The sequence below is a fragment of the Oreochromis niloticus genome, linkage group LG22, assembly GCF_001858045.2.
Source record: "Oreochromis niloticus isolate F11D_XX linkage group LG22, O_niloticus_UMD_NMBU, whole genome shotgun sequence".
Classification (NCBI taxonomy): domain Eukaryota; kingdom Metazoa; phylum Chordata; class Actinopteri; order Cichliformes; family Cichlidae; genus Oreochromis; species Oreochromis niloticus.
This window is the reverse complement of record NC_031985.2, coordinates 20,839,975-20,960,364: the sequence shown is the minus strand read 5'-3', so window position 1 is coordinate 20,960,364 and position 120,390 is coordinate 20,839,975. Positions and strand designations below refer to the sequence as shown.

Below are 120,390 nucleotides of genomic sequence, written 5' to 3'. Positions count from 1 at the left end.
ATGAGCTCGATTTGCTCCTGTTCAGATGGTGGGTTCCTCAGTCTTCTAAATTCACTGAGCATATGGGCAACAAACGTTGGCAGAGGCTCCTCGGGGTGCTGGAAACGGTCCAGGATGCCTCTCAAAATCTGCTCCTGGTTGTCGGCAGGCAAGAAGACAGTTCTGAAAAGTTCACAAAACTTAGCCCATGTAGATACATGAGGAATGAGCACACTAAACCACTTTCTTGGTTCCTTAGCTAGGAAGTGTGGTAGCTCTCTGAGGATTTGGGCGTCTGTTAAGTCCAAGGAGGTTTTATAAGCATTAACAGACTGTAGCCATTCTTCTGGGTGACGACTGCCATCATTAGCGAACACAGTGGGCTCTAATTTAGCTTGGTGCAATGCTGCAGCAAGGACTCTGGTTGTGTTAATTAGCTCCAGTGAATCTGACTGGGATTGGGACAGGACCCTGGCGGGCTGTGTGGGGCCAGGTGCTGAGAAAGATTGCTCCGTTTCCCTGGTTGGCAGGCCTGGCACATATGGAGTAGAGGAGGCCTGAGGAAAAGGGTGAGTAATCTGGGCAGCTGGCACTTTTGGGACTGGCCTCTTTTGTTGAGCCCACTGCTCCAAAATATTCCTCTGGAGGTCCAAAGAGTCATGAAGGCACTGCTGAAGCATATCAACCTCTGCTTGTAGACTTTGCACTTTATGCCCAAGGTCAGCAGTACTATGTCTGGCAGTAAGTCGGTCAGGGTGTAACATAAAGTCTATATCATCACACATGTCAGTTAAGTCAGGATGAGTAGCCATAATACACACTTATCAAAAACCAAAATCTATATAAGGCAGCAGAAAGTAACTTCAGTTCTTATCTCACAAAAATATCCAAGACATTTGAATTCTTAATTTTAGCAGCAAATGTTTTCTCTGACCTTGAAACGTGGAGACAAAAGAAGTAAACACCCCAAATCAAAAGCGTTTAGCTGCAAAACAGATCCAAACTCATGAGTAACTGTGTAAGAGTAACACCACTCCACTTAAAACAGCATCTCAATAAGAACAGTTAAGCCAGTGAGAATCAATAGCAAATCAGTTTGAAATATAGTCAGCGTTGTTTTGTTTTGTTTTTTCTGTTTTTTTTTTCAAATATATACACTCACAACATCAGTCCGGTGATTTTCCGTCGACTCCAAACTTGTCCAGTCCCGACAGGGCATAGAGGTTTGTCCCGTGGAAAAGTTCCCACTTGCAGAGACCGTACGGATGAAGCAAAGTCTGCAGCGTGAGCTCGGCTGGTGAAGGACAGAGAAAAGAAAATCCGGTGCGCTTCACCCGGCATACATGCCCTTCAGAAACTAAGAAGAAGCGGCATCCGTCTTGTGTCCAGGTAGCGTGAATCCACGTTAATCCAAAAAACGTTGCGGTAAAGTCGTTCAGCAGATATTACATCCAGAAAACAGCGCTGCGGCGGCTTCACCCGTTGCCGTGGAAACACACCTCCGTGATCCGGTGAATCGGCGATCTTCCCAACGTCCGCGTCGAGGCCAGCCTGGTCTGCTTCCGCGAAGTATGGCCGACTACTACTAGATCCACTTTGCCGCGATGTACCTTTTAATGTATCAATCATCAGCTGCTTGAAGATACTGCATGCTGAGGTCCAAGGAAAGATGTTCGGGCGCCATTTTGTAACGTTGGGTTGTGTTGCGGTTGAAAGGAGGCGGCAAAACACCTAGCAGGCTAGTCAGAAGAACACACACCCACGCTGGTATCGGTAATCCACGGTGGTTCTTTAATACGCCATCTTCAACAACCATATAAAAGCCCGGCTGAACGGCTGTGGCTCAACAACATAACGCCCAGTGTTCATACAACCCAAGCGTTGCAAACAAAAAGAAAAACAAAAGAAAGGTCTCTCCCCATGCACTAGCGTGCAAGCACATGTCCATAGAATCACAGAGAGAGGGCAGTGGCCCATACTGATGACAACAATAACCCTCGACTTGAGTGTCTTAAAGAGACACCACACCATAGTGGCTGTTACAAGTAGCAACAGGAGAGGGAGGGGAGAAAATGAGAGAAGAAGAGGCAGCTGTGCAGTAACGACAGACTAACTTTGTGTCTTTTTTCATTCTAGCTGAAGTACGAGACAAACTGCGTCCCCTCTCAGCTCAACACGAAACGCGTAATAATTTCTCTGAATGCGGGACGATTCCGTTTTTTAGGGGACGGTTGGCAACTCTACTAACTAAGCTTATGAATAAAATAAAGTTCACTATCAGTAACATCATAGCACCCGCCCAGCTGTATAGAAACTGTCATGCTAGCTAGTGTGCAGTACTAGTTATTGTAACTGTCTGTAAAAAGTCAGTACAACGAAAATAAACTCCACCTAAACTTGGTTTATATCTGACCCAGACAGACTGCAGGTCATAACTTCTTACCTGAAGTTCAGTTCACCTGACACTCGGACCGGCAGCCGCCTCGGTTCTCTCCTCTTGCCTCCCCTTTCCCTCATCCACCTGCTGGCCTCCACCACTTGCTAATGTTACTGAATCTGTGGAAGCTCCGCGATGCCACCACCAAACAACTGAGTTATTTTTACACACCGGTCAGCATCTGGCCAATCCACCACCTTTCATTGTTTACACCATTAAAAAAAAATAAATAAATCATCGGGCCACCGGTATGCCCGATGGCCAGTCAGTTAACCCTTAGAACATGCTGTAGGTATTACAGGTACTGCATTGCAGTGGTTTGTATCATATCTATCTAATAGACTCCAATTTGTACATGTAAATGGAGAGTCCTCTTCACACACTAACGTCAGTTATGGTGTTCCACAGGGTTCAGTGCTAGGACCAATTCTGTTTACATTATACATGCTTCCCCTAGGCAGCATCATTAGAAGACATAGCATACATTTTCACTGCTATGCAGATAACACGCAGCTCTATCTATCCATGAAGCCAGGTAACACACACCAAGGAATGTCTTACAGACATAAAGACCTGGATGGCCGCTAACTTTCTGCTTCTTAATTCAGATAAAACTGAGGTTATTGTACTCGGCCCTGAAAATCTTAGAAATATGGTATCTAACCAGATTCTTACTCTGGATGGCATTACCTTGGCCTCCAGTAATGCTGTGAGGAACCTTGGAGTCATTTTGGACCAGGACATGTCCTTCAACGCACATATTAAACAAATATGTAAGACTTCTTTCTTCCATTTGCACAACATCTCTAAAGTTAGAAATATCCTGTCTCTTAGTGACGCTGGAAAACTAGTTCATGCATTTATTACTTCCAGGCTGGACTACTGTAATTCATTATTATCAGGATGTCCTAAAAACTCCCTGAAAAGCCTTCAGTTAAGTAAATGCTGCAGCAAGAGTACTGACAGAGACTAGAAAGAGAGAGCATATTTCCCCTGTTTTGGCTTCCCTTCATTGGCTTCCTGTTAAATCCAGAATTGAATTCAAAATCCTGCTCCTCACATACAAGGTCTTAAATAATCAGGCCCCATCTTATCTTAATGACCTTGTAGTACCATATCACCTTATTAGAGCACTTCGCTCTCGCACTGCAGGCCTACTTGTTGTTCCTAGAGTATTTAAAAGTAGAATGGGAGGCAGAGCCTTCAGTTTTCAGGCCCCTCTTCTGTGGAACCAGCTTCCAGTTTGGATTCGGGAGACAGACACTATCTCTACTTTCAAGATTAGGCTTAAAACTTTCCTTTTTGCTAAAGCATATAGTTAGGGCTGGACCAGGTGACCCTGAATCCTCCCTTAGTTAAGCTGCAATAGATGTAGGCTGCCGGGGATTCCCATGATGCATTGAGTTTTTCCATTCCAGTAACCTTTCTCACTCAGTATGTGTTAATAGACCTCTCTGCATCGAATCATATCTGTTATTAATCTCTGTCTCTCTTCCACAGCATGTCTTTATCCTGTTTTCCTTCTCTCACCCCAACCGGTCGCAGCAGATGGCCGCCCCTCCCTGAGCCTGGTTCTGCTGGAGGTTTCTTCCTGTTAAAAGGGAGTTTATCCTTCCCACTGTCGCCAAACTGCTTGCTCATAGGGGGTCATATGATTGTTGGGTTTTTCTCTGTATCTATTATTGTACGATCTGCTGTGCAATATAAAGCACCTTGAGGCGACTTCTGTTGTGATTTGGCGCTATATAAATAAAATTGAATTGAATTGAATTGAATTGAATTGAATCAGGCATCGACAGTTTCTCCACTACACCACAGATCAGCTCGACAGAGTCTCGAGTTTACCTGCATACATCCTGTTCACTCAATCAGCTGATTGAGGAAACACGCCCATCTGACTAAACAGCACACTGGCCGACGCAGATGACCATTCAGTGAAAATGACAATCTGCGGATGCAACATCTGGAACACTCAGAGTGGATTTCAACAAATATAACCAGTTAACCTGAAAAAAAGTGACTGTCTGCATTTAAACTGCTGTAAATGACTTGTTAGCTTGTGTGAATTACATGTCAAATGTATCCCTCGTGAATGATATCAGGTCATCTTGAGCCACAAACAACATTAATAAGTGGACAAAAAGCGCTGTATTGGTAATAACGCATGTACAATAACGAGGTCATAGATTCTTCCATAGCATGTATTTTTTTATTTTATAAATGACCCCTTTGTAAATCCTGCTCACGAAAGCATATTTACTGATGTAAGTAAAGACATACATAATAAACACAAAATCACTTTTTACCATGTACCCTGCCTCTTGCCCTCTTACAGCTGGGATAGGCTCCAGCTCCTGAATTGGATAAACAGAAGAGAGTGGATGGATGCTACTGCATGTAGCTGTTAAAACAGTGGATCAACAATTTCAGGCATACGTGTGCAGTTGTTAAAAGTTGGACTCACCATTAAGACTTCCCATAACACTTCTTTCAGTCCTGTAAGTCAGTGTTTAAACAGTTGCTATTCACCTGTGTACTGCTCTCTAGTGGCCTGATGCTTGTATTACATACAGAGTAACATCCCAGTGGGGTTTCTCATGCTGTGTGTGGTGTTCCATGATCTTCCATCCACTGAGGAAGATCATGTAACAAGGTTAAAAGCTGAGGAGCTGTCAGACTTCTGTTAATGGACTTTTCATCCATCAGTGTTCCAGTTCATATCAAAACAAAGACGTAATTTATTCGTACTTTTCATATTTTAATTTGTCATTTTAACCACATAAAACACTTAAGCAGACACACATTAGAGGATAAAACTGATCAAATTAAGGTGAGGAACATCTTCCTGCATAGTGTTACAGTGATTTAAAGAGCGGCTGATCTAAAATAAAATGATTAACTGTCATGTTTCTGGTTGTTTTGTGTAGTTCTATTCAGCTGAGAAGGTGCAGTAGATTCCCCAGTGATCACTAGTGTAGCGGCCACAGTCCAGCTTCTCCAGCCCCACCAAGGCCATGTGATCAGGGGCCAGATGAGGGACTCCACGTCTGATGGCCGGGCGGAGGTAGATTCTGTCAAAGCGGCAGCGAGCGACAAAGGGAAAAGTTTGTTGTTGTTGGCAGTGGTGTCCCACGTGTAGCGGCAGTGCTCCTGCTTGCCCAGTCGCTCCCACACATCACAGACAGTTGCAGGCAGGCCCACCTTGGTCACCTAAGACGGGTCCAGAGAAAAGAGTTACTGTGATTACTTGTTACAAGTTTACTGGCTGTATGTGAGTGGAAGGAGCAGTGTCTGACCTCCGCATCTCTCAGGTTTGTGTCTCCCCCAAACACAACGGTGACATCATCAGGTGCACATTTAAACCTCCGCTTCACCACATGCAGCTGATTCAGACGCTCTGCAGTATTTTCCTTACAGCTCTCAAAGTGGGATGTCATCAGGCACAGCTTCTGACCGTTGACGATCACCTGATTTTTGGAAGCGAAAATGTTCTCGGGCATCACTTATGAACATGAAAAAAATATCAGAGATGATTTTGCACACACCTGAGTGACCAGAAGGTTCCTCATCATCTTAGTGGTGGGATAAGCTACTATCTCGCTCTCCACAAGTTTGACTCGTGACTTTTTCAGCAACATTCCTGTGAAGCAACCTTTCCGACCACCTGATCAACACAAAAGGAAGAGGAAGATGGAGACCTTTAAGCTTTGGTTCCCCTTCAAATCACATCTTTAGTCAATGATTTATTTATTCTTTGAGTATTAGTTCCTAGCTATTCTGAGTTTTGTTATCCATGTTTCTAGTTCTGTTCCCTGATTGATCTTAGTTCCCTTGGTGATCCCCGTTTTCCCTCTTGTGTCTCTGTGTCTGCATATGTTCCCTGTCTTGTCTAGTTAATACGTCTGTAGTCCTGTTCGCATGTTTTTCTCTCTGTGTTTTGTCCTTTTGCCTCTCCAGTCTGTTGTGTGTTTCCATGTCTTTTTATTCCCAGTCTCAGTTTTCATTGTGTCCTATCTCCTTGATTACCTCATGTGTACTTAAGCCCTTAGAGTTTGTTCAAGTTTTACTCTGCCTTATCTTTTGTTAAGTTTGCCTTTTGCCAGCTAATAAAGCTGTGTTTTGAGTTCAGTTTGTACGGCTAAGTCCTTAATTTGGGTCCACGAACCATTTGCCACACAGCTGTCCCACAACAGTAATAAGCATGTAGTCTCAGTACAACAGTCAGGTTTTATAAAAACAGTGAAGGAAGAACACAGATGTTACTAATATTGACTAAAGTCCTTAACAGCTCTCTTCATGTGTTACATGAAGTCAAAGCAAAGCAGCTCAGCTGCATTCAGCCATTAATCACCATTTGATCATTCATACCTGTGTCTTTCCTACCTGTATCAATCTGACATACTGTACCTTCAATCATCAGGTAGTTGACGAGCTGTTCCTTCAAAAACTGGACATAAGGGGGAACAAGCTCCTGCAGGAACACCACATCAGGGTTGTACCTGCATTTATAAAAATCTACTTAAATAATATTAACTGTCACATATGTGCAGCCTTTAGCAAAATGTTGCATCTCCAACAACATTTCCTCCAAATGATGCATAAAAGTGTGAAAAGTGTAACAGGTACTTACAAGTTTAAATATTTAACCAGGCCTATGGAACGCTCTGGACGTTTTTCCAAATCAAACCCATCCACATTCCAGGTGATCAGGGACAGTTTAAAATCCTCTTTTTCTGAGGGTTTTTGTGCGACAGCGGGACTGGCAGCGGGACTGTCTACAGCCAAATCCATCCTGGAAGTTTTTCACACAGTCAGTCAATGAAAACACAAAAAGTCACAGGTAAACTTAACCATACATAGAAGAGGTGACAGCAGACTTACCAGTCATCTGGAGTAGTATCTCCACCACTGTGTGTTTCAGAGTCGCTCTCCATGTCTACTTAAGCAAATTAGTTCTCTCTCTGAAATAAAGGTCACAGGAAGATTATGCACTGTTTAAGTCATAAAACACACACACACACACACACACACACACACACACAATTAAAAAGGGCTTTGTTGCCAATGTACCCAGGCAGCTTCCCAGTGTGTGTATATGACTTTTTTCGTGTCCTTGGTTTCAACCCAAATATGGTTGAAAGTATGTTTACATGTTCTAGCTCCACCCATTCTATCAAGGTTTAATATTTTTATACCAACCTTAAATAAACATACATACAGAGAAAGGCCAATGAACAGACAAAGCAAAGAAAGCAACAACAGAGGTTTAGAAAGTATCACAATATGTAAATGTAAGCAAGTCATGAGAGCTTACTTTTCCAAAAGGATTTGGCTTTGAAATAACTACATTTATGAATTAAAAACTTTATCAGAAAAATTAAAAATATTAATCAAAGAGGGGAAGAAAACCTTTCTGTCCTTAATAAAAATTGTCCAACATTATTTCCATTAATGTCAGTAAAAGCATTCAAAAAAGTTGATTCTGTTCATCTGGACGTAACATTTTCAGTGGGAGAAATGTTTCGTCACTCATCCAAGTGACTCCTTCAGTCTCAGCTGACTGCAGGTTTCCCCCAACCTTATAAACAGTACATTTGTATAATGACTGAAACCAGCCCACTGAAGGAACAATGGGCTGTGAGGTCTGCAGTCACAGCATTAATTGCACGTGAATGATGTACCCTTAGGCCCCCTCCTTGATTCAGAGAGGATCTTTCCCTTTTCACGTAAATGGCCTCCTTGACTCCGGCTCAAACCAGCGTTCCTCCCTGTCCAGGATGTGTAAATCCTCACCATTGAAAGAGTGTCCACTGGCCTGTAGGTGTAAATAGACTGCAGAGTCCTGGTCTGACGAGGCAGCTCTTCTGTGTTGTGCCATCCGCTTCGCCACAGGTTGTTTTGTTTCCCCGATGTATAAATCCTGGCAATCCTCCTGCACTTAACAGCGTACACTATGTTACTCTGTTTGTGTCGGGGGACCCAATCCTTGTGGACCAATTTTTTCACATTGTGTTTTGGGGTTTAAAAGCCACAGAAATGCGGTGTTTAGAAAAAATGCATCACAACTGTTCCGATACTCCTGACACATACAGGATCACTACAGGTTTTCACTTAGGCAGCAGTTGTCCTTCTCTCCTGGATCGGCTGGAGCTTTCTTTACGTGCTTTCCCAGCTTTGACAAAAGTCCAGCTGGGATAACCACATGTACTCAGGGCCTTCTTGATGTGATGTTCTTCTGCTTCCCTGGCCGTTGTGTCAGTGGGGATGGTTTTCGCTCTGTGTTGTAGCGTCCTGATGACATCCAGTTTATGCTCCAGTGGATGATGAGAGTCAAACCTTAGATACTGATCCGTATGCGTAGGTTTACGGTACACGTCAGCTTTTAGATGTCCCCCATTACTGATGGAAATCTCACAGTCTAAGAAGGCTAAACTGCCACTTTTCATATCCTCCCTGGTGAATTTGATGTGTCGGTCCACCGAGTTAAGGTGATCAGTGAATTGTGGCACGTCCTGAGATTTGATTTTCACCAAGGTGTCATCCACATTCCTGAACCAATGACTTAGTGGTGTTCTAGGGTAGGATAGCAAAGCCCTCTTTTTCACTTCTACCATGTAGAAATTGGCCACAATGGGTGAAACTGGGGAACCTATGGCACACCCATGTTTCTGCCTGTAATACTGCAATTTTATGTGAAATAGGTGGAATTAAGACACAGTTCCAAAAGCAAACACACTTGGTCGATGCAGAGAGTGCTCCTGTTGTTGAGGTTGGAATCATCCTGTAATCTCTTACGAACTACCTCCAACACTTCCATGACTGGGACACAAGCGAAGAGAGCTATAACGTCGTACGAGATCATTGATTCATCTGCCTCAATAATGACATCTCTCACCTTCTCAACAAAATCCAAGGTGTTCTGGATGTGGTGTTCAGAGCTGCCTACCAACGGGTTGAGGATTGAAGCCAGAAACTTTGAGATGTTATAGGTGACCGAGTTGGTCATACAGACAGCTGGTCTTGGTAGAGGGGTCCAGGAGGGGAATGATTGAATCACAAGTCCAAAAGGCATTTTGAAAAGTGAAGCACATTTATATTTTCACCAGACCAGAAGACAAACACTTCTGGCCATCACCCTCCACAGACAGATTCCAACACAACTCAGCCCCAACAACACTAGCACCACACTAAGACCACATGTGCTTTAATACTATTGCAATACGCCATAAGACGTTTCAAAGGTTGTTCTATCTCCATTCATATTTACAAACCCCCTAATGCCCAAGCCCTATTCTGTACGTGTGGCTATTAATTCCAGGTAGACATTAATATTACATTTGAATCACGTTGTTGCATTAATTCTTTGGTTGCTCTCAGGCCATTAAATACCCTCCGAACTACAGCTGAAAGAATAAAAACTAAAACTGTTATGCAAATTTAAACATGAATAGGCTGCTTGATTATAACTCTTTAGATTCTCTGTGCCTGAATGTCAGAGTTATGTTTATAAGTTTCTTAACTGAAACAACTGGCAAGTTTTCCGACTTCTCTTCCTGGCATTAATAGGCGGAACTTTTTTTTTTTTTAAAGTAGCTTTTTTCCAGTCTTATCGACCAAAGTAACTTTCAGTCTGCAATATGTGCGTAACCTCTTCATATTTTAAATAATTTAGTTCATATATATATTTAAACTCTTCTACCTGATATCGTACCTCTGTATTTCTGTAAAATAAAGCACCAGTCGACAGTTTCTCCACTACACCACAGATCAACTCAACAGATTCCCAAATTTACCTTCACACAGCCTGTTCACCCGTCAGCTGATTAACAACTACTGCTGATTTAGGAAACACGCCCACTTAAACTCGTGATAATCACATTAAGGTCGAAGTTCTGGCTCCACCCATTCTATAAAGTCAAGGCAAGGTAAGGCAAGTATATTTATATAGCACAATTCAACAGCAAGGTGATTCAAAGGGCTTTTCAGAGACATTAAAAAACAAAAACAAATAAAAGCATGATTTCAAATGAAGAAAAAAGAAAGGTAGATAAAATCAGTAGTTAAAATGTAAGTTTTGAAATTTAAGCTTAAAAGTAAAACAGTGCGGATTTGGTGCTTTATTCAAATGCAGCTGAGAACAGGTGAGTCTTCAACCTGGATTTAAATAAACTGAGTGTTTCAGCTGATCTGAGGCTTTCAGGGAGTTTGTTCCAGATATATGGAGCATAAAAGCTGAATGCAGCTTCTCCATGTCTGGTTCTGACTCTGGGAACTGATAAAAAACCGGATCCAGATGACCTGAGGGATCTGGAAGGTCACTGATGTATTTTGGTCCTAAACCATTCAGAGCTTTATAGACCAGCATCAGAACTTTAAAGTCTATCCTCTGACGGACAGGCAGCCAGTGTAAAGACCTCAGAGCTGGACTGATGTGGTCCACCTTTTTGGTCTTAGTGAGGACTCGAGCAGCAGAGTTCTGAATAAGCTGTAGCTGTCTGACTGATTTTTTAGGTAGACCTGTAAAGATGCTGTTACACTAATCAAGCCTACTAAAGATGAATGCATTGACTAGTTTTTCCAGGTCCTGTTGAGACATCAGATCTTTTATCCTTGAAATATTCTCGAGGTGATAGTAAGATGGAACCTTAAGGAAAGGTAGTATAACTTTTTTACCCAAACTTTAATCAATATACATACAGATAAAGACCAATGAACAGAGAAAAGCAAACAAAGCTGACTTTTTCCAAACAGATTTGAGCTTGAAATAACTACATTTATTAATTACAAACTTTATTACAACAAATAGAAATATTAACCAGGGGTGGGGGCTTTCCATCCTTAATTAAACATGCCAAATTTTATTTCCTTTAATGTCACACAAAACACAAACACATGTGGCAAAATCACTTTTTACCACGTCTAAGGTGTACCCTGCCTCTTGCCCTATAATAGCTGGGATAGGCTCCAGCTCTTGAATTGGATAAACAGAAGAGAGTGGATGGATGGTACTGCATGTAGCTGTTAAAACAGTGGATCAACAACTTCAGGCTACGTGTGTAGCTGTTAAAAGTTGGACTCACCATTACGACTTCCCATAACACTACTTTCAGTCCTGTAAGTCACTGTTTAAACAGTTGCTATTCACCTGTGTACTGCTCTCTAGTGGCCTGATGCTTGTATTACATACAGAGTAACATCCCAGTGGGGTTTCTCATGCTGTGTGTGGTGTTTTTCAGTCCCAACTCCATCCACTGAGGAAGATCATGTAACAAGGTTAAAAGCTGAGGAGCTGTCAGACTTCTGCTAATGGACTTTTCATCCATCAATGTAAGGGCATATCAATATAATTTATTGGTGCTTTTCATATTTTAATTTGTCATTTCAACCACATAAAACACTTAAGCAGACACACATTAGAGGATAAAACTGATTAAATTAAGGTGAGGAACATCTTCCTGCATAGCGTTACTGTGATTTAAAGAGCGGCTGATCTAAAATAAAATGCTTAACTGTCATGTTTCTGGTTGTTTTGTGTAGTTCTATTCAGCTGAGAAGGTGCAGTAGATTCCCCAGTGATCACTAGTGTAGCGGCCACAGTCCAGCTTCTCCAGCCCCACCAAGGCCATGTGATCAGGGGCCAGACGAGGGACTCCACGTTTGATGGCTGGGCGGAGGTAGATTCTGTCAAAGCGGAAGCGAACAGGAAAGGAAGCTTTCTTGTTGGTGTTAATAGTGGTGTCCCACGTGTAGCGGCAGTGCTCCTGCTTGCCCAGTTGCTCCCACACATCACAGACAGTTGCAGGCAGGCCCACCTTGGGTACCTAAGATGGCGCCAGAGAAAAGAGTTACTGTGATTACTTGTTACAAGATTACTGGCTGTATGTGAGTGGAAGGAGCTGTGTCTGACCTCCGCATCCCTCAGGTTTGTGTCTCCCCCAAACACGACGGTGACGTCATCAGGTGCACGTTTAAACCTCCACTTCACCACATGCAGCTGATTCATACGCTCTTTTGAATTTGCCTTACCGCTCTCAAGGTGGGATGTCATCAGGCACAGCTTCTGGCCGTCAACGATCACCTGATTTTTGAAAAAGAAAATGTTCCTGAGCGTCATGTTCAGCAGAGCTTATGCACACAAAGAAAATATCAGAGATGATTTTGCACACACCTGAGCGACAAGCAGGTTCCTCATCATCTTAGTGGTGCGATAGGGTACTATCTCACTCTCCACCAATGTGACTCGTGACTTTTTCAGCAACATCCCTGTGAAGTAACCTTCCTCAGCACCTGGTCAACACAAAAGGAAGAGGACAAAAAACAAAAGCTATTTTAAGTCCACTGACAGGTAGGTTCTCATTTATACCAGTGATCATGGGCTGGGGATTTGAAAAGGAAACTGCACATTTACATGAGTTAGAGCCATTTCTAAAAAAACTCATCCGTTCAAGTTATTCAAATGTGTCACCATTTTGGATCTTCTTCCAGACCTTGGAAAAATTGTCACAATCTGAGGAAAGGATATTAGTTATTAAATTAAATTAGTGAACCCGATTGAGAGTGTGCTGACCAAGAAAGAAGCCCCTGCTCCAAAATCCACACTCTTAAACCTTAAATTTGAGGCTGCCCACATGGGCAAGTCAAATTGTTTCTGGTCAAATGTTTTATGGTCAGGTGAGAGAAAAGGTTGAGCAATTACAGGAGGTATGTGTGAAGGAGTAAAGATGAGACTTTCAAACCTAGAAACACCGTATCAGCTGTCAAGCATGGTGGTATCATCTTGCTCTGGGGCTGTTTTGCTGCCAGTAGCATTGGTACATTGTATAAAGTAATGGAATACTGAAGGAGGAAGACTACAAAATTCTTCCAAAAATTCCCTAAATTCTTCAAAGGATCTGCAATAGTGGAATTCACACCTGATGGTGTGAAAGGAGGAAACACTTACAGAGCACAACACAGAGCAGACAGGCTGCTTGTTCTTGGGTGTATGATAACAGGGTGCTGTAGTCAACAAGAAAGAAAAACTGACTTCATTGTGTCAGTTAAAGCTGACATCAGCAAGAAAATAAAACGTCCCTGGTAACAACTGTAAGGTAGGGAGGGGTTTCCTCACACAGGAGAAGATCCCTGACTGAAAGAGTAACTGAAAAATAAGACAAAGCTGAAGAAGAACTGCCCACTGAACCGCTGATCATGTACGCATTATAACCATGATGTGCTACAGGATGTGGGAGACGCAGGCAGCGGCCGTGAGAAGGAGGAAGAAGATAACAAGGAGAGAGAAGAGAACATAGAGGAACAATGAAGGCTGTTTTTAGTGTGGGCACACATGAAAAGGTTAAGGTTAAGAAAGGGTCCTGAGCATCACAACATCCCAGCAGCAAAAGTATTAACCCGCTTACTAACACAAAAACACACACACACACACACGCGCATGCGTGTAATGAAGACCAGCCTACACTCATAAACATGCCATATCTGTCATTACTGTTAAAATTGGAAAACTTAACAGACACTTACTACCAAATGACACTTAGTGCTGACCGAGACCTTGCAGGACAACAGGTTGATTTTTTAATAGACCAGTGCCTCCAATTAGTGATCAGTCAACAAATTTAGTGGTAATATGTTAGAATTATAAGACGCTTTCTAATGATTAAACAACACGTGAGATTAATTATATAAAGGAAATGATCTTTTATAATAATCTTTAAAACGTGCATTTCTATTGTTAACATGCTGTCCTGTCAACTTGGTGGGTTAAGGTTTGACATGTAAACTAGATGACTGCCATTATTTCAGGGAAAGGTGATTTATTTCCATCTTGCAGATGATTAAATGAGTGCAATGACTCCAACAGACTGTTGATTTTCCTGTTTCTGACAAACATGTGAAATTTGTACCATGACACACACACACACACATCTGATTACATGGAAACAAACGCGCTGCATGTAACAGCACATGGGTCAGAGGGAACTGATGAGCAGTTTGAGAAAAAATGGTACAGAGGTACAAGAAACTGAGAGGATATGAATAAACAGTGTGTATTTAACAAAAGATGAGTAATGCTCACTGACAAAACTGTTTTTATAGAATCCATGACAGCATTCCACATGCTTCTCTTTCTTTAATAAAAAAAAAAAAGTTTATTTATAAGATTTTAAGGGCCAAGGGTTCCTTCCACTGCTTTGCATTTATCACGCAATGAGGAAATAGATGGACAAATACTGCCTAGCTTTGTTTTAGAGAAATGCAAATGATGAAGGACTTTGAACTGTATAAATTGTAATCTGGCATTAACAGAGCAGTCTTTAATCCTCTTCAACCCATTGGCCCATAAAGCGTCTGATATCTCTACTTCCATGTCCTTAACCCAAGCATCCCTGATGTGGTATGTAGGTGCTGTAAGGGTAAAAAGTGAAGTAAACTGGCTGATTAGGTGTTTGGAAACAGGATTTTTCAATCAAATTATCACAGAACTCACTATGAGCAGGGGGCTGGTCCAGATGGGAGAAAGAGTGTTTAACAAAATACCTGATTTGTAAGTATCAAAATAAATGAGCAGAGGGAAGCATACATTTTGATTGCAGCTGAGCAAATGAAGCAAAACAATTGTCGATGTAGAGTCCTTAATAGTGTGACAAACTCATTCTGACCAATGCTTATAAACAGGGTCCATCATCCAAGGTAAAAAAGAAAGTCTTTGAGTTATGGGGGCAAAAATGGATAGGTCTGGAAGGAACAAAGCACCTAACTTGCTTTATGATCCTAAGCTAATGACCTAGGACAAAATTTCCTAAGAAGTTTGGAAGGTATGTTTGGCTTAGAATAGCATCAAGCGATGTACCAAAGCTGGATTTAGCGCTGTGCGCCTCTATAAAAGGCCAGGCTGGACCGCATCCCATCTGAACAGCAGGAACAGCTAAAACATTATTCCAGAGGTGGGTTTCTGCAAGTGTGCCTTCACAATTCTATGGGATCTATTTGCTCAGAAGAAAGACATAATGATCGAGTCGACAGTTTTAAAAAACGGTGATGTGAGAAAGACGGGTATGTTTTGGAAGAGATGAATAAATTTAGGAAGTACAACTATTTTAATTATATTGAGACATCTAATTAAAGAAAGTGGGAGAAATGTCCATTTATCTATCTTAGCTTTAATACTATCAATGAGGTCCTTAAAGTTCAATTTAAATAGTAGCCAGAAAGTCACTGGATATGCCTACAATGTCAGAGCTGTTCCTAACTGCAATGGCCAGAGGCTCCATAGCTTAAAGCAAAGAGCAGGGGGGACAAACAGCAACCCTGCCTAGTCCCTCAGTGAAGTACAGACAGATGTGACTTCATTCTGAAGGTCTTTGTGGATGATTCGCCGTCACACAACCCAGACACCAGTGAAAATAAAGCAGGATGTGCAGTGTTCACAGAACATCTTAGCATTAGGCTCATTATCATATCACTATTCAGCTCATATTGTTGAGCTTGTACCATTAAAACAAGCAAGTGAAATCACTTAAGATCAGTCACCATTTACAGTAATTCTGGATAAACACATGGGGTGATACTTGATTTTGGTATATCATGGAAACAATAGTTTTTAACTGATTCAGGGAAATCCATTGCACATGACAAACTTGTGGCCGTAGTGCTGGATGCCTGATTACTCCAATAAACTAGAGCTGTTTGTAAATGTGAAGTTCATAGTAACTCAAAGACTCTGTTTTTCTAGGCAGTTCTAGAGCAGATGCAGTGGCAAAGCCAGGAGTTAAACAGATTATGGAACTAGACCATAACATGAAAACACACTAACTTCATCTCCTAAAATTGAAGCAAAGCTACTCCAGAGGACAAGCCCTGATATTGCCCAAGAAGCAATGTAACTAAGATTTTTCTTTTTCTCATTCTGCTAATGATGCTAAATTGGCACATGGGAAGGACCATGTGTCAAAAGGAGGGACGGTACAACAAATACAACTTACACAAGAAAAGGGATTCCAGATTTACTTAGCAGCAGCAATTTAAATTTTTTTAAATTGTTCAATTACTTGTGTATCTAACAATCAATGTACAGGTATTAAAACTCGACAGGTACAATATCTATGCCAGATAAGCCTTTTGATAATCTATAAGTAAAGGTCACTGAACTCAGGTTAAAAACTGAAAGTAAAAATATCGCTTGGTGTTTGTTGATATGCTCTCAAAATGGTTGGAAATTTTCCTTTCCAGTAAAAGAGATACAGGTGCAGTAGCCAAAGCCTTACTGCAAGAAATCATCCCAAGGTGAGGAATTCCAGACTGGGTGCTGATCAGAGATCTTTAGTACCACAGTAATAACGCAAAGGGTTGAAGGATTTCCATGTTGACGCTGAGGAAGACAACAAGGGTTTACGACGTGCTCTGCCCTTTCAACCTTCAGCTGCGTTGGAACAAGAGTGAGGGGTGAAAGAGCGCCCTCCTCCAACGTGAGTGTGCCAAGCTTCAACTCACTGACGTGCAGAGTGAGACTCTGAGTCACCCAGGAGTGATCAGCAATGAAACGTAGATAACACCCGATTAAACAGTCAGGCTGGTTTTGCCTGAAAGGTTCAGTAAGTTTTTCAGTTGTGGTGGTTATTGATGTGACTTTTCTAATAATTTTACTGATGATATACATCTACATGACTCTCCAAACGTCACAAACACAGAAAAGCTGTATATGAATTGCTGAGTTTCAAACTCTTTTCTTGTCCTGATGTTATTAAAAGTAAATACAGTAATTAAAGTATGCAAATTTCACAGATACTTGACTAACAAATTACTCGTACTCATTCTGTATGGCAGCTAGACTGCTTCCTGACACATAAGAAAGCTGTGCATTAGATCCTCATTACCCTAGTAAATATAACAACAGCTGTACATTCCTTTGTCATATCTACTGAATTCTGACACGTCACCTGAAACCCTAAAAATAGACTTTTGTGGTCATTCCACTTCATTAAGGGATTTCACTGGGCCTCAAACATGCTTCGAGCACCCAAAGGATGAACTACTTCTTTCAGAGCTAAATGTGACTGACTGTTTTGTTTTCCCCTGTGACACCAGCGATGTAGGCACAGTAACTGCATAGATAGAAAAATGCTGATCTGTCACTGCTGCAAAATCCAGATCAAAAGTATTTGATGTACGGCGGCTGTGTGGAAACACATGGCAGCTCCTGGTTTTACCTCAGACTTTGAGAGGCATTGGTATCAAAGTTAGATCATGGTTTGTTGTATTCATTTATCCACCGGTTCAGTCACAGGCACTATCCCCTCACAGTAGAGTTCCAAGGACATCTTTGAAGCTGACTCTAAAGTGTTTGCGTGCCACGTCGTAGGTGGCCCTGGACAGGTCACTGATAAGTACAAAGCACACAAGCAAATTTACACCATGGCAACCTTTCTTAGAACATTTGTTAGACACCAACGATGAAGACAGATGGATATGAAAACAAATGGATGTAAGAAGTCTCATGACATGGAAAAATAGAACGTCATGAAAGGAGGGCGTGTCTGATGTTTGGTGATGTATGTTGTACCTTCATCCCTAACAATATTGCTGCTAATGGTTGTTGTACAGAAACGGTCTGTAAATTAGAAACACTGGCTGATGGATTTAATGATATAGTTTGATAAACATGTCTCACACCAAATGGTTTCCTTAACTCGACAACAGTCTCTCATAAATGAATAAATTAATTTAACTTTAAAGCTGTCTTTCTGCAGTTGAACAACTAATGCTGTTTCATATTTCCATGTGTAATCTGATAGTTTTTCCTTTGTATTATTACTGCTATGTTTGCATACAAATTTTACACTCCAAGAGCAACTGAAAATAAACAGAAGGGTGGAGACTCAGATGAAGAAGAGCAGGTAGGTGGTGAAAATCCAGAGAAAGGTATGCTTAAACAGCACTTTTAAGAGAGAAAGGTATCACACCTGGCTGGGAATCCTGGAAGAATGAGTCAAAGGATCTGCATTAATGGGACTCACACCTGTCGGTGTGACAGGAGGGATTTGTTAGAAATTCGTTTTTTGATAAAGCTTCTGTTTAACATTAATTGTAATGTATGACAATAATAGAGTTGATACACTCCTTGTTAAAAGGATACAAGCATTAACCCCACGGTGTGAAGGGTGAAGTAAGAGGGATAGACAGAGTTGAGTGTAGAGGTAGGAACGGGTTTTCTCCCACAGGATAGGATCCCTGACTGGAGGTTAATGACCGTGCCATGGGGAAGGACACAGCGGACAACAAATCAGGGGGCGCTAAGTCTAAACCACGGCATCTCCCCATTAATAGACAATTGAAAACAATTCCTGTTTTCATGTGTCTAATATATACTTTGAATTATGAATTGTACTTCGCTTCTCTGTGTGCAGACTGTGCTGGATGTGAGAGAAAACCAGGAAAACCAAAACAGGCCCAAACTACTGAGCTTCTCTAAAGTTTATTCCATAGCCTGTGTAATAAGCTGGTAGTTTTGGTTAAACAGTCAGGTTTTGTAAAAACAGTTAACAAAGAACACAGATGTTATTGATATTGAGTCCCTAACAGCTCTCTTCATGTGTGACACTACGTGAAACCAAAGCAGATCAACTGCATTCAGCCAGTAATCACTATTTGATCACTCATACCTGTACTTTTCCTACCCGTACCTTCAATCATCAGGTAGCTGACAAGCCGCTTCTTCAAGAAATGGACATAAGGGTCAATGAGCTCCTGCAGGAACACCACATCAGGCTTGTACCTGCATTTATAAAAACCTACTTTAATCATATTAACCGTCACATATATGCAGCCTTCAGCAAAATGTTGCATCTCCAGCAACATTTTCCTCCAAACGATGCCTAAAAGTGTGAAAAAAGTAACACATGCTTACAAGTTTAAATATTTAACCAGGCCTATGGAACGCTCTGGAAGGTTTTCGAAATCAAGCCCATCCACATTCCAGGTGATCAGGGACAGTTTAAAATCCTCTTTTTCTGAGGGTTTTTGTGTGGCATCAGTACTGACAGCAGGACTGGCATCTGGACTGTTGGCTGGACTGGCAGCAGGACTGGCAGCAGGACTTGCAGCAGGACTGTCATCAGCCAATTCCATCCTGCAAATTTTTCACACAGTCAGTCAATGAAAACACAAAGAGTCATAGGTAACCTTCACCACACGTAGGAGAACAGACAGCAGACTTACCAGTCATCTGGAGTAGTATCTTCACCACTGTGTGTTTCAGAGTCACTCTCCATGTCGGCTTCAACAAATTAGTTCAAGGCTCTCTGAAAGAAAAGTGACAGGAAGGTTATGCTTTCTATTCATTTACTATAACGTTCAAAATGGCTTGGCTGCAAATACACGCAGGTAGTCTCTCAGTATGTTTATTTGTGTCTTTGTGTCCTTGGTTGCAAACAAATATGGTTCAAAGTATGCTTTGAACCATAAAGAAACAAAACTCTTCCGCCTGGTATCGTACCTCTGTGTTTCTGTGAAGTGAATCAGTCATCGACAGTCTCTCCACTACACCACAGATCAGCTCGACAGAGTCTCGAGTTTACCTGCATACATCCTGTTCACTCGGTCAGCTGATTGAGGAAACACGCCCATGTAAATTAGTGATACAGTTTAGTTAGGAGCAAACCGCCTGACTAAACAGCACACTGGCCGACAGAGACGACCATTCAGTGAAAATGACGATCTGCGGATGCAACATCTGGAACACTCAGAGTGGATTTCAACAAATATAACCAGTTAACCTGAAAAAAGTGACTGTCTGCATTTAAACTGCTGTAAATGACTTGTTAGCTTGTGTGAATTACATGTCAAATGTATCCCTCGTGAATGATATCAGGTCATCTTGAGCCACAAACAACATTAATAAGTGGACAAAAAGCGCTGTATTGGTAATAACGCAGGTACAATAACGAGGTCATAGATTCTTCCATAGCATGTATTTTTTTATTTTATAAATGACCCCTTTGTAAATCCTGCTCACGAAAGCATATTTACTGATGTAAGTAAAGACATTACACATAATAAACAAAATCACTTTTTACCATGTACCCTGCGTCTTGCCCTCTTACAGCTGGGATAGGCTCCAGCCCCTGAATTGGATAAACAGAAGAGAGTGGATGGATGGTACTGCATGTAGCTGTTAAAACAGTGGATCAACAATTTCAGGCATACGTGTGCAGCTGTTAAAAGTTGGACTCACCATTACGACTTCCCATAACACTTCTTTCAGTCCTGTAAGTCAGTGTTTGAACAGTTGCTATTCAACTGTGTACTGCTCTCTAGTGGCCTGATGCTTGTATTACATACAGAGTGACATCCCAGTGGGGTTTCTCATGCTGTGTGTGGTGTTTTTCAGTCCCATCTCCATCCACTGAGGAAGATCATGTAACAAGGTTAAAAGCTGAGGAGCTGTCAGACTTCTGTTAATGGACTTTTCATCCATCAATGTTCCAGTTCATATCAAAACAAAGACATTGTAATTTAGTGGTGCTTTTCATATTTTAATTTGTCATTTTAACCACATGAAACACTTAAGCAGACACACATTAGAGGATAAAACTGATTAAATTAAGGTGAGGAACATCTTCCTGCATAGTGTTACAGTGATTTAAAGAGCAGCTGATCTAAAGTAAAATGCTTAACTGTCATGTTTCTGGTTGTTTTGTGTAGTTCTATTCAGCTGAGAAGGTGCAGTAGATTCCCCAGTGATCACTAGTGTAGCGACCACAGTCCAGCCTCTCCAGCCCCACCAAGGCCATGTGATCAGGGGCCAGACGAGGGACTCCACGTCTGATGGCCGGGCGGAGGTAGATTCTGTCAAAGCGGCAGCGAGCGACAAAGGGAAAAGTTTTGTTGTTGTTGGCAGTGGTGTCCCACGTGTAGCGGCAGTGCTCCTGCTTGCCCAGTCGCTCCCACACATCACAGACAGTTGCAGGCAGGCCCACCTTGGTCACCTAAGATGGCGCCAGAGAAAAGACTTACTGTGATTACTTGTTAACAAGTTTACTGGCTGTATGTGAGTGGAAGGAGCAGTGTCTGACCTCCGCATCTCTCAGGTTTGTGTCTCCCCCAAACACAACGGTGACATCATCAGGTGCACATTTAAACCTCCGCTTCACCACATGCAGCTGATTCAGACGCTCTGCAGTATTTTCCTTACAGCTCTCAAAGTGGGATGTCATCAGGCACAGCTTCTGACCATTGACGATCACCTGATATTTGGAAGCGAAAATGTTCCTGAGCGTCACTTATGAACATGAAAAAAATATCAGAGATGATTTTGCACACACCTGAGTGACCAGAAGGTTCCTCATCATCTTAGTGGTGGGGTAAGCTACTATCTCACTCTCCACAAGTTTGACTTGTGACTTTTTCAGCAACATCCCTGTGAAGTAACCTTTCCGACCACCTGATCAACACAAAAGGAAGAGGAAGATGGAGACCTTTAAGCTTTGGTTCCCCTTCAAATCACATCTTTAGTCAATGATTTATTTATTCTTTGAGTATTAGTTCCTAGCTATTCTGAGTTTTGTTATCCATGTTTCTAGTTCTGTTCCCTGATTGATCTTAGTTCCCTTGGTGATCCCCGTTTTCCCTCTTGTGTCTCTGTGTCTGCATATGTTCCCTGTCTTGTCTAGTTAATACGTCTGTAGTCCTGTTCGCATGTTTTTCTCTCTGTGTTTTGTCCTTTTGCCTCTCCAGTCTGTTGTGTGTTTCCATGTCTTTTTATTCCCAGTCTCAGTTTTCATTGTGTCCTATCTCCTTGATTACCTCATGTGTACTTAAGACCTTAAAGTTTGTTCAAGTTTTACTCTGCCTTATCTTTTGTTAAGTTTGCCTTTTGCCAGCTAATAAAGCTGTGTTTTGAGTTCAGTTTGTACGGCAAGTCCTTAATTTGGGTCCACGAACCATTTGCCACACAGCTGTCCCACAACAGTAATAAGCATGTAGTCTCAGTACAACAGTCAGGTTTTATAAAAACAGTGAAGGAAGAACACAGATGTTACTAATATTGACTAAAGTCCTTAACAGCTCTCTTCATGTGTTACATGAAGTCAAAGCAAAGCAGCTCAGCTGCATTCAGCCATTAATCACCATTTGATCATTCATACCTGTGTCTTTCCTACCTGTATCAATCTGACATACTGTACCTTCAATCATCAGGTAGTTGACGAGCTGTTCCTTCAAAAACTGGACATAAGGGGGAACGAGCTCCTGCAGGAACACCACATCAGGGTTGTACCTGCATTTATAAAAATCTACTTAAATAATATTAACTGTCACATATGTGCAGCCTTCAGCAAAATGTTGCATCTCCAGCAACATTTTCCTCCAAACGATGCCTAAAAGTGTGAAAAAAAGTAACACATGCTTACAAGTTTAAATATTTAACCAGGCCTATGGAACGCTCTGGATGTTTTTCCAAATCAAGCCCATCCACATTCCAGGTGATCAGGGACAGTTTAAAATCCTCTTTTTCTGAGGGTTTCTGTGTAGCAGCGGGACTGTGAGCAGGACTGGCATCTGGACTGTTGGCTGGACTGGCATCTGGACTGTTGGCTGGACTGACAGCAGGACTGGCAGCAGGACTGTCATCAGCCAAATCCATCCTGGAAGTTTTTCACACAGTCAGTCAGCTAAAATACAAAAAGTCACAGGTAAACTTAACCATACATAGAAGAGGTGACAGCAGACTTACCAGTCATCTGGAGTAGTATCTCCACCACTGTGTGTTTCAGAGTCGCTCTCCATGTCTACTTAAGCAAATTAGTTCTCTCTCTGAAATAAAGGTCACAGGAAGATTATGCACTGTTTAAGTCATAAAACACACACACACACACACACACACACACACACACACACACACACACACACACACACACAATTAAAAAGGGTTGAAATATGGTTGAAAGTATGTTTACATGTTCTAGCTCCACCCATTCTATCAAGGTTTAATATTTTTATACCAACCTTAAATAAACATACATACAGAGAAAGGCCAATGAACAGACAAAGCAAAGAAAGCAACAACAGAGGTTCAGAAAGTATCACAATATGTAAATGTAAGCAAGTCATGAGAGCTTACTTTTCCAAAAGGATTTGGCTTTGAAATAACTACATTTATGAATTAAAAACTTTATCAGAAAAATTAAAAATATTAATGAAAGAGGGGAAGAAAACGTTTCTGTCCTTAAAGAATTGTCCAACATTATTTCCATTAATGTCAGTAAAAGCATTCAAAAAAGTTGATTCTGTTCATCTGGACGTAACGTTTTCAGTGGGAGAAATGTTTCGTCACTCATCCAAGTGACTCCTTCAGTCTCAGCTGACTGCAGGTTTCCCCCAACCTTATAAACAGTACATTTGTATAATGACTGAAACCAGCCCACTGAAGGAACAATGGGCTGTGAGGTCTGCAGTCACAGCATTAATTGCACGTGAATGATGTACCCTTAGGCCCCCTCCTTGATTCAGAGAGGATCTTTCCCTTTTCACGTAAATGGCCTCCTTGACTCCGGCTCAAACCAGCATTCCTCCCTGTCCAGGATGTGTAAATCCTCATCATTGAAAGAGTGTCCACTGGCCTGTAGGTGTAAATAGACTGCAGAGTCCTGGTCTGACGAGGCAGCTCTTCTGTGTTGTGCCATCCGCTTCGCCAGAGGCTGTTTGGTTTCCCCGATGTATAAATCCTGGCAATCCTCCTGCACTTAACAGCGTACACTATGTTACTCTGTTTGTGTCGGGGGACCCGATCCTTGTGGACCAATTTTTTCACATTGTGTTTTGGGGTTTAAAAGCCACAGAGATGCGGTGTTTAGAAAAAATGCATCACAACTGTTCCGATACTCCTGACACATACAGGATCACTACAGGTTTTCACTTAGGCAGCAGTTGTCCTTCTCTCCTGCATCGGCTGGAGCTTTCTTTACGTGCTTTCCCAGCTTTGACAAAAGTCCAGCTGGGATAAACACATGTACTCAGGGCCTTCTTGATGTGATGTTCTTCTGCTTCCCTGGCCGTTGTGTCTGTGGGGATGGTTTTCGCTCTGTGTTGTAGCATCCTGATGACATCCAGTTTGTGCTCCAGTGGATGATGAGAGTCAAACCTTAGATACTGATCCGTATGCGTAGGTTTACGGTACACGTCAGCTTTTAGATGTCCCCCATTACTGATGGAAATCTCACAGTCTAAGAAGGCTAACCTGCCACTTTTCATATTCTCCCTGGTGAATTTGATGTGTCAGTCCACCGAGTTAATGTGATCCGTGAAATGTGGTACATCCTGAGATTTGATTTTCACCAAGGTGTCATCCACATACCTGAACCAATGACTTAGTGGTGTTCTAGGGTAGGATAGCAAAGCCCTCTTTTTCACTTCTACCATGTAGAAATTGGCCACAATGGGTGAAACTGGGGAACCTATGGCACACCCATGTTTCTGCCTGTAATACTGCAATTTTATGTGAAATAGGTGGAATTAAGACACAGTTCCAAAAGCAAACACACTTGGTCGATGCAGAGAGTGCTCCTGTTGTTGAGGTTGGAATCATCCTGTAATCTCTTACGAACTACCTCCAACACTTCCATGACTGGGACACAAGTGAAGAGAGATATAACATCATACAAGACCATTGTTTCATCTGCCTCAATAATGACATCTCTCACCTTCTCAACAAAATCCAAGGTGTTCTGGATGTGGTGTTCAGAGCTGCCTACCAACGGGTTGAGGATTGAAGCCAGAAACTTTTAGATGTTATAGGTGACCGCAGTGGCGGTCCTAGCCTGTTTGGCGCCCTGGGCGAACACTCCCTCTGGCACCCCCCCCCACCCCACACACACACACACAAAACATGTATGCATAGTATGCAAACGGCTACCAAACAACCATCATAATTCGTCATACAATGAGAACAGGACAAATCAACAATTGACAATGACTAATTAATATTAAAATCTGTAACATAATGTATTGTTTGGAGTTTAGTCTGTTACTGTTACTATTTTTACCATTTCTTCTTGGGGCAACTGTAACCCACATTATTTCCTTAGGGATTAATAAAGTATTCTGATTCTGATTGTTTCAGGATGACCTGCCATTATCCAATGACACATCTGTTTACCTGTATCATTTGTTCGTTTCTTCTCCTCTTCTTTTCTCTTTTTTCTAAACTGAGGACCTGATGGCTTTGAACTTTTCTTGTCCATCTTCCATTGGTTTTAATTTTGCACTCCAGTATGAACACCCATCCCTCAACCAGAGGATCACCACAACATAACCTAATAGACCTACACCTTAGTTCACAGATTAACTTTGTCTAGGGTGTATTTCTGGGATTTCACACAACCCAGGATTCAAATCATGAATACATAATGGGCTTGGATTTACAACATTATGAATGAAATGTGCTCTATTTGGAAGCAGCAGGTCTCCCTCCCCTTTCGACGGGTTATGTGTGAGACTTTAAATCATCAAACTGTAAATTATAAATTTTAAATTGTTATTGATCCCTAAAGTGTATATGTAACTGGAGCCTCGTCGTCTCGTCTCTCTATATACTGGACTGTATGTAGCGGAGATGACAATAAAGTTTACTTTGACTTCAGCAGCGCACAGGCGCACCGAGGGCTCTCGCGCTCAGTTTTCGTGTATAGAATTTCGAAAAAACATCGGTGCAAATTATAAGTCTGTATCATAATGTCCGGTGTTTTCGTGTTTGTTGTTTTGTTTTTATTTTGTTTTATTTTGCGAGTTGGTTATTAGATGCTGCTCCAGCCAGCCAGAGAATCCCCCGCCGCCCCGCCCTCTCTCCTCCCTGTGCCGCAAGCAGCAGGCGCACCTCGCAAACGGAGGGCGCCCTTACTCCCAGCAAATGGGCGATAGAAAACCGATCGGTGCCTATGACATTCCCAATATGCGCTGGCTGCCGTCGGGGCAGCATGAGTACGAGCATTTTTTTTTTTTTTTTTTTTGCCGATGCCCGTGATGCCGCCCCCCATCACGATGCCGCCCCGGGCAACCGCCCGTGTCGCCCGTATCTAAAACCGCTACTGGGTGACCGAGTTGGTCATACAGACAGCTGGTCTTGGTAGAGGGGTCCAGGAGGGGAATGATTGAATCACAAGTCCAAAAGGCATTTTGAAAAGTGAAGCCCATTTATTTTTTCACCAGACCAGAAGACAAACACTTCTGGCCATCACCCTCCACAGACAGATTCCAACACAACTTAGCCCCAACACAACACTAAGACCACATGTGCTTAAATACTATTGGAATACACCATAAGAAATTTCAAAGGTTGTTCTATCTCCATTCATATTTACAAACCCCCTAATGCCCAAGCCCCATTCTGTACGTGTGGATATTAATTCCAGGTAGACATTAATATTACATTTGAATCACGTTGTTGCATTAATTCTTTGGTTGCTCTCAGGCCATTAAATACCCTCTGAACTACAGCTGAAAGAGTAAAAACTAAAACTGTGTTATGCAAATTTAAACCTGAATAGGCTGCTTGATTATAACTCTTTAGATTCTCTGTGCCTGAATGTCAGAGTTATGTTTATAAGTTTGTTAACTTAAACAACTGGCAAGTTTTCCGACTTCTCTTCCCGGCATTAATAGGCGGAACTTCTTTTTTTTTTTTTAATTGTAGCTCTTTTCCAGTCTTATTGACCAAAATAACTTTCAGTCTGCAATATGTGCGTAACCTCTTCATATTTTAAATCATTTAATTCATATATATATTTAAACTCTTCTACCTGGTATCATACCTCTGTATTTCTGTAAAATAAAGCACCAGTCGACAGTTTCTCCGCTACGCCACAGATGAGCTCGACAGATTTTGAGTTTACTTCCGTATGTTCGCTCCGTCAACTGATTCAGGAAACACACCCATGTAAACTGGTGATAGTCACAGTTCAGTCAGGAGCAAACAGCTTGACTAAACAGCACACTGGCCAACAGAGACCACCATTCAGTGAACAAATCTGCAGATGCAACATCTGGAACAGGCAGAGTGGAATATTTCAACAAGTATAACCAGTTAACCTGAAACACCTGAATCACAAAAAGTGAATGTCCGTATTTAAACTGCTGTAAATGACTTGTTGGTCTATAATATGTGATATACATGAATGATATCAGGTCATCTTCAGCCACAAACAACATTATTAAGTGGCCTACTTACCGATGTAAGTAAAGACATACATAATAAACACAAAATCACTTTTGACCACATGTCTAAGGTGTACCCTGCGTCTTGCCCTCTTACAGCTGGGATAGGCTCCAGCCCTTGAATTGGATAAACAGAAGAGAGTGGATGGATGCTACTGCATGTAGCTGTTAAATCAGTGGATCAACAGCTTCAATCATATGTGTGTGGTGCTTAAAAATTAACGACTTCCCATAACACTTCTTTCAGTCCTGTAAGTCAGTGTTTGAACAATTGCTATTCAACTGTGTACTGCTCTCTAGTGGCCTGATGCATGCATTACATACAGAGTAAAATCCCAGTGGGGTTTCTCATGCTGTGTGTGGTGTTTTTCAGTCCCATCTCCATCCACTGAGGAAGATCATGTAACAAGGTTAAAAGCTGAGGAGCTGTCAGACTTCTGTTAATGGACTTTTCATCCATCAATGTTCCAGTTCATATCAAAACAAAGACGTAATTTATTGGTGCTTTTCATATTTTAATTTGTCATTTTAACCACATAAAACACTTAAGCAGACACACATTAGAGGATAAAACTGATTAAAATAAGGTGAGGAACATCTTCCTGCATAGCATTACTCTGATTTTAAGAGTAGCTGATCTAAAATAAAATGCTTAACTGTCATGTTTCTGGTTGTTTTGTGTAGTTCTATTCAGCTGAGAAGGTGAAGTAGATTCCCCAGTGATCACTAGTGTAGCGGCCACAGTCCAGCTTCTCCAGGCCCACCAAGGCCATGTGATCAGGGGCCAGACGAGGGACTCCATCCTTGGTAGCCGAGCGGAAGTAGATTCTGTCAAAGCGACAGCGACTGACATACGGAACAGTTTTGTTGTTGTTGGCTTTAGTATCCCACGTGTAGCGGCAGTGCTCCTGCTTGCCCAGTCGCTCCCACACATCACAGACAGTTGCAGGCAGGCCCACCTTGGTCACCTGAGGGTCCAGAGAAAAGAGTTACTGTGATTACTTGTTACAAGTTTACTGGCTGTATGTGAGTGGAAGGAGCAGTGTCTGACCTCCGCATCCCTCAGGTTTGTGTCTCCCCCAAACACAACGGTGACATCATCAGGTGCCTCTGACATCCTCTGCATCACCACATGCAGCTGTTTCATCCGCTCTGCAGCATGTCCCTTACAGCTCTCAAAGTGGGATGTCATCAGACACAGCTTCTGGCTGTTGACGATCACCTGATTTTTGGAAAGGAGAATGATCCTAAGTATCCCGTTCCGCAGAACTTATGCACACAAAGAATATATCAGAGATGATTTTGCACACACCTGAGCAACAAGCAGGTTCCTCATCATCTGAGTGGTGGGATAAACTACTATCTCACTCTCCACAAATTTGACTCGTGACTTTTTCAGCAACATCCCTGTGAAGTAACCTTCCTCACCACCTGGTCAACACAAGTCAAGAGGAAGATGGAGACTTTTAAGCTTTGGTTCCCCTTCACATCAAATCTTTCGTCAAGGCATCCTGATACACACAAGTATCAATATCATGTGCAAACTATATGTGTACACAGATACTTAACGGTTGTGGTTAGTTTACATATAGTCATTGTGTGTATCAATGTCATGGTAATTTGGGGGCTTTTAATGACTTCTTTGAACTGTCCTATTTCCAGTGTGCAATGATTGTAAAGCATACATCTTTAATGACTGAAAAACAAATTGAAAGTCTGAATTCATTTGAGATTTTCTCTAATCCACACAGAGTCAAAAGTATACTTACAGACTCAAACATATACACTCTGACTTAAATGTTTTAATAAGTGGTGCTGAAGACTCTAAAATGTCTTAACTGTACGAGTCAATAAAAGCCCTAAAATTCCCATGAGACACTCCTTTTACTCCTACACTGCAACCTTCCATGCCATTCAAGTCAGTGTTGACCCAATGTGTAGTTACATTTCTCTGGAGGTCCACGTTAGGTTATGTAGAATGTTACCTCGTAGGGTTAAAATGAGCTTCCTGTCACAGCTCCCGCAGAATTATAATCCCCATATTAGTACAACAGTCTGAATTTATAAAAGCAGTGAAAGAACAACACAGATGTCACTAATATCTACAAATGTCTCTAATGGCTCTCCTCATGCGACACTGAGTGAAACCAAAGCAGTTCAACTGCATTCAGGCATTAATGACCATTTTATCTTTCACACGAGTGCTTTGCCCAACTGTATCTAACATACTGTACCTTCAATCATCAGGTAGCTGACAGCCCGTTTCTTCAAGTACTGGACATAAGGGGGAATGAGCTCCTGCAGGAACACCACATCAGGAGTGTATCTATGAAACAAAAAAACAACAAACAATGAAAGTAAAAACAATTACTTTACTTACATTAACTATCAAATATACAGAACTTTGAGCAAAATTAAAATTTTTCTCCAAATGATACCTAAAACTGCAACAAGTGTAGCACATGCTTACAAGACTAAATATGAACACAGGCCTCTGGCACGCTCTGCAATGTTGTCCGTATCAAGTCCGTCCACGTTCCAGGTGATCAGGGACAGTTTACCATCATCTTCTTCTGAAGGTTTCTTTGTGGTAGCAGGACTGTCTGCAGTCAAATCTATGCTGCAAATGTTTCCACAGACAGTTTGGCTAAAATGCACAGAGTCATAAGTAAACTTCACCATACACAGAAAAGACAGCAGACTCACCAGTTTGCAGGAGGGGCATTTTCAACCTTCTGCCTCTTAGCTTTGGGGGTGGTGTCTTTCTCTGGAAGCTCCTCAACATCAAACACTCTCTCCATGTCTGCCTCAAAGAATGAGTTCAAGGCTCTCTGAAGGAAAAGAGACAGGAATGTGCTGCTTATCACAGGGCTAAAAAATTAAAAATATCAGGCCTTGGCTGTATATACATCCGTCCAGTATCAGCATCAGCAGCAATGTAATGTTTTTAGCTACAGGCTCTCATTTAATCAGTAAAATAACCCGCAGCTGTGCTGAGTGCAATTAAAAACGCCCATTTGGACTCCGGCTACAACACCAGAGTTACACACAGCTGGTGTAGCTATATACCTCCATCTCCCAGTCATTCTCAGCCAGGTAGCACTGAGCCACGGCGCTGTCAGTTCCCGCTATGGCTGCAAACTCGTTACAGAGGTGGCTTCTTTTTTCCTCCAAGTTAGAAACTGACGGTGTGTCCGACTCCGAGGTAGAAGCCATCATTACTAGACACCAGTTTTACACAAAGACATCTGAAATAAAAAATTAAAACCAAACATTAGCCCATCTTTTCTCTCTGCAAGCTCTCTATGGTGTACCCATGAAATACTTCCGGGTGAACTTGCTAAGTAGTTTCTACTTTGGATAAATGTAAGCCTTAAATAAGACTTTTTAGGGTTGACATCCCATCCCATACGTTTCCATGCCATTAAAGTCTACTTTGTATTATCAAAAATATTTAATTAAAAAAAAAAGACTTGGAAAAAAAACCTAATAAAATTAAAATTTTATACGCACGCGGTGCTGTGTTTACCTTCTTTACTGTGGCTAGCATGTTAAAGTTTCACCCGGACCGTTTTGAGGCACGCCACAGTTTCCGGCGGTGTAAGATAAACAGAAGTTTGACATTGGCCGCATAAAAAGGTGTTAAACACACACACCGTGCAGTTAACAATGGCTGCGCTTACTTTAAATTCCTTAAAACATGTAATGAGAGCTATGGTGGATAGCCCAGGCTTCGACAGGGTACTTAGCAAGGTAAATATGGACAGTTTGCGCCAATTAGTTTTTGATTTTAAGCCTTATTTCTGTGACTGTGAGCGCAGAGAAAAGCCGGATCGTGTCTGTATTGTTGCGCTGATCTAAAAACAGCTCTGTGTTTTCTTCAGGTGGACATTTTGTCTGCCAGCCCCGGTAAAGTGGTTTGTGAGATGCGGGTAGACGAAGAGCACACAAACCGGGGAGGGACGCTGCACGGCGGGCTGACAGCCACACTGGTTGATGTCATCTCCACCATGGCTATCATGTACAGTGAGAGGGGGGCACCGGGGGTCAGCGTGGATATGAATATAACGTGAGTCCATAACTATTGTCAGTCTTTCTAAGAACAGATTTTAAGCCTCAAAACTCTGGCATAAGGCAGATCTGCCTGTGAAAAGTAGGCAGGGTTCAAGGTTCAGGTGAAGTACGTAAAATGAACCTTCATAGGGTCCTTCAACACGGACCCAGCCACCAAGCAGACTTGTGCTCGTGTAGGGTTGTTTTCATGCATTTTTCTAACTTTAAGTTTAATGTTTTGCAGTATGTGCTGCAGACATGGTTGTAGCATATTTTTTACTTTTATCCGTCACCTTTTGTACATTATACTATTTCTGTTTTCCTCATAAATGGGTGAATGTGAACACTTAGTCCAAAATTACTTTACTATCTTTATTCCATTCATCTGTGCTTGGGATAGCCACCAGGGGTACACCAGTTTGTGGAGTGACCAGGGACAGGTCAGGGTGAGTGGTTTGGAGAGGCAAGGCTGAGATGGTTTTAGCATTTTCACACAAATATAACAGGCTCGTTCCTTTATGTTTAACACATTATCAAGTTTTTATTTCTCATCGCTGTGCACCTTCAAACAGCAAACCAATTTGAACCTAAATTAAAGGAACAATAACATATACAAGACAGTCCTACTGGTGTATCCATCAGCTGGGCTTATCGCACACAACAAGATGAAAAAGGAAAAAATATATTACCTGCGTATCATTTATAGCACTATACTCAGGGGGTTAAGGTGACATTCAGAACTGCATTTTTGCTTAATAAGCTGTGGTCACTGTATTTCAGCATCTAGCTAGAACTGCAGAAGAGGAGCAAGCATAAAGGGGGTGATGCTTTTTTAAGTGGCAGGTCAATTTCAAATGCACTGTTTATAAAGGCTTAATAAATATCAGAAAACGCAAAAACAGTTTGTAGTTTATCACACACTATGTCCCATATATATTCTATATTATATTCTTTACTCCATGCTGGCCCCATACCTGAACTGAAGAGCCCCATACCTGCTGAATCCCATTTTAATCCTTGACTTCACTCATTTTCCTGCAATAGAGAAGGCAGCAATAACAGATGCTTTTTTTTTCTGTTTTTCTCTGCTTGTCTTCTAAATAAATAACTGCTGTTAAAACTGAGAGTAGTCATTAGAATTTAAGTTGAGATCTAGTTCGTATTTAACTATTCGTAAGTTATTTAACTATATTCATAATGAGGTTCAGGCAGCATTGTACAAAAAAAGCTGGTGGAAATGTCCTTCAAAGAACTACTTATTATATTGTTTATGTTTATATTTGAATACAGCTCAGAAGCCCTCTCACTTTTGAGTAAAGAAGGTTAATACTTCAACTTTTACCACAGTATTTTTAAACGCAAGTATCTGTACTGCTAGTTGATGAATGTGTGTACATGTTCCACCTCTGAGGGATACTAGATATACTGATATATAGCAGATTCATAGATGTAGTGAGGGAGGGCATGCAGAGGGTTGGTGTGATGCTAGGGATAGGATGAGATGGAGAAAGATGGCGACTCCTGAAGGGAGCAGCCAGAATAGGAAGAGGTTTGCACTCAGAAATGAGGATATTTAATACCACCTAAACTGTAGTGTCCGGCTTCTCTTAGCCCTGTGAGGTCAAACTCATGAAGAGTGATGAGTCATGACCCCACATTTTAGAGAAAAGTACATCAAAAATATATACATAGTTTTTTTTTCCCCTTGTTGATTTGAATTTTTATTTGCTTCGCTTTACAGAATCGCCCAGTAAGAAAAAGGTCCCTGGCTTGATCCCAGGAGACAAATCCCTTTGGGGTTTCATCAGATGTGTTAATGCAGGGAGCAGCTGAAAGTAGCTTTATTCACTTATTGCCAAGACTAAAGAATAAATGTTGAAAGTCAGAAATCACATACTCATCTTAGCGCACTGAGGGTTAAATTACACCTCACAGGATTAAACTTAACCTCCTGCAGGCTTTCCTAATCTGTCTGATAATTTCCCCGATAAACTACAAAAGCCGTAACTGTCTCATAGGTACATGAACGCTGCTAAGATGGGAGAAGATGTTCTCATCACCGCTCAGGTTCTGAAACAGGGACGGAGTCTGGCGTTTGCCACAGTGGACCTCACCAACAAGGTTACAGGGAAGATCATCGCACAAGGAAGACACACCAAACACCTTGGCAGCAGCTGAAGCTTCTCCACTCTGTATCTGTCTGTAGTGTCAAAGCAAGAGTGAAGATGTAAACAGCTTCTCTCTGTCTGTAAATAAGTTTGTAATAACAGGAATCAGTACTTCAGTGGTGGGTGTCACAAAGCTTGTGCTATGTGCTGGTGGTTACTTGATGTTTATTTCCTGCTGTTAAATATTTGCCATTAACTGTTAAATTGACATCAGTGGTTATTGTATGATCAGAGCCCCTCGTGATTGAAAGACTGTATCAATGATTCGTGCGCATGCAATAAAAGCAAATGGACAAAGAGTGATGCTTTCAGAATTTGCACTGTATTGGGATATGCTCAGCAGTATTGATTTGAGAACCAACAGAGAAAAAACTCCAGAAGTTACACGCCTTACATCCTTTTAAAGTGAACACACTGAATCAACAAGAAGCAAAATTATATGTGCGTAATATTCTTTGACAAGCAAGCCTGCAAAACCCAATTTAATTTGATGAGCATGGTGGCAAATTATCTCACTTTTAGTAGGTCAAATAAAAATAAGAATTAGCTTTCAGCAACTTTTGTTAGGTATGTTAAACAATAAATGTCGCCATTTCAGTTACTCACCAAACCACATCCCCAATAAAACAAACATAAAAACATCAGATTTCAGTAGCTCAAATGAATAGTGCTTGAACAGTGAACATGACCCTCAACATCTAACCAACTTTGTGTGTAAAACACCTTTCAAGTCACTCAAGGTTTTAGCGAAGGCTTGCCTAGCATGTTTCAGAGGAAAGCAAATGACACCAAACCATCTTTGAAAGTCCAGCAAAATAACTAAGGCGGTTCATAAGAAGCGATACCTACACCATATGATTTGACAGATACTGTTCATCTCGTTATCTCTTTGCTTACACGGGTGTTTAAACACCTCTCCACACCTGTCCTCGGTCACAAGACTGCGTAAAGATGTTCTAGACACCTGTGTGACATTACAAGCTTTAACAATCATTTCTTATGACAACAAGGATATAAAACGCGTCCATGTGAGAACCACCATGATGACCTGTGTATTGTTTGTTCCTGTTCTGATGCAACATAAAGAGTTCCTTCAATGACCGGTGCTGTTGACAGTGCAGCTCCAAGAGAACAACCAACCACTCAAAATCAATGTTCGTGCAGGTTCAAATGAACAAAAATAGGTGAGTGAGAAGCAGGGAATGAGGAGGAAGTGGGAAAAAAAAAGGTGAGGGATAAATCCAAAAATGGTAGGGAGAAGAGGGGTGGGGGCACACTGGGAGCATGAGGCAGAAAAAAAAAAAATGAAGGATGGGAACTGAATCAGCTTCAGGTCAGGGAAGGTAGAACAAGTAGAAACAAAAAAGGAGATCCAAGCATAAGTTCACATCTTAAAGGGAAAAAAGGATGGAGATGAGTACATCAATTTGCTTCTGAAGGCTTAGGCAAGAGGAAGGGAGAAAGGCTTTTTTTTTTTCTTTTTCATTCCCCCTCTGTGTGGCTGGGTGGAGCAAGAAGCCTTAATCAGGCATGTAAGGGCGGAGGTGATCCTCGATGTCTCCCACACCCCAGCAGGTCAGCTGGTCCTGGGGCAAGTACAGGCAGAGGCTGCACAACTTGAAAACTGTGGCCTTGGTTTTAGCAGTCTGAAAGAATGTGGACAACATTTGTGATAAAGTCTGTTAACAAGACCATTTCAGGGTTTTTCCTCCTCTTTTCAGGAAAGTTACATTTTATTTTCAGTGATGTGACGTACCTGTAAGTGCTGTCTATCCATGAAGAGAAATACAGACTGAGTTGGGTTGTTCATGACCATTCCAGCCTTGTCTTTTCGACCCAAAGCATGCAAGCACTGCTTCTCGTAGTCTCCATGATGAAATTCAAACTTGGCCTGTAAATGAGACAGACTTAAGAACTAAGGACAAAGTTTTGTTATGTAAAGTCTCAGTTTCCCAGACACAGATTAAGCCTAGTCTCAGGCTACAAACTCGCAGTGTTTTGTGTTAGTTGAGGACTGAACTTCATACATGTCTGGGAAACTGGCTGCCAAATTGAATTTGCTGATAACATGCTTTTTGTTTTACTATTTAAAATGGCTACACTGTGCAGGTGATTTAAAAAAAAAAAAAAAAAATAGTGTACACAAAGATGATATTTATAACTTTCTATAGTTCTGACCAAACCTAAGGTGCTAAGGACTGACCTGAACAGGCCTAAAGGGTTCATCATCGGCCCCCTTCCATCTGGAGAACAGCAGACAGACGATCTTCTCGATATCGTTGCGTGGCCATAGGATAAAATCCATTTCCTGAGTGCAGCCTATCACATCCTGTAAAAACACAAAGACAGCTAACATGACACAAAATGTTTACTTTTCCATACACTCCCCCTTTCAAATGGTGTTGTGCCTCACCCTTCGCATTGACTGGTATCGGGGCGCGTGTAGTTGCACAACGTCTTTTTGCAGGAGTTCTATTGAACTCTCGAGAGAGTAGCTGGAATCGCGCACACCTCGTAGGATATTTTCTTCATAGTTGTTGGTCATCACTGGCACAACTTCGGCTACCTCAAAAAGTGCTGACTTCTTCTTCTGTAATGAAAAAAAAGGGAGGGGGGATATTTTAAGGCATTGCTTTGGTTGTACAATGAGGAACAAACATGAGTGGATCTGTAGTGCTGGCAAACCTTTTCTTTGAAAACGAAGGCTATATAAATCTTGAAGTCAAACTGATCAGCCAAAGATTCCCTTTTCTTCCGAAGTTGAGCTCGAAGTCGATTTCGTGTTTGATTTCTGCGTGAAGTTGGGTCCCCCATGGTTGGATTTCGATGGTAGTGTCGTCTCCTCTTCTGCAGTATATTTTGGCTACACTCTCTACTTTCTGTTTGATAAAGGATGGAGCTGGCTACCCTTTGCAGAAACAACGCATCAAAACTCTAGGCTAGATCCTCAGTATACCAACTACGAACTTAAAAGGTCATATAAATCTGAAACAAAACTAAGTCATTTCGATTGTTTTGTAAAAAAAAAAAAAAAAAGGGCAGTGTTGAGGAGGGGGGGAATGGTCGACAAGCTAAGACTACATCTCCTTTACGCTTGATCAGAAATCCATGTTTTAAGACATGACTTTCAAGGACCGTGAGCTTCGTTTTTCAACCTGCCATAGAGGGATTACAACAGCGATTTAAATTAAAACAGCAACTCAAATGACTCAACTTTTCCCTCCTATAGATGGTACTGAAATCAGCAGAAAGCGCTGCTGCAAAAACCCATATCGCTAGTTTTCTGCAATTGAGATTGTGGACTACAGCAAGCAGACAAATATTCTATCGTTTGGGTCATTTCAAAGTCCCTCATCCATGGCTGTCTTTTTGCTTCCGTGCAGACGCTGTTATGTGCGTGTTATAGACGGACTGGGGATACAGACGAAGATGGCAGGTAAACACAGATGCCAGGAGATATTGGCACCGGGTAACATCGAAGACTACTGCGAAAGTAACTTGACATTTCCGTGACTTTCACTGCCACTCATTTGGCCCAGAGCCCGTGTTGTTGCTGCCACTGCCGATAGTCATGATGTGGGCGTATTTTTAGCACACTAGCTAAGGTGAGCTAGCAGGCTAATCTAGGCATTCACTTCCGACACTAACTAGTAGTGAGCCAGCGATATAGCTACATCTTATCATCTGACTGATTGGCTTAATTGAGGCCTATGTGTGATCACCTAGCTTAGCGTACAGTCATCTTTCCACGCGTTTACATTTCCCCCACCTCCTCGGCTCAATGTGACTGCCAGTGCTGTTTGAGTCTAAGAGACCTGCGAGCTTCACTCACTAACCGTTTACACCATTTTCGCTAAGTATAATGTGCTTCAGTCGTGCCTTGTTAACTACTTCATCGACAAAAAAACAGAATCAGCCCAGGGGGAATCAATTATAGCCAATCAACGACAAATGTTGAACGGCGAAATAATTGTTAGCTAAGCAAAAAAAATCAACCCCCCGCTTTCCACGTCTGAAGTTTCGAGGTGTTTGCTGCGCTTGTTTTCTTTCTCTCCTTTTCTTCAGTCGTCACAACCTCCGGCTCGCCCTGCCGCATGCCATGTCAAGATAAATCGACAATCCAGCTCAAGTCCTCCGTTCTTTCAGTCGACATGTGGAGTTTTCTGTCTCCCGGCGGGCCCATATTTAACGACGTGTCGTCCAACGTTTTTTCCGTTTGGTTTCTTTGTTTGCGTGGTTTTTTAGGTAGCTAATAATGGCACATACAAGCTAGACGGTCTACAGCCTCCCCCAAAATGGCTGCACAGTCAACTACAAAGATATGACGTGCGTTGACATGTGACCGCACGAGGGGAAAAAAACAACGGTGCAAAAAAAATAATTCTTTGTGAGCATGCGCCTCACTGGCCACTTGCTCACGTGACGGAGTGGGCGTATTTAAGCCTCTGGCGCGGGAGTATCGGAGAAGAGTCGAACGAACGGGAAACTGAGGTTAAGAAAAAAAAGCAGATAGGGTAAGTTCTGTTAATGTTTTTATATTAAATGTTTTTAATTTTTTTTTTATCTACAGTTATCACCCTAAGTATCTTTCATGTCGGCTAATTTGCCTTCTTTAAACGTGGCTGATTGTTTTTCCTTAAGCTCCAGCTGACTCGAGGCCTTCTTACTTTGGCTTGTTCTAAACGTGGTGAAACTTAGACCTTTACTCCTTTCCTTATAGAATAGAGTTTCTAAGTGGGTAGAATCACTAGTTAATGGTAAGCTAGACAGCTAGAGGTTTAATTAGTTTTTTAAAAAAATAGTTTTTGCTAATTAAAAATCAGGCGTTCTTTGTGTACTACTTGTCCTGGCTCAGGTTTCGAGAAAAAATGAACGTCAGTGGAAAAGTAAAGCAGAGCCACCAGAAGTCCAATGAGAACATGAAGGTAAGTACCAAGGCTTTTAAGTTATTTCGTCATTTTGACTTTCAAGTGTAATCATTGGTGGTAATCCTTTCACTAATAGTGCTCAAATGTCTCATATACTACATTTCTTGGGTGAATGGTATAATTTTAGAGAGCATTAAATTCTTATTCTTTTTGGGTGAAGGTCAATATTTTATTTATATTTTTTTTAAACTCCCAAACCAAAAACCTCCATGTAAATATAGAAGGCCAGGATTGCCCCTTCCCTTTGTTGTCTTTATTCCCTTATGTACATAAGGAGCTACAGCTGGATTATACATGTGTAATCCAGCTGCAGCAGTCTCTGGACATGTAGTCTCAACAGAACAAAGCCATCTGCTGTAAATGGTTTGAAGGTCAGTCCTAAAGGACACTTCAGGGTTGGGTTGTGTGGAAAGGCACTTAAATGTAGTATTTCCTGTAAAGTGGCATTTAAATGCAGCATATTGCTGAGCAGTTCGGTGTGTTATTGCTTACACTTAAACAAAATTACATTTGTTTTGGTTTCTACTTTGCTGTTCCTTAAGGAAAAGGCCCACTCACAACTTAATCACCCATTATACAAAACACCCCAGCAGTCTTGTGAAGCGGTGGCCAAACATTAACAAATTATGCTTTCTGGCTGCTCTGTAATGATCGTTGAAGAGAGACTTTCCCACGGCTGTTAAGAATTTGTGCCCTACCCACGCTTTGCACACCTGTAGGTCTGTTGCACATGGCACTGCTGTTATGGCACCTCACTTATGCTCTTTCTCCTGGTGACAGTGTAACTAAAGTAAAGCTTGTGAAGTGATGCTAATCCTTGCTGAATAGAAGCTTTGAGAATGAGAACATGGGTCCTGCTACTTTCCCATGTGACTCAATCTTTAGTTTCTAAAGGCTAATCAGGGGGAGTGGGGAGTCTCACCTTCTTTTTTGTTAGCATGTCGTGATCTAATCAGATATACAGTAACGGTTACTTGTGTTGGATGCCTTTCAGAGCCTTTTCACACCTTCTCAAAAGACTATGGGACCTGCCAGGCAAACCCTGCAAGTTCGTCAGGTTAACTCTGACCTGGGGAGGTCAACTCAGGTTTGTAGTAACTGTCCAAATTGGCTTGCATGAGATTAAGACTTGTAGATGTTGAATCACTCATGAAAATTGCATCTTTCAAGCCTAAATTTTGGAAACTTTGTCTTTAGGCAGGAAAGGTTGGTCCAAAGCGGAAGAATTGGACAGCTGAGCAAATCAGAGGTTCAAAGAGAGTCAAGATGGAAGTAAAATCCACTCAAACAGAAGCAGCTGATGGGTTAATAGATGGCATGTCCAATGAAGCATATGAGCTCATGGTCAAAGGTAGAGAAGGCAGCACATGGTGTGTTAGATGGTCACAAATTTTAACTTTATCTCAAACTCTGATGTAAACCCTCTGCTGCTGTTGTAGAAACTCCACCTTCCACCTACTGGAAAGAGGTAGCAGAGGAGCGACGGAAAGCACTGTACAATGTTCTACAGGAGAATGAGAAGGTGAGTTAATCACTGAGAGTCTGATAATGTTTAGCTGCAAAATGAGCTGTTCCCACGCTCGCACTGACATGCTTGACCTTTGGCTACTGACCAGCTGGCACTTGAGTAACTCTGAAGCTCACTGAATTCTCCTCTATATAAAAGGTGCTAATGCTGGCATTTTTCTGCATTCATGTACACTGCTTCACTATTCCTGTAACTCCTAAATTGTTTGGCTAAATTTCCTGTACAGTGTATTAACGTGAAGCAGTTTTCTGGTTTAGACCTCCCATGTGTAGGAGGCTGTCTTAACTTAGTGTTTGCTTTTTTGTTTCAGCTCCACAAAAGCATTGAGGCCAGAGATGAGCAGATAACGAAGCTTCAGAGTGAAAATGAAGAGCTGCAGGAGCTCGCTCAACATGTCCAGTACATGGCTGACATGATTGAGGTAGGTATTAAAATTTGACTGCATGCTGAGTTGTGGTCAAACTATTTTTTTTTTTTTTTTTTTTTTTTTAACAATGCTGTCAATGATCAAACTGTTAATGTTATCAGCTGTGTACCAACATTACTGTGGACAGTTTTGAGAACGTGAAACTGGAGGGATGCACCAGTAAGCTTAAAATGTATCACTAAACAAACTTTAAACAGATTGCAGGTCAGTTTATTGGTGCAGCCTCAACAGATCCAGTGTCTTCTTTGGTCCACTGGGGGAAAATAAACTGCCCATCCTGTCTAGAGACAAATGCTTTGCTTAATTAAATCTTAACATATGTCTGATCAAGTTTAACAAATGTGGCTACTTGCTGCAGCATTGCATTCACAATTTTGGACTCTCATTCTGTTTAATCAGTGGGCACAAAGTAGTCACTTGGTGGTGAAAATTTCAGCCTCTTAAGCTAAACCCAAATTCCCTGAGCAGAGTACTTAACCAGGTGGAGAGTTGGATGGATAAACTTGACAGGACTGCAGATGGGTCTGTTGGTAAATTAAATATGGTGTACTTTTTTTTTTTTTTTTTTTTTTTTTTTTAAAGAGACTGACTGGGAAATCTCCTGACAATCTGGATGAGGTCAGAGGAATTGCCCTTGATGAAGATGATGCTGAAGATGAAGACTACAATGACGACTTGGCAGATCACCATGAAAACGATCCAGACTACAGTCACGGCTCTGCAGAAGAGCTATCAGATGAAGAACCAGGACCCTCAGGACTCCAGAACTAATGCTGCATGACTTTGACATTTTGACCTGAGTAAGCTTTGACTGCAACAAGTACTTCGTTTGAAGGAGATGAGCTTTAAAGGTGTCTGTACTCAAAATTCAGCCTGCAAATTTTTTTTTTAATGTAATAATTTTTTTTTTTTTTTTTTTTTTTTTTTTTCCAATCATTGCTTGCTCAAGTTTTTAAGGGTCTTAAGAAACTAAGCCAGTGAAGGTTTCCTGTAACAGATGACCCCTTGATGTGTCATAGGAAGAAAAGTACAGATGTGAAATAAGCTGCTGGCACCTGAAAGACTTCAGCCTCACCTTTACTTCTGTAAAGGTGAGGCATGTCAGGGTGTCCACAACAATTAGTCTAAAAGAAGTTTACCTTTGGCAGGTGTAACTAAAATGCTTGTTCAACGTGCTTCTTTTGGCACTTGATTTGTCTTGCGGCTTCTGTTGAGCTGACAGTGTTTACAAATTTTACTTGAACACCTGTTTTTCCCTGTTGTGATAAGTTAAATGTTCACTGTTGGTCAGTTATTTACTGCCAGATGTGGCAAAGAGCATGGCCCTGAAATACTGCCTCACTGTGAAATTGGTGTAAATAAACTCTATATTTTAAATACTTTTTTTTTTTTTTTTTTTTTGTGTGTGTGTGTGTGTGTGTGTGTGTGTGTGTGTGTGTCCTCTCCTACTGATGTAATTTGTTTTGTCAGTCCAAAGGTATTATTCACTTGCAGAGTAGACTTGAACTACGAACACTCGAATGTGCTGCTAATTAGGCAAGAGCATTTGTGCAACCTTTATGCTGCAGTGTTTGCAGTATACACTAAGCTTGTTTGAGGATAAGCTTAGACCAGGGGGGGTTTCAAACATATGCCCAGGGGTCAGACTTGGCTCTGCCAAAGACTCCAATCGGTCCACTGGGTGGTGTTGGGATAAATCTTGAACTCTTCTGTATTTTGATAAGCGTCGCAGCTTTTCTCACTGATAAAGACCTCCCCAATAGCCTTTCATACTACAGGAAAGTGACACACAAATGACCTTAACTAGAGAGGTCTTTGTTACCGTGCTATGGAAGGAAAAACTGACTTAAACTGGTGGTCTGGCCCATTTAGGATCAGAGTGCACTGTATGTGCTTTACAATGTAAAATGAGTTTGACATCGCTGGCTTAGGCTTTGTCACAACTTAACAGTATAAAATGGTCAAATCTACACTCGACTAAAACCTGAGACTTAAGCGTGTGTGTGCCCACTCTTCCATATAAAATCCAGCTGCTGTGTCATTGTAACAGTCAGATCAATTATGTATGGATTTTCATATACACTCAGAAGTATACATTTAAAACAGCAGGACTTAAATAGACTTAAGACTCAGTTGAGAGAGGCTCCAGCCCCCTCATGACCCTGCCGAGGATAAGCAGAAGAGAATGGATGGACTCTGTGTGGGGAAAGAAAAATCCAGTTTTTAATTATGCAAAAATAAACTTTATTGCAACTTCTTGATGAGCAGAGGAACCACGACGGAGAAGAGCAGTGTGCAACCACATGAATCAGTACTGAAGCTATTGACCACGAAGATGGGTGAAGTTCAGTTTCAGCAGTTATTATTAAAACCTCTAAATGTGCACATTTTGCCACCTTGTATTATATACGGTGCTAAGGAACTGAACAGTCCACCAATTAACTTGTTAAACAGGTCAACAGCGAGTTTGTGAAGAGAGAAAATTAGACACCGAGTGAGTTACTGGACCAAGATACTGTAATGCTGTTCACATCTCGAAAAGGAATTTAAATTTGGACCACGTTTTGCAAAAGGCTGCATGAAAGTAAAAAAGAAAAAACTTTTAGTATCAACTTCACGCATTTACAGATTATATTACAAAAAGAATACCTTTCATAAAAATACTAACCACTTGCTTTTTAATATGGCTTTTGGATTGTGCAGTTACAACCAGATGTAACGAGATCCTCATATTACGGGTTTGCCTTTTTTCTTTTTGTGCTTCCAAAGATAAGTCTGAGGGTTCTGGTCCAAATGTACACGCTGTATTGAAAATACATTCTCCTGGATGAGCTCTTATTAAAAGACCATTTCAAAATCCCAAGATTTTTCCTTTGGTTATAGTAAATCTACTTAATAAAGTAACATCTCTATCATATAAATGCCCCGCTAGTTTGGGGACCTTTTACGGAAAACAAAATCTATAATTACTATTAGCACATCTTAATATTCTCCAAAATAACAATCTAATATAATTAAGTTGAAAATAAACTCCCAATTATAATCAAGCACGAGTCGTATGGTAAAAACACAGAGGCCTTCTTAAACAAAAGACAATAATTCAAATACCAGACCTGAAAGTAAAGCATAAATATACAATCATTTACATAACAATGTGGTCTGCTCTAATACAAAATAACATGACAGAATATTAGAATAACAAGGCGTAAATAATAAATATATGACGTGTGAGCTTGTGAGTTTTGTCACTGTGCAGCAGCACCAGACTCAGTAGTACAGTTACAATGAGAAAAGCTGGAGATAGACGCCTCCCCTGGGTCAGTGTTCCCATTAAACCGTTCGCATGGAGCAGACCCAAATTGTGGCAGAAAAGGCCAAAAGCTTAATGTCTTATCCTGCTATCAGCTCCCGTGCTGCTTCAACTGATCCTCTCTGCACAACTGCCGAGAAAGTGCATTCTCATGAGGTCCTCTGCCTAGTTTATTGCCCTCGACTGGCTCCTGACCTTGTAGGAAAAACAAACAAAACATACATTTACAAAAAGAGTATTTGTGTAATGTGCCAGCTCAGCCACAACGAGGCTCAAAAGGTCAAAAGCTGACGATATCAAATGGGCTTCACGTGTCAGCCAGGTGCAAAAAAAAAAGGAAAAAAAAAATCACATATGTACAGAAAAAATTGCACTTGTTAAACTGCAAGTAGGAGAAATCTCAGACGCAAACTGCTGCGTGAGTGAACGCTGGGCACTGTGCTAAACCCCCGTCTCCCCTGGACCGCTGTGACCTCATCTTATTAATGTTCCTCCCTGCCAAAAAACACACAGGTCTTTCAATCACACGAGAATCCCTGAAAATTACGTCTTGAACACAACCACGTGTATCACGTGTAAACTAAGCCATATTTACACGCCTTACAACAGTGCAGGTCTTCCGAAAGCGTCAGAAAGCACTTCTAATCTAGGTGAACGCGTGTTAACAGTGATTATACAAAGATCATAGTATATTGCGTGGTACAATAAATCTGTAAAAATCGAGATTATTCAGTGAGTGCGTGAGACGGGTGTTGAGAAGCCTTTTTGACAAGAGGGTGAAGACCCGGTGCTTGATTTCCACAGTCTTTGGAGCAGCTCTCAGCCGCTTTGTGTCCAGTCCAAATTTGTGCTTTCCAATTCAACTTAACGTGACCGGTGTGTGCCTGGCTCAGACAGCAGGGTGGAGAGGAGTAGGAGTCGGAAATCGGAGGTGATGGAGGAACGAGGAGTGTAAGCGTGCGTCAGGAGGGGTCTAGGTTATGTGTCCTTGTGGTTAAGACAACTTGTTTGGTGTTACTTCCTTTCAGGAGGCAGTGAGTAACAGTGATCAACTGCAGTTTAAGTGAAAACGTTTGTTGTTGCTAGAAAGCAGATCGATGAACAGATCAGTCGTTAACAGCCCTGTGAGGTGTGCTGTGTGGGTTGAGCTAAGGAGGCAAGTGTTGTCCTCGGAGGTCCGGGTGCAGTCCGTTTCTCTTTTCAGTGATGGCTCAGAAGGCAGTGGTGACGGCGTTTCCTCGCCGTGTGCCTAGACGGATCATCTCCCCCGGCACAGTGTCCAGCTGCTCGTACGCCAGGCGCCCCTCCTCACCTGCAAGCAGCAAAAAGAGATTATTAGAAATAATGTGTCCACAGTCACCTTTCATGTAACTACTGAAAGGGAGAATGGGAAAAAGCTACAATTTACTGATGGTACATAAACGCCTCATGTGCAGTTAGGTAAAAAGTGAATGTTTTGCAGAGAGGACAGCTTTACAGATACATTCACCAATTGTGTGTGGGACTGTCGCAGATTTTGGGATTGTCTAACTTTCACACAACGTTCACTGAAATGTCATCAAACTCGGGACTGAACTTACTGGTGTCTCCAGCAAGATGCCTGCATATTTTGATGGGAATTGGGTAAAACTGGTTGAGACTGGTTAAGAATGAAAATTTGGATGAAGGCCAGAAGGACCAACAGAATCTTCTAAAAATATTAGTGAGAATAAATCACTTGGCAAATGAAAGGTCGCTGGTTTGAATTTGCGTCAGGAAGGGCTTTGCCAAACCAAACATGCAGCGTTGCCTGCTGAGGCGATCTCTTGTGGTGAAGGAGCAGCTAAAAGTAGCTTCTGTTAGCAATGACCTCCTACTTCTCAGATAGCAGTATTCGTACCTCCACAATCAAAATTATGGCAGAAAGAAGGCAACGGAAGGACGTAACAAATTGGCAAAAGAAAATATAAGAATCTGCATGTTGAGTTAAAACCCTCAGCGTTTGAGAAAAGTTGCCTTCACTGTAAGATTTTAAAGCGTCTGCACAGAAAGCGTTAAAGCTCAAACGTCTGCCCCAGAAAACAAGCAAGAGAAAACATGTTTTTCTTGGAATTTACAGTCAACGCTGCAATTAAACGCATCTTAACAACACTATAATGTGTAGATGACCCCGTGGCAGTTGTGTATAAAATGCAGTGGATTTGTTACGCACCGAACGTGAGCAGGGTTTCTATGGCCACGTGACGCAGCTCTTCATCGGCTGAATCGCACAGCGCTACCACCGCTCTGATGCTCTCGACTGCCTGCGCACACACAAACAAGATAAAAATGTAAAAATCCAAATGACATGTTTCTCTTTATTGCATAAAACTGCTGTTTGCACAGTTTAGTAAACAACTGCTGACCTCCAGACAGCTGAGAGCTGAGCAGGCTGCCCTCTGACTCTGTACTCCAGCCTCCGACAGTGCCTGGGTGTAGCACTCCACTGCCTGCAGACACACAAACAACCATTAAAAATGTGGCTCAAAAGGCAGAAATGGTGCACCTACCGTTTTCTCTTGAGCATTACTCACCCTGGTCCTGAAGTGCTTGTTTGACGCTCCAGAAGAGAGGTAGTCGGCGGCTGCCTTGTTGACCTGAGGGTCTTCTGCAGTGAGGAGGGATGCCAGGGCCCTTAGGGTTCTGCTTCCAGGCCAGAGAGATGACAAAGGTACCTCCTCCAGTTCTGCGAGACAGCGAGAATAGTCTCCGCTGCACAGGACCTCTGCAAACACCTCTGAGGAGGAAGCCAACGCAGACACACGCAGATTAAACCAAGGATAGGACCAGCTGCAGAGAACTGTAACACTCACAGGCCTCATCTAACCTATAGCACATTTAAACAACAGAAGCTGACCTACAGCATCAAAATGTTAGCTCTAATATTTGGATTAACTTGGAGAAATCTTGGACTTTTGGATTCTTCCGTAGAAAAATATATCCTCATTTTGTGATTTAGTTTAAGAAAATAAGTCGGTTATAGAGGACGCAGCCAACAACAGAGGAATTAGTGTCACAATGTAAGCGTCACAGCTTTTGCGCACCCTCTCTGGCCAGGTGCAGCAGGTGCGTCTCCATGTCCTGGACTTCATGTTGTAAGATGTAGCTGTAGAACTGAAACACAGTCAGGACGTCCTGAGAGAGCGCAGCAGCCGGAGGACTCTGTGCCGCCATCAGGTCGCTCCTGTCCACCATCTCACCCACTACCATGCTAATCACTGGAGAGAAGAGAAGAAAGAGATCAGTGCATCGTTCCAAGATAACACTTCACATTATTTAGTTTCAGCTATACAAAAAAACAAAAACAAATCACAATCCTGTGTTCACACAGCCTGCAGTCACAGTTTACTTCATAAACCAGTTTGTTTCTATCCATTTTCATCAGCTACATTATATTCTCGGTTAAATGCAGACGTCTAGTTTCCCCCTCAGGAGCACATTAAAACCTGTTTACACCCTGAATACGTGAGTCAGTTGAAGCCCTGACTGAAGATGAAATTTTAAGTATAACCCGTGGTTTGTTTGCAGAAACAAAGAGGGGACGAGCGAACCTGTATCGGCGCCGTGTGGGCGGTTCTCCTGCAGCACCGCCGTGTAGCGCTGATTCATGTGTTTGAACACTCTGTCCAGCGTGGTGTGGAAAAGTCCCTCAGAGCCGCTGCACTCTGACCACAGAGTCATCAGCTGGGGGCGCTCCACGAGGCCCGGGAGGACTGAGGAAAACGGGGCAGAGCACGAGGTCAGACCACAAACCCTCAAACCTCCTTCATGCACTGTAACGATTTGTTTTGGCTGCTTTAAAGTATAGCACATATGTTGTTCTTTGGGATAAGTTTCCAGATTATGCAAAAACTACAGAGCCAACATTGGAGGGGTGAAGCATGGGAAAAGAAAGGAAAAAAACAAGTCAAGCAGGACAGCAGCCTTGTTGGAGGAAATCTGGTCTACGTGTTTAGATACCTACCATCAGCAGCAGATGTTATTGCTCCCAGTTTGTCCACGCTGATCTCTGCTAACTCCTCTAGCAGCTGGGTCTGTCCAGACAATTTGAGGAGGACACTGCGACGCTGCCAGACGCTGACCCCACTGGTCAACATCTGCCATGTTACCAAGAAAAAATGAAAACCTGTCAGATGCTATGAATACATTTCCAGAAGGTAGCTGGTGTTTTACTTAAGCAGGATGAATGGTAATTATGATATCAGCTATCAGAAGGAGCTCTACCTGTATGAGGTGATTACAGTACTGAAGGTGGATGACAATAGCCACGTCCAGATTCTCATTTCCAGTGGTAAGTGGGAGGGGGCTTCCTGCCACGCTGTTGCCCACCCCGGTGTCCTCTGTCAGGGCTTCGCTCAGGTGTCCTCTGGCTTCTGGATGCTGAGCCCTGAGCAGCAACATACAAGAGTCACCACCATGGGGCAGCGGTAACACACACAGACCAACTGTACGTGTAGTGAGTTTGTTTTTAAAGAGTCCAGTCGTCCTAAGAATCCTAAGAATTAAACTCTTCATTTTGTGCCAAGCACTTAAAAGTTCTCACAAAAGTTTTTGGTATGGCACCTTAAAAAAAACTGCATGTGTATAAAAATAAATGAAAATGTAATGTTTTAGCCAATGCAAAATATTACACTCACCCGATCCTCTCTCCATCTGCATCAAAGATCGGAGACCTCTGTCGGGGAATGCTGATGACGGCGTTATCGTCTCCGGTATCATCGTCATCAAAGTCAGAGGTGTTGAGGAAGTCAAAGCTCTCCAGGGCACTCTCCACAGTCAGACTGAGGCTAGAGGATCGACTCCTGTGACCCGGGAGACGGCACTGGGGGGAAAAGACAGGAAGATTTTTTAAAAGAACAAAAAAAACCCAAGACAATAAAGTCCAAATGAACCCTAGGATGGCAGTTTTTCTGCAAATTTAGTGCACAAGATCTTCTGCAGACGTAATGAGACTGAGTTTACCTTCAGTAGGTCTTCCAGACGCATCACTTCCTGCTCCAGGTCCTGCAGCTCTCTGCAGCGATGAGTCAGCGACTCTAATCTGGTCAGCAGGCTGTGGATGGCCTCCTCCAGGCTGCTCTCCAGGAAAGCCCTGCTTCCCTCTCCCGCCCAGCTCAGACTTCCCTCACCCTCAGCAGCACTCCCACCGGGCGGCATCATTTCCGAGGAAGTCAGCCTCTTCACGAGCTGCTTCGTCAGGCTGCCCGCCTCCTCTGTGTCCAGTTCCACAGGTTTCAGCTCGTCGGCGTGATCCAGGAAGACATCCTCGGGAGCCACTGCGGACAGGTGTCCGTCTGAACACAAGGACGGGGCAGCTGAACCACAGTTGGAGCTAGAATTACGCTGAGACTCTGTGCGCTCCCACTCCGAGTCTTCGGCCGCTTCGGCTTCGTCGCTGGCAATGCTGGCACTGGTCCTGCTGCCCCTGCTTCCTCTACTGCCCGTCTCCCCATCCTCCTCGTACTCCTCCTCCTCCTCTTCCTCCACTAAATGCTCCTCTGCGATGGAGTCCTCCCTAGTTGGGAGGATTTGCGTAGGTAATGGTTCTGTTTCTGGAGGAGTGACGGTAATCTCGGGGTTGGACTGGCCCGGGGAGTAGCAGCTCAGGGCGGGGCTGGGGCTGGGCGTAGAGCCAGACGTATCAGAGAAGGTGAAGGACAGACGCTTGCACTCAGCCACACCGCAGCCGCCGTTCTCGAAGACATCGTCCGGCAGTGTGGACTGAAAAGAGAGACAAGAGAATAAATCTGAGATCTGGCTGAAATCAGTGAATGAAAGACAGAAAAGTGCACAAGAAAGCTCCTCTTGTTTTCTAAGATAGAAAACGAGATAGCACACTATACTGAAATCATCCACTTGTGATCAGATCAGAACCCAAATTGAATCGAACAGTGAGGTAAATATAAACAGAAAACATAAGAACAGTTTGACGAACATGCAAACAGACGTGCAAAGAGCCACACATGGCATTCCGTAGTCCTTAAAAAAAGGGACAAGGTGAACCCAAGTGTGTCCACATGAGCAGAGAACTACATCCCCATCATGTCAGTGGGGGTAAGAGGGCACACAGAGTCAGGTTAGGAGGGTCACGGGGGCCACAACACACTCACATAAACCTCCAGACTGGATTTGGGCCTTGGCCGCAGTGAGGCCAGGTCACCAAACGAACGACTGCGCCTTAGCTTCTCGAGCAGGGTGTCTCGGAGCATGTGCAGGAAGGAGAAGCGCTGGCGCTCCACGGGGTAGGGCTGCCACTTCTTTACACAGTAAAGTCAGGGAAATAAGACAGGGTGTTGGGTATTTGAGGGGAGGTGGGTGAAATGTAGGATATACAAGATGGGGGCAGAGTGTGGGTATAATGGGAATATGCAAAGAAAAGGAGGACAGCAGGGAAATGGGTGAGGGTTAGTTTAAGGGTGGTGCCCGCACGGCTTAAGCATCAACGGAAAAAATAACATGGGGCATGATTTACATCACGGTGCAGACAGTGCTTGGGTTAGTGTGTTATGGATCACAGAATATGCTAACGACTTAAAACATGTTTCTCCCCATTACAGGAGGCGGTGTTTTGCTTGACTCACAAAAAAGGAGGTGTCCTGGAAGGTGGGGGTCTCCGGTGTGCCCTGGCTGTAGACGGACACTCGTCTCTGGAGAGCTGCAGCTTTGCTCACGTTGCCAGACGACAGGGTCAGGTCCTCCACGTCGAAGGGGCTGGAGAGGAGGATAAAAAAAGACAAAGCTCGTAACGATACTGCTGACATTTGGTTTCAAAAACCTACAAATGGGCAGCCCTAAAAGTGTGGTGTAAACAACCACAAAGATTCACTGTGATGCGGTCACTCAAGCCACTTCCTGAGGTGGTCTGTTGCAGTGTAAACAACAATATTTCATGATGGGTCTTCAACAAGGGCTGGGAAAAACATCATCGATGAGGTGCTCCTTTTTGAAAGTCAGTACTGAAACATTTGGTTCTGGCACTGGAGCTGTGTTTGGAGACGTCTGACCACAGGTGTACACAGCAAGGCATCACAGTTGTGTAAAACAAAGTACGAAGTGGGTGTAACTATGATGTTTCACCAGCAGATGGCAGGACCCTACAAGGCATGCAGACCCTGACTTTAATGCTGTGACACTAACAACCGTTGTAGATGCTCCAAACATATGGCCGGTCCAGCAACAAGACTGAAATAGTTCTGGACTACCTCTGAACAATCCTGCTACCCAGCAGTGATACCATCTGGCAGCTGCCAACTCATTATGTACCCTAATTCGTGCAACCCTGGTTAGATTCAGCGAGCTTCTACTTACTACCACGTGACTTCCAGGTTGAGTTTGATGGTCCCGAGGTCGTTGACGTCCACAGCCACCACCTGAGGCACGGCAGTGAATAGCTCCTTGGTCTCACAGATGACGCTGCCCACCAGCATGTGAGTGGCCAAACCCTTCAGCTCCGTCACCTGATGGGCACAAACTTGTGTTTGTTTCTCATTTCAGTGCCACAGTGCAACATTTTAGACACGAGGTTATCCGGGTTTGTACAGTACCTTGATGTTAATAAGGTCAGTAATGAGGGGCATGAAGACCATCTCGTCTCCGTCCCAGCTTTGCCTGGAGTTCACTTCAATCCTCCCCTTCAGCTTCCATCGCTGGCGACCGTAACGCATGAAGATCTGAAGGAAGGAGCAAAAAAAACCCATTTAACCATATAACTTTATGGCTGAACTTATAAGCTATTTTTTTTTAACTGCTCACTGTTTGTCCCACTAAACCAACCAGCTAAGTGCTAACTTTGGAGCTGGGTGGAGTGTGGTGTTTCACTGAAAGATGGCCAAAGCTGTCGCTACATAAATATCATTGCAGCGGTTTCAAGCTGAAAGAGTCACTTGTGTCTATCTGTCCCAATCCTGTTAAAAGTAAAGTCAGCAGTTAGAGCAAAGGAAATAAACTTGCCTCATATTGGTCTCCAGGACAGAGTCGAGCAAATCCTGCCAAACCTGTCAGATAGAAGTGACAGATATTTATATTATTCACAAAGAGGAGAGAAAAAACATAATTGGGGGAGGGGGGGGGGCTACAATGAGTTAAGCAATGTTAGCTCACTTTCTTATTCAGAATGAATTATTGCACAATGAGACAAGCTGCTGTTAACTGTCAAACATATTTTTTGTCATGATTTTTCAGGGATTCAGGGTTTCCAACTTGGTTCATGAATGAGAAATCTTAAGATTTTGGCTCCAATGGATATAAAATCATCACCAAAACATCTGGATTTTAAATAATACTCAGTGAGTCTCTTTTATTCCAGTGTGTAAATGACTAAACTTGCATTAACTTCTCATTTAAATCATTCGCGTCCCACCTTTCATTTTGATATGAAACTCCCCGAGCAGGTTCTCCAGTTCGCTCTCAAACGCACTCATGTTCTGGAGGACGGAACGAGAGAGATAAGACCGATCACACAAACAGCCCTCACAAAAACGAGAACAACAACAGTAATCAAGTTATCTCTGCAGGCTCTGACAAAGCCGGTCAACACCAAACTACAGAGGAGACGGGAGGGCGGGTCTAAGCCCTCGGCACAGGTGGCGACAGGTGCGCTTGTTATTGGGATTTAAAGGTAAGTATCTGGCTTTGCAGGTTAGTGTTTACAAATCCCTGTAAGCAGTAATCTGTATCATATACTTAGAGTCGGTGTTGTCAGACGTGACTATGTTTAATGCGCCCTGTTCTGTGTTTATATATAATCTGCAAATATCTCTGTTTAAATGTCATAATAATTATTGTAACCCTACAATTACAGTTACTTTTTACAGCTCCATTCGCTTTAAAGGACTAAGAGTCTGCAGCTGACAGCTCTGAGTACCTCTGTGTATTCCTTGTACCGACGATTGACCTCCGCGATACTCTCTTTGGTGCCTTTGGTGGAGGGCGAGGACGAAAAGGCCTGCTTCATCCGGATGGCACCCTCTCTGAGACGGCTCTGGATGCAGAAGGCCTCGTATAGCTCATCCACCTGCACACACACACACAGAGTCCCCTCCATCTTTAATCGGCCCTCACGAATTTGCAGGCGGGGTAACACTCACGAGACAGAAACTTCTGCAGTTATGAAATAAAGTTATAAACTTCCATATACATGAAAACATCCCCGGGCAAGGAGCAAATTCCCAAAAACTTCCAACTGCCATGTGAATTTTTCTGTGTTTGCTTCCCATTGGGATTGATTCACGGATGGCACAGCTTCAGGCTTGTGCAGTGAGAGCAGAAATAAGCACAGACATGATTAACTTTTGCTTTACACTTTATTTCAGATACTTCAGATGGTCAATAAGACTGTACAGGAAGTCCAAAACAGAAAAGGCCTGCAGAGGTAAACACAGTAAAAGGCTGACATTACACACACAGAGAGAAAGATGGTCATCAAGACCGACAGGAGAGACAAATGGATAAACCAAGAATGGATAAAAATGTCCTGAAGTAAGCTGGCACATACAGCTGCTGTATATCCCTGTAACTCTAACCCGACGCCTGCACTGTCCCTGTCTGCGAGCCCAGTGGGACACTCCCACGGCGAGGCAGCAACAGACGGGGTTTAGAGCTCATTTGTCTGCCCGACTGCAGTTTGCAGCACTAGCCTGACCTAACCCAAACCCACAGGGAGAGGGAACGACTCCATCAACATCCTGCTGTCTCACTGTGAGCTAAAATGTCAGCGTTTCAGCTGAAATCAAATCACGATGATGCTGAAGCAAAAAGCTCAGCTCAACAGACAGAAACGTACTCCGCCGTGGAGCCACAGGCACAGCAGATTTAAATGATTTTATTATGAGCAAAGCTTTGGTAATGAAGTTATTATAATTCTTTATAATAACGCTGTTTCTAATGTTTTTAATTGTTTCACATTTCAAAACACAAGTGCTCCTTAACCGACCCCACTCTTTAAAAATCAGCTCCTCATCAATATTTGTATTTCCTAAATTTTTCACATACTTCATTAAAATTCAAACATTTAAAAGGCTAAAAAAAACAGACATGAGTCATTATGAAACAACACTGAGCTGTAATCCCAGCACTTTTCAAGGATGCGGTTGACTCACTCAGAGCCATTGTACCAACAACAACATTTAGCAGCAGTCCAGATTTTTAGCGTCCAGTCCTTTGAATCTTTTGGCTTATTTTGAACTAAAATTCACATGTGATGAAGTGGCAGGCGAGCAAAAAACAAAACACCTCTGGTGAGCCTCATCAAAGGGAAATATCTCTGGCCGCCTGACGAGAGCGCTGAAATATTGATGCCTCGCGCTCTTTATGGCACTCATTAGGGAGAAGCAGGAGAAAATGGGCCATTCTGGCTCCTGTCGTCCCAACAGCTTATCTAACTGTTTGTTTGTGTATCTTTTGTGCATCAGCCGAACGCTGCCAGCCTGTTTGTGAGAGCAGACTTTGTGCACGCGCCGACATGCTGACATGTGCATGGAGAGCGAGTTTTTGCAAGCGGTGGGTGGGCAAATGAGTGCTTCTAATAAAAAAAAAAAAAGTGAAAGTGGTTTGCGGTGGGATGGATATTAGAGTGTGTAACTCTTTGTGACACACACATACGCACAAACCCACCCACTCCACCTTATACCAACTAAGCCTTCACCACCCCCCACCCTCAAGCGGGACCCAGCCCGTCTGTCTGTCTGTCTGTGGTATGTGATGTATGTGGCGGGGCCGCAGCAGCTGAGCTGAGCCGGCTAGAAAACAATTTCCAACCTCAACTGTTATTCTCAGCACTCGGAGAAAATAACGGATGGTTTTTGTTTACGATGAAGGAAAAAAAAAAAAAAAAAAAAAAAACACAAAACGTGTTATTGTGCATGATCCAAGGAAACGTTTTACACCTATCAAGCCAAGAAATACAATGTCACTATACCCACATAAATAAAGAGACGACTACAACGAGGTATTCATTCGCCTAATGAAAAGCCATCATTCTTTAGAGGCAATCAGCGTCCGTATCATTATTATCAGCTTAATGGAGCCAATTTTTGTCCCCAATTACAAAAAAGCCCTTTGCTGCCTTCGAGGAAACGTCCTTTTGAAGGTCAACCAGGCTCCTCCACTCCAGAGGGTGGCTGTCAGCATATTGCTGAGCCTTGGGCACATTTCAACCCAGAGGGGAAAAAACAGAAGAAACATGAAAGGCAAAACACAAAGAAACAAGAGTAACCTCAGCACAGGAGGAAGGAGAGGACGGCACCCGGCAGAAACGCTGATGCTCTTTTGGACGCGCATACACACAGACAGACATGTGTTATACATCCTGAAAGCAGCTCCTGTGGTGATCTCCCCGTCTTTCTGCCCTTTGTCTCCATCGGTTTTGTATCATTCAAGAACTGTTTGTACCCCAAATAAAAATATTTCAGAGTAAGATTAAAATAAAAAAATAACACAGAATTCATCTGAAACATGGTTGTAATTTTGACAAACGTGCACTTTGAGATGTTTCCTATTATGCAGCTCAATATACACTGTAAAAAATCAAAACAAAACACTACATTAAAAAAAAATGTCCCATAATTTTTCGTGCTGTATTTTCACAAATTTTTCCCCCCACTGTGGATCAACAAAGAAAAATTATCTGCAGATTTCTCAGGAATAAAAATAATCTTTTGGAAATTTTACACCAATGCCAATAAGTAATTTCAACATTAATTAAAATAAAAATATATAATATGAACAAAATATAAACATTTAAAGCACTTCTTTAATCAAAGGAAAAGCACATCTGTTTAACAGGCCGCCTGTAAAGACCATCCCTAAATCACCTCTCTACAGATGCTAAGAGACATTAAATGGAAATGTATTCTAAATTAAGTCCTCTATTGGACTGTGCTAATTGCAGCTCGCTGCAATGACAAATAACCTGCACGGCTCAGAGACCGAGGGATTATTGGAATTATTGGGGAATCAGTTATGCTCAGAGTGAGCATAATATTGCACATTTATTTATAAAATAACCATTTTTTGTATTTTGAAACCATTTTGAATGCATCCATTCCTAAACTACTTCTAATAACGTTTGCTTGGTAGTTTGAAAGGCAGCTGTGATTAAGAATCGCTGAAAGTTTTAAAGGATTATCTCACTATCATCAGTGTGTATGATTTATAAACGTTGGGTTTTAGATATTAGCAGTGAATCTTTCAGATATGGCAGCAATCCTCTTAAGATATGGCCATTATTCTGGATCATAGATAGCGCCTCATGCGCGCACACACTTTGTGGCAGGGGGCCAGTGATTATAAGCAGATTAAAACAGGCGGGCCACACCAAACAGCTTCAAACACACATGAAGCTCTCTGGGGAGCTGTGGGTGTGTGCATGTGTGCGCGCCAGTGGCAAGATTAGCATTCAAGGGAAGTGGGGAAAGCAGAAAATGCCCTATATTACAAATAATCACATGTAAAGCATGCACACTCATTCTGGATTGAATTTGGCACGTGTTTAACACACACACGCTCTCTCAGGGGAAGAGGAGACGTCTGGCAGACGATCGTCTCACCTTCAGTCTATTTAATGATGCCCTGCTGATACCAGCGGTCAACACCCACTCCCCCAAACACACATACACACAAACATATATACATATATATACTCTGTCCCATGCAGGACATCATACGGATTGTATTGTGCCACCTGCTTCCTCCATGTGTGCCAATTACTGCTCAGACATCTGCAGGCAGTGCAGGAACAAAAGAGCAGAGCTGATGTGACTCACAAACTAACAACTTGCTGATGGATGATTGTTAAGTCATCCCTCACGGCAGCTGTCCTACACAAAGAGACACGCCTGAGCCTGAGCCTGAGCAAAAACACTGACAAACATGTTCACGCTTACTGTAGCTCAGCTGCTGAAACGCCATTTCTTTCTCTTTTTTTCACTCGCAGTGTCTTTGCTTTACAATGTTTTGTTTACACATGCAGTGGCCAATCACGTACATGTGTCTAAGACAGTGGTTCCCAAACTTTTTTTTGCCAGGCCCCCCTTTTTTACAAGAAAAATGTTCGCGCCCCCCACCACCTAACACCCCCCCGCACAAACACATCCTCCAAACACACACACCCATATTTTGTTTACAAACTCCATTGCGGTTTATTTCACACCTCAAACATTTAGTAAACAATTAAGCAAATACAAGTAAACGGCAATAAATTACAGGTAGTAATAAAATATACTACTAACTCTTTTACGCTACGTCCACACCTACACGGGTATTTTTGAAAACGCAGCTGTTTCTATGCGTTTGGGCTTTTCGTCAACACGTAAACGGCGTTGCAATTCACCGAAAACGGAGATTATTTAAAACTCCTTTTTTGCGTTTATGTGTGGACGAGGAATACAGAGTTCGTCACGCAATGTCAAAGGTATGTGCCTCTTTTCACGTCAGGCTGTGCGCCACGTTATTGTTTACATGAGATGAATTGCAGAATGGCAGATAGAGACAAAATACTGTTACTGTTAATCTGACTATCTTCAGGTTTTACACGCTTACATACACACACGCAGTTACTGTCCCTGCATTCAGAAAGGCAGAGGCGTCACGGTGTAATTATTTTATGTGTAGTTGTTTTTTTTCCTGTGTAATAATGTTCAACATTGCTGTCAATACATTTTTCAAAAAATGCCTCTCTGTGCAAAATGGGTTTAAACACATAAACAGCTGTAGGATGCTGTTTGTCTGTGATTTGAACCGGGGGAACAAATTACGGCAGGATCAGCCTGATGTTTGTGAACTAAAAATCAAGAATGTGGGATTTGGATTTGTCCGTGATTTGGAGAGCCCAGCGCTGCTCCCGACGCAGGGAAACTAATTTTGCAGGGGAGACCTACCTCGGCACTTGTGCAGGTGAAGCCAAAGGGAAGATATGCTTCACCATATTTTCCTGTCTTTGGCTTGGAAGGAAGTTGGTTTGGAAACATATTTGGCGATGCTTCATCTCCTGCTTTGCGTTTATGTGGGATCCCCGTCAAAAACTTGTCCACAGTGTCCAAGCGCTCTTTTTTTTTTCTTTTCATACCGCGCCCCCCCTGCAATGGCTCTGCGGGCCCCACACTTTGGGAACCTCTGGTCTAAGACATGCGGAATAGTCCAGGTGAGTTTATTGATCCCCATCCTATATGTTGCTTTTAGCTCTTTAGTGCTCATCTCTCCCTTCTGGTGCAAAAAAATAGAAAAAAACCCCTAATCAACATCAGCTGCCTGATAAAAAATGCATACTTCCTGTTTGCCCTGTCCTACATACTGTCGATTTGTTTGGACCATAATCAGCGTGTTATAAGCCTTCTAATGCAATCATACAATCACACGTCTATTAGACTTACCACTATGTCCTTACCACTACAGCTACTGATGGTTACTGATGCGTACAGTTTAAGTCAGTCTATGTGATGCTGAAGTTGTTTCTACATTATATTTTCACACACACGAGTTCTGCCCAATGTCGGGAAAAATCAGGTCGGGACATTGGCCAAAGATGCCCTTGAACACATGTAGCAGACAGCAGGTGACAGTCCCCTGCAGACATGTCTGTTAGTCTGGGTACAGTGGGTAGCAGCACACATGGCGCCCAGTGAACCGGATATTTGTGCTCTCACATGCACCTCTGTGAAAGTGAGTGATGATTAATGAAAGTTTGGGCTGAAAATGACTTTTCTTTTCCAAACTCACCGGCCAGTCTATTAGAAACGCCTGGTCAGCTGCTTGTTGATGCAAATATCTAATCAGCCAATCACATGGAGGCAACTCAATGCATTTAGGCTTGTAGACATGATCAAGAGGATGTTTTCTCTGGACACTTTGGGCCCTTTAATACCAACTGTATTACTTTGAATTAGAAGAGAAACTAGAATCTGATTAATTTAAAAATAAAGACAAACCATTTGTCACGTCACAAGTTTGAGTCTTTTCTTTAAACTATTTTATCTCTGATACTATCTGACTGTGCAGGGTAAGTATAAATAAAAACTGATTGAATGGTAGGCTTAATTTTAGTTACGCTTCAGCTTTTGAGGTTTTTTACATGGCACGATAAAGCAGACACTTCATTGCTATTTCAAATATTTACCCTTTCATTCAAATCTATTTTTGCATGAAGCTTGAGAGAACAGAGGAGCTTAACAATAACGCTAAGCAGTACGTGTTTGTTTAACAGCATCCGTCACAAGACAGAACAAGCGCCGACTTCTTTTATCTGTCTCATCAAAGTCAAAGTGGAGCAAGCTGCAGATACATTTCCTGAGTTCCCTCTCATTTTTTCCCCATCTTTGAGGGCCGTGTCAATCGCTCCTCGCTGCAAACTGCCCTGACCCAGATTCCCTGTCGCCTTCATCCCCGCAGAATCGCAGTCACGCTGCTGTGTTGTTGTTTACCTGTGTGTGCTTTTGGGACAGATGCTCTGAAGGTGGGTTTTGTAGTCGGGATGTATGTGAACATAAAGGGTTAACGCCACCCAACAGACGGCCCCATCGAGCTCATCAGGACTTCAAAGGCTCTGTCTCCGGGTAACCATGGTTACCTTTGGAGCTGCGCTGTTGTTTGGGCGTGTGTGCTCTGATTGCCTGCTGTCACATCTGATTTGACGCACAGCGAGGAAGACCATTAAAGCTCTACAAAAGGCGATGTGGAAGAAAAGTCAAAACCTTGTAGGGGATTAATGTCCCCAAATGGCAACCTGTGAGGTGACTACAAAGAGGATGCAGGGAGCCAAAAATCCCTACCTGGCAACCTCAGAAAGGATGTTTTTACCTCAACCATGGAAACAGCTGGAAACTTCCCTAATATATCAACAGATTAGAAGAGCAGGAATGCTAAGCTAATACCTGGCAGCAAAAAGCTAGTGAAGTTGCGCCTAAAACTCAGCATGAAACCGGTGGAAAGAAAAGTTGTGAGAACAACAAACGTTTTAAGAAATCTGTCTGTCTGTTTGTTTTTGCTAAGAGTTACGCTTCAGTCACAGAGGCCTGAGAAATATCAGTCACATCCTGGGAACCAAAGGTTGATAAAAAACGGAGTATTCCCTAATCGGTTGGCGAGTCGTTGCTGGAGGTTGCTAGGTGAAATTAGTCACAAAGAGCTGCTGAGATTTTGTAGATGCAACACCACTAACTGTGTGTCATTAATGTCACGCTTACTGTGACAATACAGGAAGTATTGAAAAAGGCACCATTTAGCCAGCCCTAGAAACTGGTCTGCGACCATCAAGCAACCCTTGGTCATAACACAAACTACATGCAACTGTAGCTAGCAACCAAAGCAATCAACCGCTGGTTGTATCACACCCAATATGGCAGGCTGCTTTTGAGCAATGTGTGCATGAGAAACCTCGATAAAGTGTTGCACCAAAAATCTCTTTGCAATTGCTTTGGTTGACAGCAGATTGCTGTGGTCACATTGGTTTGCACTGAACATGCTGACTTGCATGCAAACACAAACTACTTTCCGCGTGGTGCTGAAACCAGGAAAAGTGTGACAACGATAGCCTTCAAAGTAAAACTTTGAAACATTTTAGCTGTAGTGGTGAAGCACAGCTTTCATTCTGAAGGCAAACATTCTCCGTTTCCAGTTTGCATCACTTTTTTTTTTTGCTAGATTTACCACCGCTCGGCTAGCAGTTTGTTTTTGCAGACAAGTTAGCATCTTGCACGCAAACTGTGTGTGACCATGACAACCAAACTTTGTCCATAGATAACAATTTCCACCAGGAATCAACATCTAAACATGTATCAAACTCTCTCTTGTGTGTAAATCAATATTAAAAATGGGCCCTTAATAGTTCCTCTGATTTCTGTGTTTATGCTAGTGCTGTGCGGGTAGCTGGCTCTCTGTCATGATCAACAGCTACTTTCACACTTTAGTCTTTGCACAGCTCAAAAAACCCCCCCCAAAAAACCCCGCAAGACGTCATTTTTCTGAGCTTTTCATGTGATGGTAGGTAGGTGTTACCTTTGAACAGCCAACTCGCTGAGTGCTACAGTTAAAACTGCACCGATACGGTTTCTAACCAATAAAATCGATGCATTTAAAAATATCAAACATTTACTTAGAAACAGGTAAAAATATGCATCAGTGCTGTGTTTCCAGGGTGACTGCTTGGATGGGATGAGGCCTTAAATACCGGTTTCAGAGCTCTTGAACAAATGCCCCACGGACTTATATTAAAAAGTCCAACCGAAGACTCGCATATAGATTGCCTCAAATAATTTCCGTGATTTAGAGACTGACAAAACAATAAATATAGCAGTAAAGAAATCCGAACAGCCTTACCTTGCTAATATGAAACTCCAGTCGTCTCATGTACCTCTCGATAGTTTTGATTTGCTGCAGATAGACAGCATGAAAATTTACAGGTCAGAATTTGGCTTCATTTAGTTTTCTGCTTGCACAGATTATAACAAGGTAAGACTTACATATTATACAACAAAATGTGCAGAAAATACAATGTTATGTGCAAATATGTTATTATAAGATTCACACGATAAACTCCAAACTTGAGCGTGTGTTACAGTAGCCCCTCCCCTCCCATCATCTTACCTTGTCAAGATCATACAGCACTCCCTGGAGAGAAAACACACGCAGACACACACATGAAATTACAGAGTTACTAAAAGTTGGGACAGCTTATCCAACGCAGAGCAGATCACATTTATCTGCCATCAAGAAGAAACATTTTTTCCTGTGTGCACACATCAGGCGGCCACGATGGCGTAAACAATGAAAAATATTTTCCATGTGTCCGTTCATTAGTTTAAATATTGATGGAGTATATGTGAAATTTTCATTTTCATTTTCTTTATAAAGCATTTTTGGCTTAAGCTGTGAGTGAAGTCTCACAGGCTGTAAACATTACGAGGAACGATGTAAGTCAATGCAGAGTAACTTCTCACCAGGCGGGAGTTTCTCTTCATGTCCTTCATCAGAGCTGTGAGTTTGTCCAGCTCCGTCTGATGAACCTCCAGATATTCACTTCACAGGGGAAACAGAGAAACACTTCAGTCTTTGCATAAAACAAGTTGATAGCAGTGAATTAAAACACGACTGCAGCAGAAGTTCAGACGCTCACCGCTACAAAATCACTTAATGACACCAAAAAATAGTCGTGGAACATAAACATTTACAGAAGTCTGTTAATGCATTCAGAGGCAAACGTCAACAAGCTCAAACAGGCTGTAAATGCACAAACTAAAGCTTCTGGTAATTACCCAGGAAGCCCCTATACCAGGAAAACTCACTGCATAAACATTCTTTATATACAGTTCATGACAAGACCAGACTCCATCCATTATAAAAACACAACCGCCAACATTTTTTTTAAGGCCAGTGAAAGAGTGACAGTGACACATGCAGCGTGTGGGAAATGTAAGCAGCACTTCTGTAATACTGTCTGTTGAATCTGTAGTCAAGAATGCTTCAACAACACAGTGTTTACTGTATTTACTGACTAACTGCTATATGGCTTCTATATAATTACTAACTTTAAAAGGTCTGGCATTAAACATAGAAAGGCTTATTGTGTTTCAGAATTTGTGTCAAGTGTCTGATGTTTTGCATTCTCCTTACAATTAAGCACACAGATTTTTTTTTTCTTGTTGTATTTCCAAGTCAAAACTCTGACAAAAAAAAAATAGCCTGGGTTGAGCTTTTATCGATGGAAAGTTACTGCTTGTCCACAGCTGTCCAATGAAAAAAAAGGAATGGAGCATTTCAAAGTACTCTGGAAGACTTCATAGTGTGTACTGTAAGTGAATTTGCTTCATATTAACTACTTAAGTGTGTACATAGAACAAGTGGATGAGTTACTCACTCCAGGCCTTGTTTGAGTGCCGTGTAAACCTCCTCCAGTCTCTTGGGCTGCGGCTCTCTGGAGCTGCTGCCTCCCTTGTGGCCTGACAGGTGGGGCTTCTTAGGCTTGGACTGAGGCTTCTTCTGCACTGCAGAGTTCCCCATGAATGAGTTACATCTGCACACACACAGACAAACACACGCACACACAAACACAGGATAAGTTACCGTTTGCTGATTGTGCCTCACAAGAATTTCCTAAATCTCATCACACAGGCCCAAAGGCGCCACCTTCCATATTATATTTATCTAATATTTATCACAGGATCTCTGCAGCAATTCAAGTGTCAGGCCACCAGCTGCCAATAAAAGCAAGGAGTTATATTTCTAGATTATTTACACCATCCTGAACACGTCCTTGGGCCAGTTACAGCACGAGTTCATCTCATCTGTCAGATGCAGTGACCTTGTTGACTCTGCTCACACCAAAATAACTCGTACACACACGCACGCATACACATTTATATGCGACCGACACATTCAGCCTACATATTATTCAGACATTCAGACACAAATACAATCATACATTCAGAGCTTAACCTGAGCATTTAACGAGGGCGTGCAATCACATGCAAACATGTGCTTCCCCCACTCCTAGCTGCCGTTTATCCTCTGCTGGAGTGAACTTACAAACAAACAAGCAGATTTATCCTCCCGGCGATTAACGACATTCAAGTGATCTTCAGTCTCTTCCCTCAAATGACCAAATGTGTGACTCAAGTGGGAGAATTGAACAAATGTGATCCAGTTACAGGGAGTTGTCATATTTGTATAAAAGGCAGTGAAATGGAGTGTGGAGCTTCAGCTTTCTTTAATTTTTTTACCACCACACATCATTTTTTAAAAACCACAAAGTAATCATTTGGAGGAAGAGTTTTCTGTAAACCACCAGTAGGGGTCTATTGGTGGATTATTATGTAGGTATGCTCTTATCCAATCTAATTTTCACTGATCAGACAATCGCAGTCATTACTGTCATAAGGAGGAACTTGCTATGTTAGCACCCTTCCAGGATTAATCCAGTAGGAAAAGACCATCTTTGAAAAGTGAGGCATTTTCAAAACATTCCTACTTTGGACGCACTGAATCTAATGCAGAGGGCCTGGTTTAAAGCTATAAACATTTGCATTTTGTGGACTTCAAACTAACTAACATGTCAGAGATGTCAAAAATGTCCGTGTGGCTGACACATTGACATCTTTGAATGTGACTTTTGAAGCAGTTTTCATGTCTCATCCACGGGAGGCCAAACGGACAATAACGAGACAGCCCAGCTGCAGGAAGTGACAAACAGTAAACAAGTGTCCACAGTTTTGTATGAATCATGTGACTAAAACACACATTGCCTGCATCCGTTTCTCCCTGACAACACAGATCGGTCACATGTTTTTGTTTCCGCCACTTCCACGGCGGTCTGTCATTTTATCGTGTCCCCCGAAACCCTTCCAATGTGTTTTGCAAGATATTTTTTATTTTTATTTTTTTACTTCTATTGTTTTATTCAACTTCCAACATGTTTTGTGTGCTTTTGCGGCATTTTTCTATTTGCTGTTTTTCTTAAGTTGCGTTGCATTTGACCTCTCAGGGCCACCGTACGTAAAAATAATCAGCAACCCAAGTTGTGTGGATGTTTTGCTCACCTTCATCATCTTTAAGGCGCGATGCTTTGAGTGTGAGCATTTTAGATCTACTAATAACAATAAACAACTAGACAAATAATCACCAGTAAAAGCTTCACAGGCTGCTGCCCTCCATCAGCCAGAGAAACCCTGCAGACGAAGCTTCATGTGAAGCTTCTTCACTCAATTAAACTGTAAAATCAAATCATGATGAAGAAGAGGCCCATTAGTATTATTTCTCAGTAATTATTGTGCTTAACTGCAAGTTGTTATTATATTAGGGATAACAGATGAATATAGGTAATACAAATGTGCCACAAATGGTAGCCTTTTGTGTTTCATGATAATTCACTGAGAGCAAGCAGAGTGAAAGGAGTGCTGGGGCAGATGTTATTATATTAGAGATAGAGAGCTTAGCCCTGATTGGCTGAAAAGTCAGTATGATTTTTCATTGACTGACCTTTGCCATAGGGGACACGACAGGTTGTAGGTACAACACTCTGAATGCATTCAGGTTGAAGCCTTTAAGAACGATTTTACCAGCAACCAGGGAAGGTTTCTCCCATCCACACATCCATTTGTCGCTTATCCAAGTCCAAGTATTGAGGTCAGGAGTCAAAGCAGAGACGCCCAGATCTCCCTCTCCATGGTTACATCATCCAGATTTTCCAAGTGTGACACCAAGGTGTTCCCAATTCAGCTGTATGACATGTAATCTCTCCTGGGTCTCCTGGGTCTTGGACTTGACCAGAACACCTCACTCACAGTGGCATCCAGGAGGAATCCCAGATGCCCGAACCACCTCAACTGCCTCCTTTCAATTTGAAACAAGCTTTTGGGAACAAGCTGATAAGTTGAATGTGTTTTCAGTTAGTCTTCATGGGTAAGACTGTACCATTTCTAAGCCTCATATCTGTGGCTGAAAAAAGGGGGCAGAACCACCTTACGAGTCTCTCTCTCCTCACATTAATCCATTTTAGGTCACACTCATCTCTCCCACGCATGCACATCTCAGCTTTTAAAACCATTACGGATTTAGCTGACAAATGACATTTCCCCAGTCTTAATGAAATGATCTGAGAGTCATTCCAGGGACGCAGCGACAACCAATTCCAGCACTAGACGAGCTGGAACGTGCCGTGTTTTGCTGTGTGCCAGCAGCGGCACAAGTGAAGTTTATAGCTGCCACAAATGTAGGGCAACACCGAATGAGAGCGCTGCATAGCCGTGGGGTCATGCATGCTCTGGTGCAGTAGGGTTTCTTGGCAGGGACATATACAGAACCATACATGTCAACACTTCCACACAGGAAATCATGCATGATGATGAATTTATCCTTGTGCGCACAAAGTGCAAATTCTCCATCACGCAAAGGCGCAGAAGTGCACACAAAACTCACGCATGGACACACACATGGAAAGTCCCTTCTCACTTACAGTAACAGAGGGGCGCACACAGGCGCTGGCACACTCCAGCGGCTTCAGGAGCTATATCTGTGCAGCTTTCCACCTCGCTCATTATCAGGATGATAACTTGTCTGTCGCTGTCAGTCGCCCACACAGCGAGTCATTAGAACCAATTACTCCATTCACTGTCTGAGCAGAGAGAAAGGAGCCACTTCTCTCAGCAGGACCACGACTGCTGAAGAGACCCAGACACTGACAATCAGAAGTGTAAGATTATAAGAGATATGGTATATCTGAGACTGTGAGCAGGCTTTGTCTTGTGATGATGATGGAGAGCGCCGTCATAGATGAGTCAAACAGGAAAGCACACAGAAGAAACTCTTATCTCTCGAGAACTTTATCCATCTCTAACTTTTCGAGACCAACTCCGGGCTATGAACGAGAATACGTCATGTGACAGAGTGACGAAGAATTCGCTTCTTTCACAGGTCTCAAGACTTGCTGTGGCTCACGGATCACCATGAAGGCTGGCTCCATATCCCTGAGTCATTGAATTCCTTTTGTCGGAATCAGATCTTTTGTTTTGTCTTTTAGAAGAGATAACTAATATGATTCGTACATGGTTGCGAACAGATGTACACGTCTTCACCACGTATAGAGACTAGTATGGAGACGGTATAGAGAGCTTTGGTTTTGTGGGTCTAATTTCTCTTTCACCATTTCTGTTTCCACTTGTCGAATTTCCCTTGTTATCCCCTCTCTGTCGATGATGCCGGCATCACAGACTCTTGAATGGTGCCATCTGCATGTGTAATCATTTAGCTCAGTGAAGTTTGTCTTAATCTTTTCATTCATTTATTTTGTTTTATTGTAATTAATAAACAGTAAAACTCAAACTTTCCTTTACTAGAACATCTAACAGCAACATCCAGGTGATGCTTTAGAACAGGGGTCCCCAACTCCAGGCCTCGAGGGCCGGTGTCCTGCAGGTTTTAGATCTCACCCTGGGTGAACACACCTGAATCAAATGATTAGTTCATTACCAGGCCTCTGGAGAACTGCAAGACATGTTGAGGAGGTAATTTAGCCATTTGAATCAGCTGTGTCGGATCAAGGACACATCTAAAAACTGCAGGACACCGGCCCTCGAGGCCTGGAGTTGGGGACCCCTGCTTTAGAAGTATTGAGGTACTTACTTTTTTACTGTTTATAACCTATTTATTAAACGCTGACATAGAAGTACAGAAGTAGCACCATGATGTGTCATTTTCAAATCAGTCTTTTATTCACCGTGTGACCCAGATTACAGTTTTAGAAATAAGTAACTCCAGCTGATCATTGCTGAACAGCTTAGCAGAGCTCTGCTTACCGTGAGCGCCGTTCCTGTAGTGTGCTGAAACCCGCAAACGACTGGCTCCGGATTATGCCATTTGGCCCGCCGGGGGAGTGGGTTCCGGTCGCCATGATCTCCGGGACTCGTGACGACACTCCTGCAGAAAAGGCAGAAACACCCCCCTGATGAGTTTTCTAAAAATCTATCGACAATGCCTCAACAGCATGTGCAGGATTTAGGATTGGGGTCAGTAATGCATGAAACGTTGTCAACAGTGAGGTTACCTGGAGTGCAGCAAACAAAGAAGGCACACTTGGTGATGCTTTACATGTGCGAGCAGCACTCGGAGCCTGTGCTAACATGCCTCAACTCCTCTGACTTATTTGTCACATACCTCAACCGTTACTGTTATTCCTCAGGTGAATGTCCCAAATCATGACGTCTGTCACTTTAAATCAACTACGTGATAATAAGCAATTCATCAGACTGACAGCTGTTTAACGTCATGCAGAAGTCACTACATACACCACACATCTGCTTCAATGGGCCATTTTTGCCTTCTAATCACCACATTGGACTTATTAATTCCACAGACAGCCCAGTGTTTGACGTGTCTCGTCTTCCACTTCTGTAGTTAAGGCTTTTTCTTTCTTTTTTAAAATCACTGTGCCTATATTTACCAGCAGCAGACTTTCAGCTTTTAGCCTCTCCTTAAGCCGGAGATGTGGAGTGCAACATGATTCACGTGGGCACTTGGGGAGCAAGCCGAAAATAGATGGCGAAACGGCCAAATTTAGCTGTCAGATAATGATGTAGCAGAGATCAAGCGCCGAAAGGAGGAATCCACTGAGATAACTGGATCACAGTTTCAAACAGCATTGTGAGAATTTGTCCCGATCGCTGTGCCTCGGTGGCAGCAGGCTGACATTTAAACTCAAAGCGCAGTTTAGAAAAAGTTCAAAGAATTAACCGAGGAAAGCTTCCTCATATCTCACGCTCAAGAAACCCTCGGAAAAAGCAAAAGAAAGGAAAATAAAAGAAAGTCTTTTGTTTTGTTGCATCAGGGGTCAGAACAGCTGGAGAAGGTTATACATGTTGCAGAAGGACACCATGATAGGATGAGAGAAGAGTCTGAAATCAGGTCCTTTAAATACCAGGACAGGCTTGTTAAATTCTATTCATATACTGAGATGAAAGCACCATGTTATTCGAGCAATACCCCGCCATCTCCACAGGTGTGCAAACATATCTTCACATACTACAACGCTTTCCTGAACTTTCCTGCACACGCTGCTATTCTTTGCTTTAATGTTAACTCCCTCTGCAACATCACAAGGCAAACGGCAATCTGGAACATGCCCGAGTAACAAATAACATCTCAACGCTGGTGACAATAACATGAAAACTGTAAACTTTGTGTGAGTCAGAGGAGGCTCGATCTGTCTTGTTAATCTGTATTGCTTCTCAGCTAAAGGAGAAGTACGCCTAATACAGAAATGCCTGAAGGAGAAGAACAGAGAGACACATTTGTCACATCAAATTAAACTTTACTAACAAGCAGAGGAGCTTGTCTCAGTATTCAGCTCTGCTCTGCGTCTGCTTCCCCTCCTCTCACAAGCGACGCAAACCATCCCCCAGGCGTACGAGTTAAAGCAACTTTGCCAAATGACAAGAAAACTCTGGATTTGTGCTGCTGCTTGTAATCATACCCCACTTTTGTCCTACTGGATCCGTCCATCTTTATTTCTCCAGAGGACTTCTGTGTGGGCTGGTGGAGCAGGGCAGCACACACATTAAGCCTCTGTCTGTGGTACTACAAGTAGCCAAACTAGAAACCTGATATCATCTCCTTCGGACTGAGGACCACACAAAGAACCAGCACGCGGTCCCAGGAAAGACTAGATCCTTGTTTTGCAGTGAAGCAACAATAATGTAGTGAGACTGATACGGCTGCGACTATTAATAGCAGCTAGCTCACTAGAACACAGAAGACCCTGGTGGCTGTGACCAAGTAAACAGGCGATCGGACCAATGCATGGACAGATGCGTTTTGTCTGGAGTAGTGAGAAAATATAAAATATATTTAAAATATATATCTTTACAGACAGAAGACCCAACATTTTATGTTTATTTTTATATTTAAAAAGTGGCTAAAGCCATTAACACAATTGTATTAAACGGTGTATAAATCAATATTTTTACATTACCAGCCGATCAAATTTTTGCGTAATGTAAAACTCGCTACTCTTATTGCACGTCTTTGCAGTTCTCCTCCAATCAATGACGATCTGCAGACTTTTTTTGCTCACTGCTTTGAAGTTTGAGCCCGAGAACCCTCCAGAAACATTTAAATAATAAGTACAGCAGTGATAAACTGACTCTATACTTCCGCCCAGCACTATCATTTCGAGCAGGACTCGGGTCTTGGTGTCGAAACTATGTCTGAACATCAGATACCCCCTTCGCTCGTATTGCGCCACCACTGTATAGCTGCGCGGAGAACAAAGAGGGCGTTGCAGTCCTCGGTTCTCTGTTTTTATTTGTTACCCAACTATTTGTGGCACTTTTCTTGCAACACAGAACAACAGCATTGCCTCACTGAAGACATCTACTAGAAACGAGTGTTGCTCTCTCTGCCTTAAGCGACTCTGGATCTTCACCTCTCTATTTGCTGCCACATATATAAATGAACAAGCATGAATCCACATACACTTTCATCTGTATCGATGAAAAAATAGATCCAAAGCAGTTTTATTTCTCTCAAGAGCACAGATGGTGTTAAAGATGGTCAGCGAGGTCACTCACCGTTGCCATTTTTGTGTTTTAAACTCTGATGTGACGAGCGAGCTCTTAGCTAATGACTTGTCAATTACAACTCATTAGCCAGTAAACAAACCCTGGATAGTCCTCCTTTCTGACTGTAATGATGACCATAATTTATAAAATGGTTTATTCAGCGACTGAGCCAAGAAAGTACATTTTTTCCCATAAATTTCTTTACAACTTTAAGTGTTTATTTAAACCAGATGACTTGCCCCCTGCTGGCCGTTAAAAGAATGCAGCATCACTTTTCAGACTTGGAAGCTGGCGGCACATCCATCTTATACATACAGTCTATGGTCACGACACAAGGACACTCCACACCTCAACTCTGATGTAGCAAAGAGGACTTTAAATCGGGGATATCAGAACCACTTACCTGCACTTCATTACTGTTACTCGCACTGATATGTGCAAAACAAAACCCAGAGTAATGCTTCTGGTCTGAAATATACATTTGGAAAGCAGATTTGTCAGATAATGTGATATGGTCACATTATCGGGATATGATTCTCCTGAGAGGCGGTAATCACCATTACTAGCCTAAACACAGCAAAGGACGAGACGTTACACGAGAGCTGCAATTTGCTGTAATTCTCTGAAGCTTTTTGGTCCATTTTGGTGTCTGGATGTTCAACAAACTCACTTTTCTGCCTTTCTGTGCATGTCTCCCGGACTTTCTGACTCACTCTCCTAAAAGAGGAGCAGTGGGAGGGAAATGATGGTACATCCAGTTACCTAATGCCCTCTGGATAATAACAGAACAGGCCGGACACTATTTACTGCACTTTCAGAAAGATCTACTGTATTTAGACAAACAAAGATGGAGAACGAGAAGATGTGCTCACTAAACTCCATACACAATGGTACCAGATTATCCCCCGAGTACCCTGATGTACACATAGCCTACGGTGAGGACTCAAGGGAATAACACGGAGTACTTCTCCCTGCCATCAGAGAATACTGCTGTAAAATAAGAGTACTCACACGATTCAAACACAGAACAGCTTCACAACGCCATGCACGCTAAAACTCTGACACTGCCTGTCAGGCGGAGGCTGTATGAAACTCAAACAGTGTTTGTCCTACATTCATTTTCAGGGACTCGCCCACACATTGCTGGATAAATGTGGTGCTTTATAAAAAGATAATCACCTTGTCTCTGCGTGCTCTCAGAACTCAGAAACAAAGTAAATACCTCACTTTTAATTATCAAGCAAATTATCTGCAGCGCCTATATCGAGACTGTGAGTTTCTCCAGCTGCTACAAACAGGATGAATGAAGATCAGCGGTTTGTTACGTGACGAGAAGATGAGCCAAATAATCGATTTGTTGATTAACACCATTATTTGATCAGCCGTGTCAAATACACCATTTACAGTTTCTTGAATTTGAGAAACTGATGCTTTTTGCTATGTTATGATTGGAAACTGTATATACACTCTTTGGCCACATCATTAGGTACAGTGGTTCAATTGCTCATTAATGCAAGTATCTAATTGGCCAAAAAAATAGCAGCAATTCAGTCCAGTCATGCAGACATGGTCAAAATCACCCGCTGAGGTTCAAACTGAGCATCAGAATGGGGGGAAAAATGGTGATTTAAGTGACTTGGAACGTTGCATGGTTGGTCTGAATACTTCACAAACTCCTGATATGCTGGGATTGTCCCACACAACCATCTCTAGGGTTTATAGAGAATTATCTAAAGAGAAGATTGAGCAGCAGTTCTTTGGTTGAAAATACCTTGGTGATGTCAGAGTTCAGAGGAGAACATCCAGAGAGGTTTCAGCTGATAGGAAGGAAACAATAACTCAAATAACCATTGTTGCAACCAAAGTATGCAGAAGAGCATCTCTGAATGCACAGTGTGTTGAACCTCAAAGCACATGGGCTACAGCAGCAGAAGGTCACACTTGGTGCCACCCATGTCAGCTATGAACATGAAACTGAGGCTCACCAGAACTGGAGAATAGAAGATTTGAAAAACGTTCCCTGGTCTGATTTGTCTTGATTTCTACTGCAACATTAGGAAGATAGGGTCAAAATTTGGAGTAAACAACTTGAAAACATGGCTCTACCCAGCCTTGTATCGACAATTTCAGGCTGCTGCCGGTGGTATAATGTGGGGGGATATTTTCTTGGCACACTCTGGGCACATTAGTACCAACTGAGCATCATTTAAACACCACAGCCTACCTGAGAACTCTCGATGACCTTGTCCATCCCTTTATGACCACAGTGTACCCATCTGTACCCAGAAGACACACAGCTCAGATCATTCACACTGATTTCTATTGAAATGTGCTCCAGAGATCTTTGAGATGTGCCGGAACGGGAGATTCACATCATGGATGTGCAGCTGACAAATGTGCAGCAGCTGTGTGATGCTCTCATGTCAATATGGACCGAAATCTCGGAGGAATGTCTCCAGAATGTTATTGAATCTGTGCCATTAAGAAAAAAAGCACCTCTAAAGGCAAAATAGGGTCCAACTCTTTAGTTAAAGCTTAAGCAGATTAAATATATTCCAGTTTTAATTCCTCTCTAATAATGGTTTAAAGGCTAATTAGTCAAAGCAATAGGAAATCTATCGAGCTTTTACTCTCTTGTAGGGGACTGCTGGTGTGAGTGGTGTGATAAATGTTCACACTATAGTCCAAGCTTTGGGATTTTCTAAACTTTCCCAAGTATTAGCAAGCCCCTTAAAAAAACCTCAACATTTAAATCACACACACACACACACACACACACACACACACACACACACACACACACTCACAAAGGGCTGAGTTCAACCACTGAATCATGAAAACCTTTCCTCCGCACCTCTTAGTGTCACCGCTCATCTTGTCTAAAGAGCCTTTCAGAGCGAGAACAACAATACCCACTCGCACTGTGTCCTGGTTTGGTGCCAGGCGTTACCCACACTGAATACAGCTGCCAGTCAGGCCATTCAATGGTCTTTCATCTCAGCCTTAAACACCCTCATGAGTGTGTTTGTGTGACTGTGGGGTTTTTTGGGGAGGGTCTTGTAAGCATCACATTAATCAGTACTCTTAGCTGCGCCTTGGCAGGACTGGACCAAATTACAAATATGCAATTAGCAAAGGAGAGGTGGCTGGAGAGAGCAGGTCACCCCTGTAAAGTAGAAATTTGCTGTTAGCGCTGCAACGTTCACATACATTAGCGTATTAGCACCATCACTGAGTGTTTCTGTGTGAGGAAGAGAGACAGCCCGACTAAGTTAATGAGAGACGAGAGAGCCTCAAAACTAACAGTGAGAGCCAACTGCAAAAACAAAAGAGCTTCTTCAAGCAAAGTGGGATATATTTTGGCAAGAGTTATGTAGTTGACATCATCAGCTGAGCTAGCATGATTGCTAGCATGTTAATTTTCCAGCGTGTGCCTTTCCAGCTCACTAATAGGTGTTTATAAACCACCAGAACACATAGACACGGATACGAGGACAAACCTACTGCTCTCTTCATCTTTAACCTCAGTAAACACTTTCCTGACAAATTTCTGATCTTAACAGCTCGTTTAAAGTCTTACTGAACACAGCATGATGTTGATTTTATGACTTATGGTCACTAATAGAACAAAACAGATGCTCAAGCAGGATATGATTAGGAGGAAACGCCACCATTAGCACTCAGAGCTCTTGGTTTCTCAGTCAGATCTCCATGTCGCTTATCTACTTTTTTATTTGTTTAGCACTTTTTAAAGTTACAAAGTGCTTCACAGTTTGGATAAAAACTGGGACCTGGCGTCCACATATGTGGACATCACATTTTGGGTTGTCTTGACCAAAATACTGCATTTTGCTCTACAAGGGCCTGATATCCACTTACGAGGACATTATACTGCCACTGTTCTATCGACATTTAAAACAAATGTCCTCATATGTGGATCTTATTTTTGTCAAAAACAAAAATCAGGAAAAAAATAAAGATCAGGTAATTCTTTGTTTTTACATGGTCCCAATCAGCCCAAATAGCAAAGAGAAATTAAAAATCCATGCCATGAAAGAGTTCAAGTCTTAGGAGGTTAAAAAGATTCATATATGCATATGATACAACCTCAAAAGCATGATCACCTCTGCTTTCAAAATAAGAGCGTGGAACACCTGATCAGATGATCGGACAGGCCAGCTGAAGATATAAGGTCTCAGCAGCTCTGCTGTATACACAGGTGCCTGTTCATGTTGTGCTTTGTATGTTATTAATACATATCATTAATTAAAAAAATTAATTCTAAATTTCATTAGAAAGCACTGAAAGGAAGCAACAATGAAGCTTCAAAATGGACCTTTGGAAACTAATGGCTAAGGCCTTCTTTTACATACAGTCTATTAATTTTCAATAAAATGAGCGCTAGCTCCAAAACATTTGACTTTAAAGCCATCCTCGCTTTTCATGTAGTAGTCTTCCACCGAGAGTCAACAAGAGAACGCTTAACACTTAACGCAACCATTTCACAATTTCATCCTTTCCTTCCTCCCTCTGCATTTCAGCATCAGCAGTTTTCTAACACCCTCCACCGGAACATGTGAGGCAGCTGCTTCTCTTAATCATTTAACCCCCCCACCCTTTATTCATGTTTGTGAGGTTTCATTCGAGTGACTCAGATATCTGACGTGATTTCACCCAGAATGGGCTTTTCTTCACTGACAGTGTGACTCACTTTCTTATTCTTCTTTCTCTTGTTTTGCTCCCTTTATATTCATCTCACTCTGCTCTGACTCCCTCATCCTCAGTCTGTGCAGCCAAATCTGTCAATGGTGAAACATGAGGGGTAACTTTTTCCTCCCCATGAAGAGCATGAGTGAGGTGAAACCATAAATAAAGGGAGACAAGGTGTTCAAATATGGCAGGGCAAAAAAGGTTTGATTTATCAAATAAAAAACGTCTAATATTTGGTGTAATCGTACATGTAAACAAACTCTGCCGTGCATCTAAAATGTTCCTGAATAATAATCACAGCACTTGCTCGCTCTGTGCTTTTCGTTTGCTGTAAACTGCACAAAACGCGCCCTCACCGTGCTCGCTGTTCTCCGTTCCCCGTCCTCTCTTATACAACAGTCTCACCCAAACTCACAAACATCCACATTTAACTTCTGAATAACCCTCAGAGTGTGAGAGCGCGTACGAGTGTGTATTTACGTGCAAAAAACCAGTATCAGAACCACAGTGCATGTTAATGAGAGAGGGCTAATTCTTAATGCCTGTATAAATTAGCCTCACCATGGCAACAGCAGACAAAATGGGATGAAGTGTGTTACGTAAAACAACAGTTATGAGCCAACTGCCAAGAAGTAGGACACACACACACACACACGCACACACCCACACGCACACCCTCATGTTATAGGGTCGAAGCTTTTAAAGCACCAAACCTGCATTTGGAGAAAAAAGTTGTTGTTTTTTTGGTATATCCTGAGCTTTTAAAGATGCTGCTTTCAATGTCATTCAACACATAAATACATCATCATATAAAGTGACTGTGGTGCTTGTCATTATTTCCTTCTATTTTTATCTCATTGTGCGTACGAAAACAGTAAGATATTAGAAAAAAAACAAAGAAAGGCAGGTGCTGATAACAATGCAGAAAGGCAGAAATATGTAAGATGATGCAGCAGTCCAGCTGAAACAGTCAAGTTTGTGATAAAACAAAACCAACCGAAGCGATCGGCGATGACTGGAAGTGAAGTAACATGTTCCAACACAGCCTGCAGGCTGCAAGCGTGTGCCTGAAAGCTGCGCAGTTATCCATGAGTCCAGGTTTGTATAAACTGGTTCAGTGAGGAGGGTAACTGCTGGTCTAGCTCCAAGCCGGGCTAAACTTGCTGCAGGCTGCAAACCCAGAGCCAAAGAATAAACATGTTGTTTCCATCTATGATTTTCTTTTCCTGTTCACAATGAAAAACCAGGTGTGTCACATATGCGAGAGCATGTCAGCCCATCGAGAACAGGTAAAAAGGTTCAGGGTTAGCTGTGTTTTGGCTAACTTTGAGTGTTTGTTCCAGTACTGAGGGTGCACCAGACACACTGCAATGGAGTGAAGGAAGTCAAACCGGGAAGTAGAGCAATCAGATTTTTCCTCCAGAAAGAATGAGCTTTTTCAATACGGAAGATCAATTCCACCAACATTTTTTGCAATCAATGAGTAAAACTCTCAGGTCAGGAATCTCAAAATTTAAACTTAATGACTCAAACTTCTGAGAAAAAAAACTTGAATTTTTGAGTTTTAAGTTGTCATTTTGAGATGATTTAAAAAAGAAATGTTCATATTTTATCCATATTTCAAGCTGTTGCAGCATCTTTCCTTGTATAATTTGGGACTCTCTGTGTCTCTGTCCTGATATATCACTGAAATGGAAGTAAAACGTGACAAAATTGTACACTTGTGTTGTGTGCCTTCAGCCCAGCTGAATCATCCATGAAGCAGTAACCTTTGCTGCTGAAACATTTAGCCATCTCAGAGCTGCAGAGGTGTTTACAGCCTGGAACAAATCAACAGTTTAACACATTTAAGTTTTGCTTCGCCTCCCAATCATAATATTATTGATTAATTATTAAGGCTTGACGTTACACATTAAAGACACTTTGAGCAAAAGGTGGAGTTATTTAATCTTCTTTAGGATTTGATCCAGATGTCCAAGTTCTTCATCTGTCACTGGTCATTTGTAAATCACTGTTATATTAAATGAGATATATGAAAAACAACAGATTTTGAATTCACCTTGGTGCCTGTGTTTGCTAGCTAACATGTTTCTACCATGAGCCAATAACTTCCCAAAATGCTACACCTGCAGATTAAAAACAGTGCTCTCCATCTTTTTAAATCGAGCCTGTATCGCAAAACTAAAACTTTTCTGCATCTAATAAATAACTTTGTAACTACGTTCAAGGGTTACCTAGGCAACTGGAGCCTGGAGTATCTGCCAGGGACCAATCGGTTACAATCAGGTCACATATCAATGGCAGTCAATTCAAACACTCGTCTTAAAGTTGAGAGAGGGTTTTTCGTCTGTCGCTGCTCGCAGTCCACTGAATCTCAGAAGCTTCCTGCGTGGACGCATCTTTATAGGTTATATGGTACATTCCATGCATGTATTAGTTACTTAACATTAATTTCTTGATGAAAGGGAACATTTATCACTGAACGTCTCAGAAAGAACAGATTTTAAATCCAAAACTCCCTGCAGGTAAAATATGTGACACTGACAAATGTGCAGAACACACCGGTGCATAATCACAAGAACAGCCATGTTTACGAACCTGAGCAGGGTGCACATCCAAATGTGAATCCACATTACTACACAGCACAAATCTCACGATATTGCTTCTTAACCCGATTCACAATTTACACATTTACAGCTACTTTTACAAGGAAAAATGACTTCGGGAACAGGAGCCTCATTATCCACAGCGCTGCAAAAGAGGGTGCGTTTCTCCCGAGGAGGAAGGTTTTATTCATCTTTACTAAAAAGGCTTCAAAAAGCTCACTAGAAAGCTGGGAGGAAAGTGCTTTAAGATGACATTGTGGAGTAGAAAAATGTCATCTTTTGAGGTGGCAATGAAACACTTTTAATAAGCATGACTCTCAGTTCAGTTTTCACCGTCAGCAAGAAATGAAAAGGGCTCAAACAGGAAGGTTTGAAGAGTTTTATGTTCGTTTTTGCTTTAAATGCCAATGACTGATATACTGTGTGAGATCCATAAGAGCAATACGTGCTATACTAACAATGGGTCAAACTACTGTCTAGTTGTAAGAATCACCTCCACTGAACTTCAGCATTGTCCAGCTCACTGTTTAGATTCCAAAATCTAAAGTTTTAGTTTTGGCTAAGTCTCTCAGTCTCATCTTAGCCAATCAAGATCTCAAGATCAAGATCTCACAAAACACCTGTCTGCTCTGAAACATGAGAAAGAGTTCCATACAGACTCACTGGTGAACACAGTTGAGCACTCAGCAACATAAAAGCCAGAAATTTCCCATAGAAGTGGGAAAAGTGATGTTAAAGGGAAAGTACTGCAAATGCATTCAGTCAAGTGCGCTTAAGTGGCTAAAAACAGTTATTATAGGTTGAAAAAGAAGGATATTTTATGCTTTTCATTACTTTCTGCCATATATATTCTGTTAAGACCATCAGTGTTTGTGCACGCAATCAGTGTGAGCCACAGCTCAGGATTCACACTGATTCAGACAGTCTTTTTTTCTTGGCTTGGCCCTGCAAGGTGTCAGTCAAATAGAGGCAAGTCCCCAATATGTTCGTTTTAGCAGAGCGGACCCGCCCACCCGCTTCTGAGACCTTTTGTTTGCAAAGTGCAGCCAATCACAAGAAAGCTGGTTAAAGGGTCCATGTCCTTAAAGTGAAAGGTGTCCAACACCAGGTGTTACCATAATAAACAAAACAAAAAAACATAATTTAAAGCCCAATATGTATAAAACTTGTAAAGACAATATAATGCCTTTCTTATGGAAGATATAGATGCTGACAAAGCATTTCTTTTGTCTTTGCCACCAATCAGTCAGAATTTCATGTTGTTACCTCAAAATTTTGACCTACAAACTCAAACTCTGGAGATAATGACCTGAAATTTGGATTGAGTAAGTCAGTGCCGGGAACAAGTTTCCATAATTTTCCTCATTTTGTGTCAAATATATAAATGTTATTTTGCAAGCTGACATTAGCTGCAGACATTTTTTCTAGTAATGAGTTCTGCTTACGTACAAGTGATGCTTAGTGTCATTTTTCCTACTCATGGCCTTGCATGGTGGATAAGCACGAAGGTGGGTGGGAATTTTCGAGGGGCAGCCAATCAGAAGAAACTTTGATTAAAAGAGGTAGTAGGTCATTTTATTTTGCCAGCAAAATAAATATGGATTAAATACGGTTTTCAGATTCAGTCATCTGAACCCATTCTGCTACCTAGAAATTAACATATTAGGTCCCCTATAAAGTTTTATGTTAATGTTTACTTAAGACGAATATTTATATATTCAATTATTTTATTTTCTGACGATAAAATTTTTAATAAGAGAAATTTAAACTTGTAGACGACAGGTATAAATCTCTAGCTTGTGTAATCCAATCTTCCCAGCATGTTAAACGAACCCTCAGATCCAGAAAGAAGGAGGAAGGTGTAGTAAATAACACGACTGCGGGACAAATGGGAATTCGTAAAAAGCTTTGAACCTGAAACGAGAGATTGACGCTGTTATGACTGACCATCATATGCAGGATCATAAACATCATTTCAGAGTCACCAGCCTGTGATTCCAGGAATCCGTCACACAGAGAGAAAAGAAAAGAAACAACCGGCAGGACAAAAACTTCATGTGTGATGCTGGTACCTGGTGAGTCCTCTCCACATGTGCTCACAGAGCTCTTTTTTCCCCCCTCAGCCATCTCTTTGAACGGCTGCAATGGTGGGAAATTCCAGAAAGAACATAAATGTTCAACGTGACACCCAAACACACATGTAAAACAACACAGACTAACTCAGTTTGGTCAGGGAATTGATTTCTGTTTGGAGCGAGCAGTGAGACTATTTAACAGGAAGCTTCCACAAGAAACAGCTCGGATTAGGGAGATAGCTCGCACTGATTCTTTTTAAATCAAATTTATACCAGGACAACAACAAAAACTGTTTTTAAGGATGCTGGAACGATTACAACATGTTTTTCTTGCTGTTTATTCCTCATTTTGTTAAAGGAAAATGTTAAAGTGCGTCGATTCTTCATCAAACTATCTTTAAAGATTTAGCCGACGCAAACCTGATGTTATAAAACAGATATCACTCACTGATAACCGTGGATGTTATCTTATCTGCAGTGTCTCTCACACACACACACACACACACACACACACACACACACTTTCAGCCAGTGCTAACATATAAACCGATGCTTCCCTTCCCAATAAGAAAGACCCTTTACTCGTATCGGGTCTTCTGACCAAAAATAGTCTCTCTGCCTGAAATCCTGACCTAATTAGTCAGACTGATCTTAGTCATCCTCCCATGGTGACGGATTTACTTTAAAAAAAAAAAAAGGGAAAAAAAGAAAAAAGCTTTACGAGGTCATCACTGAACTGATCTAGACCCTATAAATAATAAAAAGAATCAGCTGAGAGTCGACTCAGTCATCTGATGCAGTCAAACGCTTTATTGTGAGAAAGACTGGGAACTGGATGCAATGCAGACAGGACGTGACGGTACTGTGGTGGCCTCTCTGTGTGTGTGTGTGTGTGTGTGTGTGTGTGTGTGTGTGTGTGTGTGTGTGTGTGTGTGATAAAACACACTACGGAAACATAGCACTGGCAGATATTTTAAGTCCGTATCGACGCGATCTATTCCTGATTTATCAATCTGTGAACTAATCAGTTATTAATAGATTTATTTAAATCTGTCAGAAAAGTCAAAGATCATTTCTCTCCACCTTTTCATAACATCTAAAGAAACCTGCACCGCTTCAGACACTAGTGTGTTCATTGCGCGCGTCAAAGTCTGCCCAAAAACATCAGTAAGATGCGAATTTGGTCACTCCACTCCAATTATAAGTCATCAGGGTCCTCACGGCGCACGGGAAAAATTAAGAACACGATATGAAGTGGAATTTGACCAGATTAACTGAGGCGTGTCGGGCCTGAGGTTACATTCAGGCATTTCAGCAGGAGGGTCGCGTGCAATCACTGTAAGCCTCACCAGTGAATGCAGCATCCAGATTAATGGTCTAGAAGATGATTTTTTTAATAATTCGCACATTAAAGAGCACGGTACAAAGATGTAGCAGCAGCTGAGAGATCGAGGCCTAACCACAAACACATGATGCATGTTTTTCTGACTTAAGTGTGCACACATAGTTAAAAAAAAAAAAATCACTGAATGCTGCAACAAAATGAAGTACCTCAACAGCACATCCACAGCCATAGTGCATTTGCTGCTGAGCTCATACAAGCTCACCTAACTTGATTGCAGAGTATTAATAAACCCACCCATCTGTGATGCTTAGTCAGAAATGACACAGATGGCAGGGACAGGAAACGCTGCCTCTTAACAACAACACCCTACACTCTGACAAAGAAAAAAAAGGCTCCATATGTTTTAACCAGGTGTTTGTTCTTCATGACGCCGACTGATCTATCGGCACAGCAAGAGAGCGAAAACATTTTCCTCAAAATCAAAAAAGGGGAGCTGCGCAGAAGATTAAGCCCCACAGTGTCTTCTTCTACATGTAAATAAAAAGGGACGCTTGATTAACATATCAGTGTGCTCTGAATGTGGGTCAGCATGAGAACCCGTTCCCTGCTTCCTCTGGTTCTTTGATTTGTCCATCATGCGCTGGCTCCGACTGAAAGTGGCCACCTATGCCGCAGCGCTGGAATGCAGTTACCATACAAAACAGGATTACGCAGCTTATTTCAGCTCCATTTGTTATTTTCAGTGGGAAAAGACAACAATGTTTTCACCGCTGGCAGCTGCTGTGGTAACACAATCTCAGAGTATCGCACAGCCATGTGTGAATCAGCCAGTCAGCGATAGAGTTTGCCACTGTGTCAGCTGTGAGGTGAAACATTTCTCTGGACTTATTACTAACAACGAGCCGAGATCAGGCCTGCTGACCTGAGTTATCACTGCTTATTAATGTTTAATAGGGTAAAAAACTGCACACAGTGATATATTGCTTAGGAAAAAAAAGCAATTTATGCAACATCTAACCACATTTTCTCTAAAAAAAACCAAAACAAGCAAAATATGACCTACATCCATACAGCACATGCTTTCTGGCTATATTTGTTTCATAATACAGCCATATGCCCATACTCTCCCTCTCTCTCTCTTACCAGCAATGCATTCAGGTCTGTGGGTGTATTTCACAAACAGAAGTCATGGTGGATTTCTGTTCCATTCACTCCTCCTGTTGCCTTGAGTTAGCCATTACTATAATGTTAACGACACAAAATTTACCCAGCGGCTGAATGAAAGAGAAGAAACATCAGCCTTTTTAAAAAAGGCTGATGGAAGATGACAGAAAAAGAACATCATGTCCCTGAAAGCAACTTTCTCTGGTGGAGAAACAGACTGAAGAGGAGGACTTTCCTTTCCCTCTAAAGTGTTATTTCACAGTTGGATACTTCAAGTTAACGTGGAGATTTCAGCACTGCTTATAAAGAAGATTCAGTAAGGAGCAGGGCAGCTTTTACGACCAGTGAACGCTATAATACATGGGTCCGTTTATGTGCTGATGTGTGACGTGTTAAAGTCTTGGTACTGGGTGTAGCTCAGAGAGTCGCTGTATGACAACAAAAGCGAAAAGATGACTCAGACGCTCACAGAGAAGCGTGTGGATGGTGCTGCAGATGCTACAGATTGGCAGCAGAGACGCTGCATCACCGTCCATCGCGCCAGTCATCGCATGAACTCGCTCACCTGCTCACAGCCAAGCCTCTCCACACACAGATGTTTCACAAAGCCCACATCTGGTCCCGCTGTGATCTCCTGTACGGATTACTGACATTTATTTTATGATTTCTTTATTTTATTATAGTGCGGCAGCTTTTATCTGCAGCATGAAGCAGAGGATGAGCAGGAGAGAGGTGAGCGCGTGCGCTAAAGGTCGACAGCTAAAAGATGCTGCACATGAATATGCTGAATTTTATGTATTTGATACATTAGCACTTCAGCCAACGCCGTTAGAAGGTAAACATTTACGGGGGAAGGAAAAACTCTCTGACCTTTCTCAGCTGCTGATTATTTATTGATGGTAAATGGTGCCACTGACCACTTAAAGAATTTTTACACTACTTAGACATGCAGAGCGGAGGAGCCGAGGATCAGCCACCAGACTGGAGGACAACCTGCTGAACCTCCTGAGTTAGAGTTGCAACAATCGCAGTCTGAAAGACTTGTAAGAATCATGAGCATAGATGAAACACTCTGACGGTTGACTGATTTGTTAAATCAATAAATCAAGTCATGATTTTAGGAAAACTAAAAGCAGGAGCGCTGGTTTAGCTCACTGGGTAGAGTGGGTGAGCCACATGGATAAGGATAATGCCTGGGCTTGAATGCACCCCGAGGCCTTTTACAGCATGTCTTTCCTGTCCTATTGCAGTAAGAGTTAAAAATCTCATAATATATATTGCAGAGAAAGCAATATATACATCCATAAGATTATCAGATCCCATAATTCCCATAATCCAACTTGATTTCCCACAGCTTCCAGCCTGGTTTTCTTCCTAAATCCACAGCTATCCTCCCCATGTGTGCAGTTCAGTTCTCCTAAAATGCTGAATAGATTATTAACAATTGATTCTGATCAATATGTTCAGAGATAACTGCATTTGCAGCTGTTGTAATGTCAGAAAAAACATCATCACCACACCAGATGTACTTTGAGTAGCAGGTTTCAGTCATCCTTACAACGATTCCCCCTTAGGACAGAGGAGTTACACACTCCAACCCCTTCTCCACCTTCTTAAGTCATCTGTCACCGCACAGCTGTGTGTCACAGACGCCCTCAAGCAGCTGAGTAATGGGAACGCCCACTTCAGGATGCCTTAAGTTGCAAACATGTCTGTGACAAGATGTAATCACACGCATGGGGGAAAAAAACGGTGCGAGATAGCTCACCAACGAGCGAAGACTGGAGGCAGGAGGCAGAGAAGACAAGTGCAGCTGAGAGATCCATCACCCTGGTAGCCCAGAAACGCTGACAGCTCGTGCACGACTTCCTACCAGTAACTATGAAGAAAACTGTCAGGACTGCTGGCACCGGATGTGCCACCAATCTGTTAGCCTGTGTTGTCATGCTGTCAAAACAAAGACCCAGACATGAAAAGATCACGACACACACACAGACGTGAACCAATAGAGTGTCATCCAGCTGCTGGACTGCTGCAGAGGAAGCACATCAAACACCAAAACAGACAGATTATCAGCTTAGGACGCTAAAACGCTTATGACAATCATAACGCTGCTACTACCAACTGCTGCGGCCAGAGGTGTGTGTGCGTGTGTGTGTGTGCCAGTATGTCTGATATCATGGATCTCCCATGATGTCTCGTGCAGAGCATGCAGCATGTGGCGCATGCCTCATAGAACAGTAACGCAGATGTGGGGGAGGATTAATGGGGAACACCTCAGACAGACACACACACGCCAAGCTGATCTGCTCCGAAACAACAGGAGGAGGGGGTGAGGATGGGTTCACACACCCTACCATAAATTCCTCATCTGTATCTACGCAGGAGGGCAGAGAAAGGACAGGGGGGTAAATAGATGTGGTGGAGGAGGGTGGAGAAAGTACCAGAGAAAAGAGGGATGGAGGGAAACTGATAGAAAAACACAATAACATAGATGGAAAACCCAAAGGGATGCCGAGCAAGCACTCAGCCTGATTGATGCCCCGCACACACACAAACACACACAGACACACACACACGGAGCTGGACACTTATTAGGTCCATTAGCGGCACATAATTGTTCCGGTTTTCCAATTTTCATACATCACCGCTTCTTACTCGTGCGGTCAGAAGAAAAAACAAAAACAAAAACATGCAAAGACAAGTACACACAAGCCTGTGTGTTTGTGTGTGTTGTGACTTTAATGGGATATAACAGGCAGAACCTTCTGCACTATTATCCGCACTCATTGTGTTTAAGCCGCACTGTTCTCAACACTGGCCTAAAAAGCTCTGATGTGTCTTTAGACAGCTCAGTCCTCTGTAGCGATTCTATAGGCTAATCTTATTGTAGCTCCGCTCATTAATAAGCCAGCACTGGTTTCAGTGTCTCTCTTAGAGGGACGAGTGAAGCAGAGTGAAAGAAAAGACAAACGCTGCTGTGACACCGTGACTGAAAATGGTCACAGGAGGCAAAAACTGAGTCGCTGTAATGAGGCTGACTGTCAGAGGGGCCGTGGTGTCCACCTCAAACTCTGGTCCCATCAGACCCTCAGACACAAACCGATGAACGCTGATCGTATTATTTATATAAAAAAGTTAATGCAGCATGTCTGCTTTTAATACAGTTGAGTAACAGCTACACAAGATTAAGGTTTTACTATATTGATGTTAAATTCCATATTTGTATGAGCTTCCAGACCGTCACGGTGCCTAACAATCATCCTCTTGTGCTTTAGATCAAACTAATGCGGCTCTGCTGTCAGATTTTCTTAAAGTCATCTATGATTGTGAAAAGCGGAATTAAATGGGCCCCAGGGTATAAGTATTAACCCCCATTTATGGCGTTTGGTATTGGAGAAATTAAGAATATAGATTTATCTTTGCTCCTTACTACCGATAAGTAGTGGTGTGCGATACTGCATATTTTGGTATCGACCCGATACCAAGTAAATATGTGCCAGTATCGCCGATACCGATACTTTTCAATAAATAATTTTATATGGTTTTTTTAATGTTTATATAAATTGGTAGTGTTTCCACTATACCTGACAAGCTTTCTACAAATCCCACATTTTGCTGTTGTCTCATTTTCGACTTGAAAATACAGCCACACGGCGCTACTCTTCCTCTCTGCCATTCTTCTGTTGTATTTTCTCTGTGCTGATCAACCTGAGCCAGCAAATTGCTTGTTTGTTTGCTTTGTGCGTCTAAGTCACGTCACGTGACAGCACAACATCTAAACACAAGAGGGGGGGGGGGGGGGGGTGTGCCTGCTCTGCGCTGACACAGGAGCGGCGAGTCCGGTGACCTGGCTGTTTCGTCTTTACTGAAACCACAGCATTGCAAACAAGAGCGAAACTTAAAGTAAAGAATTGATCTCACCAGGCTAGTATCAATCCGATACCGATACCGACTTGGTATCAATACAATCGATATTTGGATCGATCCGCCCACCACTACCGAGCACTAGTACCATCAAAACCTTAAGGACACCCATCCTTTTATATGACAGAAGAAAGAAAAAGTATAGCAGGTCAATTTTAAAGTGAAAGTACAATCCCACCTTGTGGTACATGAAATTCTTCTAAACAAGCTCTCCCTTCCTAGAAAGCCCAGGAAGGACACCCATCAAACCTGTCAGGGAGTGACCCAGACATCAGTGACATTTGAGGCATTATTACCTCACGATGTTTGATCTGGCAGGACGTACAGCAGAGGCTGGTGAGAATTTAAGTTCTGCAAAATAAATAATTAGTCAAAAATGAAATTGTAAATATAAACGTAAAGAGATATCAGACATCAATAACCGAACCACTTTCTCGCGACTTTTCAAAAAAAGAGTCTATCTGCTAATCGTGGTGTAACCACCATCAAAGTGACCTCCAGTAGTGACTCTTCCTCTCCAACTTAAAGTTCCTCTCTTATCTCATCTGACCCCGCCCCCCACCTTCCCTGAGGATACCATCACCCTCCACCACTCCTCATTCCTTCCAGCTGATCCCTTCCCTCCACTCCTTCCACATACCACTTAACCCCAGTGTAACAGCTTATGACCCACCTTCTTGACACCAGAGTTCCCGACTAACATGAAAACCTCCCACACCCCCCCTCTGAGGAGGCAGTGATTGTAGGGCCAGGCATGTTGGAACAGCCTAATAAGACTATCATCCTGAGATAACCTCTGACTTACAGCTGGCAGCTTTATCTCACCCCACAACCTAAATGGAGGTTTATCTCAGTTAGCTCAGCATGTGATGAAGCTCTTTACACAAACAGACATTTCTGCTAAAGTTTGGAAAGTTACAAAGAGACTCTGTTACTAAAATAACACTAGACTGGATGTGCTCTGAAAACAACTGTCATCTACAGTATACCAGTGATCAGAATGACCCATTTTCTCCACAGGGAGCATTCAAGTTTCATCAAAGGACCAGAAAAAAAAATCAGCCTCTTGCAAGTCACGGTTTGTATCACAGCAGCTTCCCAGACGCAGGCTGGGGGTCGAGTTAAAATTGGAAGTCAGGATGAACTCAGCAGGAGTTCTGAGACTTTATTCTTCAAGTCGTCCTCAATATCAAACTCCTTCAGAGCGTTCGGAGCGTCAAAAGACTCCAATTGGATTCATTTCCTTCCACTGGGACGTGGAGAGCTTTAACTTTCTGCAGCCTACGGTCCTTAAGAAATAACTATCAGCTGTGAAAACTTCAAGGAGGCACTCCTCCTGTAAGAATGCAAGGCCTTCGTTTTCCCCCCCAAAAAAACACATATATGCACACAGATGGAAAAACATATGTAGGTGCATGCAGTGAATACAAGCACCCACCCACACACACACACGCACAGTAGCAAGCAATATTCCTGAGAAGTACAAGTGGGTGTACTTAGGAAGAAAAAGGTCAAGTGTGCCATGTGTGAGACGCTGATAGACTTAAAAGCACTAAAATACTTACTGTGTTCACAATGGACTACCAGGTCATGCTTCTCTTGTTTTGGCATTTGCATAACCTTCATAACTCACTTCTTTTGAAGTATCTACGTGAGGCGGTCAGTGAGGTCACGCCACAGTAGAAAAATCAGCGTACGTTGATAAATCAATACGTTGATTTAAAGATTTGCTTTTAGCCCTGAAGTATGAAAGTGACCCCAGATTCCTGTGTTAAAATAAACCGGTTTACAGAAAAAAAATGAGCAGATTTACAGCCTGAAGTCTCTTTAGCTAATTTCACTTTTGCTAATAACTGTACAGGGGTGACTGTTTTTTTTCCTGCACTAAAGCTTAAAGTTTGGCATTATCCAGAACGTGGCTGCTTAGGGTAACCTGTGTTTGCTGTTGCCTCAATGAAAATTAACTTCTTATCTTAGATCACAATAAGTAAACGTAGACTTTGTTAGCCCAGCTAGCTAGCGGTTGTTGATAACTTGCCAGGTTTAGCCTCTCATTCACATGTCATTAAAACAAACAAACAAACAAACAAACCAATACAAGTTGGAGTCGTCCAAATGTTCAAATTTGAAGCTTCAAAACAGTATTTACAAACAAATGGGTGATGTCATGTTAGTTACATCATCTATATACATTCTATGTAGTAAACTAGCTCGCTCTTTGGGTTTTGAAATACAACCTATTATCAGATTTATTGGTTTTTATGACTAATATTTTCTTTAATATCTTCATAAAGATACAAAAAACCATCAAAAAGAAATATTCTCTGTAGCGCTACAAACAAAACTTCAAAACCTTATTTGAATGGTTTGATAAGTTGACAAGATAATTACAGTTTACTAAAATTAACAGCAATTAAATTAATTACTTTGCCAAGAGTTTGGGCTTGGTTTCGAGTTTTGAAATGGTGTTAGAGGGCTGCTGCTCCATAAAAAAATAATCTTTTGATGACTGACATTAAGTTGAGATGGTTAGATTTTTTTCCAAGCAGCAATGCCAAACTTTCTTTGGAAACGGCTTCACAAACATAAACATACTTCCTTGTTTTATCTGATAGTGATCTGAATATCTTTGGGTTTTGAACTTCTGGTCGGATTTAAAGAAGAGTGACATCTAATAAATCTCTGCGCTCTGTGAAACTGGCAGCTGTCATAGACAAAATGAGTAATATGGAAAGGAAATTGTGGATAATGTAACTAAAGTTATGCTGCAGCCCAGGCCCGATACAAGCGCTCAGGTGATACCGACATTCCTCAAATCCCACTTAGTTGACACCAACGCTGCAGTGTTGTGTTTTGGTAGTTGAGGGGAAAACCCAACAAAATGACAGAGCCTCTGAATTTCCTCCAAACCACACAGTCATAATTCCTTTAATGAGGCTTTTGGAGAGAAAGAGAAGGAAATGAGTGCATGTGGGTGTGCTTGCCCCTGCATGTGTGAGACTCAGAAAGTGAAAGCTGGAGAGAGAGAGGGGGAGAAAAAGGAGGGACGGTTGAGGCAGCAGATGCGGGGAATGAAAAGCCGGTTGTGGTAAAGTGGAGAGAAGGTGAGGGGGGGAGCATGTGTGAAAGTCTGGGAACAGACGCTGGTCCTGCATCCCCGCAGCCCATCTCAGCTTGGCACAAACACCCTACCCCTCGTCTCCAGCCCCCTTCAAACAGCTTAACCACGGCCCAAACAGCCTGGCAGCGAAGCAAAGCACTTCCACTTAACCATATCAAAGTCAGCCTGGCGCTGCACTGAAAGAGCATTTAGCCCTGAAAAAAAAAAGAAAGCCCTATTCCTCAGAAACGGCATGAGCAGCCAGGAGGGACGCCTGCGTGGTTTTATAGGCAGCCGATTTTCATGTTGTTTTGTTGTTATTTTTATGTGTGCTGGAGATGGCTTTGAACTGAAGACTTCTGATTGCCTGAAGAACCTTTTGATCAACTTGAAGGACACGCAGCTGAAGAGATAACGTCAGCTCAGCTGGAAAGCCTTTAAACAGAGCTAGATTTATAAAACTCAAGGAAAATCATGCATCCCTCTGGGTTACAGGGCCCAGGAAGCAGCAAAAAAAGAAACGTCCATCTGGCAGGTAGAAACCTGCTAACTACTGGCAATGTCTTCTGACAGAACAGTCAGAGCTCACTTCACAGACAGTTCCTCCTCAGCGCTGCTGCTGCTCTGTTTATCTGCTCTGGTTCAGCTGGAAGATCCACCGTGGGTGGTTTCAGTGGACAATGGATGCCCTTTGACCCTGCCTCATCCCCAACAAACCCGGAGATGCATTTGTAAAATTCACTGGCCTGATTCTCGCGTTTGAATTGCACTGAGTCCCAACACGTGTGGATGCTGTGATAATACCATTTTAAACCTACTTTGCATGCTTCCAGTCAACACTGATCACAGAGGTTCATGTCAGAAGAACAGAGTGACACCTGACACAAAGAGCCGCACACGCACATGTTCGAGGCTAAAAATACTCTCCGTTTTACAGTTTCGGAGTTCAATTTTCTGAAGTTGTTTATTTTCAGAAAAGCGTGAAGCCCCAAAACAAAATATTATTCTATAAGTTTAATCCTGCGATCTAAGAGATTTATGTAAGGGGGTGAAAATGAAATTATTATAAGCTTCCGTACGTTTATCCTCCACTAAGCTCCATCCTCGGTGAAATCAATTCACGCGTCGCCTTGATCCACTAACCCAGTGCCCCGGGGAATCAGCCTTCCTCCACAGTGGGGAAAGAGGACTTCCCCTGAATGAGCGCCCCACACCAAACCACGAGCCTATTTTCTTCCCGGTTTAACCCTTTGTGAAGTAGAACCGAACAATGCTTCAACCCACCTCTGGAAAAACTTCACGACAGCGGCTCCTCAGCGGCGTCTCCGACCGTCTACCTGCGCCTCTCCATCCATGCGTAAGAAAAATATATATTAAAAAAACCCACAAAAGTGATTTTTCGCTTTCTGCGCGGAGGATTTTAGCACCAATTCAGTGACAGTTCAGAAAATCTCATTCCCAGAGAGACGGACCAGCTGCCCGGATGAGTGATGGATGATCGTCGCTTTATTTTTCACCCCCCCACCTCGATGAACAGTCGTTGCGGCTCGGTCCAGAGCAAACACTGAGCCCACTCACACATTCCAGTTTGTGTTTGCAGCGCTCCTCCTGAACAGCGGCGGCCAATCAGAGGCGGAGGATGTCACGGGGAGGGCGGGGTCGATCTTTTCTGTACCCTAACCACGGCTGAAGAATGACCCTCAACTCCATCGTGTGGCGGTGGGGGTGCCCGTACGTGCATTCATTTACGCGTCTCTCCCTTTGTCTCCATCTCCAAAAACGAACGAGCTGTATTATCGTGAGTTTCAAAGACTGAATACTTCTGCTATTTAATATCTCACCTTGATAACCTTGCAAAGGGTGGCCAGTATCAACTGAGATCATATTATTGCATAATTTTTGCAGACCTCTTTTATAGCGCATTCTATGTTTTGGTGCTTTTTATTGGCTATAATCTACAAGCTAACACTCATACAGACATCAAACAGGGTTACTGCACTGTAAGCGTATTGGTTGATATCTCAGCATGCTGTGAAGCTGCTCTGTTTTATCTGCTGTGTACAGTGTAGATAATAAAAACTTGGCACAGATAATAAGCGGAGACTGAGAGCCAATAGGGAATGCCAACATAATTTTTCCTCCTCTGAGGAAGTATTTGGAGTTACTCTCTTTTATTTTGATCTATAAATAGTCCAAATCACAATTTGTTATTTCTATATATAAATATGTGTTTATGCCAAGCTAATGATGCGCAATTAAAAGGAAAGACCTTCATAAACATGCTGTTTGTAAAGGTTTATCAGCTACAGGATATGATCTGCACTCATAAACCATTCACCAATAAGGATGCGTTCATGCACGCTCACTTTAGAGAAAATATAGAACAATGTATTGAGTTAGATTATGAATTATCACTATGTGCGTGCACTCTGGACAGCAGTGGGATCATGTTTAGGAAGCTTTCATAGCTTTAAGGAATTAAATTAATTTCATGCCTCATTCTGCAACATTTCACCAGTGCCTGAAAGCTGTTTCATTTCTCTTATTGTCAGGTTGTACGACTGATTATATAATTACCCGTGAATGTACATCTTAGCACCAACAGATTATTCCAAATTACCTCGTCAGCCTGTTTGCCTCAATAGGGGTTTGCTGAGAGTTCTTTTCCTTGGAAAGCAAGCTGCAAACTAACCGAATTACATGCAAGGGAACCATGAAGAAGACAAACGCTTCCATCTTTAGAAGCTACAAACAGCATGAAGCACAGGTGCTGCTATTTGAGGCCGAGGGAAAATACATTTCTGTGGCACGACTTATGAAGAGCGACTCGTCGTGAAGTGCTCCTGCCAACATAATTGCCCTCCATAAGTGGATACATTGTTCCGCTGAGTCCATACAAATCCAATTCAGCTCACCCTTCCAAGAAGCAAAGGGAGCAGAAAATGGCTTGTCCCTTTTAATTCATCAGCTTGGTTTTTAGTAGAGAGAGGGACTTTTAAAACGACTCACCGATATGATAAATCTTAGAGGCTGGGTTCATCAGGTTTTCACGCAGGTTGAAAATTGTTCAGTTTCTTTAATTTTGTGTTAAATTATTGTCTTTTCTAAAAAAAAAAAAAAAAAAGGCCAAAGGTGCTCTTTAGGGTGAGAAGCTGTGATCAGATATAAGTGGCACAAGGTCCAAAAGAATCAAGAAGAGGCTAAAGAGATGCTTAAGGTGGTTATTGTTACAAACACCTTTAAAACACATCTTTCCGTCTTCAGGACTGCTGCTCGGCCAGCTGTACGGTGCATTGGAGGCAAAGCTGGGTTTGCTGTCCTTTAATCTTTTCCTGGATAAGTGTGCAGTAAAGTGTAACACATGCCCAAATCAATCTTTATGAGCAGAATTTAAACTGAACGAATCGCTGATTTCACCAGCGTCCTGCAGTAGTTACAGCAGGAAGGGGAACCCTTTCACTTGTGACCACAGACTGCTCAGCTGTGATTCACCGAGCATATTAGTTCCTTCTTAAAACATCGATAAAAAGGCAGAGAAATCCACAGAAGTCCTCATAATCTGACAGAAGTAGGCTAGCTTAGTCATAAATCGACCTTACGGACAACTTTGGTGGAGCGTGGTTTCGACACGACACGAATGTAACTTAGCTTTGGGGAAACACAGAAGAAATGAGATGACTGTGAATCTGTAAAGTGAACTGACAAAGTGACTCAAATCATCAAAGTCATTCTTGATTTAATTTCTAGCTGATGGGAAATGCATATGCCGGCCATTAGGCTGCATAATGATGATGACAGATACAGACAGAGAGGAGGGATGAATGAAAGACGGATAAAGGTTTAGAGGAACGACTTGGAGGAAATGTCCTTATTGTATTTCTTGCTAAAAGTCAGATGATGATTTAAAGTGTTTATGTCTGAAGGGAAGCCATAAAGCCACCATTTGGCTTAACGACATAATGCTAACTTTCTGAATTGTTTTTATCACCCTAAGGCGTCTCTTCCTCATTAGCAGCTCCATATGTTCTGCTGTCAGCGAACTTTCCCCACCTGAGCCTGCCAGATAAATGCAGCCACTCACCTCAAACACGATCATTACTCAGCCTTTTTCTTTCACACTAACTATTGCTGAGCGGTTCATCCCTATTTTTTAATCATCTTTTCAGCAAGTACATTTTTATTTGCTCTTACTTTGTGTTGTGCATTTTGCTGTTAAATCTCAGGTCCAGCAGAGCCAGAGAGTTGGTTTCCATGAGCTCCTCGATTAGCACTAACACACACTCTCTCTCTCTTCCTCTCAGCTGTTGGACAGCCCAGCCTGTAATTATGGCTGTCATCAGCAGCCCCTGACCAGCAGCTATATTTACCTCCTTCTACATGCACACCACAAAGAGAACAACATATAGACCAAGCAGACCAGTTACATACAAACAAAACCACACATCTAGCAATATGTTTTTAAAAAAACACCCTTTAATATAATGTAATAAATCACAAACTCCAAAATGTTAACTCCAGTTTTCTTTCTCTCTATTTTTACCTTACAAACAAAAGTAGCCTAAGCCTGCATACCTAAACTAAGGCTGAAGATTTCCTCCACACCATGCACGAATTGAGTTACACAATCAAGGAAAATCTGGATCTGAATCAGTTTTTGTCCAATATATCACCTATATTGCATTGCTAATGAATCAATTTGCTCTAAAAAGTTTGTCCCTTCTAAGTTCTGCCAAGCAAAACACCTCTGGTAAAATGCTCGTGCGCACCTGTCCAGAACTTAATGAGTCATCTTGCTAACAAACAGGCGGACAAGCAAACAAATAAGCTGGAACAGTTACATAATGTCCTCAATCAAGGTTTAAAAAAAGAAGTGCTTTTTCTTTTCTCCTTCCTTCTCTGGTGTGCTCCAGCTCTGTCAGTCCCTCCCTGATTTAAGCTGCACTTAAAACATACTTGTTCCACACTTGTTGTGGTGGCTGCCAGCGTCTCCTGACTACTTTGACTCTAAGACCTTGTTTCTGTGTGGGTATAGCTGCCCAGCGTACATGGGTGCATACCCTGTTCACATAAACCTACACACCCTTTCATATACACAAACTATGAATGGAACAACTTCCACTGACCTCCCAGCAGCGCAGCTCCTTTCCTTCCATACCAGCCTCCGCCGCTGCTGCTGTTCACCACCTTCAGTCTCCTGCTCGGCCTGTAGCGCAGCATTGAAACTCCTGTCTCTCTCTGTAGCTCAGATTCTACTTCATTCAAACTTTTTTATTTTACATTTTACTCTTTTTTTGATCCTTTTCCCATATTCCCTCATCTCTGCTTAACAGCGTCTGACCGCTAAAGCCACAGTGATTTCAAAAGACCACATGACTGGAAGGCCAGGATGTCAAGGCTAAAGGATGTACAGGCGCAGCTGATGATGATGTGTGTGTGACTGAAGGCTGAGTGCTGCCTCTGCTCAGATTACTTGCCTCGTTTAGGTCGAATCATCGTTGAATTTTTCTCCTCTGAATCCAACACACATTATGACATCAGCAGCTCTACTTTAATTAAAACCACGCTTTATTAATTACTATGTATTTATGTGCTCTAAATATGCAGCTGCTTTTACTGCTGCCCAAACAATGCACAGGTTTAATAGGTAACCACGAGTGTAACTCACAACATTCTTTGCAAGTTATATAAAAGGGAAACTCAAGCTTTGTGTTGTGAAATATGTTTCAGTCTTTGTTTCAAATCCATTTCTCAGTACATCATTTTACCCAAACATGTTCTGTGGCTAGTTTTCAGTTCCGGTTGATTGGAACAATCAGCAACACTCATAAACCTCAGAATTGGTTCAGTTTACTGCACATAAAACCCCTCTGTGTATAGACTATCATTAGGGTATTGACACACTGGATGCTGGCATGCATGTGAATGAAAGAACCATCTCTGGTCTGAATCTTGGTGGAAATCCGAGTGGACAAAGGCACCAAAATGAGGTGCTCCAACCTGTTCCTCTGCAGTTCTTGTGGCTGTTCCAGCAGGACTATGCCCAGCTCTGCACTGCCAGAGTAGTGCACATCTTTCTGGATCTGTTCTACTGTACGACATGCCTGGGATATGCTCGGCCAAGGGTGGCTTGGCGACTGGTTGCATCCCATCAGAGGAACCCATACCTCATTTTTAATGGGTTCTACACACACATAAATATATCATAAAATCTATTTAAAACACAATCTTGTCCTTTATTTTTGACAAGTGTTATCACTACTGTGAATAAAGTTTATTTAAAGCTGCTATAAGTTTGTACAAAGCTGCCTATTATTCAGTACGTCTCTCTGAGTCAGGCGTACTGTACGGAGGTGAATCAATTACAGGCGTGTACTGCCCCGTGGCATGGCTCCGTGGCTCCTGTCTGCTTTGGTCTGTAATGACAGCTTGGCTGTTGCAGGTAGACTCCTGGCCCCCCTGGGGCTTGGAGGCATCTCATGCATGTGTGTGTCAACAATATCATCCAACTCACAGCCAGAGTAACCTGACAAGGCGTGGATGTGTGTTATAGAGCATGCTTCTGACTCTGTATAGATTTAAAAAGCTGCACAAATGGAAAAGAATTCAGCAGCGAGGCTTCTTACTGGTTTTAGCAGACATTACCACATAACCATCTTTAGAAATGGTTAAGAAATGTGACTGGTTTTAAAACACGTCTGTAAGTGGTGAATCCATTTTATGAAAATACATTTTAAACTGTTTTAGTTTGTAATTTGTTATTTATAGTGAAATTTTGTTATGGAATGATATCACTTCGGTTAACATTGTCGCCTAACAGCAAGAGGTTTCCAGTTTCAAACCTCCTTGTCCTCTGGGGCCTTTTTGGATGATTGCAGGTGCTTCCTGCAGCTGTGTGGGTTTTCTGCAGGTGCTCCTGATCCAGCACCACCACCACAGTCCAGCCGATGTGCATGTTAGGCCAGCTGGTGAGTCTAAAAGGGCCTTAGGTGTGGCTGTGAGCTTGTACTTCTCCTTCTTCCTGATGGACCTCGAAGTCATTTTATATTAAAATAACAACTGCATTGTGGGTGGCATACCTGCAAAGAGAACTCTGCAAGATCCAGGTAACTTTCTCAGGATTTATGCTTTTGTTTAACCCTAACTGGTGGCTTGTCCATTTAAATTACATGCACTCTGACCCAGTGCCAAATAAGAGGCGCTAATCTGCTCTGTGAAGAGCCATGGGTGGCCTGCTACGCTCCATGCTCTAAACAGGGTTACCTCACTGTGAGAGAAGTTCCAAACCACTAAGTGTAAACCTCGCACGCCCAGTGTTGACCACAGCACACACTGCCATGGTAACCGCACGAGAACTGTAAAGCGAAAGGTGAAACTGCCGCCTTTCATATAAACCACGTGCAAATATCAGTGAGCAAAAAAAAAAGGCTGAGATATGTCTGCAGAGAGAGAAAGATTTCTGCTCTTGCATCATCTGGCTTACCGAATGTTGCACCATTAAACTTCCCCTTTGTTTTTGTTGCTCTTTTAATTTTTCTCTCACCTCTCATTCAGTGAGAGCTGCAGAAAATAATAATAGTAATAGTAGTTGTAGGCTTCTGGCTAAAGTAGGTCAGTGAAGCCAACTGTCAGAAGCAGGGAGAGGGGAGATGCAGAGCGGAGCAGTAATATGCCAGCTACACTAGGTCCCCTCAGGTCAGAGCTTTCCCCGACACAGAGCGGCCGCTGACGCATGAACTGCAGGACTGTCACGTTAGTCTGTTAGCGTGTTGCATCCCCGTGGACAGAGACGACATCTGTGGCCACACACTGGAGGTTTTGTGTGTGGGTGGACTGCCAGTGTGTGAATTTTCAAGGCAGTTTTCAAACAGGAATGGCTCAGTGCATGTGTGTGTCTGACGGCGGGGCGAGTTAGTTCACATCATTCTGGAGCTCAGCCCGCTCCCCCTGTCGTACTCGCTCTGATAACAGATATGCATTTCCATTGATAGCATCCCTGACAAACCAGTTTGTGATTGGCAGTCATGGGAGGGGTGAGTGTCTCTTTATGTCCCATAAAAGTTCAGCTCAAGCTGACAGACAGCAACAAACATTGGCCAAATTACTGCCCGGTCTGACTACCGTGCTGCCGGACTGAACTCTCTGTTTTCGCTGCGGGGAAAGCTCTTTATCTAAGTCTGATATAATCCTGGTGTGAATTTTGATTGCAGCTTACACACTTTAACAGTGAAGTGAGTCACAGGTATGAGGGGTTTCATTATTAAGACAGTATTGTCTGCTAAACCCCAGTGCCACAGATTCTGAAGCTGTAAAGGGGAAGCAAAAACAAATATAATTTTAGTGCCAGACGATATAAGCAACAATCATACCAAATACTGAGATTCACTGTGTAATTTCTCCAGAAATACTGCCTTAAACAAGCTCTGGCAAGACAAGCTTTAGCCTAGATATCAGATTTTGCACTACACGATTATGGTGCTGTGATAAAATGATAATATTGTGTCTAAACATTTTGAAAAAAGTGCTTTAAGTCAAAATCTCAACTTCCATGGTAGTGGTGACTTTAACTAGCATATCAAAATAGTAAATCAGAACATCCGAAAAGACTTGACCTAAAAAATATGTATTACTGTCTTACATGAGGCAAATAATAAAAATCTATCTAAACAGGCCTGAATAAATTTTACTGATATATCGAGTGTTCAGTTTGTACAGCTGAACCAGAGCACTAAGCTGCAGTGATTCACTCAGACCTGCCACAAGCAGGGCAAAGGAGGGCATTTAAAGAGAACAGCTAATGTTAGCTCCAAAACCACCTTTCATGAGGGAAACATGAGTGTTTCCTGACCAGTTGGTTTGTGGTTGCTAAGGGTTGATGCTAATCGCTAGAAAAATGATTGGTAAAACTCCAGGAATGAGATGAGCCCCCTAGGAGCACACACTTGGTGACAGTGGGAAGGAAAAACTCCCTTTGAAAAGGACAAACCTCAAGCAGAACCATGCTCAGGGAGATGCAGCCATCTGTTTTGCATTTAAGTTTCTGCCCCAGTCTGATGCTCAGGTTGAACATGCCTATATGCCTACATGCACTCAGCTGCCACCATGTGATTGGCTGATAAGATATTTGCATTAACAAGCAGTTGAGCAGGTGGACGTCTTTTAGTGGCAGGTGAGTGTAAATAACAAGACGCCAAACACACTCGACTACAGTGATTGTGTCTCATCAGGAATGGTTTCCGGCGAGTCATAAATCACTTATTAGTATGTGATTTTCTTTTATAAGTTCTGACAAACAAAGCTACTCATTAACTGAGTCAGGTTTGACTGCACGGCTGTTTTCACCTCTAAAATGGGCTTAAAGGATTTTCAATGCAACAAAGAGTTCAGACTCTAAATGTAGCGCACTATATGTTGCAGAAGTTTTCGGTCTTGTTCCCTGCAGTCTCGTTCTCTCTTGTCACACAAGCACTTTAGTCTCAGCTGGAACCACTCAGTATTTTATCAGCATCTTATTCTTTCTACAAAGTGGGGTAGATCATAAAAACACTTGATGCACTAGTGCTGGTTTAAATGACGTAAAATTTGTTAACTATCTAAAACTGAAGTCAGCTTTAGTCACTGAGCTATCATGGCTCGATATCCTCTTTGCTCGCCACTCATTGGTCGTGATCCACTGTCATCGGGCACAATGTCAGCTGGGAAGGATTTGGTTTCCTCTGCTGCACAAGGCAAGTACAGACAAGAGGCTAAGAGGGGGAAAAATGGATTTATGAAATCCGACCAGGCTTCTAGTCTTACAGCATTCTCCTGGAGCTCTGTATGTTATGCTAATGGCTCGTGTTAAGTGTGCGCGCTCGTGTTGTGGGGGTGCATCGCTCATCTCACCCTCAGGGCAAAGAGATAAAAGCTTGTACCGTGGAAGCGAGATAGATTTCATGTCATCAGAATGATAACATAATAAGAGCTCATCAGTACTCATATGTGAAGCTGTGATTTGATTAGGACTTTGTGAAATGAAATTAAGCATGTGGCTGTGTGGTAATATATAAACCTCTGACTCTCATATTGTTGCTTAACCGCATTACAATGAGGTGCATTCAGCTAATGCTGCATAAAACACACAACCGTCAACTTTTACAGTGGATAAAAGTGTTTTCACCTGAGTCCAGCTGTCTTTTTACTGCGTCCTTATTACCAAAGGAATGCAGCTATTCCACTGGTGCCTCCTGTTGCAGGAGACATTCCCGTATAATGGAAATGAGTCCCCAATTGTGGGGCTTGAGACATTCTTCCTTTAAGAGAAGCCTGCATGTCGAGTCATGCTCTTATTTATTTGTTCATCCTTAAAATCTCAGGTGTTGATTAGCTGCAAACCTTAAAGAAAAGCCCCTCTGGCAAAGGCTTAAAAGAGTGGAGGCTTAAACACTACATCAAAGGCGTAAACGCTTTCAGGGGTAGTGCCACTTCACGCTATCGCTCAAAGCTCCACCTGTACAGGAATCCTTTAATCGCACATCTCAGCCTCACCTCGGTGAAATTCTACAGAATCCACTGTGCTTTGGGGAGCTTTCACAAACTGCACTGCATTAAAACAAACAAGCAAACAGTAGCTGGTGAGGTCAGCAATCAGTGGTTTTGTCATGTAATTAGCAGTCTGCAGTCAGGGTAGGGATGAATCCTATTGTGCAAGAAGCAGGAACAATGCAAAACATTCCTGCACGAGAGCGAGAACTTTTTCACAGATTTAGATATTTTGAAGGCGTTATTTCCTTTGTGGTTCTCTAAACTTTAACTCAAGGAACTCTAAGGCCTTCCTGATACCGACAACCCTCCTCACTTGTGACTGAAAGCCCCACTTCATGCTTTCTGAACTGACCCAGTTAGTCAAACACTGGTTTATTTAAATACCAAACACCAACACGTTACTCCATCCACGGCGCCATCGATCCAGCGCTTAACTGTATTTTTACTGTCCTGCTATGCCTGCTTCCGCTTGAGACGTGCCGCTCTGCTCTACTTTGTTTTTGCGCACAGCCACAGAAGTAGACCAATCATCACTCTCTGGACTTCACATGACAGGAAAAGAAGGAGTTAAAGAGTTTATTCTGGCCTCAAAAAAGCTACTGTTCACCTTTACTGATACAATCTAATTTTCTGCTTTTCAGAGAGGCTTCAAAAAGAGAGATTGCGCATGTGTGTGTGTGTGGTGGAGTATAGAAAAAGGTGATAAGGGTATAAAGTGGACGTACTGTTTCTTAGCCTCTGTGTAAAACCACTTAAGAGGTTTCACTGTAGTTTCTTTGAGCTTTCAGCAGAAACGTTCTGGTCCGGTGGGAGTTCATGCAGAGGTGAGTTTGCATGGACTCATGAGCACGACTCTGTTTGAATCATTATACATAAATAGGCATGTGCGATAGCTGTTCATGCAGTAGCTGCTTTCTTTAAATGGGCGATTGCGAAATTTCTCTCGGCTAATACTGCGACACATTAAACAGAAGTGAAAAAACACCTCTAAAACTCCTAATGTTGATTTTTGTGATTGCACATTTCAGCCACTTCTGTATCACAAATAAACACAGGGGGGTAACGCATAAAATACGTGGCAACGATAATATCTGTGAAGTTAGTCCAAAGGTTTAATCTCACTGTAAACATCTCCCAAGAGACCTACACATGACACCAAAAAGGAAATACACAAACAAAAGACACATTTTCTCACGTGTTCCGACTCAGAAACACAGAATTTAGTTTTGCATACTTTGTGTAGCATCTTTCACAGACAGCTATCACAAAGTGATTTACAGAAGACAAACTAACCACGTAAGTAAGGAGTAAGCTTAACATTCATGAATACAGTGGGTATAATCTGGTCAACATGTGCCGATCTGCACACTGTGAGCACACTTATCCCGTCCCTACAAAGCAGCTGCTTTTTGGCAGACTTTGAAACACATTGTTCCTGTGAGCAAAGCTAACCGAGGCTTTTTGTTAATTCATACGACCTGAACTGGAGTCACAGAGTGTGTGTGAGTGGGGAGGAGAGAGAGTGTGTGTCGCTGTGTATCTGCTATGTTCAGGCACTCTGACATTTCTGCTGCCAGGCTAAAAGTAGCACTCCTTTAGTCATAATTCAGCTCAGCACAGAGCTAACAAAACTTACTTCACACACACTCCCTTTTTTATAACGGCAATTCTGAGTTCAGTGCCACATTGGGGTATTGTTATAGCTGTTGTAGCTAGGACTGTGATGTCTGTTACTTCCTTTATCTGGCTTTTATCTGTGCATTTAAGACACCACACCATGCTTTTCATTAGACTCCACAAAGCGATGACAGTGATGAGTTTCATGCTTGCAATTCTCAGCTATTTCTAAATGAATGGACACTTATTTTTAGACAGAAACAGAATGAAAGCAGGCTTCATATCTGGAGCCAAGAAAGAAGAACTTTGCCAGTGTTTTGTCAGATTTCTTCTTCGAATCTTATTTCCTGCATTGTGGTTAGGATTAAGGTTTAACGTTACAGGAGAAAAAAGGTCTTTGAGAAATGTAACTCCGGCTTTCCCCCTGGATTCGCCGTTTGACCCCTTGTGGTGTCGAGGGCCGTTACAAACCTGCAAAACCATGTCACACACGTTACGCTGAGCACATTCAACACAATGCTCATGTGTGCATAGGAAAGATCTGAAAGATTTGCAAATGGTTCACTAACTGTGATTTGACTGAGAAGGAAAATAGGACAGTTGTAATAAATTTGCATTTGGCACCAATAAAAATGAAACACACACACACACACACACACACACATACAAAAAACAACAGAATAAGCCCATCGCTAATCCAAAGAGCTAATTAGAACAGAAAATATTAGTGAGCCGTATTGTGCAACCTTCCTCTGAGTCTATGAATAAACACACTCATGCCTGCTGGCCAAGCAGCACATGAATCCGTGTGCTGTGATTGGCTGCTTTGTTGCACAGAGTCATGTGTATCTCCTGGCAGCGCTGTTCAAAGGGAACGTCACATTACCATCGGTGAGTATCAGTCAGAAGTGGGTCAGTGGAGGCATTTACATACATTGCACACCAAATGACGAAATAACTCGGAATATCCTCCTCCGCCCCGTCCACTCGCCATCTGACAAGCTGCAGCAGAGCCTTTTTAAGCCTGCGCGGACCCTAAAGATAAATGTATTAATGTATCAAAGGCCTGGTGTTAGTGTGTGTAATCCAATCAGTTGGTGTGTAATTTCACTGCTAAGAAAAGCCAGTGTAAACACAAAACATGGCCGAGCACTTGTAAAGCTCTGACGTGAGGCGTTTGCCTCTGTGAATGAGAGTAATCGACCATTTTGCCACTGATGCAGGGATGTGTTTATCAAAACAAGGAAGGGAAACTGTTTCATTGGAATTAAAGGGACAGTTTGGGGAAGTATGTGTTTTGTTTTCTAGTCAGGATCTAGATTTTAAGAAACACCATCGTCTGATGAGCTTATCTTAGCGTAAAGACTGTCAAAAGTACACTGTTTTTGATAATGTTGCAGAGCCATTTCTGCCTTGACCAGCCTGCATTGCAACAGGTTTGAGAACCTGATGTTACGTAGCAGAAGTTGCATTCATGGCCAACAATATCTGCAGGTTCTGCATCATTTGAGTTTTTGCAGCAGCCACTTTGCATAACCGCTGATATCACTGGTTCCTGCTCTGGACCCAGCCTTTTTGTGATGGAAATGATAAATGGACTTGTACTTATAGTGCTTTTCATACTCTATTCAAGCACTCAAAACACTTTCTTCCTGCAAGCCTCATTCCATCACATTCACACAAGCCATTTTTTCCATGCCTAAGTGCTTTCAAAATAAAATTCACACAGTCAAGCTCTGATGGATGAATCGGAGCAGAGTGTAGAATCTTGCCCATGGTTACTTCTGCGTTCAGACTACAGGATGTGAAGGTCGGTGTATCCTCCCATTTAGTGGACCACCCACTCCATCTCCTGAGCTACAGGGGCCTGAAAACCAGTTCAGGATTCTGCACCAGAACCATCACAGCATTTGTGGGAATGAAGCGTATGTTTTTAAAAAGCTAATATTTTTTTCATGCCAAAAACAGAAGAATAGCTTTTTGCAAAACACTGAGCTGTTCCTTTAACTAGACGAGGGCACATTAAAGACAAAAAGTGTCATGTGATGCACATGAAACTCAGAGCTGATCTATAAAGCATCGATATCTGTTATTGTGTCGTCTCAGTCCCGATGCTGGGGATTACTTTTCCAACAGTTACTACCCGAGCTGACACCTTTCTCACCTTCTCATGAATAATCATCAGTAAAGTTCTGCTGCACTTCTGTTGCTCATCACTCTTCCAGCATCCAGCTCACCTCAGGTTATGATTACAGTTTGTTTTAAAATAACAAACACCCCCCCACCACCCCAAAAAAACATGTTAAAGAGATTTTCTTGTGGAGAATCATGCTTGGTTAAAAACATCTGCTTGTTATACAAGAACGCCCCCACACGCTGCAGAGGGCATGGCTCCTCTCTGCTTTCTAAAAAGGGTAAAAGTTTGAAATCGATAAAAAAAACTGCACAGAGCGCCTGCAATGAAGGGAAACTCGAGACACAGCTGAAGCATTCATTACACTGACCGTGACTAATTACTGTATGTACGAATTTTTTATTTCACAAATCTATGTATCTCGAGGTTACTCATTTTCCATCTCTGTGTTTAGGAGAGGCTACTCAACTGTGCTGTTGACAACGCCACCTACACAGCTGGGGAGATCCCTCTGGTGCGCCCTTCAACCATCATTTTTGCCCTTTCTTTAATCCTGATCGTTTCCACAACTCACAAACCAACCAGTATGACCGCGCCGCAGCGCTGGGGCAGCTGTCTCGGCCCTGCAGCCCACCTGTAAACCCACGCCCGCTTTCAAACACTTCACATTTGACCCTTGGCAATCCTACCGTCCTCGTAGAAGACGTCCTCCGCTTCTTCGCGCATCATCTCATCCAGGTCATCCTCTGCAATGTCGGTCACGGCCATCACTATTCCTCCTCTTCTTTCTCTTCTTCTCTCCCTCTTGTCCTCCTTCAGCTGACTAGTCGGAGCCTCAGAGAGAGAGAGAGCGACTGGGCTGTAAAAATCGACGCCGGCCCGGCCTCTTCGCTTCAGGCGACAGTCCGATCGCCGGCAGGCTCCTCGCACGAGCAGGAGGGGACAGGGACTGAGCTGAGCTTCAGCTCTCCGCACGAGAACGAGTGCGTAAGTGCCAGGTGAAGTGTGTGTGTGTGGGTGAGAGAGAGGACTCCCAGCGACCTTCACCAAGTTTCAGCAACAGTGCTGATTTCATAACATCCTGTGCAATGCTGAAGTGAGAGCGTGCCGGTTGGAGAGCACTTGTATGAGTAACTGTGCGCATGTGTGCGAGCGTGCAGCACGGGGAGGGTCAGTAGTGTGTACATGTGTTTCTTCATGTGTGTGTGTGTGTGTGTGTGTCCGTATGCACATTATGGCTCTCCACAATGAGTCAGCTCGAGCGCCTGGTGATTTAACCAGAATAATTAGATTCTTTATTTTAAGCCGGCAAGGACATGCGAAGAGGGTGTGAAAACACACCCTGTGTGTGTGTGTGTGTTTGTGTTTGACATGGTGTGTGAGACATGAAGCTGGCTCTGCTTGTCATTCCTTCACAGCTCACTAGGAATCATGGGACCACACTGATTGCTCCCTCAATTTTTTTTTTTCTTTTTTGTGGCCCGCTGTGAGGAGGCCTTGGCAGAGCCGGTAAAGTCTGTTGTCATCTGCTGTTGCTGAAAGCCTCCACAGAGCTGCTCATGCAGCAAATAAGCACGCTCACCTGCTCTGAAAGAGACAGATTTAGATTCAGACAGAGTGGGAGAACCTCTCGCATAATAGTAGTTTTTACATTTCAGTCTTTTGCTCAAGACTACACTCAGTCACACAGTTGAAATCTGTGTTTAGGGAGCGCAAACGCAGATTACTGGCCTTTACAAATATGCTTTAAAACAGCGTAAAGCCTCCGGATTCTTTCAGTCTCAGTGTTAAAGTATTCAGTCAACTTTTAGTACAGTAAATAATTGTTTAGTACAAGATTTCTCTTTAGAAGCAATGCTTGACTCGAGTGATGCATCTACAAAGTGAGTAATTTATCTTAGTACTGGATATTCATCCTGGTCTCTGTCATCTGTTCCATATATTCATGCATTTATAGAAAGGGTGTTCGCGCGTGTGAATAAAGAGATGTTGCCTCCAGCTCTTTGGCCTTTATAAATGAATATTTTTTTCATTTCACCTGAATACGCGACAGTCTGATAAATCTTGCTGACTGAAAAGGTTTTAAAGTCTTTCTATAAGAAAACGGAAACAAATGTAATGCTCATTGTAAACGTCTCAGGTGGAACAAGAATTAGAGTCTACAGTGATACTAGCACCTCTCCAAGTCTGTGCATTGGTGCTGTGGTACTTATTGACCATACAGCTGTGGTCATCTTGTGTGCGTTCACCTCCACTCATCACAGGTGTGAATGTAGTGGTAATTTGGGGGTTTTAATGTTTTCCTTGAGCTGTTGCTTTTCAAGGATAGAATGAATAAACAGCATACGTCTTTAATGGACTTTAAAAACAAGAATTGGGTGGAAAATTTTCAAGTTTCAAAGTTTAATTGGTTAGAAACATGTTTCCCTGCAAGACAAAAAAAAATCTAAATATGAACTAAAGAAACAAAATAAATTATAATACAAAAACAATTAAAAACAAATAGTAAAAACAGCAGATGAAAAAAGAAAAGCCCAAAAACCCAAAATGAGCATCTGACCTCAACTGGACATTCTCAGTCTTTATCTGCAGGTATCAGTATAAAATACCTTTAAATCCAGTACTTAAGAATGCAAGAGACAAAACATTTAAAGAGATTAACAAAGGAAAGCCCAATGCTTCATAGACAGGAATTTAAGTAGATATAAATTACTCACATGTATTTTTATTTTTAATTTATCAGAATTTCAGGACCTGGACCACACCCCACTACCCTTCTGGTCATACATATATAATCACTCGCCCCACACACCCGTTTATTCTCATTCCCTACTTTAGCTGCAGCTGTCACCCTCTCTCAAAGGTATCAAGCTCAGGAGCTGCTGTGGATCCTCAGTGAGGCTCTCTCCAAACCAGATTGGTGCTTTACTCTCACTAAAAGTTTGTCACCTGCATTTGGCGTTTGAGTCCTTGTTACTGAATAGTTTTTATGCCATGCATCTGGAGGAATTAAGGTAAATAAATCTTTTAAACTGTAAGAAATCTTGTCAGGTAGCCTAATGTTAGGCTGCTTGACCTAAATAGAAATAAAGGGGGTTAAACAGCACAGGCTGGCACTGAACGCATGTGTTGTGCTGTTTTAGAGAAAAACAAAAGCATGTGGAACGGCTTGGATATATTTTTGGAGTCCTGTCATGTTGTGTTGCATAATGACAAACTCTCTAGTCTAGTGCACTTTATAAGTCTGAAGTAGTTTTCTTCCAGCTTTTTAAAAAGCTTTGGTCCATCCCCAGGAGGCCCTTTACCAGCCTCTTTCAAGCATTTCATGTCCACTCCTAAATTACTGCTAACATGCAGCGCTTTGTGTCTTTTTGACCTTTAATTTATTCTTAGATGGAAACGGTTTGTTTTTTTAAAAGCAGGCAGACACAGAACTTTCTTCCTCTTTCTCTTTCTCACACTGTGCCTACATCTGCCAGAAAGCAGTTTCTCTGACTCACCCCATTTAGACAAACCAATTTCAAACCAAAATAGAAAGTAGGCCTCATGTCAGTTCATTATCACTTTTCCTTCAGACTTCCTCTCCCCAGCCGCTGGCTCCCTTCGAGGCCAAAGCTTGAGGGAATAAACTCATTTTCACTGGGGCTAGTCCAGACAATCCGGACACATCGCAAAAGGACTCGCAAAGAATGTGAGATCTAAGAGTTGTTTTAAGCACGTCTTTGGGTTAAGAGAAAGGCTCGCTTTATGAGAGTATTTCCTGTTTGTGTGAGGTCGATAAGAGGGACAGAATGTGTCTTTGGTACTGTTTGTTAGAGATGTGCTCAAATCTTATCTGCCAATCTGAGGCAACACAGAATCTGTGAAGATGGCTAAAACTGGCCGCTGCAACTCAAAACCCAAAGATGAAGTCATTCAAAAAAAAAAAAAGAAAGAAAGAAAGAAATCTGGCCCAAAATTCTGATTTTAACCAATTCAATTACATTAAATTTTCTCTGTTACTGTATTAAGTAAATACAATGTAAATTAAATTTCAAATGAATTTTACTTCCACATTCAGTTCATACCAAGCATGTTTTCCTTTACAATTAATCATTTGAATAAATAAGCCTTTGATTAGATATATTTTAGTTGTATTGTACTCAGAATTATTGCTTTATATTTATTGAGGGTCCACATTTCCACGCACAGCAGTCAGCTGCTTCCATAGGAATTAAGAGGTAAGGAAGCATCCAGGTTGATCATCAGCAAACATCAGCACCTCTTTAAAAGTGGATGTTTTCATAGTTTGTAGGTGTGCAACATTCAGGTGTGTTAACCCAATGACACAGTCTTCCCTTCAAATTCACCCAAGGTCAGGGTGCGCAATGCTCAGAACAACTGCAAAAAACCCAAGAGCTACATGTCAGACTGTGCAGGCCTCAGTTAGCATCTTAAATGTTAAAGTTCATAAAAGTACAGTTAGAATAAAGACTGAATATGAGTGGCTTCTTACAAATAATCATATGAACATCCTCTCTGGAGAAATATGACGCTATCTGCATCAAGCTGCAAGTGCTGCAGGAGCCTCTGCAGCAACGAACCAGGAAGCAGAATCAGTCAAACTGGAGCTGACAAGATTAGCCTACTAATGTAAAAGCGGAGTGATTGAAAACTAACTTAATTTGTTAATAGATTCATGTTTAATCACCTATTGTCCACAAACAAATAAAATGAAGAGCAAGAATTTTAAGTAATGAAAACTGTGCATGAGAGCAATCTGAAAGGCTTCTTCTTCTGAATGCTGTCTTGTGATCACGCAGCCCTGCAAAGATCTTTCTCTTTGATTAACGCGACAAGAACTGCACTGTCTCCTTGCAAGTTAAACTCGAGTGTCGGACTAAGTGACGGATCATAATTAATGCTCGCCAACCAGACTGCTGCTTCACAGCTAACAGCAGTGACATTTTGACTCTCTGCTCTTTGTCGCAGGGAGGGAGAGTCACTGGTCAGGCAGGCAAGTAAACAGAAAACACAGTGACACATGCAAAGCAAAGCCCACTGTCTTATGCAGATTCATCCCACTCCCATCTGTGCACTGCTATAATGAGCTGGTTCTGCTGCTGACTGTGTCATCATTATGTGCAAAACATTGTTGTTGGTTTTTTTCCTTAAACCGAGGCTCACTTTATTCACAGCAAAAATGGTGCATGCAGATATCGGAAAATATGGGAGCTTCTCTTCTCTTTCTGTGACCGTGAACTGTTGCCGGCCTGCAGCGCCGGAAAATGGGGTCACATCTGGGCAGCGTTTGCCCTGCTGCGTTTCAATGGCCGGCTATTTGTTCTGACCACCAGAGAAAAAGCCCCCTGCTTCGGGAAATGCAAACACACAACACCACGCATACGCACAAATGACTCTTACACACTCATATGATACAACTGAACACACACACACACAATACGACCAAAACAAAACACACACACACATACACAGTTGTAACTGTCGCACAATCAGACCCGCTCTGTACAATGGTGCCGTTTGAATGGGGTCAAACAATGGAGCTCTTTGGCATCTGAATCAAGCCAGATGATGAGTATCCCAGGAGGCTGAATAGGCGGTTTCAGCCTCCTACACAGCTGCTCTTCTGGCCCTGAAAATATGCATCAGTATGTTGCCTGTTACCATGGCTTAAAATATCAGTTATTAGCATGAAAGCAGCAACTCTTTAGCATCCATGCTAATTCTGTGGCGCTTGACAACTGAGCTCTCGCATTCAAACTGCCCCGATAACTTTTATGGACTGGTGGGGAGACTCCAACGGAGCGCATCACCGAGTGTGTGTTTCTATATTGTTATCGTCCCTGAGCTAGCATTAAAAGCTGTGACTGGTCTCTGTGGCCACAAGTTTAAAAGGCCACTGAGAGGCTTGCACTGACAGATTTAATGGATGCATGCCTTGATTTTGTCTTTTTATACCAGTTTCAGTCATTTAAATGCTTCTCTGGCAAAGATGATAACATTAATGTTATAAATTAAAAACAAGAAAAACAAAAGAAAGAGTCCACTTATACATTCACTGCACTAATTCCCAACCCTTACGCATAAATACTCACAAAAATAGTCAGTGTTGTTATTGGATTTTTTCCTTATATTGCAGACCTTTAGTTAGCGTTTAGGTCAGTTTTACTGTCCTTCTGGAGATTCTGGTATTTTGTTCAGTCTGGTTAGGACCATTGATGCATACACCACATACGCAAAATTTTTCTGTAGCGAGCAGCTTAACGCATTTTTTTTGTTCAAGAAAGATGTTACTGGTCTGTTACTGTTACTCACATTCCACACGGCTGCATAGCATTTGTATTCTATTTTTATCTTATTGTATATTTTATTCTGCTGTATATAGTATTTTATTTTATTCTATTCTGTACAGTTGTGTACTGTATTTATTCTTATCTTATTTTATTCTAATTTTTCCTTCACAACTTTTGCACTGTCCACTTCCTGCTGTGACAAAACAAATTTCCCACGTGTGGGACTAATAAAGGTTATCTTATCTTATCTTATCTTATACAAGTCGAATGAATCTAGTAATAGTTAAATACAAGAATGACTGTGCCTCTGAAGCAGCTTTGGCTAGCCTCTAGCTGTTGCTCTGAGGGAAGCTGACGAGCCTGTTGCTGGTTATGTAATGAAGGAAATGCAATGAGTTAAAGTCTGGACGTATAACCAACATGCCAGCTAAATAAAAAGTTACTTCTGTGAGTTACTTTTCTCACTAGAGAAAAGGCCTTTGCACACCGGACGCGTTAAATCTGAGTGAAAATTTAAATTTCACTCTCACATATGACAATAAACTGATCTGACCAATCAGATCACTATATTTGGCAACGTGACAGCTTGTAGCTCAAGACATACACAGGTATATACAATGACATACAAATAGTAAAATGACACTGTTTTACCTCAGAGACACAATTAGATGCTGACTCAGGTCAATCGCCTCCCTCAAATGATTTCTCTGCCTCCTCAGATGTGGTCCCAACTCTGCCAACGAGAGCTCAAACTGCCCCACTGATGTCCTGAAATATGTACGATAGCAGTCGTGATCCAGCTTCAACTCCTGGATCAAACCATGAAATTCTCCCTGCTGCTGTCTGCTAGTGAGAATTAGATGAACCCAGAATCTCAGTTTCTTCCTTTTCCTGTTTCAGGAACATCAGGACCAGCTCATCATCGCTTGATGTTGATTCTATCGACTGTCGTGCACCCTGCAAAGTGCATTTGTCGAGGACAAATATTTTGCAAAATAGCAATGCTTCTTACACAACAAGTTCCCTTCTGATGATTTTTTCACAACACACTTGATGTGGCCGTGGGTTGTGCTGTAATTTAGCAGATTATTGCAGATTATTATCAGTGTAAAAATTACTTTCTAAAAGAAATGTTAACCAGCGCTAATTGGGATAAATAAATTATAGAAAGCTCTTCTTTTAGACTATATTTTAAAGGGAGCAAACATGCTGCTGATAAAACTTCTTGCAGGCTTTTCTCTTGAAAGATTTCCAAACTGTGATCTGGTGTCAGTGCATAACAACTGCTGATATAACACTAACTGAGAAGCTCTTCAATAATGCACTAACGACTTAAAGCAATAAACAAACAAGCAATAATACTAAGAGCGTGAATAAAGAGGAAAATACGCCCAACCCACAGTAAACTGACACTACACAAACTGCCATACACAAAGTGCATTTTGCAGTAAAGTTTGTGTTGCTCCAGGACTGATCAGAGATCTCAAACACATGAGGCAGGAGGTTTAACGAGGAGACTTATGGGAAAACTCTCCTCCAAAAAGTTCTTGATGTCAGCCTGACTTCCTCTGCTGCACCCTGACAGATGGGTATTCATCTGAGGTGGTGGGAATGAGGTGAAGGCAAAAAATATCACATCATTTTTGGAAGACGGTGGAAAAGTGTCCTCAGGCCAACTCGCGTTTGATCAATCCCACAGACTAATGTGAGCATGAGCCAGAGAGGATGAGGAGCGGAGGAGAAAAAGAAGACACAAGGGGGGGAAAAAGGAGACCTCTATCATTCCCTCTCCTTTTCTCTTTAGCCAGGCCTCGGTCTTTTCTCTCTCTCTCTATAAGAAAGATGACAAAATGGGATGACTGTGAATGGGTGGCTGGTTACCCGGGTAACAATAACGAGGGCACTGCGTGGCAAATCCAATTTGCCATGGCACTTTCTGACTCATTGGAGGTGCACGTGTGTGAGTTAGTGTGTGTCCTGCACATTATGGCTTCATGTGGCTAAGGGAAGACGGCCATGATGTGCCAAACCGCCGCCAAGCCTGCACATATTCATGCATGCAGACGTGCACGGGCCAAAACATCTGCTCCAGCTTCCTGAAACGTCTTTAAACCCCACAAGGATGCAAACTATAGAGAAGATCTATATATTATAGCATAGGGTAGTGGCATAGTGTAATCACCTGAGAGATACAAGAAGGAGAACTCGTATTTTGAATCTAAGAGTGGATATAATGATTCATGCATAAAACACAATGTAAACAGTGCAGACTGCTGAGTTACATCCTTCATGAATCAGCCTGCAAACAGAGAACAGAGAACATGAGAGTGAATGAACTTCTAAAACAGCAAACGAGTTGTGAAATCCTACAAGTATCATCCGCTCTCACATTATTCAAGAGAAACCACATAAACCGACTTCCACTGGGACAAACCTGCAGCCTGTGATTGCGTCAGTGCGCTGCGTGGTTTAGCGTGCAGGCAGAGCTCGGTGAGATGACAGACAACAACAGAGGCTGGTAATGAAAACACACAGAAGTAACTTTGCAAGAGAACAACTAGTAGATACCTACTGTAAGCATATCGATATCTTTTCATCTTAATGTGGTTGTATGTCTTGACTCTGCGATGCATTGTGCCAGAGGATAATCCAAAGCGATGCCTTCTTAACAGTGTGAAGCCTGCTACTCCTTTTGTGCTGTCACCACTTTCTATTTTTGTGTTCTCTCTCCCTGTCTCTCCCTGCCGCTATTGTATTTTGTCTTTCTTTCCGCTTCACAATTGGATCCTTTTCTCTTGCTCATTCACTCTTTGCCTTTCTGTGTCTGTCAGAGTGCAAAGAGGGCATCAGACAAAGGCCGCAATACAGCCGCTGCACGACGGCTGTGCGGGCTGGCACCGCAGAGATGGCGGTACTCATGCTGTGGCCTGCTGCTCCCGGGTACACCTGGAGGGAAGAGATAACAGGCGGCTGAAGCGCTCAGTCAAAAGAATCAGCGGACCTCAACCCTGTCTGTTCGTTTGGTCTCCGTGACCCTGAGTGCTAATTTTACGCGGATGTCCTCGATGCACGTTCACGCTGCTGATCTATGTGGGGTTTTCTAGGGTGTACAGACAGTGGTCTGAACAAGAGAAAATATTCAGGAAGTGGCAGTTCTCTAGGTGCAAATGTTCACTCAGACTCGCCAAAATTGGGTAACAGAAGACGTTGTCTGATTAGTCTCAGTTTTTCTAGTGACATAGGGTCAAAATTTGGTGTAAACAACATGAAAACTCGGATCCATCCTGCCTTGCTTCAACAGCTCTGGCTGCTGGTGGTGTAATGAAGTAGGGGATATTTTCTTGGCACATTCTGGGCCCCTCATCACCAACTGAGCAACGCTTAAACACCATAGCGTATCCTAGTATTGTTGCTGACCAGGTCCATCCCTTTGTTACCACAATGTTCCCATCTTCTAGCTGCCCTGGCCTGTCACAAGCTCAGATCATCTCAAACTGGTTTCCTGAACATCACAATGAGTTCACTGTGCTGTATGGCTTCCACAGTCTCCAGATCTCAATCCAACACAGCACATTTGGGATGAGGTGGAACAGGAGATTCGCATCACACGTGCAGCCGACAAATCTGCAGCAACTGCATGATGTCATCATGTCAACAAGGACCGAAATCTCACGGCACAGATTCAACCCCATGTTGAATCTGTGCCATGAAGAATTATGGTAATTCTGGAGGGGAAAAGGTGGTCCAACATGGTACTAGCAAGGTGTACCTAATAAAGTGGCCATTTGGTGTATGTCACACATCCTCTGGGATTGGCTGACAGACCTTCAGTGCACACCTGTGTGACTGTATTACAGTCAGACAGATTAATTCAGTGGTAAAAGGGGGTCTAACCCAATCCCTTTTAAAGTGATCAGTGAAAAAGTGTAGCATGATATCATGCAGTCAGCTCATGTATACATGGCCCCGCCTTTTCTTTTTATTTTACATGTTACAGTCATCACTCCACTCGGCGTGTTAGCAGATTTCTGACAGTCGATATGCCCGAGCTTCAAACAGATCATTAAACATTTTCCTGTTGGGGAGATTCAGAAGCTAAATGAAAAAAGTTACCACAGGGTGGGGTAACAGGGTGGCAACAGTTCTGAAAACCACAATTTCCTCTCCCACGCCTCCCAGTACATCACTGTGTCCTCTAGTTTACATTTCAGCCATCACCTGCTGACTACAAAAAGGAGAAGTCAACTTTCAAAATCAGAAAGTGGAGAAAACAAAAGACACTGACAAATGAAATGGGTCGTGTTACTAAGATCAACTTTTTGAGGCCTTTGGTTGTGTTAGTCCTGTGGTTAAAAGGTACATATGCAGTAAATATAAAACATCTTAAAAGTCAGTGGTGAAAAAACCCCCAAACAGATTTATAGATTAAACGAGTTGAAAATATGGTAACACAATTTCTGAGAACTAGGGTGGGGACGTGGAAGGAAGGTTGGGCAATAGTGTGTAAAATAACATTAGCTCCCTGTTGCAGCTGTATTTCTCAGAGAGTACAGAATGAACACAAACCACAGCACTAATAAAAAGTGTCACAATTAGGAAGTGGGCTCAGGGTGTATACCAAATCAGAGGATGACAGAAGCGGTCACAGTTTTACACTTGTAGCCTTTCTGCCCCGATGGTCAGAGGAACGGGGGCAGAGCTGAAAACTGTGATGACGGCACATCATCACGCATGAAAGCCTTTTAAAAAGCAGACTAAAAATCTCTGCATGTGTGTGTGAGCATATGTGTATGAAAGCGTGCTTTCCCAGAGTCTAGCTTTGCATCAGGTCACTCTAGAATGATGACATCTGCCTTGACTTCACATCTGTCCTTCTCCCTGAAGTATGATGGTGGACTAATAACGGCAACCACGCATGACCTACTTACAAAACAATATGATCCTGGCACTGCTTTTTTACCTGTTAAATATAAAGACATTTCACATATTTCCTGCAATTCTTCTCGTGTTAATAATGGATCAAACTTAAGCAGGAAACGAGTTACACAGTGAAGGTGGAATGATTTGTCACTAATGCTGGTTGTCATTTGACATTGATGCAGACAACAGAATGAGACCTACAACTGAACACTTTTAAGAAAAAATTCTACAAAACCCTTTTTTCCCATAAATTTGGAATTGCACCTGAAAAATACTGAAAGGTGGCAAGAGACAGATTATAGAGCGGTGGTCAAAACTGATAATCTGACGTTTCTACCCCAGTGTGAGTGAAGCACGACTACAGATCCCACATTTTTGTGCAGCGCAGTTCAGTAGCTTGCTTTCCTAAATTCTAATTAATAAGATCATAATCATATCATTAAGTTATCTGATTAAAGAAAACTTACAACTTGTTAACTCTAATTAGAAAATAATACTGCAGTCACAGAACGAGGTAGCTGTAACTTGCCTGCACTGCACTGCAAAGCCATTTTCAAACCCATCAGTATACCGATTTTATTTATACAGCATCAAATCACAACAGCAGTCGCCTCAAGATGCTTTACATTGTAAGTTAGACCCTACAATAACATGTACAGAGAAAAACCCAGCAATCACATGACCCCCTATGAGCAAGCACTCGGGGATGTCGCACACTACCAGTCTGACTGCAGTTAGGCCAGATGGACTTCAGTGGATAAACCTGACTTTTTACTGGGTAAGATTAGCTTATCTGATAAAGTTGATGAGTGGCTAGCTCCTGGAGATAGCAGCTGGAAGTCCAGTAAGAATACACATGTATTAATACCTTGTGCATCCAGATCAGCTTCTCTTTTATGTGTTGGAATCTGTGTTGACGTTAGTGTTTAGTGGACTCCATTTCTAAACTAAAAGCACCCTTATTGAGGTATTGCCATCACGCTAACATGTCCACCAAATACACATTTATCCCTTGTGACAAATGATTGTATCACATCCAATATTGCAGAATGGCAGGCAATGTGCATATGACATCACCCAAGAACCCTCAGGATCTCATGTTAACATCTCGATGTCTGATGCCATGGATCAGCTTCAAAGGTCTTGTGACGCTCATGCATCAGTACATGAGAGCAGCCTTAGAAGTAAATGAGACCTACACAGGATTATGAGGGTGGTTGTAATGTTATGACTGATGTATTGTGATCAAAGCCATATGTATAGTAGATATACAATGGTATCATGTGATTGTAATCTTCAGGTGTTCACTGTGGGCACTGTAAAGGAGCGGAAGAGAGGTGCTTGAATTTAGGAGTTAGCTTAAAAGTCACATCATTCAGATTCCAGCAGAACATTGATCTAAAGTCATCACACATGGGCTAGTCCATGGGCTAGTTGTAAATTGATATGGTATCATTATTAATACACAATTCTTCACACATCGGCCACAAAAAACGCTGAATGCGGCAACAAGGCTCCAAAACATAAAAGCTAATCTGAGCACAGCTTGATCAAAATATAAGTAAACAAAACTAATCTGAACAAACTGTGTTCTTGGCACTGCAGCACTGAGATCACAGCTAGGTTGGGACTCCAAAAGTATAACCCAGCCCTGTTATTCACAGTAAGTCTGAACTATGAAATAAATGCCAGAAATCTTTCAAACTGAAGTGGTTGTTGGACCTTCTGACAAATTAAAAAAAAAGAAAAGGAAATTAAATATCAGTTTGCACATGTGAGTTTTAATTTACAATAACTGTGAAAAGGTTCTCTAAAGGAAAAGAAAGAAGGAGACTCTCCCACAGCAATGCAGAGTCACACCGATGCCTTCTTTCCGGTTCATCAGCATTTCAATGGTGCTTCTCAGTAGTGAAGCCAGCATGCGTTTAAGTAACGCTGGCATCTCGGTCTCTTGCAAGCAAGAACACACACACAATGATGTTAGTCTGGCATCCTTCTGAGGGGAATGGACACTCAATAGCACCACATCCTGACCACCATGAAACCCGGCAGTTCCACCGAGAAGCACAAAGAAGAAACTGTCAGCGCCGTCCAAGCCCGGTGACGTGGGAACTGTGAGCTCACGAGGATGCCAGCTCTTCCTGTTTTGGCCTTGAGATGCTTCAGCTGGCTCAAAGTTTGACTACTCAGCCTGATGCTTTTCTGTGAGAACCTCTCATTCATGTCTCAGTGAAAAGACAGAAATAATAAGATGGTAGGAGGCGGTTTGCTGTGTGTGGTGTGTCTAGTCATTGATCAACTCTGAAAAGAAGAAGTTCTTTAATGCAGCAAGTGACTCCTACAAGGTTATTTGCCGCACCCATATTTCAAAATCGAAGCATGTGGGGAAAGATACGACTACGTCTCTTTATTGTAACAAAACATTCATATTATGATATTACATTTTTGAACCATAAAGTTGCTTCATTGTCTATTTTTTCCAAACATGATACGTTGTGAGTCATCAGGAACGAAAAGAGTCCAACAAGCTGAGGGCGAGGTCAATGTGAACTTTTCTCTCATTTCTTCTGAATGAAAACAAGAACAATAATAACAGCAGCAGCAACAACAGGATACTTGATCGATTTGCTCTTTCCATTATAGAGTGAGGTCAGAGTGCAACGCCCTGGAGAACTGGCTGATATTACTCACTCAGCAGTGAGTGTTTGCAGAGCTTCACCCTGAGCTGTGGCTGTACTCAATACTTTTACAGGTTGGTGTATTGATACCAAGTGGCACCTTCTGGAGGACGAAAGTTAAAGCCATCTGCAGTTCCTTGAATGGCCACTTGGGGATGAGTTAATCCAGTATCAAGGCTTCTCAGGTCTCGTGTGACTTCATGTCGCGCATGTTACTTAATAGTTGTTTGCCATTTTGTACCTGATATAAAATATATATTCATGTATTCCCTGACTGGTTGGTAGTCAAGGAGGTTTCTGGCTGTTGCCGGATAAAATCGATGAAACTGGTCTCTAGGCCTTTGCGACTGGGTCTTATTCTTCCTGATCATATGTTGTCGCCATGACTGTTATACATTTAATGCAGCATTTTGACAATTCAGTGGTTTAATCAGTTACTAAGTAACTTTAATCAATTACTAAGTAACTGATTAAAGAAATACTAGAATTTCACCCAGTAGAACTGAAGCACAACCTTCTTGGATGGTCTGAATCAAACAACAAGCCACGATAATAGTCAGAGAATATCCAGCAGCACAAAGAGTGAACAGATGTCAGCTCAGTGACACTACGTAGTTAGAGATAAGGCCTAGCAAACATAGATGAGCTCCAGCAGCCTTTGTCAGGACACCTTTCAGTCAATGTGGGCTTGCTCTCATCTCCAGTCTCCAGGTGGATGAATTATTCTTACTACAATGTGTCTCTAATCTCTGTCTGTGTGTTTGTTTCTTTGTCTGCAAACTCCTCCCAGACAATCATGAATAGAAGGACCAAGTTTGGCACAAAGGTACATCTTAGGCCCATGGAGGTTATGATGTCATCATTTTGCCTAGCAATCACCCTTAGCCAAACAAAAAATGGTGCCTGAAAGTAGCAGTTCAGCCTATGAACTCATAAGCAACAATTTTGTGAGGTAACAAAGCAAACAAGCTCAGGGTTGTTTTCCTGCACACAGTCAGTTAAGGTGCCCCCTGCTGGCTAATAGAAAGAATACAAGCCTCACTTTTTCTACCCGGAATCTATGTCCATCCTTTAAATACAGTTTATGCATTTTACTGTTTTTTAACATTTATAGATTACAAAAACTTGCACGTTAACAATTGCCTCATTGTATGTCTAAGCTTACAGGCGTCATTATCAAGAACTCAAAATACTGAACTATATTGCATAGGACATAATGAAGAAACCCACAATCATCATGTGAGCGCCTGTGTTGCCTGTACATTTTCTTCTTTAGGAAACACATTTTACTTTGTTCTTTGCTCCCTCTGTCCCTCACTCTCTCTTTCCTTCTATAACTCCTTCTCTCTGTGTTCATGAGCAGCCCACGCAGCAGCCCAGCTTGTTGACTTTATTGTGTGAAATTACAGAGAGAGGGCCAACATGACTCCATTTACACGCACCCTGGAAACCTGTAGAAATAATTATTTTCCTGCAAAGATAGTGCAGAGCGCAGAGAAATGTATGGATGAGAGGGAAAGAAAGAAGAAAGAGGGGATAAAACAAGCGTGACAGGAGGAGAAAAAGAGGAAAACTGGGACAAAATATGAGCAAGCAGCGAAAGAGAGAGAGAGAGAGAATCATGTCTAGCTACAGCTGGAAAAATGAGCCGAGGCAATATGTAATCTCCTCTGATGTAGTTTGCATCACACCGCCTTCCCGCATCAGTGGCAGCAGAGTTACAGTGGTGAGGAGGCGCGTTGCTATGGAGTGGGAAGATTTTTTAGAGAGTGAGCACCATTATGTATCTGATTGGAGAGAAGAGAGCGGGGGGTGGTGGGGAGTGGGGGGTGAATATCTGGAGGGAGGAAGGGGGAAAACTGGAAGAGAGGGAGGGAGGTCGCAGGGCATGAGGATGGTGAAAGGAGGGCGGATGGGAGAAAAGGAAGCAATAAAGTAAATGAAACAGGGCAGAGGTGAGGGACAGAGAGGGGCAAAATAGGGAGGTGGCAACAACAGAATGAAGGAGGAAAGTGCACAAGTGAGGCAGGTCACAGAATAACACAATCTGCTTAAGTGGTTTATTTTAATCATCTTCATCATGACTTCAGCTCCATTTAGAGGAAAACAGCCTGACAGATAAACTGGCCACAGTGGGTGTGCATGTGCGTGTGTGTCATCATCAGAGGAAAGTAATTTTTCCAGCTTCTGCAATACTCATAAAATCAAACAGCTGATGCTTGTTGACTTCAGTGCAGTGGCAGAAAAGGGGAAGAATGCATTTTAACCTTGACAATAGAAACACACTGCTGAATGGAGAAGAGGTGCAGCCTTTCTGTTGCTTCACTTCCCTCTAAGCTTAAGATAGGAAGATACAGCATGTGCCTACTGTATGTTTGTGGTGAGCTAAAGGGAAGCATGCATATTATCTAACTGTGGAGGCCCCCTACTGCTCAGTACTGGAAACAGTTCAGTGAAGGGGAAAAAAACAACACAAAAAAATAAACAACGGTGATGTTAAATGCACTGGTTCTTATATAACACTTTTCTACTATATCTGAGCACAAAAAGCACTTCGTACAGCGTTTACACAAGGACTTCTGATTGCGTTCTGTCTGACACTGATGGATGCATCGGTTCGGTGTCTTACCCAAGGACACTTTGACGGACAGGAGCAAGCAGGGATCAAACCACCAACCCTCCAATCAGTAAATGACCTGCTCTACCTCCTGAGCTACAGCCACCCCCTATGTTCTGCTTCCTGTATGAGCAAGAGGTTTATTTATTTAATCACACTGACAAGTGATAAGTTATCATTTTGTGTTAGAAAGACGGAGAAGTCCAGATGGGATTATTGTGCATTATATGGCATCGAGGTTTAAAGAAGGAACCTGTGCACGTATAAATCACCAGTCCATAGATTTCTGTCATCCCACAAGTGTTCAAGTACTTAAAGCCACCAGTGAACAGTGACATTAGAAGCACAGTACCCACTACTCCGTCTCCAGTGAATAACTACCCCTCACAAACAAAGGAAGTGGCAACAGGACATTTTGAAATGGAGAGCAGAAAAAGAATGTGTAAACACACTCAGAGATAATCGCCATCTACAATTAAATGTAATCAACTACCATCAATTACGAGGTGTGGGAGACTAAAAAAAAAAAACAACTTCTAATGTGACAGAGTGAAATGCTGCATTATCATGATCTGCATACTCATTATAACTGTGGTTCA

The 120,390-nt window shown here is 42.3% G+C and overlaps 6 protein-coding genes and 1 pseudogene across 15 annotated transcripts; 2 read left to right on the top strand and 5 right to left on the bottom strand.

The window, feature by feature from the left end:
- Positions 1-5,233: 5,233 nt before the first annotated feature.
- Positions 5,234-10,190, bottom strand: LOC109196455 (tyrosyl-DNA phosphodiesterase 2-like; annotated as a pseudogene).
- Positions 10,191-11,168: 978 nt separating this feature from the next.
- On the bottom strand, positions 11,169-27,326 carry LOC102081942 (tyrosyl-DNA phosphodiesterase 2). 3 transcript variants are annotated; one of them, XR_003216026.1, is made up of 12 exons: positions 27,214-27,326; positions 23,142-23,221; positions 22,819-23,052; positions 22,594-22,685; positions 21,733-21,851; positions 21,484-21,654; positions 20,643-21,396; positions 20,485-20,532; positions 19,905-20,013; positions 19,628-19,710; positions 19,317-19,538; positions 19,146-19,184 (listed from the first exon to the last, which is right to left on the bottom strand). XR_003216026.1 is itself a non-coding variant. In XM_019350449.2 (9 exons), exons 4-9 carry the CDS (start codon positions 19,678-19,680, stop codon positions 11,956-11,958), a joined length of 939 nt encoding a protein of 312 aa, XP_019205994.1. In that variant the 5' UTR covers positions 19,681-19,710; positions 19,905-20,013; positions 20,485-20,532; positions 20,643-21,117; the 3' UTR covers positions 11,169-11,955. The 3 variants fall into 3 exon arrangements, 2 of the variants coding, with proteins under 2 accessions (XP_019205994.1, XP_025758342.1); XM_019350449.2 differs by lacking the exons at positions 21,484-21,654; positions 21,733-21,851; positions 22,594-22,685; ... (1 more) ...; positions 23,142-23,221; positions 27,214-27,326 and adding exons at positions 11,169-12,237; positions 12,324-12,494; positions 12,585-12,703 and having other exon boundaries at positions 19,093-19,184; positions 20,643-21,117; XM_025902557.1 differs by lacking the exons at positions 19,146-19,184; positions 19,317-19,538; positions 19,628-19,710; ... (1 more) ...; positions 20,485-20,532; positions 20,643-21,396 and adding an exon at positions 11,169-12,237.
- Positions 27,327-28,110: 784 nt separating this feature from the next.
- tdp2b (tyrosyl-DNA phosphodiesterase 2b) lies at positions 28,111-31,167 on the bottom strand. 2 transcript variants are annotated; one of them, XM_019350447.1, is made up of 8 exons: positions 31,146-31,167; positions 30,686-30,864; positions 30,323-30,447; positions 30,087-30,236; positions 29,851-29,942; positions 28,929-29,047; positions 28,668-28,838; positions 28,111-28,584 (listed from the first exon to the last, which is right to left on the bottom strand). In XM_019350447.1, the coding sequence occupies exons 2-8, from the start codon at positions 30,833-30,835 to the stop codon at positions 28,303-28,305; spliced, it is 1,089 nt and encodes a 362-aa protein (XP_019205992.1). In that variant the 5' UTR covers positions 30,836-30,864; positions 31,146-31,167; the 3' UTR covers positions 28,111-28,302. The 2 variants fall into 2 exon arrangements, with proteins under 2 accessions (XP_019205992.1, XP_019205991.1); XM_019350446.2 differs by lacking the exon at positions 31,146-31,167 and having other exon boundaries at positions 30,686-30,942.
- Positions 31,168-31,182: 15 nt separating this feature from the next.
- On the top strand, positions 31,183-35,142 carry acot13 (acyl-CoA thioesterase 13). Its single transcript, XM_003444081.5, has 3 exons — positions 31,183-31,369; positions 31,501-31,685; positions 33,688-35,142. The coding sequence occupies exons 1-3, from the start codon at positions 31,286-31,288 to the stop codon at positions 33,845-33,847; spliced, it is 429 nt and encodes a 142-aa protein (XP_003444129.1). The 5' UTR covers positions 31,183-31,285; the 3' UTR covers positions 33,848-35,142.
- lg22h6orf62 (linkage group 22 C6orf62 homolog) lies at positions 34,138-38,143 on the bottom strand. The gene is made up of 5 exons (XM_003444080.5): positions 36,523-38,143; positions 36,251-36,427; positions 36,041-36,166; positions 35,594-35,728; positions 34,138-35,483 (listed from the first exon to the last, which is right to left on the bottom strand). The coding sequence occupies exons 1-5, from the start codon at positions 36,649-36,651 to the stop codon at positions 35,358-35,360; spliced, it is 693 nt and encodes a 230-aa protein (XP_003444128.1). The 5' UTR covers positions 36,652-38,143; the 3' UTR covers positions 34,138-35,357.
- An 87-nt stretch (positions 38,144-38,230) lies between these two features.
- On the top strand, positions 38,231-42,061 carry gmnn (geminin DNA replication inhibitor). Of its 3 annotated transcripts, none has more exons than XM_003444165.5 (7): positions 38,231-38,351; positions 38,693-38,762; positions 39,760-39,852; positions 39,963-40,116; positions 40,205-40,287; positions 40,604-40,714; positions 41,303-42,061. In XM_003444165.5, exons 2-7 carry the CDS (start codon positions 38,706-38,708, stop codon positions 41,489-41,491), a joined length of 687 nt encoding a protein of 228 aa, XP_003444213.1. In that variant the 5' UTR covers positions 38,231-38,351; positions 38,693-38,705; the 3' UTR covers positions 41,492-42,061. The 3 variants fall into 3 exon arrangements, with proteins under 3 accessions (XP_003444213.1, XP_013126115.1, XP_013126114.1); XM_013270661.3 differs by lacking the exon at positions 38,231-38,351 and adding an exon at positions 38,534-38,594; XM_013270660.3 differs by lacking the exon at positions 38,231-38,351 and adding an exon at positions 38,577-38,594 and having other exon boundaries at positions 38,661-38,762.
- An 879-nt stretch (positions 42,062-42,940) lies between these two features.
- ripor2 (RHO family interacting cell polarization regulator 2) lies at positions 42,941-112,276 on the bottom strand. 5 transcript variants are annotated; one of them, XM_025902555.1, is made up of 23 exons: positions 112,149-112,276; positions 67,325-67,445; positions 62,893-63,048; positions 61,976-62,054; positions 61,623-61,646; positions 61,356-61,409; positions 52,912-53,061; positions 52,408-52,471; positions 51,999-52,042; positions 51,593-51,718; positions 51,357-51,505; positions 50,630-50,759; positions 50,159-50,305; positions 49,011-49,769; positions 48,686-48,870; positions 48,273-48,435; positions 48,013-48,145; positions 47,600-47,761; positions 47,093-47,266; positions 46,583-46,785; positions 46,415-46,498; positions 46,222-46,312; positions 42,941-45,342 (listed from the first exon to the last, which is right to left on the bottom strand). In XM_025902555.1, the coding sequence occupies exons 1-23, from the start codon at positions 112,207-112,209 to the stop codon at positions 45,242-45,244; spliced, it is 3,360 nt and encodes a 1,119-aa protein (XP_025758340.1). In that variant the 5' UTR covers positions 112,210-112,276; the 3' UTR covers positions 42,941-45,241. The 5 variants fall into 5 exon arrangements, with proteins under 5 accessions (XP_025758340.1, XP_025758341.1, XP_005478556.1 ...); XM_025902556.1 differs by lacking the exon at positions 112,149-112,276 and adding an exon at positions 110,228-110,354; XM_005478499.4 differs by lacking the exon at positions 112,149-112,276 and adding an exon at positions 103,973-104,384.
- Positions 112,277-120,390: the final 8,114 nt, after the last annotated feature.

What these genes read in the sequence shown, in the direction of transcription:
- LOC102081942 (XM_025902557.1), bottom strand. Translation starts at nt 23,194, where the DNA reads ATGGAGAGCGACTCTGAAACACACAGTGGTGGAGATACTACTCCAGAT. An exon ending in CAACTACCTGATGATTGAAG is followed by an intron (nt 21,852 to 22,593) that starts GTACAGTATGTC and finishes TGTGTTGATCAG; the next exon opens with GTGGTCGGAAAGGTTACTTC. An exon ending in CAAACCTGAGAGATGCGGAG is followed by an intron (nt 12,238 to 21,483) that starts GTCAGACACTGC and finishes GCGCCATCTTAG; the next exon opens with GTACCCAAGGTGGGCCTGCC.
- tdp2b (XM_019350447.1), bottom strand. Translation starts at nt 30,835, where the DNA reads ATGATGGCTTCTACCTCGGAGTCGGACACACCGTCAGTTTCTAACTTG. An exon ending in AGAATGACTGGGAGATGGAG is followed by an intron (nt 30,448 to 30,685) that starts GTATATAGCTAC and finishes CTTTTCCTTCAG; the next exon opens with AGAGCCTTGAACTCATTCTT. An exon ending in CAGCTACCTGATGATTGAAG is followed by an intron (nt 29,048 to 29,850) that starts GTACAGTATGTT and finishes TGTGTTGACCAG; the next exon opens with GTGGTGAGGAAGGTTACTTC.
- acot13 (XM_003444081.5), top strand. Translation starts at nt 31,286, where the DNA reads ATGGCTGCGCTTACTTTAAATTCCTTAAAACATGTAATGAGAGCTATG. An exon ending in TCGACAGGGTACTTAGCAAG is followed by an intron (nt 31,370 to 31,500) that starts GTAAATATGGAC and finishes TGTTTTCTTCAG; the next exon opens with GTGGACATTTTGTCTGCCAG. An exon ending in AGCGTGGATATGAATATAAC is followed by an intron (nt 31,686 to 33,687) that starts GTGAGTCCATAA and finishes ACTGTCTCATAG; the next exon opens with GTACATGAACGCTGCTAAGA.
- lg22h6orf62 (XM_003444080.5), bottom strand. Translation starts at nt 36,651, where the DNA reads ATGGGGGACCCAACTTCACGCAGAAATCAAACACGAAATCGACTTCGA. An exon ending in AACCCTTTAGGCCTGTTCAG is followed by an intron (nt 35,729 to 36,040) that starts GTCAGTCCTTAG and finishes TCTCATTTACAG; the next exon opens with GCCAAGTTTGAATTTCATCA. An exon ending in TGGATAGACAGCACTTACAG is followed by an intron (nt 35,484 to 35,593) that starts GTACGTCACATC and finishes ACATTCTTTCAG; the next exon opens with ACTGCTAAAACCAAGGCCAC.
- gmnn (XM_013270660.3), top strand. An exon ending in TTCTACAGGAGAATGAGAAG is followed by an intron (nt 40,288 to 40,603) that starts GTGAGTTAATCA and finishes TTTTTGTTTCAG; the next exon opens with CTCCACAAAAGCATTGAGGC. An exon ending in ACATGGCTGACATGATTGAG is followed by an intron (nt 40,715 to 41,302) that starts GTAGGTATTAAA and finishes TTTTTTTTAAAG; the next exon opens with AGACTGACTGGGAAATCTCC.
- ripor2 (XM_005478499.4), bottom strand. Translation starts at nt 104,051, where the DNA reads ATGGCCGTGACCGACATTGCAGAGGATGACCTGGATGAGATGATGCGC. An exon ending in CTACAGGAACGGCGCTCACG is followed by an intron (nt 63,049 to 67,324) that starts GTAAGCAGAGCT and finishes GTGTGTGTGCAG; the next exon opens with ATGTAACTCATTCATGGGGA. An exon ending in CTGACCTTATTAACATCAAG is followed by an intron (nt 51,506 to 51,592) that starts GTACTGTACAAA and finishes TGTGCCCATCAG; the next exon opens with GTGACGGAGCTGAAGGGTTT.